Raw genomic sequence first — 144,179 nt, forward strand, 5'->3', positions numbered from 1 at the left:
GTAACACTGGAAAATTTGGGGTTTTCTCCTCATACAACTGTACTTTCCTGGCCCTTTCTTTTGGTTGGCTTGTGTTCTGTGTCAGCTTCCCAGAGTGAAACACTTTTTTCTTTCCTTCACTCAAATTAGAGCAAGAAGAAATGTTAAATAGGGTTAAAATACCACACTGATGACCTCGCGCAATGCTCGTGTTTATTTTTTCAGTTTAAATTGTAAGATTTTGAGGCAGTCTCCCTTCAGCTTTGGAAGCAGTCATTGATCAGGGAAGCATGGCCAATTCTGAAAACTTCTGGATTTTGATTGCATTTTTAAGGAGAATTCTTGTTTTATTCTGCTGGAATAAATTAAAATATCCATAGATTCTGATTTCTATCCAAAGCAATGAAGCTATATGGTAAGAAGACGAAGTTAGAAGTTGAAAAACTATAAAAATAATCCAGACTCTATATGATTAAGCCATTTCAGATTTTTAAATTATAAACAACTGTGTTTATAATGCTTCAAAACCGAAAAAAAGCCACCCTGATCAAGAGATATGGTTTTAACATGCAGTGGATAAACGTAAATACAAAATTGATTCTGGTCTCCAGAGCTTGCCATGAAATAGCTTTCTTACCTCCTCTTGCCTGCTTAAGTCACCTACTGCAGAGAAGTAGTATATGTTAGGCTTTGTTGGAAGGCTCTACAATAAATGACTAGTCATCTCGGTCTGTTCAAAAGCAAGACTTAAGAGACACTTAGAAGCTTTTTGGACCTGCTTAAGTTGATCACATTGTTGTAATGAAAACCTCTCTTTATTTTTTTGATTTCTTAGAGAGTGATTCTGATGTGCATTCTCACTCTCTCTTCCTGCCAGCTTTTCGGAAATGTAATATTTCTAGTTTACCCAAAAACTTTTTCAAGGAAATTAAGTACTTCCACAAAATGAATAGTTGGTATTGGTAGGACTCTAAAATGATGGCTCACTGTCCAAGCGGTGGTACAGGGAGAAGTTACTTCTGAAAAACAGCACAGAAAAAGGAGAAAAAGATTTGGTCAGGAAAACAGGAATATCATAGAAAACTCTTACCATTATGTGCTCTTGACACTGTAAACCGGCATGTATGATGTACTGTAGTTTTCAGCAAGTCTGGACCTGCAAGGCTACTTTCGGTGTCTCACATGACGATGGTATTATCACGACTTTGTTGGAAATGTTTTTAAATTTATTTTTCAAAATTCTTTGTGAAAGATGTGGAAAATGTGCCTAGAAAATGTGTCCACAGCAGTGCTTAGCTTGCTTTCCACCTGTAAGAATACCAGAAGATCTTTCAGTTCAATACCTGTCACTTCATGCCCCTTCTTCGGTTGGAAGTAAAAAGCAATTGGTGTGGCAGCGTAGGATGTGTGGAGTGCAGATATCTTATGTCCCAAATGCTACAGTTTGCTAGCTTGTGCTTATTTAATCACTTAAATAGTCAAGCAGATTCTGCCATGAAGCATGGTAACAGATGTTCTTCTATATGTTAGGTGATGTGTCATCTCAGCAAATTAGCTTCCCTGTTGTTTTAAGACTTGCCCTTATGACACCTCCACACTGCAGGCAGGGTAAGAGATAGCAACTTGCAGTGGCAACAGCTCTTTCATTAGCATTTTCCTAACAAAAAGATAGTCTGTGTTTCTTTTTAAACTAAGTAATGTTGCTGCAACATATTCATCTGTTGCACGAGATCAAACTGAGTCACAAATAAGAAATCGGAAGAGTACATACCGTAACACATGATCCCACAAAATTTTATGAAGAGAGAATATTATTCTACCTACTGTGTTTAAGAGTTAATTTACTCAGTGCCTCAAACCAATTTTCATTAATGTTGTGAATAAACGATAACAAATGCTTTCAAGAATAATGTTGAATTCTATGAAATATTAGCTGAATAAAGTCTTTTTTGTAGGGGAGTTTTCAAATTGTTTTAAAAACAGCTTCAAAGAGGTGTTGATAGTGTGTCCATAATGTCTGCAAAAGGACGTCAATAATACTCTAAATTCCAGTGCAATACTGGTACTGATTAGGGACTAGAACAGGCTATCATGTGGAAAAGTACAATGTGTGGCACTGGATGATCCTGTTAGAATCAAAGTAAATTCACCGTTGAAAGTAAAAGTGTGTTTATTCTCTGAGTTTGACTTTTAGAATTATTTTTCCAGGCACTCCTCAAATTCCTTCATGCATTTCTCTCAGTTAATATGGCTGAAGTTCACTTCCCAACCATAACGTCTTAAAACCCAAGGGAAAGACCGTGGAGTAAGACAGCAGCTTGAACAAGGTGCTGGTCTTGTTTACAAATGCTTTACTTCTGAAGAGCGTTTCTGAAATTAGCCTGAGTGCTACCTGCGAAGATAAGCCAACAATGAAATTTTTCCATAAACTGTTTGCTCTCTTTGCAAAAGTCTGAAATATTTTATAATCTCAGGAGAGAATAGTCCCATTTGACATCATACAGTCATTAATATTGTCAAGCACTGAAGACAGATCTCCAGCAATATGCTAATAGAAACCTGATGAAGACTAAAAATGCTTGTCAGTGAACCACAGAATTTCTGTCAGCAGCCTTCTGCTGGCATATATTGATGCTGTATTCATGAAGATAGGAAAAAGTCATTAGCTGTTTATAAAGAACATTTCAAAGAATAAAAAATGCTGTGATATGTAAGTTAGGAGATAGCAGGCAAACTGCTGACAACAGGCACTACGAGAGGAGGAGGAGATGGGAAGGAATAACGCAGCAGCGTCTATTCCATGCGGGAAAAAGGATGCCAATGCATTTGCACAAGAGATGATATCAGAAACTGGTTTTACATCCCGCTGCCCACTTGCCAAAGGACTACTCTTTTCCACCTTGCAGAGGGAGACACCCCTCCATATTTTTCCCATGTGGCTAACGTTTCCAAAATGATTCCTGTGTATCAATAAAATGGATCATACACTCACCAGGAGCATGTCTACCAGGCTACTCTGTATAATTTGGTTACCAAAGTAATTGATTTCCTCCAAGGAAGAGGGAGTATCCAGTGCTGGTCAATCTGTTCCATGGTTCCTTTGTTATCAGGCACTGTTTATGGATAAAGAATTAGTTTATCACATTAAATTAAAGGGATAAATATTCCATTCCAAAATTAGAAATGGAATTATGAAAAGAGAAAACACATTGCCTATGTACGAGAACTCAGCTGCATCCTCACGATGGTTTTTTGGTGTCTCTCCTAGGACAACATGGGAGAGAGATGCGGGCTCGTTGTAACATGTCTTAACCTTTTCCAGAATTTTTTTCAGTATGCTTTTGGGTTTTTTGAACTGAGGGTTGATTCCTACTGTGTGTCCCAAACTAGTCTGTCCTCTGTAGGTTACACAGCTCCGCTAGCGAGTTGCAAACCTTTGTAAAAGACGCGTCGAAGTGAAACCGTTGTTAGCACTGCGCGTGCCTGCTCGTCTCTAGCGGTTCATGGAGAACACTCTAGGCAGGAACGACAGCAAGCAGCTCTGAGAGTCCTCTGCCTCGGCCGTGGGTAGCTCCCCTCCGGGGCTCTCTGCAGGCCACCCTGCCACCAGTGCCATTTCGCACCGGGGCGCTCCTGTGCGAGAAGGGCTCGGGGCAGCGTTGCGTTTCTGGAAAAGCTTTTCCTTCGCGGCTTTCACCTTTCTGGGATCAGCCTGATGAAGCCGGGACAGAGCAAGGGTCTGCGTGAACACCTCAGCGTTGCTGGACAAGCCCCTTTCTTCCCGCAACGTAACGGAGCGTGCGGACACGGCCGCCACAGCAGCGAAACGCCTGCACACGCGAGCAGCAGCGGGGACAGCGCCGCTCCGCCGCGCTCGCCGGCGCAGGGGAGGGCTGCGGGCAGGCGGGGTGGGAGCAAGCTCCGGGTGTGCCGGGCGACCGGGCAGCCGCGGAGGGGCAGCGCCGCGCCCAGCGGGATGGATCAGGGGTTGCAGCCCCGGCCCTCGGGCCTGACTGAAATACAACCCCGGACATAAAGACCAGCCGCGGCCGTGGGGAGGGCAGGGCTGCCGCGGGGGAACGGGGCCCTGCGGCGGGCGAGAGGCGCGGGGCACAGCCGGGCTGGGCCAAGCCCCCTCCCGTTCCGCACCGGGCGGCAACCGCCGCCGCGGCCACCCCGCCCCGCCCTGCCCTCGCCGGGCGCCGGGGCCTGCCGGCGCTCCCGCGCTGCCCGGCGGCCCGCGCCCCCCGCAAGGCATGCTGGGGCTTGTAGTCCCTCCCGCCGCCCTCCCGCCTCCCGGACCGCTTCGCGGGCGCGGGGGAGCGAAACTACAACTCCCAGCGGGCGGAGGCCGGTCTGACCGGCACGGGGAGCGGGGCTGGTCCCGCTGGGCCGGGCCGGGCCGCCGGGGCGGGGCTCCTCTTTCCCTGTCGCTCACCCGCACGGCCCCTTCGCCTTCGGCCCGGCAGCTGCAGCGCGGGAGGACGGGGCCGTCGCCGCCGCCGCCCGGGGCTGACGGCAGACACCGCTCGCGGCTCGTGCCTGTGTGCGCGCGCGCGCGCGGCTGGTTGCGTGGGCCGGGGAAAGCGAGGGCTGAGCGGGCGCCCCGCGCGGGCGGGAGCAGGGCTCCGGCGCGGGCAGCCGCCGCCCGGGTCGCTCCCCTGCGCCTCCAGCCCGCCCGGCGGGCGGCTGCCTGCGGGGGCGGCGATGGCGGAGAGTTAACGCTGTCGCCGCGCTCCGGCGGCTGGAGCGAGTGCTGGGCCGGGCCGGGCCCGCCGGGGCTGGTGCGGGGGAGCCGGCTGCCCTCTGGCCGGGAAGCGGCTGTCTGACTGACTGACTGACCGGCCGCGGCGGGGGGTGCGCGCCCGTGTGGTCCCGTCCCTCACCGCCTCCCCCCGCTCCTCCCGCGGGCGGCCGCCGCTGCGGTGGTTACCGCCTCCCCCTGAAGATGAAGAGGGGGCAGCTGCTGCTTCTGGGTCTGGCTGCTGGGGAGAAACCTGGGTAGCGGCTCCGGGGGCACCGCGGGGAGAGGAAGTCGCCGCCCTCCGGCTGGCGGAGGGGGAGCCGGGCGTTCGTCTCGCCTCGCTCCGGGCAGAAGCGCAGCGAAACCGGGGACGCCGGCGGGAAGCCGCTCCTCTGCGCCGAGGGGAGGGGGCGAGGATGCGGGGGGCGGCCCGGCACCGCCGCGGGCCGTGGGCGAGAGCCTGCGCCGCGGCGGCGTGCGAGCGCCCGCGGCGGCCCTGAGGCGGGCGGCGAGGATGGTGACGGGCGGGAGAAGTCCCGGCAGCGATCTCCCAGCGGCGGCGAAGCCTCCCTCTCCCCTCCCTCCTCACCCCCCCTTCCGCACGGCCGGCCGCCCGCCCCGCGGGGCTGCGGCGCCGGGGAGCATGAGGCGGCGGCGGGGACCTGTTGTGTAGCGGGAGGCGGGGGTTAAGCGCGGCGGCGGCGCCGCCCGGGGCGCGGGGCGTGCGGCGGGGGAGCGGCGCGGCGGGGCGGGAGGATGAGGACCTGCCGCCGGGGCGCTGGCGTCTGTCGGGGACCGGCCCTGCCCCGGGCTGCCTCGGGCTCGGGAGGATCCCCCGCGGTGGAGCCGTGAGGGGGGAGAAGGGCCGCGGGGGGCCCTGCGCCCGCGGGGCTGCGCCGAGCGGCGGCCGCTTCCCGCTGAATTGCGGCTTCAGGAAGAAGAGAGCTTGAAGTGTTTCTCGGAAGCTGGAGTTGCAGCCTCGTTTCTTTCGTGCTCTTTTTTTTTTTTTTTTTTTTTTTTTTTTTTTTTTTTTTCGTAATGATTTGTTACGCGTGTCTCTTGGGGGAACGGTTTAGGAATGGTCATTTTTAGCAGTGAAATCTGCTGCGCAAAGGAGGATTATAACAAATCTCTGTGAATGATAGACTCGATTGCTAAACCTTGCCGTGACCAACCTTCTGACCCTCGGAGAGGTCTCTCAGGGTGTGCGTGGGAAGGAAAAAAAACCAACCACCCTCCCATTTGAACATAAACTTGAAAAAAAAAGACTAAATTTTTTTGGACAGCCTAACTGCTTTATAATTGCCTTTTTTTTTTTTTTTTTTTGGTCTTGTTTTGTGATAAGTTGTTTTAAAAAGGATTGTCCTACATGGTTGTTTTGTAACTGGTGGAGGAAGGAAGGAAGGAAGGAAGGATCCCTCTCAAGCGTTTCTGATATGACAGCTTTGGTTTCTCAAGAGTTAACTGGTGTTTGCATGATACACCTATTGCTAGTCTGATAGCAGACTTTTCATCTTTTAATTTGCTTTTTTTAATTAACTGGGGCTGGTGGAGAGGGTTGTCTTGGTCAGAAGAATATTTGCACATATATATATTGTATATATTTTTGGTGGGGTTCTCCCCACATTTTACTCTCTCTTGATGACTCCTGGAGGTGGTAGTGGGCCCATGAAAGACTGTGAATACAGCCAGATCAGCACACACAGCTCTTCGTCTCCCATGGAGTCTCCCCATAAGAAAAAGAAATCGGCTCCCAAGAGAAAATGGGAGGTTTTTCCTGGAAGAAACAAATTCTTCTGCAATGGGAGGATCATGATGGCTCGACAGACTGGAGTCTTCTACCTGACTCTTGTTCTCATCTTGGTCACCAGTGGACTCTTCTTTGCATTTGAGTAAGTGACATTAAAGTCTTCATATCTTCCTTCTTTTCCTCTAGTTATTTATTTTCTGGCTGAAAGCAAACTAAATGTGTTTATCCAGAGAACGCTGACTGAATTCAGCTAATGTTGATTTATATAACTGAAAATATGATCTGATAAGATGCTGAGGGATGCATGATCCTGTTTTGGTTATCATACTCTGTGGAAAACTGATGTTTGAGGATTAAGATTGTAGTGCTTTTATACCACAGGTTTCCAGCTCTTGCTGATGTTGCAAGAGGAGTATAAAACAGTACGTTTGTGATGGTCAGGAAATGATGCAGCTTCTTGTCTGTCAATTACTCTGCTGAGAATCAAAACTGGCAGGTGCAAAAAACCTGACCCTTTGTTGCAGAACTGAATGCAACAAAAGCAATGTCTTTCATTAATTTATGAATTAAGCCTTTTTTTTTTTCTCTTGAAGTCGTTTAATAGCCTGTAGATGAGAATTCCAAGTTAGTAAAAAAAAAAAAAAAAAGAGCACGCTGCACAATTTTGCACGTACCTAGCTTTCCACCACTAGGTAACAGCATTACTTTCTGTTTGTGAAGATAACTTGTATATGGGTTTGGTCTTAGTTTAAGCTATGTTTGTTCTGGAGTTTTGGATTTGTTTTTAAGCAGGCTTCTGGTGTCCTCTTAGGGCTTTTTTCTCTGTTGCTCTGAATCTTAAGGAGTCCTTTTCATCTATAGAAAGTGGACACACAGTGACAGCAAATCAAACGTACTGATTATTGCACTTACATTGGAGTGGTTAAATTAACTATGCATGACAATAAAGAATTAGGCACTTGATATGAACAACACAGTTCAACTTTTATTTACTTATTTTTTTAAAAACACCGAGTACAAAGGTGCTCACGCTGCCAAAACACTTGCTATAGTAGTAATTGAATTCTTTTTAAGGAGTTAATGATACTTTAACTGTTTTAAACTATTGTAGCTTGATTTGTGGTTCGTGGCAGGAAAAAATTCTTCAAAATACATATACAGCTCTTACTATTTTCTTGAATAGGAACTATTATTTTTAAGTAAGCTTCAGCGCTGCCTCTAGAAATTCTGTTCACTTTGCTAAGTTGAACAACAAAGGTCATTCATTACTTGGCATCTTCAAGGAAGAAGGTAGTGACATTAACAAACCCTAAATTGTACCCGTTAAATGCAGACCATCTTAACATACTGGTAGCAGTAAAGATGGTAAAGATGCTCAGCAGGTAACCAGTGGCTAAATGTATATGTGAGCTCAGCAGATGAATTGTCTTTAGTGGGCTCCAGATTACTTCAGAGGGATTTATTAATTGTAAATCTTCTGCAGATATTGTGAAGCTGCTTGAACATCCCTTTGAGTAGTTGAAATAACACAGTCAATGACAGTATCCATGTACTGCAAGTGTGTTTACTTTCCTGGTTTTAAAGAGGTATTAAAGGTGTAACCTGATAGTTTGCATCAGGACTGGGTGCTTCTGTGTCCTGTTTGCCATGATTAGACCTGGTTTTGGCAGGCTTTTCTGTGTGGACGGACACTCGGATCTGTGTGCGGTCTCATCACCTTCAGCATTGCCTCTGAAGGCAAGCGCTGGACTTCCTGCAGATACCAGAATGTAAATGTAGGATCAAAACCGTAATATTTTATAATCATGATTGTAAAACTTCTTTATTAAGCCACCATTTACAGTTTATTTATCCGTTTTAACACTTTGATCCTTCAGAGATAAATATTCTCTGCAGCTGCATGGTTCAGAACTGCTAAAGCAGGATGAGCTGGTAGCTTCTGATTTCATTACTACTGTGAGTTATGTGCTCTACCAGAGTCGAACACTACAGCTTCTGTCGTGTCTTCGAGCTTATTTGTAGTGTAACAATATGTGATGGACAAGATTTTTAGGCTACAGCATTTTGATATATAATTGGTGCTTATTCTAACTGGAAGTCTTGAAGCAGGGAAAAATCTTTGGCTTTATATAACTATATAAATTCTGTGTGTATGTACTGGTCTTGAGTCATTCTTGTATCACTTGCACTCTCCTTTTAAGGAAAATCAAAGTAGAGGTTGGCAATGATATTTCGTTTTTATAATAATAAGGTAGATTTTAAAAAGCACTTGCACTGGAAAATTATTACTCATCCTCTGAAGGCTAATTAAAAAACAAACCTTAAGACACTGAGAATGGTGTTCAGCATGTTTGTGATGTTTGAACTGCAGCAGGTTGTTAATGTTACAAAGAAAAGAGGGGCGTCTGATTAAACAGTGTTACTTTGAAGGAGTTTCTAATTGTGTCTCTTAGTAGTAGTCTGAAGTTACTATTTATTGATCCGCTGATAACTGTTGTGAGAGCGTCACCTCCATTACTTGGCTGATTTGGCTATGACACTTCTCGTTAACCAGCGATTTACAGAATATGACAGAAATGTGTTTCAGTCCTTCGTGTACACGTGGGGCAAAGTGATTTTTTTAAATGGGCACGTGCCTTGTGTGTCTGAACTGTAAGGTCAAACTGTCATTGAAGAGGAAGATACCTTATATGTTCTTGGAGTTGTTTGGTCTTTTTGCTACAATTGAAATAAATTATTTTGTTCCCCTTGGTTTTAGAAACTGGAAAATAGGTACTCATGTTCCAAGTCATTTGCTGGTTGCAGGCAGTGAAGAGGGGGAGTAGGAAAGAGGTGACTTTGACAGCTAACTCCTGGGAAAGCCTCGTGCTGACATAAACACTTGTCCTTTATCCTTTTGCTGTTGTTTGTTCCTCTAATGTGATTTTTTTCCCCCTTTCCTTTTATTTTACTCTTGACACCCATTCATCCAGAGCTGTATCCCATGTGCGTTGGAATGCTCTCCAGGGGAGAAATACATTTCTCTGGATCAACAAATCCTAGCTCTCCAAAAGCAAACATGTGTCGTATATCTTGACCTGTATAGCTTTTCACATTGAACCATGCCTTTGTAATCTTTGTTTCTTCATATTTATGCTTCTGTGCTTTTTCCTGCCTGCTTTTTCTACCTCCTACTTTCGGCTGGTTTTATTCCTTTCTCTCTGTTGACTTTTCTCTCTCATATGTTCCAAGTACATCACCACTTCTTCCTTTTATCATTTTACTGTTCTTTTTCATTTTCAAAGAGGTAAGCCAGAATTTGCTTAAAAGGAAAACAACAAACCATAAGCTTTCGAGCAGGTGAAGTATTTATAATTCCTGCCTCCCTCCCCTTCTGAAGGAAGACAATGCAAGTAACAAGCGGTTTTATTTCTGTAACTTGCCTAATAAATGTAATGTGAATTATTGCAAGCACTTTTGGATCTCAAGAGGGATGCTGTGCTTGAGGTATTCTTAAAAATGATGCCTATTTTAAAATGCTGAAGATGAGGCACCACAAATCACTGAATTAGTCTTTAAAATTTAGGTATGTTATTTTATCTTGGAAATACATTTCCTAACTGTAACCTTGTGATATTTAGCTGTTTTTCTTTTTTTCTTGCAAATTTGGCTTTGTGTTCAACTTCCTTTTTCTCCTTTGCCTTGCCCCATTACACAGATATACATATTTTTTTTAAAACTATTCAGTGCTCATGTAAAAGTAGCTGCATGAAAAGCTTGGAAAACAAATTCATTTCCCCAGAGCAAAGACAGCATCCGTAACTGAAGGGCAGATCTCACTGCCAGTTCAACCACTGTATTTGCATATATGTAAAGTCCTTTATTGGTGCAATAGAGAGAGGCAGGACTAAGGCACTTCATACTTTCTGCTTTTATTCTGCTAGGTATACATACTTAACAGAGAAAAGAACCCTTTATGCCTATGGTCATTTGGGGGTACTGTTTTTGCAGGTTACAGGAAAGCAAAATGGAGGCTGAACGATACATTTAACACAGTAGAATATGTGAAACAGACATCTTTTTGTTAAATGACAAGTCTTGTATGGATGTACAAGCTTCACCAGTTCCAGAGTGGCAGTAGGCAAGCTTGGCTGCTTTGCTACTGTAAGTTAACGCTGCCCTGTCTGCCAGCTCCCTTCCTTCTTGGACCTTACTGCGCAGGTAGCAGGAGGGAACATGTCTGCACCTGAGCTGCTTCAGTTCAGGCAGGCGAATTAAACTTCCCTTAAAAGGAAGGTTTAAGTGAAGATGCCAGCTGAACTGAATTGACTCAGGCACAGTCCTGTTTTCTTCTGTCAACTCAGTTGCAGGGTGAGTAGCTCTGGAAGAAGGTTGGAGCAGATGGTGGGATGCCGGAAGGGCTGAAGCAGTGCAGCTCTTTTCTCTGTAAATGTGAGTCAGAGCCCTATCACTTCTGATATAATTTGACACTTGCACTGATTCAACAAACTGGAGGGTTTTTTTTTTTTGATCCAGTTAAAACTTGATTTTTGTGAGCATTTGTGTCAGTGCACTGTCTTTCAAAAGATGGATGTCGGAAAATTATTTAAACTGAGACTGTTTATATGCATATGTGTGTACAAATCATTGCTTTCTGTCTGCTCTTGCAGTTGCTGGCAACCTGCTCCATGCCTCCCACTTTGAAAACCAGTGTGACTGGAGGACATTCATGAGTCACACTTTGTGATGCAGTGTAGATTGTTCAATATTGAACTTCTATAGCGCACGCTACGGCAAAGTGGTGTAACTTGCTGCTCACTGTGACAAACCTCTATGTGTAAACACTGATGTCAGTAAGCTGAGCATTTCACTATGGTATTGACAATCATCTTCATCTTATGGCAGATGTTTTCTGCTCTTGCAGGAGGTGGATTCTTAGTGTGCGGTCATATTCCAAGTAGGTGGAATGTTCTTCATCTAATATCCTCCTTTATCTTTCTTCCTCTGCTCTTAAGATGTGTAGCTTACTTGTGTCTTTTGATGACCATGACCTTAAACTGCCAGCTCCTTAGAAGGAAGTGCTACCAATCTGACTTCAGCTGTTAAAGGTTGCTATAAACTTGCAGGGCATTTCCTGCTGAAGATGTCAAAATGGATTTTAAAGCAAAAACCATGGCATATAAACTAAAATAATTGTTCAACAGAGAACTGCATCCTTTTCGACATGGAAGGCAGTAGCCGCCTAATAGTGCATAGTGGCGTAGGTGAATGCAGTGATGAGTAGGTGGTTTTTTCCCCCAGTTTTGTTTTAAAAAAATCTGTCATTAAAATTAAACCAGAGCAGTATTTCTGTTTCTCATTCTGCCATATTATGCGTCTCTGATGACTTAGACATGGAATACAGTAAGTCTAATCTTTAGGGTTTACATTTTGTACTGAGTTTATATAGATATACCAAATGATATGGCAAATTCCGAAGAGATGGTATGCATTCCAACCAGATGTTGTTTGTTCCTTGCATTTAAATTACCTTGAAAATGTTAACTGCCAGAATCAAATATCTTTCGGGTACAAAGTATATCTAATACTTTTTTCCTTGACAAGGGACTTTCCTTTCCTTGATCACAAAAAAGTTTACTTAATTCATCTCTTCTCAGTTTCCCAGTGATCTGTGCAAGTATGTCTGCAAGTTTCTCCTTGGGCAAAAGGGAATAGTTGTGTACTACCCTATCTTACAGTAGCACTTCACTGAGCAGGTACATCAGTTTAAACTTTTAAACCTGCTTTGAATGAATTATATGATATAAATTGAAATCCTAGTACCCAGAAACATACTAATAGCATTTGATATTAGTTCATGCACCTCTACTTTTCAAGGGTAGGTCTGTTTATGTGGAAATGGATAATGATTAAGTGCTTAATTTTTCAGATTAAAATTCTGTGAGAATATTGGAAGTCGTACCCTTTTTACTTCCCCTGAAACTGCTGAGGCTTTTTATGGTTTTGTAACACTAACTCCTTTTCCAAAAGAAATATTAAATGGCTTTTTTTTTGAGGGTGGGTTTTGGGGTTTTTTTTTTGGTTGGTTGGTTTTTTGTGTTTGTTTTTTTTTTTTTTAATTCAGCTTAGTTGATGGCCTTTATCTACTGTTTCATGGAGAAGACAAGTTTTGAATAAAAATTATATTCTTTTAGTTTACTCCTTTCTCACCTATAGTTCTTTTATTTCCATGTTTTCTTTGCAGAGGTGGAGGGAGAGGAAAATAGGGAGTATAATGGTGTAAGATGTGATGTTGGTTTCTCAGATACCACATCCTCTCAGGACCTTGAGGAAATAGCTGTGTAGCTTTTGGGCCATCGATACATGTGCATCTTCAGAGTGAAATGTGAACGTTTGTGGTCTCTTTTGCCTAATGTCTCCCCCACCTCTCGGAGAAAGAGGGGAAATTCCATCGCAGCCTGCCACGGGGTGGTTTTCTGCTCTATCATAGCTCAGCATGGTTGTTGTAGATAGGTGTAAATTCTTACCTGGGATATTTGCTATCCTTTCCAGAGTGGGGGAAAAAAAGGTAATTTCAAAAGTTTGGTTGAATAGAATAGACTATTTCAGTTGGAAGGGACCTACAATGATCATCTAGTCCAACTGCCTGACCAATTCAGGACTGATGAAGTTAAAGCATGTTCTTAAGGGCATTGTCCAAATAAACACTGACAGGCTTGGGGCATCGACCACCTCTCTAGGAAGCCAGTTCCAGTGTTTGACCACCCTCTCGGTAAAGAAATGCTTCCTAATGTCCAGTCTAAACCTCCCCTGGTGCAGCTTTGAACCATTGCCACATGTCCTAATGCTGGATACCAGGAAGGAGAACTCAGCACCTCCCTCTCCACGTCCCCTCCTCAGGAAGCTGTACAGAGCAATGAGGTTGCCTCTCAGCTTCCTTTTCTCCAAACTAGACAAGCCCCAAGTCCTTAGCTGCTCCTCACAGGACATGCCTTCCAGCCCTTTCACCAGCTTTGTTGCCCTCCTCTGGATGCATCCAAGGACCTTCACATCCTTCTTAATTTGTGGGGCCCAGAACTGCACACAGTAGTTAAGGTGAGGCTGCACCAGCGCTGAACGCAGCAGGGTAATCGCCTCTTCTGACCAGCTGGCTGTGCTGGGTTTGATGCACCCCAGGGTGCGGTTTGCCCTCCTGGCTGCCAGGGCACGCTGCTGGCTCATCCTGAGCCTGCTGCCGACCAGCACCCCCACATCCCTTTCTGCAGCGCTGCTCTCCAGCTGCTCCTCTCCCAGTTTGTACTTGTGCCTGGCATTACTCCGTCCTAGGTGCAGAATCCAGTTATTCTTGCCTATATAAATGTCTTCAAATATTTACAAATCCTGATGGATAATACTTCTGCACATCTTCAGCCACCAGAATGTGAGGTTAGACTTGTAATTTTGTGACAGTTGTTTGATAAAATCTATCTTAATTTATCACTCAAAAGTTTGAGGTTTCTGTTGTTGATATAATCTGTATTGTATGCCTGTTTTGTTTTGTCTTTCCCTGAGTAGATACTGTTGCCCCTTTACCGGAATGGATGTGTGCCAAAGGTATAAAATGTATCTTCCTGACACTAGTGTAGGGACAGTCATGTTTAATAGATTTACACTATTGAAAAACTAATTTCTATTAGTTCTTCTTGGAAGACTGGCATTGCCATGTGACCTTCTCTGGGACTCTTCTGACATCAACCCTGCAGAAATTTTCATACCTTGTTTGAAGGAAAGATGTTTTTTTCCAGATGTTTTCTCAAGTCAGTTTCTCAGGAATCATGTTGCATGTTTAGGTTCATGTAAAGTATTCTTTTTACTCCTGTTTATATTTGGACTCATGACGCAAAGAATACCTGTGTTGCTACACGATTTGTTTTCTGTCATAGCTGTGTTGCATTATTATTTTGTAAATGGCGTTTCATACCAAACAAAGTATATCAGTGATTAGCTACCCTCTGGATGACTGAGAAATTATCTTCCTTTAGAATGAAAAGAGAAAATACTAGTCTGTGCAGAACTTGAACCAAACTGTTCTGTTCATTCTCTTTTTTTTTTTTTTTTGGGGGTGGGGGTGGAAAAATATTTTGTTAAAGACATCTGGGCTTATTTGTAGATTCAGTAGAAACTGAAATGCTGAAATTTGAACTGGACATTAAAATAGAAATTCTCTTTTAACAACTAAGTTATACCTTTTAAGTAGTTAAAAACAACAACAAAGCAAGGCCTTTTATACTGCCTTTCTAATGGAAAGAGTCTCTCCATGCTAGTGCAGCATTAAGCTGTTAGTTCACGTTTGAATGTCACAACTAAGTAATGAGAAGTGAAGGTGACTGCAGAAGAGGAGAAAGCTGAGAATATTTTTTACTTTCTAAGCTGCGTGATTGTTTCAAAATAGCCCAGTCAAAAAAGCTACTGGCTTAAAATACTGGGACATTTTGAAAAATTGCTTAAAATGTTATAACAACTTTATCTAGGAAATTTTTGTTATCCTGATTGCTGATCCTTCGAAGCGAGGCTGTAGTAGCTGATGATCACTTAAGTTCCAGGCTGCCAGTAAAAGTTTATGTGTCAATGCCGCTCGTCTTTCATTTGGCAAAACTGATGGAAAAGGAGAAAAATCCCCTGAAGTCAGCTGGAACTACCAAAGTTTGTTAAACTTCATATAATTACAGCACATTTTTTTCAGAACTTCATAGAAAAACTGTAAAGTGGTTAAACTTTTTACAAACTAAAACAGACTGAAATCAAGATGAAGTCTATGTGTAACAGCCAAAAGTAAAATTCTGTTCATGTTTCTCACATTGCAGAAGTATTAGATGTTACCAACATATAATGTACTTAGGGAAGGAGGCTGAAACGTTTTGGAGTTTGTTTTGTGTAGCACACACCCTGTCCCTTACCCTGTTGTACGTGTTCATATTCAAACTCCTGTTCGTACTGCAGTTACTAGGCGAAGGGGGCTTCGTATTTGCGAAGCCTGACCGTGGGCTTTCTGCAGTGTGCATTAGTGGAGATCTTGCCCCAATTGCATTCCAGAAGTTTAACTAGTAAGTTGACAGCGTGCTGTAGTGCTATATGATTATTCAGCTTCTGCATCCCTCATCACTCCCTTTTCATCAGTGTCCATAGGGTTTATTCACGTTATTGTGGGATGGTGGCTAATGAGGTCTTACATAATGAGCTTGGCTAATGAGATCACAGCTGGTTTTGTTTTATGTTTTTCCACTCCTGCTGTCCCCTTAAGTTGCTTACTGTAATATATGCTGGCAGTGTGCATTTATTGTGGTGAATGTGCAGTCAGTTCAGCTTCTTCTTTAAATTTTACTCTTATTTTTAAAAAAAATTTTACAAAACAGAGGTTAAATAGAATACTGAGAATTTAATTGAAAACTGAGAACCTGATCTCAGAAGTTAAGATGTACATAAAATCTGCAGTTGTGAATTTCATGTTATAGTTTAAGTGCAAGATAACACTGTTACATTGTCTGCATTGAGTGAATGTATGAAATAAATTCGTGGGTTTTAGTATATGTTTCTTATACATGTGATCAATATATGTTAGTTCTTAAGAGCAGGGAACAGATATACTAGAATTTGTTATTATTTCAGCATAAACACTCAGTATATTGCTAGAAGTTAGGAATGTAGATTAATAAACATTGGCAGGGATCGGAAGCTTTTTTCCCCCACTAGGAAAAGGAGTACTAATACAAAACTTCTGTTTCTGATTGTGATAAATTTTGTGTACCCTCTTTTTTGAGCTTTCTGGATATCAGGAAATTGCAGTCCTGCTCTTATGTGTTCAGTACACTTGTTAGATATCCCACTGGTTCTGAATGCCATGTTTCAGGGCAGAAACAAGTGTCAGACCAGCCTGTACTTAAATTTTGCTGGCATGCCTGTTTGTGCTCATGGTGTGGGTTTTCATGGCACAACTATCTATGCATGTTCCTTAGTAAATACTGTTTTATTGGGAAAAAGGCCTTTCTAGTGTTTAGTTAGAATGTGGAAGAGTTATAATTTTTCCTAATTTGGAACTATGTGAAGCAGTTAAAAGCACTAGGAAGAAAAGTAAAGGCTAGGATAGTGGTGACTTCTCTCTCATCAGTATTGCAACTCTGTAATAAACTTGTGAATGTGAATTTCTTCTTGTGAATGTGGTTTCTTTAAAGCTGAAGCTCATAATGCTTCTATATAGTGAAAAAATACAGCTTTTAAGGTACTTTTTTCATTCAACATGATTTGAACTCTTTCCAGGGCTGGACAGGCATCAGGTGTGGAAACAGGCAAGTAAACTTTGTCATTAGTCTGAGTAGACTAGTGCGTGAAATGTGTTGCATGGTGTGATATAAAAGATTGGAGTGCACTGTGTAAAGAGCATAGTCACTTCTGGTTTGCCTCAGTGCATTAGCCTGGAGAAGAGAAGGCCCAGGGGGGATCTCATTAAAGTAAGTACCTGACTGGGGAGGGGAAGTTGAAGAAAAAAAAAAAAAAAAAAAGAGCCCTGGACTCTTCTCAGTGGTGCCCAATGACAGGACAAGAAGACACAATGGACACAACATGAAATACCATTTAAACATAAGTAAAAGGGCTTTTGTGGTTTTATTTTTGTTTGTTTGCCTGCTTGATTTGGGTTTTTTTTTTGCTGTGAGGATGACCGAACACTGGCACAGATTGCCCAGAGAGGCTATGGACATACTGAAAACCAACCAGATGTAGACCTGAGCAGTCTCTAGCTGACCCTGCCTAGAGCTGGGGCGTTGGACTCTGATCTCCAGAGGTCCCATCCCACCTCAGCCATTCCATGTGGGATGGGACCCTGTGAAAATCTGAGAACTTCTTCCCGTAAGACAGCAAAAGGTATATCTACTCAGATAATTTTAATCGTGTTTTAATGACCCATTTATTACATGCATATTTCATGAGAACTTCAGTTTTACCTAGTCTTGGGATCTGAACCTGAAGTCTCAGTCCAACAAAACTTAAAAATTTGCAAGTGAAATAGCCATAGCTGTTCTTTCTGTCCCTCCTTTTCTCACCTTTGAATATGGCTTTCTTAGTTCAAAGTGCATTTTCCAAGACTTCTTGGAGGTTCTTTTCCTGCTTTATTTCACTTACCTGCTGTTTCTCACAGAGTTTTGCCCTCTACTATCCATCTGGCTTTTGCTGAATTATAGTTAGTATTTTCTTTTCTTATCATGTAAACAACAGCATTAAGTTCAAATAAAATCAATTTCATCCAGAAGAATGTCTCTGTATACGGTTGTTCCAGCAGTGTGATGTATTAATCAGTTTGTCCATGTCTGACTTAAATTTTGTGAACATTTCTTTCCTTCCATCTAATCTTCCTAGCCACTTGTTCACTTTTAATAGACTTAAGAGCACTGTTCCTGTAGAAGAGATGGGGAAGCAGTAAAAATGAATTTGAAAGACTTAGTTTTCCCCTTTTCATAGTCCTAAGGGATGAGTGTACAATTTTTTTCTGTGATCTGTATTGTATTTGACTATATAATTGTGCAGTTATGTAAAATCATGTCTCCCAGTGCTTGAGGCAAGTCAAAAAGTCGTTTGGATCCTGCAGGTTCAGCTTCCTCCTTGAGCCTGCTACTTGACAAACTTCAGACCAACTCTGGTACCTTAATAGATAGCACGTTCCAGCTTCTGGACTCCTATACATAAAGGGTGAAATGGTTTGTCTGAAAAGCTGCTAAAGTTGGACTTGTTATCTTTAGGGAAGGGAAAACACCCTAGATATGTCGGATTAATCCAAACTGCCTTTAAACATTGATTTACTCAAAAAAAAAAAAAAGTGTAAATAATTCCAGTAGGGCAGGTGCCCAGTTCTGATTACAAATTGAAAATAAAATTATAAGAGGACAAAGTTTAAATGAAACAGAGCATATTTTATTTGAGTGAAATATATCTGAATCTCTGTGCCCTATAGTAGCTATCACTGCTAAGTTTCTATGAGGCTGGTGGAAGCCAAAGGGGCATTTCCCCATACCACATGATTATGTGGTATGGGGAAGTGCTGTTTTTCAGAGTGAACTTCATGCCTGTAGACCTGCCTGCTTTTTCTGAGGGGACACGGGCTGGACTCTTACTGCTCATGAATTCAAACAAAACTTCAGAGTATTTCACAGGAGCATCCCAGTTTCCTTTCTGTTTAGCAGGCTTAGTTGCAGTGAGATGAATCTGATGGTCATAGGCTGCTGAAAAGGATGGACCCCCCTCTTGGGGGTTGGACTAGGTGACCTTTAAAGGTCCCTTCCAACCCAAACTATTCTATGGTTCTCTTCTCCCAGGCCTCAGATGTTACTGCTTTTGTCTGGCTCTGCTGTTTTCTCCACCCAATGGTGAACCACTTCAGGGAGTTCCCTTCCCACAGAAAGCTTATCCTTCCCTCCTGCCCACACAAAGAAAAACTTTCTGCTGCTTTAGATCCCTGACCTGAATCTCTGAAAATTCAGAAAAATGTTATTACTAGTGCAAGGGAGGAGATTGTCAGATCATCTTAGCTATAATTCAAAATCGTATCCCAGCTTGAGAAAACTTGTTGTTACGTAGTCTCATTTCATTGTTTGGCATCTGTGAGGGCACAAACAGAACACCTTTAGGCTTACCTGAATTACTATTTAGTTGCTTAATGAGAAATTAGAGTTCTGTCGTCTTAATCATATTTTATTTCTGAAGTAACTGGATTGTAGTTTACAGAACTTGAGCTTCAGTGTCTTTCAAATAACACATTATTAAGTGCTCCTTAGTTGTTCATGTCTTACTTTTTTCTGCAATTTTTTTTTAAAGACACGATACCCAATTCTGTAACACAATACAGGGGCAGTAACTGAAGCAATTCTTTTTCCTGCATCCTTGCCTGTGTAGTTTCTGTTCCCCATATCCAGACTGCAGAGCCAATGTATTGTATTGCATTTGATAGCAGAGCCTATGGAAAAGCTGCATGAATGCTGCTTCACCTTAGTTTGTAAAAACAGCTGAGTTAGCTCAAAATATGCTCAACTGAACCAGGAAAGGAGTATTCTCAGTCCTTGCCGTTTCTCCCATGCTTCAGACAAGATATCAACCAACCCAGGGAAATTGCCTGTTTCTTCACAGTCCCATTCAGCTGTGTACTTGGGTGTTTTTTCATTTTGTTGTTTTGTTTGGTGTTGTAAATGTTGAAAGTTTCAGCTTAGGAGGATGAAGAAAAAATCATAAAGCAGTTAATGGAAAATTGAATAGCCTGTTGGAGTGGATGTCTCTATTCACAGTGCGATAAAAGAATTGGCCTTTAAAATGATTTTGTTAAATAAGACACCTAAAGCTAATCAGAGCAGAAGGAATTGTCTATAGAGCAGAAGATGGGGAAGAAGTTGTAGACTGAAATCTGACAGAGATGAATCTAATTCAAGACCCTGAAAGGATAATCATTCTTCTTTTATAAGACACTAAGCTCAGAAGGCGATCTTCTCTTTACTTTGAGCTGTGGAGGCTCTGAGACTTCTTATCACTGATGTGAGTGTTCATCTTCAGGGCAAAATATGGGTTTTTTCCTCTAATGTAATGAACCCCAGACCATTTTAGGATCAGGCTGCACAGTGCATTGTTTTTTAATGCTAGTCTCTGGAAGCCAGAATCTCATTTCCAGTATTCGAGTGTATCAAAAGTGTGCTGGGGGCAGGACGTTTCAGAGGAAAGTGTATAAAGATTGGGTGGGATAAAATAATTTTGCTTTTTTACTCAGCTCGTACTCAAGAGGAGTTTGGGAAACAGGCAATTGGCTATGAATGTGAAAATCAAAACAGTCTGATATGAGAAAAACGACTGACATGCTTGGATGCCAGTAAGTGAAACTGTTGCGGGCTGGCATCCAGCTCGATTGAAAGGTAAACATGCCCTTCCCAATGTACATACCTTTCTATTATTGCATCCTAGAAAACTTTAACCAACAGTTAAAGTTGCTAAATGATAGTCTGGAGGTGCAATATTACCCAATGGTTGACTGTTTTTGGCAAAAGCAAGTTTATTTTCTGTTCCGAAACTTTTTTTTTAAACAGTTGTTGGCACTAGCCCTTGCTGTTGCAACAAAGAAATGGCATTTGTGAAAGGAGAACATAGGTTCATTGCTTCTTAGTTCAATACAAAAGCAGCAACCTTTGTTGTAAAGATAATTCACTGTTATTGAAATAACACTGTCACTGGAATAAGCTCTTAATCTGAGCTTTATTACAAGCATTCTTTCTGACTGTAAAATAAAGGTCAAAGATTTAGTGAGCATGCAACTTGTCACCAAAGTTGATCTCTACAGATAAGAGTTGCATAGTTATGTTACTCATCCAGAAGGAGAACATCCCTAGGCCAGCTATGCTTGCCTTCATATTCTGAATGATGAAAAGACTGACAATTTTGGAAGATTGTTCCATGCACGTGGAAGAGTTGAGCCGGGGGGAATAAGGAGTGGGGAGGAACTGAAGTATCTGCTGTAGTATTTGCTTCTGGAAATTAATGTCAGTTACTCGAGGGACAGTTGTTTTGTGTCCATATTTAGTTAGTACCTATAAGTAACCTAGTAATAACTTTTGATATGCATGCTGGATTTTTCAGTTGTTTTTGTGTTCAGTACTGTAGACAGAGCTGGACTGCAGAGCAAGATACTTAACTTACACTGCACTCTAAGTTGCTTATGGATGTTGTATCCTACCAACATCTCTCTCACTTCAGAGGCTGAAAGAGAAAAATAAACATATGAAAAATAGTTGTGAATAGATATGAGATGTTAAAGTGGCTCATGGAGATACACCGTCCTAGTCCATCAGCGCAGAATTAAGAACTCTGGGAATGACAGCATGGTGCATAGATCTTCATTACTCGACTCCTTTTGGAGTTTGGTTATTTATGTATTTGTTTTAAGAGCAGGTCAGAAAAGTGAGCTGTTAAGGACAGTAATACCAGTAGTGCTTTAAGGTTTCAAAATCTTTTTGTGTTTTTTCAGTCCAGAAATACTTTTCCTTTTTCTTACTGTTCCTGATTTCTCTTGTGCTAATCTTTCATGACAGAGAAGCTCCATGGCTCTGGCCAAAGTTGTTCTTTTTTTTACTTCCAGTGCTGTGATGGTGAGGGAAAGACCCAGGAGACAGGCTTGCAGGTTACATATGGAAGAGAGTGGGTTATTCTGAATCTTTGTTATACATAGGCAGGAGTCTGCAAGTGTGACAGTCTCTCAGAGATGTATGTTGTGTTGTCTTCATAAAAGTCCAGTATTGACATCTGCCCAAGCTTGAGTCTTTTGTGCATGCTAAGAACTTGATTTTTATCAAGTAAAATCTTTGAAACCTGTGCCTGTGCTGGGCATGCCTCTCTGTGGGCATGGCAGAACTTTCACTGAGATTAGTTTTGAGCAATGCCAGCCTACTCGGGAGTTTGGTAGCACAACTGCTTTCGGGAGCTCTGTGGGGCTGCTTTCACCTCTGGCTACAGGCAGCATAAATGAAGAAACAGTGAAACTGCTTCATTCACCATGCATCTTTCAGTTTCTGCAGTCTCCAGTTCTGTGTATTATTATCACACAAAATTCATCTTCACTTAAACCCAGGTTGATCTCCAGAACAGTCCCACCCACAGCTTGAAGTGAAGCAGGGCTTCTCAGGGGGTGGGGGGCTTGAAACTAAAAGCTCTGTCATAAGGCACATGACAGGGGAAGGAGAGCTTGGCAGAAGGGTGTCACATTTAATTTCTACAGGCATGCTGGCATTTAATTTCATCTTGGCAGTCTTGAATGTAGCAGTCTTGCAGTTTGTTTTAGCGTAGTTTTTCTGTATGTAATTATTAGACCAATAAGTTCCCAAGCAGGCACTATTTCTGTTCTTTTCCACACACTCCCTCCCAGTTCAACGTGTCCCCTTCCCTCCTCTTTCCAAATACCTTGTACGCGCTTGCTCTTGACCATTGTGTTCTGTGGACTGATGCTTCAGCACTCTTCAGAGAGCCATAAGGGGCAGCACTGCCTCTTTCTTCTGCTCAAGACAGCTTTTGAACTTGTTGCAGGGATGGTAGAGGTAAAGGCAAGGGGCTTCATTCATTTTGTGGTGATGCTGTAGTCCTGCCCTATTTTCTTCTCATTTCTGCAAGTTTTGCAGATAAGTCTCTTGAAGTTGCTTTTGTTTTTCTATGGTCTTCTAATTGAGGAGGGAAGCACTATAGATAGTGAGAGTACTAGAAAAGAAGAGGTGCTGCGCTGTGTGCTTTTACAGAGGGAGGCATTTGGCTGTTCAGGTGGCACTTGTTTGCCACTGTTGAGTCATCTTTTACAGCGCTCGTGGTGTGGGTGACTGGAAGAAGCTGGGGAAGGTTCAGAGATGCTCTTTGCAGGCAACAAAGTACAACTGGGAAGAAGTTAAAATTGGACAGCCCAGGCCTTGACAGAAATATTTCTGCACAGGGAGGGCTACTGCTCTGCTGTATAAAACAAGGTGGCTTGATACATAATCAGTCTTTAACGTGGTACATAATGCCTTGTACAGAATACTCGATTAAGTGGGTCTAAATGTTGCTTGTATAGGAATTGCTATAAGAAAAAACACTTTGTAACCCTAAATGCTCGTTTTGCTTTTCAGTTAAAGCTCTAAGCAAGTTGCGTAAGGGGAGCTATTTGATTTAAGTACATGTCAGTAGTCAGACTTGTGGAATAGCAAAGTGACTGGTGAAACTTGGGTCTTGGTGAAATGGAAATTCACAGCAAATTTAGGTTGGCAGAGTCCATGGTGTAATAGTATTTAATGCAGACAATTTTAATTTTGTGACCGTTTTATACATGGTCTTTCTTTACATTTGCAAAAGAACAATCTTTTAATGCTTAAGGCACTACTCTTTACAAGATAATGTACTGTAGGTAGTTTGGCAATTAGGCATACCAGCCCTATATTGACTGTTTTTATTTTTTGTATTGTAAAGCTTCAGAATCTACTTTATTATTATTTTTTGTAATTACTTCCTATTTTATTTTTGTGTTCTAATTCTGACTGACAATCAGCTTTCACTTTTTTATATGTTAGCATTAAATATTTTTTGTTTTGAAGGTGTAGGAAACTTATTGCTGCTTCAGCTTTGGTCATACATTATAGTTCTAAATTTATTTTCAGTTTGTAAGATGACTCCACCTTCTGATAGCTGTGTTGACTGAAGTGGAGTAAAGTTCATTTGCCGGTGGAGGAAACTGAAGAGATCAGCTTGATTCTCCAGTGACAGCATTGGTCTAATATGCATGAAAAAAGTATAAATAACTCAAAGTAGTGTTTACCTGTATGTGGTAGTTATAAAAGGGCCAGGTGTTGATCAGAGTACAGGCAACTCAGAGGTCTGTGCATGTGTGTGACAGATCTGGTGGGTGATATTTTTTGCTTTAGTACAGGTTTCCCTCAGCTGTGTTGATCAGCAGGCACAAAGACTAGTTAACGCTGAACAGCTGGCCAGATGGAGAAGCAAAACTACTTTTGCTTTGCTGTTTGTTATTACTTATCACTACATTATTACACTATGGCTTAGGGTAGGTTTTTTGCAATAAGATTGGCACTGGCTGCTTCCTCAGCTAGTTATCGAGGCTCCCTGCCATCTCGAGTTTATTTTTCTTGCACAAAGCCTGGGAAAAAAGATGAACCTTTTTCTGAAGGTCACTGTGTCCAGCCGTCTTTCTGAGCAATGGGAGTGAATGCATTTCAGAACTACTGACCCTTCATATATAATATTGTGCCACTGGCTGCCCTCATTTACATCAAGGACCCTCACTCAGGACACTGAGAGGATTTCAGCAGTTGTGGAAATGCACGAGGAGGATGTTCCCCTAAGCTAGCGGAATGCAACCTACTCTTGTTCTGGCAGGTTCCACTGGAATTTTGTTTAAGCAAAAAATCATCCACAAACAAACCTTTTTCTTTATTTGATGAAAACAGAGTTTTGAAGGGACTGTCTTATTCTTAGGGTAAGACATCAATTAAATTTTAGTACTATTTGTGATTTTCTTTGAGATGGGAGGCTGGCTTCTGGGAGAGCTTGAATCCAGTCATCCGCATCGGTTTCTTTTGATCTCATGTTTGTGAACACAGCTATGTCACCAGCTTAATAAAAGTATACCTGTAGAGTGGAATTTGACACACGGTGGAATCCTTCCAAAGGAGAAAATGGGCACTGACAAATGCAGTCGTGGTAATATATTTACTCCCCCCCCCGCCCTTTTTGGCTGTGGACAAACTTACTATGTCCTTTTCCAGAGAAGTATCTGAAATGTAGTTGTGTTTTAGAAATGTGGTTTGTAGCACAATTCATATTATGAATTGAAGGCCAGCTCTAAGGTCTTGTTTATTACAGCCAAAAATATCTTTTGGAATGCACTGTATTTTAAGATGGTATCTTCCCAGATTTTTTCTTCAGACTTGTTTTTTTTCTACATGCTCATGCTTTAAATTATTCTTCAGAAGTCCTGTTTCCAGTTTGTACTCCACTAGTAGGGCTAACCTAGTCAAATGAAACTCCTCAGAATAGTACATTTCTCCTTGCAGCATTGCTTGGTTAGATGCTGGACAGCTATTCAACAAATTATCTGTGCTCTGTGTTGTGCAAAACAACAATAAAAAAAAATCGGTAAAGGGAAATCTGTTGCGAACAAGTGGACTTCTCTTTCAGTGGCACTGAACTGTGACAAATATGGCATTACGAATCCATGCAGAGACCCGATTAGATCAGATTATTCTTTTCAGACTTGAATGAAGATTTCTACGAAGTGAAATCTTAACGTGTTTGGAAGAGATCACAGGCAATGCTTATGATGTGTACAAAAAAAAATTGTTAAATGCTGTTAGTGTCAGTGTAAACTGTTACTGTAGATCAGAACTGGCATGTGTTTAATTACTTGAACATGTGGGGTTTTTTCTGTTGCTTTTACTGGAGAACTCTGTCTCCTTCCTTATGGTCCTGATTATGCTTGGGGTGATGTATAAGGGCAAGGTACTGAAAGATGCTGTCTTCCCTTGGGTATTGCTTTCCTAACAATAGATAAGTTAGGTGTTAAATTGAGAAATGTCTTGAATTTTTTTTATTTCAATTTTTTGAACTTCTTCCCTTTTATTTTTGTCAAAATTAGAGAATCTATCAGTTAAACTAGCAGTTTCTTCATCACGAGAATTTCTTCCTTCTCTTCCTCTTCCCTCTCACCACCCCAGGTACCTTAAAGAAGGTTGGGATTTCTTTTACGCAGAGAGGATGATGCCGAGAGAGTTATGGTGATTGCCTTTGGATATGCAGAAGGATGATAATAAATGCTTTTCCACATTGTTTGGGATGTGACAGGAAGTTCTAACTTTAAGTTGCAGCAGAAAGTATTCAGGTTAGAGGTTAGTAGACATTAGGGGAAAAGAACCCTTTCCAAGCATAAGGGTGGATAAGGACTGAAATAAATGTCCTAGGAAGATTGTGGAATTGTCATCATTAGAAGTTTTTTGCAAAGCAGGCTAGACAAAGCTTTATCTGAAGTGGTTCATGTATAGGTGGTCTTTTCTTGGAGAAGGGTAATTTCCAAATGTGGTTGCACTACCATTATTCAGGAATATATCTATGAAATGCTAGAAGGATTTTAGTTGAAACTGATATTTTTCTTGTCCTTATTAATAATGCAACACCATTGGGGGTGGAAAGAGGGAGAGTACTGTGTATTGAGTAGAACGTAATTATGTCAGTTACTTAATGCATTGTAACTATTACTACGTAGAGGTGATATTACAAAGGACTTTCGAACTTTGGAAAAGGGGAGGGCTATTGGTGACTCATATATAAGAGTTTTAAAAGGAACCTACAATCTAGAGTTTAGAGTTGTTATAGAAGACTATTAATGTGGAAAGAAATTAATCTAAATATTCACTGATGTCTTAGTAAAGGTAATTAATGAAGTATGACATGAAAAATTTAGTAGGTTACCAAACTGACCAGATGGTCAGGATCCACTCCTACTGGATAGAAAAATATCTAATTTTATTATAAAGCATGTTCTTTTTCTGTGTTCATATTAATCAGCTATATAATGTTATAAATGTGTTTTCTTGTTAGTAGGAAAAAATCATACTCCACTAGTAAACATACAGTTTGCTTCTTGCTTACAAAGGTGATTCATCAGTCCATCTCTTGCAAAGTCTGAGGGCTCTTTGGAAACAAATAGTACTGTAATCCTGGGCATCACTTTTTCAGAAGCAGATGTCACCTATGATATGTATCTCGTAATAAGGAAGAGTTGGGCATTTTGATTCCCCCTTGAAGAAAAATGGCAGATGGGAACAGCTTGCTCATGCCCACAGCTTCTTTGATGGCTAGAGGTAGATTGGACCAAGTAGTCAGGAGTTGTGTTTAGCTCCTGCCTACCTGATTTCTTGGACAGTGTATGTATAGTTTCTAGGAATCCCTGGAGTCGTAGTATGTACACTTACCAACTGTCTTGACATATACCACGGAAAGGGCTATGGCCTGAAGCCATCTTCTGCCGCTAGAGAAACATACGGTCACCTTATTAGAAAAAGCGTGGTCTGGCATCTTAAATATATTAAACTAAAATCAAAGGTAGGGCGTGAAACTTGCAAAACTTTCAAAGTACTTATGTGTTTCATGTGATACATTGAGCTCTATATATGTGAATTTCCAAATTACAGTATGTGTTATGACTTTCCAGTGAGTTTCGTAGCATTGGTGAGAGATATATTAAAAATTAATAGTGTGTGAAAACATGAATGTTTGTTTTGGCGTACATAAAATAAACACTCATGGAATCCATTCTTACTGTTTGCATTACTGAACACCTGAATTTTAATGAACTAGTACTTATGGTTTTTTTGACATGTCTAAGCAGGTTTACCTGTCCAGTATTAGCCTTGGAATCAGAATAAGTAATGCAAACCTCAGTTTAACAAGGTAACTTTGAGATAGACATAGACAAGCGATGAAAGCATTGGCAAACAAATTGCCAGAATGGTCCTGAATTGACTGGAAGGACAATAGACTGGTCCACAATGGCAAGTGGAGGGCAGTTTGCTTCCCTCAAACTGTTGAAGTACATCTGGGACAAGTTGTCCGAGCTGTTCTGGGAAATAACCCCTTAAATTGGTGCAGGAGCAATTTGACAGCGAGAGAACACTTTTGGATCTTGTGACATGGCTGTAATTACTAGGCTTAATCGCAGTGTTCTAATAAGTAATTTGAAAAGTTAACAACCACCTCTGGACCTGTTGTTTTGCAGATCTTTGAGATCTCATTTTTCTGCTGTAGCTAGGTGTTCTCTCTTACTGCTGTTGATAGTCTCGGCAGTGCTTAATAAGCAAACAGCTAACCTGCTCTATTTGATCAGAGTTAACTTGTAAGTTGTTTCCCACCATGTGGAATCCTGCCCTCCCGCCACTCAGCCATACTTTTTATCTCTTCCTTTGTTTGCAAAGGAGGAGGCTGTGCTTACCTTCAGTATATATTGCAAATAAGCTAGTTTGTAGAGGCCAGACTTGACCATGAGTTTTAATCCTTTACGAAGAGCATCGTGTTAATTACCCTCTCAACTGGAGAGGTAATGGAGTTTCAGCTCCTACATCTCTACCTCTGTGACCCCAGCTGTGGTGGTTCATTACAAAGGGGAGAGAAGAGGTTTCTTCGGGTGAGTGGATACCAAACTATTTTAGTCTGTATGTGCTTCTATTACTTTGTGGCTGTAATGTAGAGTTTTATATTGTGCAAAAAGAATGATATTTCATGTTAAAGGAACTCTATGGGAGTTGTGGGGAACAGAAGTTTCAAACTGTAAAGCTGTCATAGTTGAATGTTAAATCTGTGGGATAGGAATGGGTCATAACTGCCTGGTATTATATTCCCACTCTGTGTTAACACACTGTAATTGTGTTTCTGCCCGAGTAGGGAAAAAAGGCTAGCTGCAGATTGTATGTTCAAATATATATATATTCCCCACCCAACTTCACCACATGCCTATTAAAAATACTGCTTTTAAGGCATTCTCTTAACTGTATGAGGGCTCTAAATCAGTTACTTTTTAGGGCTAACTTGGCTCCTCACACTGGGACTTTGCAACTAATTTCACCTTTGTCCTGTTTTTTTTTCTTTTTCTTTTTTTCTTTTTTTTTTTTTTTTTTGAAGTCTAACATACTGTGGTAAAGACAAAAGTTTAAGGTAACTAATGTTACCTGTTTTCAGATGTGGTAGTGTAATTGATTTTACTTTACTGAGGTAATGTGTAGGAAACACTGCGGTGTGATGCAAGAGAAATGTGTAGGAAACACTGCGGTGTGATGCTAGAGAAATCAATTAGTGCTTGGTGTTACCATGACCTTCTTCAGCTGGGTCCTTCCAGAAGATTATAATATTTTCTGACAAATGTGACTCAAATCAATACTGTAATTACCACTTGGATGTATTTGAGAAGTAGCAAATGGAAGAGAGAGTGCCATAGTTCTCCAGCCATCTTTCTTCTGCTTCAATTTGCTGATAAAGATACATTTTCTGAACCTTTAATATTAACTAACAAAGAATGACTTGTATCACAAAAATTAGAAAATAATGTAACATACAGAAGAAAAATATAAAACTTGTTTTCTTTACAGATTACTTGTGGTGGTTTGTTTCTAAATTCATAGTTATGCTTGCATTAAGTTTTTGCGTGCTTATCAAGAGCATAATGTCCTATTTTTTCTATTAACTTAATGTGTTCAAATTTTTGACAGAAAGCGCTTTGATTTTCTGTGAATCTAGGGATATTTTGTCACAGATTGAAAAAATGAAGCAATGAAAAAAATTTAAATATTAAGTATACTCGAAAAAAATTACCTATAAGTAGATTTAAAAACCCCCTTACTTATAATATTTCATTCTGATTGACAGAAAATTGTGTGGTAGTCTTCATTCTATGTAGGTGTGTTAAGGTATATAACTTCAGACTAGATGAAAACTCCGTACGTTAAAGAGACCTAGGTATCTCGGTGACCTTAAACCAGTAGGCAACTGGTTTGTAAAAAGCTATTTCTTCATATATTCTGCTTTTTTTTGTAATTTGAGATTTAAGTAATCATCATAGCTCTGACTGGCATGTGATACAGAGCACATTCTTTAGGGTACACTTCAAATCTGCTTTATTTATTCTCCTTTAACTGTGTTTTCACACTGATTTGTGTTAAATTTAGTCTCTGTTTTAGGTGTGTATAGTGTGATTGGTAAAATTAATTGGAAAATCTGCTTCTTCTGTGCCATTTCATAATGACAGAATTATGCCTTTGTTATTTTAGATCAAAAAGGTAGTCACCAGAGTACTTAATTTATCTTCCTGGTTTGACAGCCCTGAACATATTGGATTTTGTGTGTGAGATATACCAACAACACATAGTTTGAGTCTGGAGAGTGAGTAGCACTAGGCTCTTCTGCGTTTTCTAAAGCATTGATTTAAAAAAAGTCCTTGTAATTATGCTTCCTATATTCTCGTGAAAGAGAAAGTATAGCATCACTTGAATAATAGCCAGTTTTATTCCCATTGAAAGATATAAAATATTTCCGTGAGCATTATCAATCATAGAATTTTGCGAAAAGAGAACAATTAACTCCTTTGCTATAAGACAGAATGTTATGAAACCAAGAATATGTGGTGGTTGGTTTTTTATAATTTATCATTGCAACTTTTAAGTTGTTGATTAGGTTTATACTGAGTAATTGCTGGCATATTCAAGGCAGAAACATGGACTTTTTGAAGAGGAAGTTCATTAATTCATCCCATGCTGCCTATGTGGATGGTTTCTAACTTTAAGTGTTTTGCATTATCCTACACTTTTGTATATTACCAAAGATTGATTTTTTTTTTTGATACAAAAGTTTTTTCTGATATTAATCTGTAATCTAGTCCTCTCTCAATATCTGAAAAGTGCAAATTAAAATACATCTGATAATTTTTCTAACTTAGTAAAAATGCTGCTACGGAGTCCATGGATTTTTTTTCCCTGCTTTTCCCAAGTTAATGAATGCAAGTACAAAGTAAAACTTTCTTCCAGGTTTTTCTTGGGGTTTGTTGTCCACTAATTTGTTGCCAATTTCATGCAGTAAAATGCCAGGCAGTTCAATTCAAGGATTTCTCTTGTATAACTCTGGTTTTTTGTATGCACTTAAGGGTGATCTGGAAGACTTTGAAATGAAACAGAATGGGTACCTGCAGAGTATTCTGGAAATCTGAATCAAACTTTGCTTTGGATATCTTTTGCAATATGAATTGTTATCACGTCTTGTATGTGTTGTAGTAGGGAGATCTTGTACTTTTGATCTTGGCTAACTGAACAAGATTATGTTGTATGGATATTGTTTAAGTATATCTGGGTCTTCCTTTCTAGCAGATAATGAGGATCATATTAAATCAGCTATAAAATCTCCTTTGCAAATGTTCTAGTATCTAACTTCCTTGCCAGTGGAAAAAATAGGATGGCTTCTCAGATTGATTTATTTTTTTATGCAAACTATTTATGATATAAGCAGCATACATGGAATTATTCTTCCATTTCTACCATGCCTCTTTTAAAAATCTTCTAGGAAGAGGCCACTAAAAAAAAAAAACCTCAGAACTGTTTTGTCTACCTTGTCAGCAGCTTCTGATGTTGCTATCCGTGTTGTTTTCAATTTTTGTTTATGGATGAAATTATCCACAGATCTGGTCGAGGGTGGGGGGAGGACTACAAGAACAGTTCCTTTCTAAACCTGGACAGAACAACCAAGGTACATTAATGAGTCATAGACAACTAGAGGTAAATATAGTCATGAAAGACACAGAATAAGATGAAGCTCGCTGTCATCTTTGTGTTGGCAATTCAGATACATCTGCCTGTGCAAATCTTGACCTCTGGTGCCTAAACTGATGTCTCAGCCTCTTTCTCTGACATTTTCTTATGAATATCTAACTGTAAACTCAGGCTTAGCGTGACTAACACAAAGCACTATCTCCTTTCCTACCTCCTCTTTGATCAGTAGTAGCAGTAAATCTACTTCCTACAGATTTTTGGCTTGTTGGCATTGAGCGATGGCCACTGGACATCTGATGTCACAAATGCACTTTCTCCAGCTTGCCTTTTCTCATCTGTGATGGCAGTAACAGCAGGAAGTTTGGGTCTTATGTATATGTAGGGAGAAATACTCAGTTGCTTGAGCGCTTTGTACATGTAGCCCCTACTTGCTATTTGCACAGTGGTTTACTTTTAGTGGCCTGGCAGAAGCCTGCTGTGAATTAGATGTTTGCAGAGGAAGAAGGGTTTTTAAAATGCCTTCTGTAAACTCATGGAAAGATATATAAGAAATACCTTTATAGAAGACATTCTATATATTTGTGGAAATGTTTATAGACGATACTGTCTTTCTGAGAGTTTGACTGTAAGGGTGTAAAGTCTACCTTTGAACATGAAAGAAAACTAATTTGGGGCTATTTTATTTGGCTGCTGTCTGTAGAACCTGACATCTGATTGTGGAGTCCTGTCCTGAGTTAATCAGCAGTGCATAGTCAGGAGACTGAAGGACCTTAAAGCAAGTCTAGTTAAAGACTGAGAAGGGAGGAAAGAAGTTTTGTGGAGCGGTTTTAATTTTTTCAGGTTTTGTAAACAGAGCAAGTTTTAGTGCTGTTTTTCAGAGAGCAGGAGTCCAAATCCAGGGGTTCTTTTGAATACTGTAATTATTAAAATCTGCTCTTGGGTAGTTGCTTACATGGAAAAGCAAATGTGTTTATTTGTTACAATCAGCAGAGATGTGAACAGCTCCTGTCAAAGTAAAAATTACTCCAAATTATTTTTTGGGTATGCCAGTCATTGCTACAGAGCAAGTGAAGAGTGGCCTGTTTTGGCACAGTTTTTTTATTTCCTAAGTTTAGCCTTGTCATCAATTGGTTTCTTCCTTCCTTGCAGTGCAAGGAATTATGTTAAATCAGACTTAACAAAAATGCAGCAGAAAATATAATCTTATTTCCAGTTTCACAAGAAACAAAATTATTTTACCTTTAATATTTAATCAACTCTTCTTTTTTCACTGGTCAACATGGGTTTTCATTGCTCATAACACATATACTCTGAAGAAGCATTTCTTCCAAGAAGGTGTTTTCTTTTGGTGGGTCTTTTTGTTGTTGTTCGTTTGTTTTGTTTTGTTTTGCTGGAGATTTTTTTGGATGGGGTGTTGGGTTTGTCTTCTGGGGTTTTTTTAAGCAAAGACAATAACTTTTTGGCCTATTGAAAGGAATAATGTTAATTACTGTACATTTTTAATGGCATTATTTGTAGAAGAGATTAGACAAAGTCTTATTAGTGAAGGGATGGTCTACATGGATTATAGTCATTTTCAGAGTTCGTTTAATACAAATACCAGAAATGCATTTTTCTGTATAAGCAGGTATTTGCCTACATGAAACAGTTTCCTCTTTCATTAAGATCCTGTCCAACTGAGAATGGTAAAATCCAAACAAATGCAATGATGGCCTTCTAATGATTTGTAAGTATGCAATTTAAATAGGAAGTATGATGTATTTTGTCATTTAAACTCAGACTTAAATATTCATACCACTTCGGGATAGGGTTATGTGCCCTGCCTTCTTTATTGACAGCTGCCTGGAGATACAGTTCAACCTCATTTTTGAGAGCTGTGTTGATTGTTCAGACCGTAAGCTATTCTCTGAGTTACACTTACTCTTTCAGTTTTGTTAACAAGAAAGGCCAGTTGCAGGATATAACAAACATAATGTTTGAAAGATTTGCAGTAGCCAGAGGAAAAACACAGTTGTGGTGATATTGCTAGTGATTTAACAATTGAAGTCTTTCTTATAGGAATTGACAGCATGTCCTATTATGTTTTTCCCTTTTGATATTAAAACAAAGTATCTAGACAAATTAGGATCTATTTTTTCCTCTCTTTCATAAACTGTACCCTTAGGCTGACTGTTGAACTAAATGAACAAAAATGTTAATGTGTTTTTGTAAATAGTTCTTGCGACTTCTAGCTTAAGTGTGGAAACAATCTTTGCTGCTTTTCAATGTGATGGTAGTGCTCTAACCAGGCACACAGTTCCCCTGCTGAGTAAGGAATGAACATAGATACCAGAATTGAATAATTCTCAAGGTAACTTTTTAAGATCTTTCTGCTTTTTAGCATTAAAATGTACAGATGAAAACGTATGATGACTATTGAGAATTACAATACAGTTTTGACTTTGGTTCCAGTTTCCTCATTGCTTATAGAAGATATAGCATTGTAAAATCTGTATTAACTGTTGAAGATACAAACAGGTGTTTAAAGAGCTTAAGTTTGTAACCTTTTGCCCTTTTGTTTTAGGGGAAAGAAACTTTGAAAAACTAGGGTTTGCATATGAGAAACAGTTACACTGTCAAGAAGGCAGTGGAGTAAACTAGACTTAATTTTGCTACATTTTTCTCTTGGGTCTAGAACCCAAGTATTTTCAGGCATTTTTGTTTAACAAGTGAATCTTTATAAAGGAGAAGTAGTGAAGCTTTTTTTTTTTCCTGCATCATCTATAAAATCATTTTAAAATAACTGCATCTCCATGAAAATTCCATGCCCCGAGTGCTTTGGAGAACTCTGTTATACCTGCCCCCAATACCCTCTTATCTTCCTTCCCACAGTATCTCCAGTATAAAAGATAACTATTGGCAACAGCTGCTGCTTCTTTAGTGGAGTACTAATTTCTTTGTCACCTCTACCTTTTGAGTTTAATTAGAGAAAACAAGCTTTTAGATATCCTTTATTCCTTTATACTTTGTCAAAATCAGGTGGCAGGTTTGTCCTGGTATTTTGGAAGTTTTGGAAAGAAGCTGGAAAAGAAAGAGTAGATGGATGTTGTTTTGTATATACTCTAAATTATTAGAAAAAGTGTGAGACAACTCTGTAATTGCCTGTCCTGCTTGGCCAAGGAATTTTGTGGCAGTTGCAAAGACTGGATCTGCGACTGGCGACAGTAACTATTGCAGCTGACTGGCACAGAGCGTTTTTTTGGAATTTATATTGTTACCTGGTTTTTCTTTTCTTTTCCTTGTATAGGAGTTGTGCAGAGACAGGCAGTGCTTTGTCTGCAGTGTATGCTTTCATGTATGTTTGACTGACACACATGCCTCCAAACTGCCACATTTTTGTTTTGAGGGGACTGCAAGAGCTCTCTGAATTTGCATGTATAACGTGAAGTTAAAATTTGATTTAAATGGTAGCTAAGCAGTACCGTATAGATTTTTGTTGTTGTTTTTCCCCGCTGTTTGGATTTAGTGGTACTGAGCTCTGTAGAGGACAGAGGAATTGGCAAGTTTGTTTTCAGCAAATACATGTCATCCACTTGGCCTGATCAGGATGCTTGCACATATTTTTAGTGTAATTGACTATCCTGGTAACTTCAGATATGTAAACTCCTGGTTGTGATGTATTAATAAGACTTTTATTTGAAAGAAATAATCTCTTAAGTCATATTGCTATTATTTACTTTGCTTTTATATAGCAACAAAAATAAACTGTTATATTTTTCTCATAATAAAATTGATTTATATGAGATTAGTGTACAAGTAGATTCTGGTCCACAGAGATATTTAGATACCTAGCTTCCTGCTGGAATCAGTAGAATTCCAGAGAGACACCTGAAATACATTTGTGAACCTGGCCACAAGTACTTTAAATGCTTTTTTAGGCCTAACAATAACTTTTCTTTAAAGTGATCACTTTATTCTTTAGAAGTGTAAGTTTCTTTTGCAAGAGATATTGATATAATACTATGTATCACAGAGAATACCATCAAGAATAAATGTATTTCAAAATGATTGTATAGATTTGAATTCATTTTTCTTTGCTTGCTGCAAGAGTGCTAGGCTGTTCTGTTCTTTAAGGGTAACTTGACTTTACTTTAGGACCTGTGAGAGGCAGTTACTGTTTTGGTAAATATCCATGGTTTGCATATTAGATTAAGCTGCCTGCTGGCAGAAAATATTCAAATTGAGAAAGTAATTCAAAAATACCCAAACCTGCTCATCCTTAATTTTTTTTTTTTTAAGAGCAGTGTGTGTGAGGGAGACTAAGATGAAGGGGTAAATACGTTCCAGTATATAGCAAATTGTGTTTGAATATGAGGAATAAGGAAGGAGGTTGTGTAGGGGATTTATTTTGCTGTTCTACCTTCTGGATAACACCTCCAAAGGTGGTCTTTACCTCTGGCGAAGAGGATAGTGAGGGACTTTCAGGTTAGTGAGCGTGGGCATGATTTAATTGATTATAATGATGTGTTTATTGCACGGTTCCCTTTGGGACAGTTCTTGATAGTGTTTGTGGCTAGAAGGGACCATTAAATCATTTAGTCTGCCGTCCTTTAAATACTACAGGTCTCTATATTTCATTCAGTTCTCCTGATAATGAACCTTTTGACTTATCTGACCAAAATGTAGTTTGTGCTTGGTTAAAGTGCATTTGTCAGAAGGATATCCATCCTTCATTTAAAGATATCAAGGGACAGAGAAGAGACTACTTATTGTGCTTGTTTTATTCTGATGATTGCTCCACTTCCTTGTTTGAAGGCAAAAAAAACCCAAAAACACAAACCAAAAGTATTTCTGCATTATGACATTGATTTAAAATTGATCCTGACTTCCTGGGTTGGTAACATGTTTTACAGTTGTATCTGTATAATAAAAATGTGTATACACATGTGAAATATACATAGGTCCATACTCTCAGTCTTAATTACATTTAATATATTTTCGTTTTGGGGAATTCTGCTATGCCCTTTGGCATTTACATATGATGTATGGATATGGTACAAAAATCACAAATTGTTTGGAATTAACATAAGTTTTCACTGTAGTTTTATCTAGTACAAACATTTTATAAAATTCTGTAAATTAATTAAATAACAATATGATTCCTTCAGCTTTGCCTCTGAAACTATTTGCAGCACAGAGCTTCCATTAAACATTATGAGGACTGGATTGCACAAACATCTGCCGCTAGATTTTAATAACTTTTGACTGGTATTTGTCTTTTAGCATGTGCTAGTTATATTTAGAACTCTTCTAGCTTAAGGTTTTTCACAACGTTCCACAAAAGTGGTGTTTTTATATTTATTAAGTTTTTGTGTCTCAGGCGTATGCGTCCATAGCACTTGTCATTTCCCACACTGTATGTGTACTGAAGAAGCATTGTATTGGCCAAAATGCCTAATTGCTTTGCAGCTTCCTATGAGAGTGTTCTTTTCCGTCAGGTTTTGCGTTATTGGAATCTGCCCCACATAGCATTAATAGACCTTCAAATATGGCGTTATTTTCCATTCTCCTTCATTAGGTTGCTGTTTGGCACGCTATTGCATTGAGGTGCAAAATTGCTTTCAGGATGTATGTTTTGGTACACATGACTCCAGTTTTCTGTGTTGTGTAATTTGATTTTGGTCATGCCGTGTGTGTCCCTGCTCCCCCGGTAACAAAATTTCAGCCCTTCATATGTAATCCTCTTATTTTTAGTATGGTGACCTACATTTTTCTTCCAAGTATATATTTGAGAAGCTTGGGACTACCAGCCATATCATTGACTTTATTTTAGAATTTAATTATAGAGAACAGCTCAGTGTTGGGTTGAGAGCTGGACTGTGTTCCTACCTTTCCCACGTTTCTTATAGTGATTAATTTAAAATCAGAATTTCTGTAGGTAGTCACTACTTGAATTTTTCTTTTGGCTCAACTTAAGAACATGGAATTTGACTTGGAAAAGTGCTATGAGCTCTCAAGCGCAATTGAATTCGTGGTAATTTTGTGTTAAGTAAATATAAAATACTATTTTATATATATAATAAAAATACTATGCGAGGTTACCTAGTCTGGAACATATGCTGCTAGGTGTTTCAGTTTGGCATCCACAAATCTTGAACATTTTTTGTCTTTCTCTGCCTGAATTCTTCCATCTCAAATCTTGGGGTAATGCTTTATAGATTTTAGGGGTGTATTCTGAGGACGGTGTTTTGTGAGACATTCAGTTGATATAATAATGAGCCTTATGGAATGCCACACCAGGAAACTGAGGAGTCTGCCTTTGTAGAAATACTTGAGTGTACTGCTCAGTATAGTAGGCCTCAAGCTATATTTCAAATGCTGAGAAGAAAACAGAATATTGAGTAGTGGCTCAGTAAACGTGTTCATTCTTCTTTTTAACTGAATCAGGGAGCAGCCTTGTGGGGGGAGGTAGGATGTGATCCTATAACTAAAAACTTGGCTGTAATGCATACACACAGGGCAAGGGCAAATCAAGGCTCCCAGGCATCTTGCCCGTTGTTTCTGGCAATGTCTTTGACATTTGCTGACTTTGGAGTGCTTGATTTTGCAACTTGATTTTTCTCTGGGCCTAGTTTCTGTTTGTAACTATATAACACTAGGACTTGCCTGAGGAACCTATGACAGAGTGAGAGATGGTACAGAACAGTTTATTTTGACAAGGTCCATTGTTGGGCTGAAAAGAAAAGTGTCATGCCAGAAAAAAGGTCAGGTGTTTTTGAATTAAGAACAAATGGCTGATATGCCAGTGTATTTGTAAACTGTGTTTAATCATTGCTGTGGACAATCCATAATTTATTTGCCACTAAGGAAAAGGAACATGAAATTTCCTTCTCAGAATAAGCGATCTAGTGTGGGAGCTATTCATCAAAGTTAGAATGTCAGAAAGGTCATGGGAAGAGATTTGTAAAATTTTCTTAATTCCAGAAATAACTCCTTCGGCATCCGAAAAGAAACTTGAGTGTTTAGGAAAGAACCCATAATGTATCTCATACCATCCTGTGGCAGGGTGGGTCGGCTCTGTGTGATGGATGTTCTGTTCAGCAGAGCTGTATGTTTTCACATACACCCCCCCCCTTCCACCCTGTGGGAAGAAAGGGGGAGGTAATAAGCATATATTTTGTGTGTGACAAGCAGAGTTCATCCCCTTTGCTGCTTATGTCTGTCTTATTTTGATTTTGCTACTCTGTGTGAAAACCAACAGTATACTTTAGAGACCCTATATTAAACTTGCTGTTAATTAAGTTCTTCAGATAAATTTTTCCCAGCAGGAGAATTTTGAGTCAGGAAGATTTCAAATGGAGCTCTCGTACAGAGGCTCCTACTGTAACATGCTGTGCTCTCTGTGAAGGCTCTCCATGTCTAAAGTGTCAGAATAGCAAGGTATTCATCAGCCAGTTTGTTAATATTTTTTCCATTCTCTAGGCAGACAGATCATCATAAAATAATTCCCTTTTGTAGCTCCAAATATTTTCTACCTCTCTTCAGTTTTCTCATGGCCCCTAGTTGTCCTCATTTCTAAACACATGTTCTATGTCAAAATGATTTTCCTAGTAAATTTTTTTCAAGTTCTGGCCTTAAACTGTTAACATCCTAAGATTGCAGGTAAGAAACGGAAATAGATTTCAGAGATTTTTTTTTTTTTTCCTAGACTAAGTATGTCAAGATGCAAAATATTCAGTTGCTTATTGTAGATGTCTGTGAACTGCCCTTGGAAAATTCTACTTTCAAAGAGATTAGTATGAAGAATCAATATTATTCCCTTTTTGCTCAGTCTTTTCGCCACTCCCCCCAGAGTTTAACTAATCTCTGTGATCAGTATTAATGTAGGTAACAGTAAAGAATACAAATATTCTTTCTAAAAGAATAGTAACAGGAATGACTTTATTTTCTTTTCTTTAAAAGCAAAGTATGTGACATTTTAATATAGAAAAAGATATGGCATAATTGAAGCAAACTGATTTCAGTTTGAAGTGTTTGTGGACAAGATTCACTTTACAGTAAAAAGGTTCTTGTAAAAATTCCCTGCATTTTCCCCCTTCCTTTTTTTTTTATGTCTGTGTTGTATACAGGTCCATAGAGTAGTATGTGTGCAGTGCCAGATAAAGGAACACCTGCTACATAATTGGTAGACCAATATAAATCTTTCAGGGAAGTATTTGATTGCAATAGGCAACTCTGCCATAAATAAATCCTCTAACAAATTCCAGATCAGCACTGTGTAGGTTTCTTCCTGCCATTTTTTTTTTAATTAGCTTTTTTGATAAGGCCTTGTTGATGACTGATATAGCAAGGCAGGCAGAGAGCGGATGCAATTCAGGAACATCTTAGGGTCTTTCCTTACTGGTTTCACTGTTGGAAAAGAACCAGCATCTAACAAGGTTTTTAAAATATTCCTTCATCCATGATTGGAGGCTATTAATACAGTTCATGCAAAAATGTGAAGCTTTCAGAAAAGACAGTGATTTTAAGAGTTAAAATTTTAGTTTCAAGCATTTTGAGAATAAAGATCACAATGAAGAAAAATGAAATTTTTCTTATATGTGTTAAAGTGTGGGTTTTGTTTGTTTTTTAATAATACCTAGTCTTGCATTAATATTTTAAATTATGCCTGTTTTGGCAACCATTTAATCTCTCTGCATCCCGTTTCATCTTCGATGTGATAATCTATGCCATTTTTCCCTTTCTGTTTTCATAATCTGGAGTGCAGCCTGGCAATTTTGTTCTTCCTATATAGTGCTTTTTTTCTTATATCTGATACTTTGTAGTAGAAGATTGGCACAAATTTAGCAAAGCCTTATCTGGAGAATGGCTTTATAGAGGAGTTGTGAATTTACTGTCATATGTTAATGCCGTGTAAGTATACATAGAGGGTAGCTTTAATTGTAATGATGTTTTGAAGTGCCTTGACTCTACTGAAAGTGGCTCCAGAATGGATGAAAACTGCAGTTCTGTGGCTGAAAGGAATTAGCAGAGCCCAGGAAGTGCTGTGTAATGGTTTTCTTGATGATTCACAGCACATTTATTTTTAGCCAAGAAAAAAAAAATTACTTCACAACCTGGTGGTGTTTTGAAAAACTGTGAAAGAAATCAAAAGGTTTGTTCTGGAATGCATCGCTCCTATTACAAAGTAAAAATGTGTTTAAATTCACTAATCAATTTCTTTTTATACATTTGGTCTTTTTAATAATTCAGTTCTAAACTTCACTTTACTCTTTTTTGAAGATGGACTTTATCTTATAGTAGAACATTTTATTTTTAATGGATTCTTTCAGGCCAAAGAATAAATATGACTTTTCACAGAATCATAGAATATCAGGTTGGAAGGGACCTCGAGGATCATCTGGTCCAACCTTTCTAGCACAATCTAGACGAGGTGGCCCAGCACCATGTCCAGCTGAGTCTTAAACGTGTTCAGCGTAGCGGAGTCAACCACTTCCCTGGGGAGATTATTCCAACGATTGACTGTTCTCTTTGTGAAAAATTTACCTCTTGTGTCCAATCGGAATCTCCCTGGGAGTCACTTGTACCCATTACCCCTTGTCCTCACCATGTGACTCCTTGTAAAAAGGGAGTCTCCATCTTCTTTGTATCTCCCCTTGAAGTACTGGTACATGGTGATGAGATCATCTCCAAGCCTCCTTTTGTCAAGGCTGGACAAACCCAGCTCTCTCAGCCTGTCCTCATACGGCAGGCTTCCCAGACCCTTGATCATCTTGGTGGCCCTTCTCTGGACCCCTCCAGCCTGTCCACATCTTTTTTGTATAACAGGGACCAGAACTGTACATGGTATTCCAGGTGTGGCCTGACAAGCACCAAGTAGAGTGGGATAATGACTTTTTTATCTCTGCTGGTGATGCCCTTTTTGATGCAACCCAGCATCCTGCTGGCCTTCTTGGCCGCAGAAGCACACTGTTCACTCGTGTGACTTGTGGAGTTGCACTGTCAGTTTTAGTTCCTCTTACTTGTATCAGTGCCACTATGCAACAAACTTGCTGGTTTTAAACCAATTGCAGATTTGGAATAATTATTTCTGGTGAGAGAAAACAATTTCAGAAATGTTTCTGATGAGCTTTCTTTGTCAGATGTCCTGGGAGAGAAGAGAATTCCAGCTTTACTGTGCTCAGGTCAAATGTATTTTTTTATTCCTCAGAGTGCCCATTTGGATTACGATGAGTAGGACCATACTATGAAGTTAGGACTGTACAACCCTCTGTCAGAAAGGACTTCCACTGATGTTCAGACTTACAGCTAACAAACGTTAGAAGTTGCAAGTTTTTTTTATATTGACTTTTCATATATTGTTTAGTGCATTTTTGTCAGATTCCCTCTTGTAGAGGTTTAGGTCAGCTTTATATAGTTGGTATATAAAAAAAAAAAAATGCAAAAATGCTTGACTGTGGCACTGCTAGCACCAAATCTTCTTTGCTTTTTTTTTTTTTTTTTTTGGTTCCTCAGATTTCTCAAATTCTCCTGCACTAGCTAATGCCTGTCATCTGTCTTTGTTCTTCAGAAATAAAACTTTGAATTAGCTTTTGCATTGCTCCATAGTTAGATATAGTTACCTTGGAAACACTTTAAAGTTTCTTGGGACCACAAGAGTCAGAATACATGTGTGCATATGTCTGTGTACACTCATGTATATAAACATGTATGCATATGAATAATTGTGCACGTATACATATACACGTATACATCTATACATACATGTGTATGATATTTGATTCTGAAAAATATGAATTTTGTACAAGATGTGAAGGCATAAAAAAGTATAGCAAATTCCTTGGACTTTGAGATTTACACATGCAGCTATTTTAGAAGAATTTAGATACAGTTTTAATTCATGCTTTGCATGAGGGTTTGGGTTTTAGTGTAAAACATCTGTTTTCATTCCCTATTTTGCCAAGGCAGCTGGCCTGTTATGGTGAGCAATCAAGATGCTTATCATTTCTTATACACAATTCAGGTATCTAATCACAGTTGGAAGTCCTGTAATCTTGACCATCACCTTTGGAAGCTTTGATAGAAGACTAAGAACTTCTGTAGCTAAGAAGTTCTTCAAGGTTGGATGATATTTAGGTTAACATACTGTGTTGAGCTGTATTTGGTGTACACTGTTACTGTATCTGGTATGTGATTGCTAGCTTTTCTGATTGTTTTGGTTGTAGCGTGATGTAATGTAGTGTTGAGAGTGAAATTAGTGTTATTTATAATTAACATTTTTTCTAAGCTCTTAGTAGTTGTATCTAGCAATGCCATAAGTAAAAATAAGTTTTGAAGTGGCTTTGAGGAAGCAAAATGAAATATTGAGGAGAAATGATTACTTAATGGCTTACTGCTTTAAAATAGTCACTGCTATTATAGCTGGATTTCTTCAAATAGGAGTGAGACAGCACCAAGCAAATGCAGTCCTAGAAAAAAACCTTAAATGCTGTTTGTGTTTTGTGTTGGCTGTCTACTAGGGATGAATTTCATGCTCAGTGAGAGAACATCAGAATGAGTGGCTGTAAAACCCCTTGCAAAGCCTTGGCAAAGATTGAATATGAAAGTAAGTATCAAAAGAATAGTAAGCCAGCTAGGTTTGGGGAAAATATAACATCCTGGTTTGAAAGAGTAAGGCAGCAGTTTCTTTGTCTGATGTTAGATTACTGTTACCAGAAGAGAGAGATCTTTCTAATCCACTCCCGCAGTTGCAGGTATGGTACTTTTTTCTCCCATGCTCCAGTTCTGATGCTTTGCGGACTAGTCCTTGATTTCCTCCAGTTTGCTAATGGGGCAGAAAGTGCCCTTCCCCAGCCCTCTGCTGGGTCTGGGTGAGGGAGCTGCACCGGCTCCTAGGGAGCGCTGGCGCAGGGTAAGCGGTGGGACTGTACAGCTGCAGGGTGCGTGGGCAGAGCAGGATCGATTGACTCCTTCCATCACATGGAGTCCTACCTTTGTCTGTAATCTCGGTGCTTTTTCATACTACAGAGCAGTCGTTTTCCAAATGCACCCTACATTCAAGTTCTAATTTTGCCCATTTCAAAACCATGTTGCTAGTCTCTCCTACCAAAACTGCTTTGCAAGAGATAAGATGCATCTCTCCTTGACCTCTGGCCCAATAGGCTTTTTTTTTTTGTTTTGGACTTGCAGATTTTAGACCTCACCTTTTAAACATGTATCTTCCCACTTGCACATTTCAGTGACTTAGAATTCTTTTTAGTGGAGTTGGACTTAGCCTTCATATTTTGCATAAGACCTTATCAATATGCTTATTGTAACTTGTAAATCCTCTGAATGAGTTTCTAACAAGCTGCAGAAATCCTTTCTTGTGAAACTTTCAGTACAAAATGTTAACATAATTTTCTGCCTTGGCTCCTGGTTGATCTTTTTTTTTTTAATCATGTGCCTCTGCTAATCTAGGGATTAGTATTGGTTTCCTATAAATTAAACAATTTAGATGAGGATGGTTCTTTTGGCTAAAAGTATGTAAATGTGCAGCTTTAACACTATTATTGAAAGTTTCTTGCATAAAAATAGTAAAATTTCATCTGTAAGTTAATAATTATTAAGAAGATTACTATTTAATATGAGTGGCTTTTTTCCAGGTTTTCAAGAGTTAATCAAGAATATATCTTTATCTCTTAGCAAAAAAGTGTAAATCTAAATAACTGTAATCAAGTCTAGAGTTTCCCTACCTCACTTTATTTGCTATATGTCAGAGAGACTGACTTTCATAATTGTTGGTTTGGGGGTAATTTACAGGATCCATCACTTTCTGTAGTCTATAGCCTGGTTTATTATTGTGTGTGTCTTGTTTTTATATTGTGTATGGCTTGGTTTATATTGTGCATATGTATTATGAATCACTTAGTAATCTGAGAAAATATTTTTATCTTTCTGTCTATTTTTTCTTCTGCGTAAAATTAGATTTAAACAGCTGTTTTCAGTGATGCTAATTCAGATGTCTGTTTAAATTAACTTTGCTTCGTAACAGTCCTTTTAATAAATTAGGGTTCTTTAGTGTAGCAGTAATCTAGGATCAGTAATCTGCTTTTAAAAAGTGTACTAATTTGAGAGACAATCATTGAAGCAGGCTGTCAGCACTTTACATTGGCTTTTTGACTTATGCATGGAAAATTTAAATTGCAAAAGCAACTATGGTCAAAATGTGATTGTATTGGCAAAAGTAATGGATTATGCTCTTCAGAAATTTCTCACTCTCATTCTATTCTCCTCTAACAGGTGAACTTTTGTCTTTTAATTTTAATGAGTCATTCTGCTACTGTGAGCTCCTATTATGATTTAGGTGAGGCAGAGACTTCTGGCAAGCCTGAGCAGAATAAGGCTTTGGGATACTGTGCAGGTCTTTGCAAAGAGTGTCGGATCTTGAACTAGGCAATGTGAACTGTAAATCTGGATAGGACAAGGAGCAGGAATTTCTTTGGTAACTTTTATGGTGAAGGAATCCAAGTTAATATGTTTGTCACTTCAGTGTAGTTGATCTTATGCATTTACTTAAGTATCATTAGCTCACCTCAGTCAATGAGTAAATGTGGAAAGAATAATGGTCGGAGATGGGACTTTCATCGTCCCATTGCCGGTATGGGTGCATTACGCGCTAGTGCCATTTTGAGTAGTTGTCACTCTTTGTTTCAGCTGTAAGTCCTTGTTCTGTATCCACTGCTGGGTTACTGATCATCTGAATGTTTAAAATCTTGTGGATAGAAATAAAAACAAGAGCCTCTTGGCTTGTAGCCTTGCATTTTGAATTTCTGCAGTTTATAGGCCTGTCTTTGTATTCCGTGAAGGAATATTAAAACCAGCAGTTACTTTAATGGTATTGTTACTGTCTGTTTATCCTCAGTGTTCATGAAGTTCTTAACTGAAAGGTTCTTTCATCTCTTGTTTAGGTGTCAGCTGAATGGTCTGACCATCTCTCAGCAAAGAAGGAAGGAAAACACTGTTGGATTACTTGAAATAAGAGGGATGTAGTCCTGCTTCCTCAAATACATTATTTGCATTTTGATATCTCTGTATCTGTAGCTGAACTTCATGAACTCTCAGCAATTTAAAAAATGTGAATAGCACTTTTCTGTTAAGTAAAGAGTGACAATAACACCATTCTTTTTAAAGTAGCATGTGACCGTGGTATTATGCTAGCTTGCTTGCTCAAAGATGTAAACAATTACGCACACTGGCAAACACACACACCTGAAAACAAACACAGAGGCAAGACACTGAAATAAACCAAAAGTAACTACAGGGTATGCTTTTGTAAGTTTATACCTACTTTTTAGTTCTGGTTCTGTTACAATCAATGTTTGTCATAACCTGAGTTATGGCTTCAGAATCCTTCTCCAGATTTTGGGAAAAGGGCTGCATTTTTGAAAAGATGTTTCAGGTATCCAGAGGCAAAAGATTCACTTTTTAGAAGCTACATATTAGACATTCCAGGTACTAAAGTTTGGTGAGCCCATGACTGAAATAATACAATAGGATTTCTCAGTCAGATAGATAAAACTATCAAGTTAGCTTTCTTTTTCTGGTTTCAGTCATACAAATACCATTCTGAGGTTTAATTAGTACTTAGACTCTGTCTAGTGCAAATCCCTTCCAACTATGTGAAATCTTTATTATAAAATTGTGTTAAAGGAAACATTTAATAGGAAAACTAAAAGATTCAGATAAGCTGAAGTTCCATTTTCAAAATTTTTTACTGAAGTCCAGATAGACTAGATGGACTGCATTTGCTTCATCTTTTTTCAGTTCATCAAAGGCAGATATTGAGTAAAACTTTGTAGTTTGTCTTTGTTTACTTTCTATTTCTTCAGTTCTTTCTTTCAAAATGCGTTCTGAAGCTTTTTATGGTACTTAGGGCAAATTCAGAGTTCGATATTTGTCTGAATTGTTTTCACAAATGCAATTATTTGCTGCTTGCTAGTCATATGGTAACATATAGCTAATTTCAGTCTTATTAAAAAAAATTGTCCTATTTAATTTCCACTTTAATATGCTGCTTTTTTCACTTTTCTGTATTATCATACCCACAACGGAGCATGGCATGCTCTCTGGGTTTCTTTCACATAAGATGTGGGCATTTGTATTTCTCTTCACTCTGTCTTGTTAGCCTTTTCTCCATGCCTCTATTTTTACTGATCTGCTTTTTCTTGGAAACAGAGGCAAAGCATCTGTTTGGATGCTCACCTTACATTATCTTTGATTTCTATATGGCATGAATGCACAGTTCTTTTCTGGTTTTGTGTTGTTATTTTTTTTTCCCAATTAAAAAAAGAGTGACAAAATTGTACTTTTTGTTCCAATTTCCTAATTCAAATATTTATTTGAGCAGTTCTCTTTTTAAGCAAACAGTTCTTGACTTCCAGGATGTAAATGTCACATATCAGTATGTCTTCCCTCAGTGTTTCTGCTGACCTTCTATTCAGTCCTGGTAACTTTCTTGAGGTGTTTATTTGTATAGTTAATTTTGGGCACCTGTTTCTTTCTGTGCCCCCACCTCCAGCCAGATGATTTTTGTGCTTTTTGACTTAAGAAATGACAAAACCTCCTTCAGATCCAGATTCTTTTGTTCTCTAGTTCTACTGTCTTTGTCCTTCTGAGTTGGGGTGGGAGGAGGTGGGGGAAAATACCTAATTACTGACTGTTCTATCCTTTCATCGAACTTCAGTATTTAAAAAGCTGATTCGCTTTAATACCAGTGTATTTCCTATGACCTGTTCCTCTGTAAAGTCCTTCCTACAATCCAAAACCAGATTTTAATTAACATTAGCAGTGTTTCTTGGCTGAAGAAGTCTTTGTCTATCAGGAGTGCTACTGCTGCTTCTCTTTGGTCTATTTGTGAAGACCATCTTTCCAAGATGATGAAATTTTTGTTCTGTTAACCTCTATTCCCCAGCCCAATTATTGCAAACCCATAGTAGTGCTGTAAATACAATCTTTTTAAACTATCATTTCCCTAAATGACTCTGACCAAAGCTAATTCTGCTTTATCCAAGGAATCAGTATTTCTAGTTGCTAAGATGGTACTAGCGCACTTCAGTATCTAACTGGCTTTACTTTTGTTTTACTTTCCTGAATACCATCTATCCTTCAGCTTTGATGTGGATATTCCACTATTTTTCTCTGTAGTCTCTTTAACGTGCTGAATTTATTGTCCTGAACCAATATTTCTAATTTTTCACATTGTGTCTTCCAGGTTTCATATAGTCAAGTGCAAATGTCTGTTGTTACTCTCTAACCTCTTCTGAAGGAGCCAGTTCAGGTTCAGTTGATTCATGAACTACTGCAGTGGCTACAGCTCCCATCCATATCGGACCTTCTTCTCTGCTGTCCTTATAGCTGGAGAATTCTTTAATCCTCTGCTGTGTCTCTGTATCCAGCTTTGCTTGGGTGCAGAAACCAAACCTCCTCTGTGACTCTCTTGGAGTCCAAGGATCCAAAATCTTCTAGGGTACTGACTTCATGTGAAAACAGGTTTAAGTTTAAGCTCGTACACATGGGGACTTTCCATATGTCCTACCTAATGCCTCTGTTAGACATTTTTGCTTTGGTCTGCAGAATTATGCATAAATTAGCCTAAAGTGGATTGGGTGTTTACCTATAGGGTATAAAGCCACTTCAACTTGCTTAAAATCCTGCCTTTAATTAAGATGATGCAATTCTGAGTGCGGATGAGACCTGATTAAAATCCAAAGTGCAGTCGACAGTGTCTTCCCATTCTGCTTTGTTAGACCAAGCAAAAAATGAGTGCCAGAAGAATTGTTACTGAAGTTGAAATAATATACAAAGCTAGTCTGAGTGTCACCTCTATAGCATGTAAGAGTCATAATCTGAATATATGGGGGTTTTATGAACCCTATTTTTGTACACTATCAACAAGATGGCACTTGCTGGTCATTTTCATTGTGTTGACCCAATGTACTCACTATCATGTCACTTAACAAAACGGTAGTGGTGGTGTGCAGATAGTTGCCAGGGATACTTAAAAGAAAAAAATAATCTTGATAACAAAGGGTTGTCTGTTTCTTGAATGTTCGCATTTCTTCAGGGATCTTACTTTCCTTGTTTTGAAGCTTGAGGCCATACAAGGACATATATTTTTGTATGGCATTCATCATTCACTGCGCTGTTGGGTTTTGGTGGTTTGTTTTTGGGTTTGTGTTTGGTTTTTTTTTTTCCCCATTTCAGACTTTGCCTTTGATTGCACAGTCACAGAGAGAGCTGCAGGGCAGAGAGGGAAATGTACTTTTCTGTCGCTCAGAATTTGCTTTTGTTGGAGAAAACAGCAGTGCTGAAAGGAACAAAAATGAAGCATTCAGTGCTGCATTGAAAATGCCTTCCCCCCAAAAATGATTCTTCTTTCTTTATTATAGGTTTATAACGCTGGGATATAGTTCTTTCCTGCCAGATTGAGGTCACTGAAACTGCTGAGTTACGACATGCTCCTGAATAAAGAGCCTCTCAGGTGTAGTAGTCTCTGTAGCTGTTTCTCTGTTGAGCAGAGGAAATGGTCCCCTGGCTGGAGTCTGCAGTGTTGGAGCACTAAGTATTTGTCAGGTGCTCAGGTAGGCTTGTTGCCTACCTAGCAAGAAAAAAAGTCGTTTACATTTTTATTTGTAAGAATTGATTATCAGGATGCTTCCCTGGACAGCTGTATTGTTGCTGTCTTCTAAAAGAGTCATTTCACTGTGAACACAAGGCGCTGTTGTCAGGGCTGCTATCCACGTCTCTGGCTGATGTGCACGGGGCGAGGGTAGAAGGGCAACGCTCGGGACTCTTGAACACTGGCGATGGGGATTAATCTGTTCACAGGAAAGGGCTATGAACTAAGGAAAGCTATTATCCAACAGTTAGTTTTGGGGGAAGGCATTTTGGTGCTTCCCAGCTCAGATGGTCAGTAAGCTTCGCTACTTACTCCATTTGTAGTTCCCCTCCAGTGCTGCAGTGTTAATCCTTTTCCAATTCAGAGGTGTTTGTGTCATCTTAAAGATGACACTGAGCATTTGGCTTTTGGATTAGGATCATGTGATTCATTCTGTGTTTGCTGGAGTTGATTTAATCAACTCATACAGGCTTTGGGAACAAATACAGATTTGTCCTGTTTCTTAAGTAAAGATTTCTAATAGTAAATGCCAGAGAGACTGACTTGGACATGTGCTTTTTTTGCAAATAGAAGGTGCAAAGTGCCTGATGTCTGTATTCAAGATTTAAAGAAAGAAGGCAAAAATAAAGGACGCTTGACAATGAAGGGAATTTTTTACCAATGGAATCATAGGATTATGTTATAATTTACTTAGGCCTAGAAATAGTCTAGTTATTGAAGTATTAGCGATAATGATATACTGTAATATGGAGAATATGTATCAATTCCAACAATTTAACTGTCATTCTGTCCCAAGAAGATTTCGGTTCTACTAAGTAAACTCATCTTGCAGCAAGTATTTTTGCTTGTCACAAGAGAAAATTGCAGATGAAACAAATTTTATATTAAGTAGCAACAACTCCCATATAACACCAACATTTGATTTCATTATCTAGGAATCAGAGGACTGCTATATAACAAAATCAACAACAAAAGAAAGTAAGGAGCAAAGTGAAACTTCCCTTGTTGTTGTTACGATGGTAATGGTAAAATTTGCTTTGTAAATGAAGTTCACATCCCTGCAGATGACCTGATCTATTTTAACTTAAATAATTATGTTTTGAAGAGACTGAGTGGAATTGGGGTTTCTGTTTGAAAAAGTTTTGTCTGCAAAATTCTGTGGAGTGCAAGAGTAAAACGTTTAAAGGGCTAGGTATTTTTAGGTGCTTCAGATTGTTCCTTTAATCAGTCATCTCAATTATAATGGGCAGCAAGTATTGCTTAATAACGTCTATTCATATTATCTATAAATGTCTGTTGCTTTCCTTTTAAAGTTTTTTATTAGATTATTTGATTTTTTTTTTTGCAGGTTCAGTGTTTACATAGAATACTCCAGGGATTGTAGATGTAACTTTCAATGTTGCTGCACGGTACTTATTGCCAGGCTAGAGTAAGTTCCTATGGTGTGCTTCAAATTAAATGGAGGTGTCTGATTTTCCCTAAAAATATTTCAATGTTTTTCTCTGTTGTAGCTGTGTTTACAGTTCAACTGAAGGTGATTGCAAATCTTTGAAGGCTGGTGATCAACTATTTATTAACAATCTAAAATAAGAGACAGACAAATCTAAACAATGAAAACAACATTTTTTAAAACAACCTTCATTTTTTCCTGGGGAGGGCGTCAGCCTGGTCTGTTTCCTTGTTCCCTGGAGGGCTGCAGGGACATTCCTGTCAGCACAAGGCAGGGGTGTAAATGACTGGGGTGGCTGAGAGGAAGAGGAGCTTCAGCTGGCACCATCAACAAAAAGTTACTCACTCTCAGCATGTTGGTGGAGGAAATTACTTTGGTCTGCATGGACTACTGTTACTTCTCATAGTGGCAAACCGTTAATATCCGATTGCTTCAAGGCTCAGATACGGTAATTCAGAAAGTCTAGGGCTTTTTTTAATGAAGATACTTTCTTGGAACATGCATGTTTCTCAATATCATTCACTTTACAGAAAAAAGGAGAATTCAGGTATCTCAAGAAACGTTTTTTTTCCCCCAGAACTTTGAAGTAATTTCCTCAGAGTTATTGTCTAAAAAGTTGACAGACATGCGCTGACTATATTTGGGAAGAAACTATTGCTAACATATCTGTTAACATCAGGTTCCTATTAAATGTTTTTGAAAACCAGTTAAGTTCTTGTCTAAACCTGAATGGTATCATTTTATAAAGCAAGATTTAAATGTATAAAGGACAAACACCTTGTCTCTTTAGGAGAGGCCGAAACACTTCTTGTTCAGTATATTTTCTTAATTTTTTGTAACTGCAGTATTTTTTTAATGAGACAACTAATAATCAGCATAGTAACATACGGAGCTACTATTTTAAGCCCTCCTCCTTTTTTTTTCCTATTGAATTGTGTAAGCCAAGCTGTGTATCCTGTTAGTAATTATTTGTATTTCAGTATTGCCTAGAGATTCCAGCTAATTTGCTTGCTTCTTAGACAGTGTTTTTGTGCGGTAGAGTCCAAGACCATCATCAGTGTTCATTGGCAGCAAAAAACCCCAATAAAAATAAATAACCGGGGGGGATTTTATAGTCATACAGAGTTTGGCACATAATTACTATGTCTTGATTGTGCCCTGGATAGGGCATATATATCTAATGCACATATCCAATGCCCTGGATATGCTCCAAAAAAGCAGAGGGATAATAGAGAGGTGAATTGCCTTTGCTCAAGGTCACGCAACAGATTCCTGGCTGATCCAGGAAGACAACTTTACCGATTCCTGGTCTCCTGTCCTATCCACTGAACTGTTTGTGACCTCTGTTGTAATGGGCTTCCCTTAGGTTGATCCATCCCCTTTTTAAGAGAAAATAAAGTATTAGTTCATCAACCAAAAATGAAGTCCAAAGCACACATTCACTGCCCTTCAAGAGAGACAAAAGAAGCAAAGATGGATTTTGTATTTAGCAACAGTTGGAGGACACAGTATTGTTTGTGCAATACTGTCTAGGTCTCCAGAGATTCTTTCCTAAGCATAGAAAGGCTGAGGAAGTGGAGGCATTGGCATGGTGTTGAAGCAGCTGCAGAGGGCTGGCTAAGCTACAAGCATCTGAGTGCAGAGTAGGTCAAAAAATAAGGAATGTTGCTTTGTTGTTTTGAAAGAATATATAGTTTTAGCTAATTCTAGCATGAGCATTATAATGTCATACACAAAATAGAGATGATTGCAATGTAGGGTTACAATATAGCGCATTAACAACTGGGGTTTTTACGCCATATATTTCTAAAATATTTTCAATACTTTTTTTTGTAATCTAGACACTTTCTTGGACCAGTTTGACTGTAATAGGCCACCTCTGGCCAGTAATGCTGCCAGGGCCTTTGTTTACACTTCACTTGTTCTTGTTGACTTCCTTAGCGTAGACACTTACTGTTTTTACTTTAGTCTTTAGTGAAGGAGAAATACTCCTTCAAATTATGAATTTTTAAATTGTGTTTATAGATTTAATTTATCTCTTTGGTACCATGAGAAGCGCCTTGAGAGGTTTTTAACAAGAACAGTGTGCCAGCTTTTTAAGGAGAACAGTAGGGAAAAACGAAGGAAAGAACTTAAGTCCTTTGCTTTGGACATCGAGTAGTCAGTGAAGAAATGGTAAAACCAATAAAATAATAAAGGATTTGCTGCTGTTCAACTTTCCTTCTTAAAAACCTTAACAATTTTTTGGTTGCTTTTGACTCTTCTATTTTAAAATTGTTTCATTTATTGCTCTCTTGTAGTTTTTAATATAGCTGTCATTAACATGCTTGTCTGTGAATATTATTCTTTATGCACTGATGCTCTTGACTGTGACAGTGGAGACTGGGCTTCAAGGAAACTCCTGCTTAAAAGCTAACAGTAAGAACACAGATCATTCCGTTTATAGACCCCCATTGTATAAGGCACTCCCTTTTGTTTATCTTAATACCTAGCTAGATATTACAAGTTTTGGAACACCAAACTGTGGACTCATTCCTATGGGTGTTTTAATTAGTTTTGTTATGTATGTATGTATATTTCCAGAAAAGGGAGAGAAGAGGTTAATAGAGTATGAATTAATAAACTCTCTCAAAGATTAGATTTATATTGGCACCTAGGTCCCATTAGAATCGGTGCTAATCATGTTCCTAAATGCTCGGGTTTTTTTCCTGGGACCTTCTCCTAGTGTAGGACAGGCTTGCAGAACAAGCGTTTCCTTTTTTAGGTTACAGATCAAAATGCAGCTTAAGATGCTATGAATAATTATCACTGCTGTTGAGGTCATGTTCAAAGAGGGAGATCCGTGCTGTCCTGAGGATGTTCACAGTGAGTTGATCATAACCCTCTGTGCAGCGCATCAGCCTGAAACACAAGCCTGGAACTCGTGGTTGGCAGATGTGGACTATTACATTTTCATGGTGGTTCGCTGTTCTAAGAGACTGAAAAATTGCAGAGAGCTCATACCTTAATATTTCTCAGTGCCTGTGAGGAGTTGGACACCAGTAACAGGGCTTATATGCATTCATCGCCATGAATTTTAATTCAAAGGTAGTTGCATTAAAAATCTTTTTGGGGAATGGATGCAGTTATACTAGGTATACTTGGTATTTGCCATGCTGCTTGCTATTTTGGAGTTTGTAGCTTCTCTGAATAGAAAAACTGCACTCTCTGCTCTTGCGTATTTACTTCTATTCCCCTCCAGCCTCAGTATTTTCTGCATCTTTTAAACAAGTTAATAGGTGGTTAGTATATATTTGGGACATAGAGTATATTAATGTTGCTTTGCAATCCAGGACAAAATGCAATGTTTAGAATTTGAATTAACATACATTTGAAATGTGAGTTTCTCTCTAGATTACAGAGTGTGGGTTAGGATCATGTCTGTAGTCTTCAGTCCTTTTTTCATCCTTTCAGCAAAATCTTATTAGAATCTTCTGTCTGCTGGTAAGAAGATTTGACTTTGTGGACAGAATGGAAATGTATCTGACAAAGTGTCAAATATGAGGAAAGAATGGAAGTGGTCCAGTAGTGAGAATGATTTGGTTTATTACTTTAATAAAGACTTTAAAAAATAAACAAGCGTGAGTTCAGTACTTGGTTCATCAAGAAGTTCAGTTGCTTCTGGACTTCAATTTGTGAACTTATTCACAGTGATATGATTAATTATTTGGTGTGTTCTTCATACCAGTGAACCTTTGAGGGCTTGATCTTCCTCAGGCTAATGAAACACTAGGTAATATGCTATTGTTTAAGTTTTGTTTTGAAGTGTAAGAGGGCAAAATAATTGCTCTTGGAGGAATAAGTGCACATAATGTTATTTAAGCTTGTAACGTGAAGTTCAATGGACCTGAAATTAGATTTACAGCTGTATTTTGGTTTAAGATTGCTTGCATGACTGTTCATTCTTCTTTGCCTTTTTTTTTTCCCCTTCAGACAAAGCAGAGTATTGCAATAAAGAATTCTATTCTTCAGTTGTAGAGTAGAGTAGTTTCCTGTGCTTTGAGAGGAAAAGGATTTTTCTATACCTGTAAAGAAACAGAATCTTGTGCTCCTGGTCTGTCTTTTACTTGTAAATAGAAATTACTTACTCTGCTGCAGTGTTGCACGTGTCTTTCATATGCTTTGCTTTTTCACTTATTCACTGTGAGCATTAGCTTAAAGTTCATGACTTTATGCATATAAGTTTATGCAAGATGCACCAAGGTCTCTCCTCTACACACGTAGACAGAAGGTGCTATTAATCCCCATTACATTGCACCTTTACATAGGAAAGCTATTGAAAAATGAAGCACATACCTGACATCTCTTGAACTTTGTTGTCATGTTTGTAAGGGCACAGAAAGAAAGGAGGAGGAATACGCTGGGCATTTATCCTTTCATTTAGTGCAACTATTTGAAGTAACATAACCAGCATGCTTCTTATAGTTACATGTAGCTCATCTCTTTGAACGTAGCATGTTCTGCAAACCCAAAAGGCAAGCTTTTCCATGGAGAATGGACTTACTCAGAGGACTGGCTAGAAGAAAAGAGTAAAGGCTGCACAACATTACCAAACTCTGGATCTTTCTCCTGGTTAGGGTCTGTTCCTGTTGTCGGGTGCGAAGATGCTGATTAATCCAGGGTAGCAGCTTCTCTTCAAGTTCAGTTGCTGATATCCTCAGATAAATCAGGACACTGGCAGGGTGTTGTAAGGGCTACAGCTCCCCTCTGGTACTGTAGCACAAGGAATGTGTGTGTTTGGAGCTGGCAGAAGGTCCCAGGTAGCCTCTGTTCCCTGCTGATCAGAGTCCAGCCAGGAGAGAACCTGAGGGACTAGCTAAAGGCAGCAGCAATCCTGGTTAAAGACAAAACACCAGAGTAAAAGGTGGGGCTCGTGATATTACTGCTTGCAGGACTCCATGAAATAGGTTACACATCACGAATTTACGTTTAGAGATGGTGCACTACGGAGATACAGGATGCAGCATGTTATGCAGTTTTATACAGCCAGTTGCTTTTTTTTTTTTTTGTAAGATAGTGGTCCTATAGTGGTGTTCCGTTTTGTTGCTGCAGTCCTGGTTTTATTTTGGCTTCTGTGCAATTGTTTTATGTATTCAAAAGATTTCCATTTCTATTTAACTTCATGCCCTGCTAGTTTCCTGTTTGCGCAAAAGTGCCAAAGTGCAGACCAACAGTTGGAGCGGTATTTGCATGGTTGAGTGTGTCTGGGAGAATTGTTTACATGTCAGCATCTGAAACTGGGAGGAGGACAGCAGGACATGTTTGACAATGGAAAGACGGAGAACAAATCTTGTGTTGCAATTCCTGAGAGTGTATTCTGGGAACAATGAAGTAACGGAGCTTTGCTCTGATTTTCACGGCTGGCTTGCCTTAGGGAGAGAGGTCATGTTATTCTACTTGCAAAATCATCTACTAGATGTCTATATAAATAGTGGCAAAAGAAATGCTCTTTCAGTGGGGCTTGGGATCATATCATACGGACAATAACAGGTTGCATAATTAAAATGGTAGAAGAAAAAAAGTTTGAAATATACAGTTGCAATGGATGCAATAAAGACCTTTGCTTTGCTTCACCTTCTTGTGAGACTTTTTTAAAAAGTTGTGGCAGTCTGACAAAAATACAGATGCTAAACTGAAGAAGTAAATTATACTTCTGAAGAAGGGTAGCAGTAATACCCTATGTTCATTATTCTCCCCTACCTGAAATCCTGGTTCAATTTACATTAAAATTTGGGGTTTGTGGTAATTACTGAACAAAATTGCAGTAACAACTCAATTGGGAAAAGGCTTGAAAATTTTAATGAAATAGTAGAAAGCAAAATTTGCATATGAAAAAATTTAAAACTGAGTGGGAATTTTAAATAAAATGTTTTTAAGACACAATGTAAAAGCTGAGCATTTCTTCTTTGTTCATCTTCTATTCAAGTCTTGTTTATGCACTAGCAGTCAAAATATTTAGTTACAGTACCACAGCTAACTGTAAAGTAACTGTGGTTCTTAAGTGACTGACGTTTGTGTGAGGAACATCGTTCTCTTCAATGTGGAAATTTTTTTGCTGTTGAGCTTGTTACAGAACGTTCTGTGATACTCTCAACTTTTAACCATTAATAGGGATGATTTTCATCCTTAGTTTTTAATTTTCACAGTAACATTTCTGTTATAACTTCCTTTAATTGTATTTTTCTGTAATACATATTTCTTGATGTAGCTGGCTTAAGAGAAAATATGCTGGAATATGTTTCCCTTATTTAAACAGGTGATTTAAATCATAGAATTGATGTATGGTAGAAATAACTTTTGATGAATTATACAAGTGTTCAGGAAGGGAATATGGAATTAGTAATTTCAGTCAGTGGCTTGCCTCAAGAGGAAAATGCCTGTGTGTGACATATTTGTGGAACTACAGAGAAAAGCATAATACAACAGAGGATAGAGCCACCGATTTTCAATTCAAACCTGCTTATCTAGGTTTGATAAGTATTTAACACAAAAGTGTATACAGAGCATTTTAGATGTCTTCAAAAAAAAAAAAAAAAGGAAAAATTCAGACAAAAGTATTTCAATATTCAAACAGTGCGATCTTTTCTGCACACATCCCTGAAGATAATTAAATGCTATGACATCAAAAGATTGCTTCTGAATCACCAGAATTAGCAATGTAGGGTATTTCTTAAACCCTTAATGCCTGGATTTGCATGACTTGCACCCAAATCTCAGTTCTAATGCAAAATAGTGAAAGGCTATTCCTAGTTTAAATTACATTGCTAACCGAAATATTTGTAATGGTAATGCTTTCTGTGTAGATGAAGCACTATGTGCTTTATTGTTTCCCGTGAAATAAAAGATTTGCCTCAAGCTGGTCTTGCAATTTGTTTATATTTAAACTGACTCATTTTTAGATATGAAGAGCTGGCACTGCTTTGGCATGATGTGTGCCAGTTAGTTGCTGGAGTTGTTTTAATCTGAAGTAGCCTGCAGTATGCCAGTCTGTCCAGTGAATGCTTAGTCTGGGACAAGAGAATTCCTGTGATACTGTGAGGAGGCAGTAGGAAAAAACAAAGGATGCCATTTCAGGTAAAAGTCTCCCAATGCTTGTGGAGACCCACGCCTGTGAAGTTACTACAGACAGGCCTCCTGGGTCTTTGAGCAGGGTAATCAAGTCGCTGAATTGCTACTGCTCAGTTCTGCTTCTTTTGGGGAAGAGGAGGTTAAAGTCTCTTGGGTTTTATGCTCCTCCTTCCTTTATGTTCCCAGTTGCTTTATTTATAAACATGTGATGCACACTTCTGATATGTAGCGTGGGCAGGATCATCAGTTCTGCACTTTTTAATAAGTAAAGGAGGCCCAGGAAATGCTGTATCTGTGAAGCTTAGCTCTGTTGGTCAATGAAAGAGCAAAGGCTTGTATTGCAGTGAGTTCCACTGAAAAGTTAAGGTATTTTTTCCCTGTGTTTTAGATTACAGTTCATTTGTATGTTTTATTTAAAAGTCTTGCGGTGTGGAGAATTGCAGAGGGAAAAAGACACAGTAAAAAAAAACCAATCCATTTAAGACACTGGGTTGAGTCTCTTACGACTAAGGGTGGGATTTCATTTTGTGGCTAAGTCCACATAGCAGTTGAATGCCTCTGGAAATGACGGTTCAACTTCATCCTGCCCTCTGTGTGTTCCTACCTGTTCACTGGCACTCATTACTTCATACAGTGAGTGAAGTTATTCAGGAAACTCATCTAACAGAAAATGAATTCCCCACCACCACCACCCCACCCCACCCGAAAAGGGAACAGGTTGAGAGCAGTTCCTTTGTTTTAACTTGGCGTTAGCCAGCTCACTTGTGCTTACACAAGGGAAGTGACAGAGTGTGGCAAGGGGTAGGGGTTGCATTGACAGGCCTTTGCCCTTTAGCAAGAGCTAGGCTTTACATCTAGCCTTTAGACCTTATAAATTGTGCAGGGCGAACACAAAATACTGCTTATTGAAAGCCTGGAGTTCACTGTTTGGCAGCAGCTTACTTGCGTGTATTTCCATTTCCAGAGAATCCTGTGGAAAAATCACCTAGAAGCTTGTACTCCTTCAGGGACTTGCGTTTGTGGCATAAGGCATTTCCGCTTGTTTTGTCCCAGTTTTCATTTCTGTTCATAAGTACTTGGGATTAACCTGATGGTTTAGTTATAAAATCACATAACAGGAAATAATAAGAAATAATAAGGAAGTAATATGAAGCATAACAGGAAAGAAAGTGTTCTATATGAGCTGTTTAAAAAAAATCCTGAGTTTGTGCATCTGGTGGAATTCATTAATTGGTAGTCTTTTACTATGGAAACCAGACTTTGCACAGTATGCAAAACCAGAGAATTAAAGAGCAAATATATTTTTAGCTTTTCAAGTAAGTAATCAGTCAGCAAACAGAAATTGCAATAAAGCAAGCCTTTGATTTGCCACGTGGTTGGAAGCCATGCCTTTTCCGAGTTTGTCTTTTGAGGATATGTCATACTTGCATTGGCCTTTCATAAAGAACCTGATTATTTGGTAAGACTCAGGCTCTTGACGTATAGTTCGTTAGATATTTCCCATTTGCTTACTACCTGGCTTGGAAATTTCTGGCCAACAGTTGGTGCAATCAGAATTTTAGAAATTTTGTTTTGCAAAACAAGGAAGTTCATTCTCTGTATAACAAAACAAAATTTAGTTGCCCTTGTAGGATCTTCAGTAACCACATCTGTTTTGCAGACAGGTTCTTTTTGCATTACACACTTTATCTGTATCTCCACTGTGAAGTTTGACAGTGGATCATTAGAGTTAATTTATGTAGCAATAAAAATTGGGAGGTCATGCAAGGCTATTACTTTGTTGCATATCTGCTGCATTAAACCCTTAAGATCTTTACTTGTAGGAGGGAATTTGTGGTTATCTTATACAATGTCATAATCAACGCTGCTTGCTTAGCTTCATCTGAATTCCTACATCCAAATCCAGCCAGCGTAAATGTGATTTCAATGGTAATGCACTACAATGTAATGGAGTCAGTGCTGCTAGGAGTTCCATTGACCACTTGCCGGTTTGAGCAGGGGAGGGAGAGGTCCCTGCAGTCTTTCATTCTTGGTAATTGCTCATGTGTTTTGACATCAGCTTTAAAGATCAAACTGTGTCAGGTTTTCACATGAAATTTTGAAGACTGGTTGTTGAGCTTTTGCTCTTCAGGGTAACATTAAGCTAATTTTATTTTGTACTTAGTTTGAGAGAGGTTCTAAAGTACTTAATTTATTAGGTTTAAGGATCATGCTGTTCTGTAATCTGTGTGATTTCATCATATTAATCTTCTTTGTTTTAAGTAATAATTTCTAAGCGCTGGTAGAGGCTGGGACACTTAGTTACACAATATAATTACTATTATTCTGTATGTGTTCTCACTTAAAAATTATTTTTAATTAGAATTAAAATTAAGTGAAGTTATCCCCAAGCAATATAACAAATACAGAAAAAAGTAAGATGTATCCAGTGCCATGAAATATAGAATAAACTAGTAAAGCATTCAAGCAAGACTAAATGCTTCTTGTCTGAAACCATCCAATAAATCTCCATTTATGGCTAGGGTATAATATTTTAGATTCTTAAACTGAGGAGGCAGTAATATTCCGCCTATTTCTTCCCTTCCTGCTGTCATTCTGCCTTTTTGTTTGTTAGCTGTTGTGTTTTCCATAGTCTTCACAGGTTTGCAGCATTCCAGATTTCCTGGACTTGAAATGAAGCAAGTATTAAAAAAGTGATTTTTGTCTTGTATTTTATCAAATAAGTTTTTGAAACTGATTGACCATTCTGAAATGAGGGAGTATATGATGTTAAAAAACAGTTCAAAACACAAAAAAGAATACTGAAATAAATCCATTTTTTAAAAAGCAAATTTCAAATCCCATTGAAATTAGTCTGTGGTTTCCTTAATATCTCTTGAAAATTATGAGAGGAATTTTAAAGGCTGTACAACAGAATCAGGCAGATGTAGCAAACTAATGCAAAACTGCCCTAGCTAATCTTGTTAGGCATTTCATGTAACATTGCTTGGAGTAATGTCATGGATATGCACCACCACAAATAATCTATGCTCAAATTACATCACATTTTCTGTGTGCCAACAGCATGCTTGTGCAGAATTAACCATTAACTAGTTGATGCACTGCAAGTTGTTTCCTATTGTAACTTTTTTTTTGTGTCAGGTCTTTCTTAAGAGTTTCTTCACCTTAACTTTAAAATAAGGTCCTCTCAAAGAGGTAGTAGGATGCTGGGTTTTGGAGGTAGGGATGGAAACATATGAGCATCCCAAAAAATACTGACTTTAAGAACCGATACATTCAAACATTCTTTGATCTTATTTTTTTTTCTAGTCTTTAAATTAGGTAGGTACTTTTTTCTGTGGCATTGTTTTCTGCTGTAGCTACGGCTAGACAATGAGAAAATTTATACCATGCTTCTTAAAATTCTGAGTGTATTAAAACTATGTTTTAATATCATAGGTGCAGTACCTTTGAAGTCATCTGTAGCAGGTTGAAGCCTGCATTATATGTGAGAATCCACCATGCAGTCTTTAAAAGTGCTTCTGTGATTCTTTTTATACCTCCTTATACTTTGCCAACACTTTTCCTAATAGCAGTATGAAATGTAATGTTCTCGAGTTGCTGGAATCTGCTGGAATACAAGTAAAAAGAGGCAACTCTCCAAACCCTACAACAGTGAAATTACTCCACTCTTGATCATTCTCTTTGTCCTGTTTATTTTCCTACAGTTTTTGTCAGGCAGCAGCCTTCAAGGTTCTTGCTGTGCCCTCCTGTTTTGCCCATCCTTGCATCTTCCACTGTCTGTGTTGTGGCCTATGTGCACATCTTTGGCTGCTTTCTTTAAACTGGTAACTTGTCATTAGAAAAGTAAATTATAGGCCATTTCTGTTCTCCTAGCCCAGAGCCTTGATTTGCCTTTAATCTATCTATATGGGTATTCTGTCGCCCTTTCTAAATTGACCGAGGTCAAGGTTAGAACGTGGTTTCACAAGATGCAGTGGTCTGAATGAAAGCCTTACTGACAGCTGCTGAAGCGGAGGTCTCCTCCCTCTGTCCCAGCTTCCCTCTCCCTCTAGTTTTTGTGTGTGCTTCTGTCTCTCTTGCCTTGTGCTCATATCAACACTCCTTTCCAAGCGCATATTTGATTTGTTAAAGAGGCAGAAAGAGAAGTCAACACAATGGTGGTCTCTTCGTACATTTTAGTAAACTAACTTGGCTCACTAAAGAACCTGGCGAAGATTTGCGTTGGGGTAAGGTCAGAAGTTTGGGACTGAGTGGCTTGAAGCAACGATGCAGTGGAGTTGAAAGGAAAGGGAAGCTGAGAGGAGCCATAAATAAGAGTGGCAGGACAAAACCCAAACCCTTTGGGTTAGTTTAAGGAAAGCAGCACAGTCTCATTCAGATGTTAACTTGTAACGTGTGGAACCAAACACAGGGTTCACAGTGCAAGCCTTCTGTCTTATTCTTGGACACCACCTGCACACCAATAGCTACTGGTACATTAAATAGGCAATACCTGCAGAAACATAAATTAAATTGATGATGTAGGAAAAAGAACAGTAATTTTTTTCCTTATGTTACTTGGTTCTACTATACTTTATATTATGCTTTTCCTAGAGTACGTTTTTTTTATATCTGCTGCAGAGTTTTATATTGGTGAAAAGCTTGACATAAATATCTTATTATCAGTCTTGCCAGCCAAGCTTGTAGAGGTCTTTTTTTTTTTTTTTAGTTAGTGTAATTAAGTGTGATAGCTACTACATCTTTGCATAAAATGTGTACTTTTGTTGTTTTCTGCCTGCCAGCTTAGCAAATATTGAGATCTCCAGTTTCTCACAGGTTTGTGCTCTTTAGTAACTGGCTGTATTTGTTATGAATGGTTTTTTTGTAACTACAGGGCTAGTGTCTCTCCAGGTTAGACTCTCTCCAAAATTATCCCTACTGGATAGATTTGTCACTTGCTGTATCTCCCCATCAGTGAATAACAACAACTGTCAGTGAACTGTTCAGGAAAGCCTTCGTCTTTCCAGGAAAGGCCTTAAGGAGGCTTCCTTTTTTTTCCTCCCCTCTTCTAGTGAAAGAGCTTAAAAGTTGTAGGACTTTGTGTAGCACTGTGTGTGCTCTTCAGTACAGTCACTACATATGTTTTTCTGCTGATCTCGGTAGCCACAGGGAGCATGGTTATGCAGTTAAGAGGGCTGCTGGGTGGTAAGAATTACTTTTGTTGTTCTCCTGCATCCTTCGTTCACAGGGATGATACTTGATAATTATCTCTTAAATGCCAGTGTGATTTTATTTTTATCTAGCTGTGACAGTCTAGTCTTCCAGCAGATTTTATTTCCCTCCTACACTCATGCAAACTTTCACGTGATGCTTCAAAAACGCAGCTGAGAAGCCAAGCAAAAAGCAGGGCTGAGTTGTATAAAGCCCCTCTATTAATTAAACCAAAACTTCAGGTTGTGTTACTGGTTGCTATGTGCAAATCCAGACATTGTTCTCTGAAGAAGCTATTTCCACAATAACAACTTCTAGCGGGATATACAGTCAAGTAATACTTCCTAAAAATGTGTTTTCTGGGATGGAGCCATTCAGTACTTGCTCTGTGCTATCATTGCGGATACCAGTAAAGGACAATTGTTTCGCTGTGTCTAAGATGTAAAGTGAGGATGTCAGCTCATGTCTAGCAGTTACCAAGTGCTGATTTCAAAAGGTACGTCACTACTTGCTCTGCAGATGTGCATAGGACAGAGATTTGTGCTGGAGCTCTGTGCTGCTTTATCATAAGCGGTGCTGCAGACAGACAGACAGCCCTCTGTGCAGGGAGTCCCCCTGCCTGACAGTTATGAAATTTGCTGTCAGGAAATACTTGCTAATATTTACTTTAACAACTCACTGACAATACCATCCAGAAAAGATATTTCTTGTAATATCTGAGGAAAGCTGATGCCTAAAGGGATGCAAACTCAATTGAAGCAGATTAATTAAGGAATTTGAGCAAATATTAGGAATAATCTTTTTCTGTGTATAGTATTTGACAATTTTAAAAGTAGTAACACTAAAACAAATTGTTTAAAATAATATTGACTTAACATAGCAGTACAAATGCATTTGTTATATAAGCATGCAAATATAAATTATATAAATATGCAAGTGTGTTTCTATAGATGTATTGACAATTTTGAGCTAAAATCCACATTTTTAATTCAAAGCCACGTCTAGTGGATTTTTTAATAACCCAGGAGATAGATTTTTTTTTCCCTGTTTTGTTTTTTTTTATATACAGACATGAAGAAAAGATGGTCTATACAGTATCTGAATTTTTGAAATTTAAATGACAGGAACTTGAAAAATTAATTGGGCCTTTCTAAAGGATAGATATTGAGCTCTCAGCAGGCCCATGTAATATTATATGGTCTGTTGGTACGCAAGTCAGACTGGATTGAATGGTCCTGCCTAGGCTTACTGTCTGAATCTCTGTAAGGACGGGTTTCTCAGTTTGAAATAATTTCTCAGTTGGTGGAGCATTAGTTGGTTATTATCACCAAAGGTGACATCTTCGGTCTTTTCTAGATTGTTACTGAAGTAATTCCAAGTCAAAGTTGATAAAATACAGGGTGTTATACCCTGAAAACACCTTTAGGCAAAGCAGGTTACCTTACTCTTGCCCTGTGGTGAAGAGTGTGCAGGGCTTTGAGAGTGTTTTCTTTCACTGCAGATGGACTTGGTTCAGCAAGGCAGAGACAGGTGTTTTCAAGCTTTTTTACTAAATGAAGTCATCGCTTTTCGGCAATGCAAGACTTTCTCACTATTTCAGCACAGGAATTTTTTCTTTCTACCAATTCCCTATGAAATTATTGTTAAAACAAAACATGTCACTGTCATGAAGGCCCTTCAGTTTCCATTCTTTGAGTATCACTGATAATTTGAGATTCCGGTTGTGTAGGTAGACTCCATTACTGTTTTTTGCATTGGCACCTGTCTAAATTGTATTGCACCTACTGTGCTGCTGTGAGATTATCTCATGGTGCCTTTCGCACACATACAGCTCTTGTTTGGTCAACAGACTTCATCACAGTTGCAATTTCTTTGGTATGTGTAATGAATAATGCAATAGAAGAATAATAGCACTGTGCTATATTTAGTGTTCATTAATGTCCACGTTCCCTCTAATCCTTTTAAAAATACGTTCTTGCAGCCTATTTGTACTTTTGTCTGAGCATATTACAGTAGTTTTGATTTCAGTAATCCTTTGTGGCAAGAAATAAATTGTGCAGTAGGACATTTATGTGGTATGAAAGCTTCTCTTCGGTTGTTCGTTCTGACTTCTCTGACATGAAGGGAGCAAGGCTTGTATCCACCAGCTGTCTTGCTGCTGCTTCCTTTAGTTAGCACTGACTTCATAAATCTGGGTCTTTGACACGGATTTTCTGAAAGTGTGCATTTGAAGTACGTTTCCTAGTATTTAAACAATCTATTCATTATATGAAACTACAGTGTCTCTTGCCCCTCACCTTCTTTTATACCCAGTTGTGTTTTTAATCTTTCATAACTTGTTACACCTGTAATATTACATTCATGTAGGGTGAAAGATGAATTCCACTCATAGTGATGGTACGATGCGCTGTGTAATGCGTTTGGACTCACTGCATCTGTGAAAACCATGGTGTTTGATGAAACAGCCAAGTACGTTTAAAAGGATTATGCAGGGAGATAAATGCTTGGTACATGGTAGCCGGTATGAAAAGTGTTTCTATTCTCTCCCTATCCCGTTGGCAGAAGTGATGGACAGTGAAGCTGACATTGTCATCACTTGCTCAGAGTTAACATTCCAGTGAGGTTAACTGACTTGCAGTGCAAAAGTTCACGCGTCTGAATCATCATTTAAGGCAGTGAGCAGAAACAGGGAAGACGATGTTAATTAAACTTGATTGATACCTGGAAGCTTTAGATGAAGCCCTAAGGCATAGAACTTGGTTTTCGGTTTGTGTTGGTTTTAGGCTTATTTTATGACTTCTCACGCAGACATCAGAAATTCATGAGGTCATCTCTGTGTTTTGCCTACCTCTACTTAACATAAGAGCAATGAAGAGAGTCTTCAGCCTGCGTGTTTTCTAAGATGATCCTGCAGTGCTTATTGTATGACTCAGATTAATGGGAGTGGTATACTATGTAACGTCTAAGTGTTCATATCCCCTCTTTTTGCACAACTGTAAATAGATGGTTATATTTGTGTGTTGTTTAGATTCCAATGCTTCTGTCCATTTTGATTTTATTACATGTGAAGCATAGAGGAAAACTTGCTAAAACTGTGATCCTGTCTTAAGCCCTGCATGTATATTGTAAATCTGGTAACCACAGAGCCTTTTTCTGTGCTGTTAAAGGGCTTGATGTTGCCCTAGAGCCCCCTGGATTATTTGTTTCCAGGTGTGTTGCACTGTCATTTGCACTTGTCTTACTTTGTAAATGAGTAAACAAGCTTACCAAGTTACAAGAAATGGATTAAGAAAGAGAATCAGTAGTGGTGTTATAATATTGATATATACCAAGGCTATTAAAGGAATGTGTCACAGGTGTTAAGTTCTTGAGCATGTCTTTGTGATGGACAATAAATTCATTTTGTAGACTTAATTACATTTTTCAGTTTAATTACATTTTTCAGCGTGGCTTATTTCATCATGTTATGTGCTTTGCTTTTTATTGCTGAGTATCTTCAGGTTATTTCCCTGCCCCCCCTCCCATCCCCTCAGTTTGCTTTATATAATTGGGCAGTAGATGAACAAATATATGAGCTTATAAGATCCTGTAATAAAAATATTTTCTTTTCTTATGTAAATGAGTATTGCGTATTAGTGAGGTCATTATTATGCTTTTTGGACTTCTATTGTATTAAACAGATTATGAGAAATTTCAGAAGTGTCATGAACACAAACAGAAATTTCAGCTTCAGTAAACGGTCCAAGACAAGTAATGTATCAATAGAAGAAAGTGAATTCTTCATATGCATTTATAACGGTAAACAGTTTCTGAAAGCAACTTGCACTATGTGTTATTGATTATGTTTAACCTTTTTTCTTTTTCCAGTTGTCCATATTTGTCAGAGAAGATTACGCCTGCTATACCTGCAATTGGTGGGATTCTTTTCTTTTTCGTGATGGGGACCCTGCTGCGTACTAGTTTCAGTGATCCTGGTGTCCTCCCACGCGCAACACCAGATGAAGCAGCAGATCTAGAGAGACAAATAGGTAACACTGAAGGTCTGTTGTCTCTTCGCTTTCCTCCCGAGGGTGCATGTACTGTGTGAAGGCAGTGTGCTGCTCTGCTCATGGGAGGAGTTACTCCTATCTTGCCACAGTAATTGTTTTGGAGTTGTAACGTCTGATGACACTGCAGTGATTCGTGTGGAAAGATGGTTGATCAGTTCTTCACCGAGAAAGACAGTAAACAAAATCCTGGCCCTGCAGAGTGATAGTTATTCCTGTAAATACTTTTCAGCAAGTATGCGTCAATTCTCTCTGTGGTGCACAAGAGAATACTTTCTAAAGTATTTTTGGCAAGAAAGCTGATATTGCAAAGGTTTACAGTTGTGCATCTTTTAAAGTAATGTACCCTCAGAGTTTAACTGAATTTAATTGTGTTGTTGTTTATGTTGTGAAAGAGTGAGATAAGTCTCTGTGTTAATGTACAGTCTCGTAAGTTGATGCAGTCTTGGGAAGGTGTTTTTCAGTAACAGTAATAAAATGTTACTATTTTCTATCTGTGTAAAGCCAGCACAATTAAAGGAGAGTGAACTAGATTTTAATCAGCCTAATTTATCAAGAGAATTATTAGCTAAATTCTAATTGTGGAATTTCTGCAGCTGCAAATACGCTGAATAGCTAAAATATGCTACCTGCGTAAGAAAACACAGGAGGAGTTTCAGAGATGCTTCATAAACAGCGGCTTTGTTTGCTTATTTTTTAGTAAGCTACTAAAGCTTACTGAAGTCTACTGTATCTGTTTTGACATGATAGTCAATGGAAATCCCATGTTCTGAAACAATTTCAGAGGAACACTCACTTGTGTAGTTGAAAAGACAGATAACAGGTTTATGCAAGCACAGGAGAAATACCTGCAGGGTCCTTGATGTTTAATACTATAGTACGGTCTTAGGCTTTGTTTACTGTTGCAAATAATTTAATGCAGTAGAAACAAATGAGTGCACTAAAGCTGTTTTTGCAGATGCTTCTGCATCTGTACAGTGTGAATTTACTTCAGACTAGGTTTTGTGTGGTTCTCTCATAGACGATGTCCTCCGCAAAGCATTGGTGAAAATGTCATGAGGGGCAGAGTCATTGCTTTGGACTCTTACGCCATGTTATGGGGTAGAGTTAATTTGGTGTACACATGGAGCAGAAGTTCTGGTTTAGTTTCCTCAGAAAGCAAACGTAGTTTGTATGCACCAAAATCACACTGCAAACAATGCCAGTAAGTGGGAATGATAGGAGAATTCATGTCAAAGTAGCAAAATGTTAACAACAATATGACATTAGTTTTCTCTTACTTAGCTGTTAAGAGACAGTAAGCACATCATGAAGTTATATCTTCTACTTAAGAGATCTGTTGGACAAAGAAATATCGTTAAGATAAAACAAAAAATCTGTCAACTTATATTCACTATTTAGGCCTTTATGAGCCTTTAGCAGAGGAAAGATAACATGTTTGTTTTTAAATACATACATACTTTAGTGGTTGTTTGAATCTAATGATTCCATTGTGATTCAGAAATCTTGTCTGAAGGGCTCAGTTTCAGAAAACTGCTGTTGAGGGAAGAAGAATGGTTTTATTTTCTGGAAACGTGCACATTATCTTTGGTATGGATTATTTTAAGAAGAAGCAGGATTTCAAAATATAGTGATGAGTTCATTGATCATCACTACAGTGAGATCGTTTTCTTTCACCGGATTTGGAAGATTCTGACCACAGCTGTTATACTGTGTTATGTGTTAAGATAAAAAGGTATCTGTGTAATAAACAGCCTTTTGTGTATTTCAAAGCATTTGGATTTGAGTTCTGGAGTGGAATCAATGCATTGGGAGCACGCTCTGTGCAGCAGCTAATTGTACTTACTCTGTGCTCTTTGTGTAGGTTTGAGGCTTTTGGAACTGTGTGATCATGTAACGTGTTCATTGAACTTTGTGGGAAGGAAATCTTTTCCCATGGGTGTGTGAAGTCTGAGACGTGTAGTTCACTGAATTTTATAGGCCTGGTATAGATTTCTAAAAACAGAGTCTTCTGCTGGCATTCACATTTCAAGAAGAAAACCTATATTGCTTTTATACATTGTTTGGACTAATTGTGCAGAGCCAGGAGCCAGCTGTCATTGCCATGACAGGAAGAAGGTTGCATTTAGCTAGTCAGGACTTAGCTTTGGGCAAGAACCATACTGTACATAGTATACAGGGAAGAAAACTGTTAGATCCTAGATGACCCAGATAGCTAAATCCCAGATGGATGAATTTAAATTCCTATACATTTCTTCTGTTTGCTTACTTTCTGATATGGCACTCTAGATTATTTAAAAAACAAATCTTCAGTCAGCCTGCCCTTACATGCCATAAAGAAATTAAATCAGAAATGGAAGAGCATTGTGAAGCCATATTCTCACTACACTCCCAAAAAAAAAAAAAAAAAAAACAAAAAAACAAACATTAAAAATGGATATGGAATGTGTTTATACTGAGGAACTGGAATTCTCTTCAAACACAATAATTTCAGTCCTTGCTTGTGTAATAGAAGAATCCCTAATATTCACAGAATCCAGATATGTGGAAAACAGATGCCAAAGTTCAAATTTGTGTTGTTGGGAAAGCTAACAGATTTCTTAGGAAGACTCATTTTAGAGCTTATTTTTTTTAGCTTTTGCCAGTGCTGTCACTGCAAACATTTTTCAGAATCAAATACTGAGTACGTAATGTGCTGCATAGAAGTGTGTAAGTTGCTATAATGGGTAATGGCATTATTTTTGTAGCTGGGAAGGAAAGGTTAGAGAGTGGGGAAAAAACAGTATCACGGAACTATTTGGGGAAATGTGGGGAAAATTGTAATTTCCCCCTTCTTTCTCTTTTTTGCCCCCACGTCTTCTCAAAAAAAGTTATTCTTTCTCTACGAATAACTTGTGGGAGGAGGATGGAATTCAGGCAGGTATATTGCTTAGTGTTGCCAAAAAGGAATGCCCCTTTATATCATAAAATTGTGTTATAACTTGTAGATAAACAATTGTTTAAAATTTAGAGTTTTCCAGAAAAAGCCATTTTGAAATAGAGCTTCCCACGTAACTGTTTTATTACTGCTTTAATTACTGTGACAGCTCACGAGTATTCTGTGGTTTTTAAAATGGTGTTTTCCTTCAGTTTTATTAATGCACTAGTTGGGGAGCAGTGGACATTCTTTGCTTATTTCAGTGCTGGAGTTCCCAGTGAAATGTCTTATGATTGGAAGGTAAACATGTTTATTAGGTATTTGAAATCATAAGAGTATCTTTCTAATTTAATAACCTTCCATAAGACTTACTTGAAGAACTTAGATTTCTATTAAACCTTTACACTTCATAAGTTTGCCACCATGACCTCTCCCAGCTGTTTCACTCCAGCAATCCCAGCACTCCTATTTTATTTTTTCCTCTTCCTGTGGTGAAGCACAAGTAGTCTTAATTTGCCAGTCACCATCCTGGTCTCTGCTGTCCTAATGGTGAGTAATAGTATCTAAGCCATTTCCAAAGAATAAAAGCAGTTTATCATAACTGATATAAGTTACTTAAGACATTTAATAAAGGAAGCAGCGCTGCTTTGTAAATAAAATAAAACATGAATGATACTTTTAAAAGTTTAAACTGAGAAGTAGTATGTTTCTCTTAAATTTCACCTTTATCAAATTTGGCATTTAAAGGTAATTTAAAAATGAAAGCTTAACAATTGTTAGGTGAATACCAAACTTGGTTTTTAAATTATCATCTATTTCGACTGAACAACACACATGCCATCTTACTTACATGCATACAACCAACCCATTTGTGTCAGCTGGCCTTTTACCTTCTCAGAAAAGCAGCATTGTGTGGGACACTGCTGTACCTAATCAGAAGAGGTTCTCATTAGGAAAAAGCTGAAGCACCATAGGAGAACACAGTATGGAAGCCTGTACTCATGAAGCATATTTAAACCAGAACTAGGAGAAGGGAAGACATTTGTGTCCGAGCCTGTTGACCAACCATCTTTCTTTCACTTTTCATATTAACAAATTTCTTTAAACCCATTTTTGGCTAAGGATAGGATTTCAAAGTTGGTTAGAAGCAAGATTTGCGGACAGATCGTTGGGCTTCTTACTGCTGGTATTCTGTTTTGTTTCTTTTTCTCTGTAATGGGAAAAGTATTGATGATTGAGAGAATAATTTATTCCTACTATAATGTGAGATCATTGTAAGGAAAAGCTGGAGCATAACTGTATATGAAGAAAAATGTATTTGAGGGAAGTTACCTTAACTCTGGTTAAAGTAAGGATATACTTGTTGTTGCTTCCCTTGCTGAGACCAGTTTGCTGAGTAAAAACAAATGGAAGAGAAAGACAGGAATGGTGTTTTGAATTGTGCCACGTATACTGGTGGCTGATAGTTCAGCTACAGAAAAATCAGTCCTAATTCCTTAAACTGTTTGAAAATTAATGAAATAAAATCTTCCCAAACAGTGGGAGGCTTTCACACCTGCATTTGAGAAAGGAACAGAGAAGAGGATAAGATGCTGAAAAGAATAGTAGTATCCATCTAGGTATTGTCCTACGTCCCTTGTCATCTCTGTAGGTACTTTTCCATTTCTGTGTCTGTTTCTTTGAATTTCTTGAGTCCCTTAGGCAGAAAATGAACTTAAAATCCATTAACGAAGCTGCTACTGAAATTTACTTGCTGATTATCTACTGGTAATAATGATGGTGCAGTTGGGGGAAAAAATTTTCAGCACAAAAACTTGTGTAACCTATTCTTTTTATGTAAAACAGATGGGCTTTCTAATGGAAATTAACCTTTTCAGTAATTACGTATAAATATGTTAACCATGACAGTCTGCTAAATGAGATTGCAAGTGAGTTGTTGAAGAGTAGATATTAGGGTTTAGTTATCTTGCTATGACACATATTTTTCACCACTATATCCAGCTACTTGGTGAAATCTTGAGTGTTCTGTAAATCATGTGTTAAATATGCTTTTATTAAAGGATTTTCCCCAATTTAACCACAGCAAATGAATTCCTTAGTTTTTAAGGAATATATGTACCCATATATGCAATATTTAATTGTATATTAATTGTATATTATTAGTAGTATTATGGTTTTGAAATGGATGTGGTGTAATAGTCACTTTAGAGTTTTTATGATGTGCAGTTTAATTCTCTGTTCTTGTAGAATGGCAGACCTATAAACAGCCCATAAATATTAACTGTGTTCTTGGCTCCATTTGAAGGATTAGGTATTTTGAATGCTTGCTAATTGGCATATAAAGTGGCTTAGATGCATTATTTTCATAATCCAGTGGTTATAAAGACAAAAAAAAATCAGAAGTAGCAGTAAGTTGTTCTTTGAGTAATGAAAACCTGGACAGGTAAGGCAGAAAGCAGCACTATAACAATGCACTTGTTATTAGGGCCTTGATGCAGAAAAATGTTACCGCAGTTTGTTCCAGAAAGTTCTTTGGGTTTTGGTTCCTGTTTCTGGGGAATCCTGTGCTTTCTGGTGTTGAGAGTCCATTCTGGGTCTCTTTTTCTGCCTCTTGTTTATATTGCATCTGTTAGGCACATCGCCCCGAGTTCTGCCCTGTGTTTCCTATACTTCTGTTCAGCCCTGCCTCCATGGCTCTTATCTGGATCCTACTTGCGTGCATTTTTTGTTGTCTGTCACTCCTTCCTCTTTTTCTGAGCCTTCCTCCCACTTGGCTTTCTACTCACCTTGTGTTTCTGTGATGGGATTTCCTCAAAGATTTTCCTTGCTCTGGGCTGGGCAGGTGCCTCCTCATTCTTGTGGAGGTGATAGGAGTGAGAGCCAGGTTCCTTGCCCTGAGTGCTTAATGGCAGCAATCTCCAATAAACCCAGTTCTGCTGGAATGTGGCATCCTTAGTTTCTCTGGAGTGATGGAGTGTTCATAATCTTTTCATAAATGGAGCTAACATGTGCTCTGCAGTAAAGAAATCTGGAAGTTAACTTTATAGCTCTTAACAAGCTGCTGCTGAGGATATCTGAACCGTGACCTCCCTCCTCCCCCCCACTTTTCTGCTGCCAAAATTTGTGCAGAAAAAGTTGCATGCTAAGCTCGAAGGCTACAGCATGTGCTAGGTTTCAGCTCCTTTCTTCAAATTCTCTAACACGACAGAGGTATTAAAATGTTTGCTATTCATCCGAGTTTCAGAAGTGGTTGAATCACCTTGCTTAAGCATGTGAAAACCTCAGAAATAAGGTACATAGCTTAGGCTACAAAAACTCACCAAGGTTTGTTTTTTGGTTTTTTTAAGCATAAAAATACGGAAAAATGTAACAAAACATTCATGTGGCACCTTTTCCTAATCAGTGTTAAGGTCTAGTTTCATTGATCTTTTTCAAGGAATCCATTACTTAGAATAAGGTACCACATTTAGTCCAAACTACAGGCACAGGTTCCTGTTCAAGGAATTCCTTATTTACCCTGTGTAAATACTGATCTATGTCAGGAAATAAATTATTTTAAATAAGCAGCTGAAAATAATCACTTTTTCCTTAAAGAAAGAGTCAGTCAGATACAGAGTTTTGGCTAAATGCAAACTGAAAACTATGAATTAGACACTGAAAAAAGACAAAGATTGTAGTAAAGAGTTGATTAGGAGAGACAAAATGTTTCCATGTGTGACTGTTTTAGAACTTGTGTTTACAAATTTTTTTAAAAAATGGTAGCACAACACTTGCTTCACAGGTTCGGACCGCTGAGCTGATCAAAACCACTGTCCTTTCTTCAGCAGTAGCAAGACCAGTAGTCTTCCAAAAAGGGCCAACGGAGTCTTGAAGTGAGGAACTATATTGCCAGCAAATGTGGATTTTAGGGCTCAAGTTCCCAAACATGAGGGCTCATGGCAAGTCTAGTGGAGAGGAACAAGCTAGGTAGCTATAACAAATCCTTCTGCCCTAAAACTGCGATTCTGGAATCCTCAATGGAAATGGAAAGAAACATCTTTGTACTGTTAAAATGTATTTTTTAATGTACCCTAAAAAGACGTATCCTCATGGAGTGGCATCTGTGCAGCAGGAAAAGCTGGATGGCTCCTGCAGTTCAGAAGAAAGCTTCTATGTGCTCCAAAACTGTCAGTCTGGTTTCATGGGCTTGGAACTTGCTGTAGCTTTGAACTTGAGGTGCATTTTAAAGATGAGATGCAAGGTTAACAGTAATATACTTCTAGGCAAGAGGTTCTTCAGATAAATCACCTGAAAATAATGCCTTTACCAAATTGTTTCTTTTCTAAAATTCGTGCATGTAACATGTCCAATCTGTGGCTTTTACTCTATCCAAGTTGTTCTTGATACTTGAGACTTAGTCTGCTTTACCTGTCTCTTTGGGAAGCAGCCTCACAGAAATTGTTACAGATGCAGTGAGAAACTGTTGTGTCCCAAGAGGAGGAATTCTGATTTAAGAATGCTATTTTGAAGTTCTTTTAAAGCTTATTAAACTTTATTTTTGTGCGTCAGAAAGCATAGAATAGGACAAACAGTTCTCAAAATAAGACCTTCTAAAGAAACTGCCATTACTCCATTCATTCAAGTGGCTTTTTTGGAAACAGTGTGGTCATGCTGACAGCATGAAATGTTTCCATCTAGGCTATCACCTCTTTCCAGGTGAAGATGGAGGACTAACAGAGCTGTGATGCTGCTGTTTCCACCATCAGCGTACAGGAATGGAAAGCAGTTGTTTCCTGAGGATTTGGTGAGGCGGTAGGAGCCCAGCCTTCTGTGTTCATAGCAAAACAGAAAGCGAAAGGAATTGCAAAAAACTGAAGGATGTCCACAAAGCAAAAGGGACCTCTCGTACTGGAAAATGTTATATTAAATGCACATCGTCAAGCTATCCTCATACAGAGGAAGACTGGGAAGTGTAGTAAGAGGCCATTCTGTCTGTATCTGTAGTTTTACAAAGATTGCAGTCAAAAACATACAAGTGTCAAAAGCGGAGACAGTTTCCAAAGGTGAGTATAAAGAGGTAGCAGAAGCATATAGGGGAAGTGTTGGAAAGGCAAAAGGGGACTGAAGTCAGTTACAACCAGCAAGGAACAGTAGAAGACAACAGGGCAGGTTCTGTTAGAGGTCAGAGGAAGAAAGAGAAGTTGAAGGCATGCTGTGTAACTGGGGAATGAGAAATAACAGAGAGCAGTCTGAAGGATTCAATGCTCTGGTTTGATCTCAGAGGAGAACTTGCACACTTCTCGCCAGCTGGTAAGAAGTGTGGGTCAGAAGAGGGAAAGTAGTAGTAGTAGTTAAAAGAAAAATCTGTCAATCTACTATACTGTATCTATATCTGTCTATCTAATATTCTATTCCAATGGAAATCTGTCTCTTCCATCGCTAGAAACTATTCTCTGTCTGGAAAGACATGGGAGCAAACTGCTAAATGATGAAATTGTAAGAATTGGGGCTGCCAGGGGGTGGGATTTATGGCCATTTAAGACTCAAAACAAGCAACAAAGTATTTCAAGAGCAAATCAAGTGTAACCAAACTATGTCCTTCCTTGAAAGAGTAACTGTCTTGGTGGAAAAGAAGAAGCAGGTGTGCTAAATTTTTACTGTAATAGAGCTCTTGATACTGTCCTGCATAGGATTCTTTCTATATAAATTTTGGAAATAAAGTCTAGATGAAATAATTATCACAAAGTCAATGAGCAACTTGCTGGAAAGACTCTTCTGGCAAATGACAAGTGATCAAGCAGGATCTTGCAGAGGCTGTTTGTGGGCTCAAGAAAAAGGGAATATGCTTAATTGTGAAGTTGATGCTGAGTTGGGGGAATTTGCAAGCACTCTGCTCTTTTTTTTTTTTATATATACTCTAAATAGTCATATCAAATTTAGGGAACAAATACAAAATGCATGATTACAAATGGAAATCAAATACTAACAAAAAGAGGGCTCAGTAGTGAATGGTACAGTAAAAGGGGACTTGAGTGTTATCCACAAACAGATTGAGTTGGCATTGTGATATCATGACAAAAAGGGGAAATTCTTTTTGGGATGCATTAGAAAAAGAGTCATTACATAAACCAGGAGAAGTGACATTCTGCAATATCTAGTGATAATGAGGGCTCAGTTCACTGGCCAGTTTTTGACACCATGTGTGGAAACTCAAGAGGAAGGCAGCAAAACAGAGAAGTCTAGTAAACAAGACCTCTAAGAAATACATGTGTTTGGCCTAAGAGAGGGAAGGAGCATAGGTCTTAAAATACTCTAGTATTTTTTCATATAAGATAATAGAACAAAAGCATCTAGATGCATGAGGCTTGTATAATGCAAAATCACTGAAGATGATGTAGGGTTATTTACTATAAAAGTGCTATAATTTCAGTCAAATGCAGCAGGACCTGTTTTTTTTTTTTTCTTTCTTTCTTGTTTTTTTTCTAAATGGAAAATTAAACTTGTTGGTTTAGTATTTTTATTTTGATTATAACTTTCATGAAAATTGAAGTAATTTTTTCCAGGGCAACCCGCATGGTAGTTGCATCCTTTTCATGGCGCATATAAGCATGTTTTCTGTGATCACACAAAATACTATATTGAGAGGGGCTGTTGTTTCTGTGGGAAAGTGAAAACTAGGAGCAGCCTTATTTTGTAACCTCTTTGCAGTTATGATATGTTTTTTGTAGTTAGTTTAGTGTGAAGTCACCTCAAGTGGAAAAATGTTTATAGGATAATAAACTTCTAAATATAAAGGCTTAAAAGGATAACCAGCAGAATGGGTTTCACAGATGGGAAAGCATTTGTCCATTTGATGCATACAAGATTAACAATTCTTCCACAATATTGGTATTTTTTGCATTGAATAGGTGATGCAGATAAATAAAAAGACAATTATGATAACTTATCCTTTCAGCTTTAAAAAGGCCCATCTATAGCAAGGAAATGCTTTGGATTTTTCTTCAGGGTAACTGTCTTAGCTTAGGTATATCTTCCTAACTTATTCTGTACAACGAGCTCAGGCCACTTCACAGTTTCTGCTTGCTTGCTTTTGCCTTCTCAAAAGCCCTGAACTCAGTGTATTAGCTACAGGAGCACACCATCTCTGGAAGTTGGCTTTGTCTTGGCTCTCTTAATTTTCATTGATGCTCAAGATTACGTTTGAGAATTCTCCACAGTTCCATGCCTGTCTTTCACTTGTTTTGAAATGCACAATTTGATTTCCTTAGAGCTTTATAAAATTAAATTCGTGCCACAGCATAGGCATTCCGTAGAATTGACAGCAGCCTGAACAAATACATACTGCTTGTGTGTACAGTGTGTGTATGTTTTACTTTCTCTCCAAAGGTGGGATACCAACTTGATAGGCTAATAGTCATACCTGATATAGCATGCTTTAAACAATGTTCTTAAAATAAATTTAGTGAAATTACTTTGTGCATCAGGTCAGTCTTTCAGAAAGGTCTTACGCTCTGTGCTTCTTTCCCTCAGCAAATCACTAAAGATTACATTTCTTTGTGGGAGCGAGAATACCTTTCACATAAAGTTTTAGACTTCAAGATGATGGTGCAATTCAGCTCTTAAGAAAATAATGCATAGGTTTTTCTGAAATCAAGGCAGTAACTCTTTTATCTAAAGTCAGGAGCAATATTTGGTTGGTATCTCTTGTTGGCTCTCAGATGAAGAATTAGGTGAAGAATGCAGTTAGCAACTGCTAGTTTCAGTCTAAGCCAGGTTCCCAGCATTGTTTGTCCCTGAGATTACTGTCTGGAAACAAGAAAATGTTATTTGATTAAGTTCTTTTCCCTAAAAAAAATAAATTACTCTTTCCTCTTGTAGCCCGCTGTTGTTAAGCATGTAGCTTAGATTTAAGTGGTTAAACACAGAGGAAGACATTTCTTAAAGGAGGTTTGCATTTTTTCAGGGGTTTTGGGGTTTGTTGTTGTTGTTGTTGTTCAGGTGTTATAGGTCATACATAAAGATTTTTTTTTCATTGCATTATCTTGGCAGGAAACATTACAACTACTTCAAGTTACTAACTTTTCTAATGATATTGTTTGAAGATTGAAATTGTGACTCTTTAAAGTTGATGGCAAACCTTGCATAATACGGTTGTTAAGTTTGTGTAGAGACAACGTGGAGAGACCTTCTAGAGACTGTTTGTCCTAGGATCTCAGGAAAATTGACCAAAAAAGCAAATGCTTGATTGAGTGGGAGAATCCTGGTGATATGTATACAAAATTCCAGCCTCTGTGTCTCATCTAAACAGCACCTCCTGTTTGTTTTCAGCATAATAATTTGAGAGATCTAAGTGGAGTTTGTTGTCACATTAGAAGGTTGATAGACTGTGCTGTATCTCCATTAAATACTTGGAGTGACTTTCTTGCAGCAGTTCAGGTACTTTGGTCCTGCAAGGATATGAATTTTATGTTTGGGGGTTCTGTAATAGGGTAATAAAAATGCTGGAGCCCATCTAGTGCATGAACATTTGAAACTGCTAGAGAAGTTATAAAATGTGTCAGATCAGAGAGGATGGAAGGCAATCCCATTAGCGGGAAAATTTTAACCTTTTTGTAAAATAACTTGGTTTACTACATCAGTAACAGATTGGAAGAGAAAAACGTAAAAAGTAGTGGTCAAATGGAGGTTTATTTGGGGAAGGTGATTCTGTAAAGGTTAATCTTACTATGCCTTAAAGGGACTGCATATATTAAAAGATATAAAGATATTAAAAGATTTAACTGTGTTAGAACCCAAGTTTAAGCAGTCAAGTTGAAGTCTGAAAAATCACTGTGAGACCAGGACATGTTTAGCACATTTAGGTTAGATAAATATGATTAAATCCGAGCATTTTTATGACCTTGCCCCGCTGCCTGTTTCCAGAAAAAAAATTGTTAATAAACAGAAAGACTGGAATTTACGGGTTTGATTATGCAATTTAGGATTGCGGGTAAAATCCTGACTCCATGGAAAGTCAGCAAGACTGTTTTCATTAATTTTATTTGCATCAGCTTTCACCCTTGGATTTTGAGATTAGTTTTCCTCAGAGAACTAGGATTCACTGTCCCTGTGAACTTAAACTTCCCTGCAAAGGTTTGGAAGGAAGTCCTCTTAGAAAACCAGCATTGTAAGTATAATGGGCTGGCCAGTAGTCTCCCTTCTCCATCAGAGAAGAGGGAAGTTGCCTTTGAGATTCTGCCAGAGCCCATTTTAGAATAAAATAGATACAGTGCACTTTTTTAACTTCTTGAAAGGTGGGGGAATACTGGTTTTAGTCCACGTGCGTTTTTTATACATAAATGTTTCATTAGAAAAAAAGAGCGTTTTTCTTCTAAACAATTCACCTTGACTGGTTTAAGTCATTTTCTTTCAATGATTATGTACGTAATCAGGAATAATAAGATTTTGTAAAAGAAGAAAATCTGAAATATTAGTGTTATTTTAGGAAATTCAATGCATCAGCATTTCTAGCAGTATAGAAAGCTACACCTATGTAAAATTCAGGCTTCATTAATATTTTTGACAATTATGCATGTAAATTTGAGTATGAGTATGAAGTGGAAATAATTGGTTTATTAATGAACATGTTATGCATGCACATGTTAAATGCTTTATTGGATAAAAAGCTAATTAGGGCTAATGACCTGCATTTTTGTTCACAGTTTAAGTCTATCTTGACAACACTATGGTCAGAAATGGGCATAATGCTGTGTTTTGTAAGGCCTATGGATTTATAGAAGGACTAAGAATATTACAAGCCTGCTGCTGCTCATGTCACCGAAAGTACAGAGTATTAAAAGATATTTATCTTTTTCAGTGATAGTAACTAAAATCAGCTATAGGGGACTTTTATTAACAAAAACTTACTACGGTGTTTTTCTCCCCTAAAAAGTATTGTCTTATGTAGATCTGTACTAGTACTACAAGTTATTTATTTCAGCATTTCATGCAGCCTGTGATAATTTGTTCTACAGAAAATAAGTTTTCATTGTAAATATGGAAGCTTTTTTAATGTAATCCCTGAATTATAAGAAATTCTTCCCTGTTTTCTGGATTTTAGGAATCATCCATGTCTCTGTAAAGCTTTAAATAGCATAAGCACAGTTGTGCTGTGCCCTCAAAAGAATATCTTTTCAGCTTAGTTCTGAATTAGAATGCAAAAATCAAAAATTACTTAACTCAAACTGATGTGTCATGAGGACAAATAAACTGTTATGCAAGCTAATAAAAAAATGGTTTTTACTATAACCTGAAGAAATTAAATCATTTCTGTTGACCTCATCAAATTCTTGTATCTGCTAGAGTGCTTTAAAATCACAATTATTTAATTAATGAGTTTCTTTTAAACAACATAACTGTAAAAATCCAAACCGTATGAACATGATCTTAAGTTTCCTATTGCACATTAAAAAACTTTTGCTGTCTAGTTATGCTTCAGCATGTAAATACACTAGTAGCTTGTAATGCAATACCTATTTAATAAAAAATACCGTATCAAGTCCTATTGGCCTTGAGATCAAAATCAGTATTATTGATTGTTATAGGAGCCACACAGTAATCTGTACTTCCACGTGCGGATCATAGGACCTGGCCCAGCATCCCAGAAACATTGCAGGGGTTGGTTTAGATCCAACACAAGCAAATGTGTGTACCTCACCAGGGTCTAGTAGGCTGCTTCTAAGCTGCTGTTTCTTCAGTGTTCACCACTTCATTCTCATAAGAGATGCTTAGGAGCTTCGCACCCTGACTCCATCATTCTCAGCGATTGCTCCCCACCTTCTTCTCCAAGAGTTTTTCTGAAATCTATTTGTTTCAATGGTCAAGTTTACAGTGGTGTCCCACTTTTATTGATGCATGTTTATGGAGCAAGTGAGCACGTTGCAGATGGGAACTTCTTAAGCTACATTTGCTGCCAAATCTAGCATATTGTATAATTACACCTTTGCTAGCACAGCTATGCTGTCACTAATTTGAACACCTTGCTAGGTAGGAGGCTTTCTAGTTGCCCCCTTGGAAAATGTATAGTTTGTAGGCTCTGTAAGTATGTCTGCAGACCTGGCAAAAATTGTAATTGTGGGTGACATTTCTAACGATCTGAGCTCACATGCAAGTCATGGATCTTTTAGTAATCTGTCATCCAGCCCCATGCTTGTCCAACATGAAAGTGAGGGGGACAACTTAAAACACAGCTGTGCAGGTGACTGTGACTTCAAAATGTAGTTTCATTCATACATTGGAAAATAATTTTTTACTTTACTATTGTTCTTCCTGTTCTGCCAGTCCAAGAGCGATAATTTAGGGTTTTTTTTTTTTTCCACTTCTCTGGTTTAATTTGATTGCGATTACACAAGAACAGATAAACTGAGAAAAAGGTGCCACTTTTACATGTTCAGCTTTCAGAGTATAGCTCAGCTTGGGAGCATTTAAAGAACAAAATTGAACTTCAATGATTTAGCCTAATCAGTCCTTTAGTTGCTGGAAAAATGAATGCTGATGCCCTAAAATAAAACAAAAGCAAGCAAACAAAAGCAAGCAAACAAAAGCCAAAACCCCACCACTTGTACCAAATGAGGTGTTTGGAAACTATTTTTATGCAACAGACAAACTTCAAGATGTGTAAAAGTAACACTGGGAGTTAGATTTTCGAACTTTGAAACAGCAAAAGCTGTGAAATACTATTCTGAATGTGCTCCATGGTATCACAGCATTTAAGAGATCTCAAAGTGATGATTGATCTTATTTCTACCATATGCCAAGCTCTAATGATAGAGCTGCTGTTGCTTAAGTAAATGTGCAGATTCTATATTAGATTGTAGAATTTCTGCAGCACTTGTAGAGACACTGTTTGTTATTACAGGAATTCTAAAAAATTCAGGAAAATCCTGAAGATAACTTGTCCAGTTTTTACCACCCTGCACCAGTAGTCACAGTTTTCTTTAATGTATTCTCTGTGGACTACTAGGGGATATGAGAGTGTAAGAGTTTTGGGATCAAGGTAGCTGTCTGTATTTGAGAATTGGTTTTGGGTGGTTTGGTGTGGGGGTTTTTTTGTTTGTTTTTGTTTTGGTTTTTTTTAATTCAAATTGATTGGCTATGAATGCTATTTGTAATTAATTCTCCTTTTGCTACGTGTCATTTTAGGGGAAAAAAGTTGTTTAAGTGTGTTAATATAAATTTGAAACTTGCTATACATTGCCATCAAGTTCTGTGCATACACCATAGCTCATGTGAAAAATTTAATGTGTTGTACTTCCATGTTTAGATATTGCAAATGGCTCCAGTTCAGGAGGATACCGCCCCCCTCCCAGAACAAAAGAAGTGATCATCAATGGACAGACAGTGAAACTAAAATACTGTTTTACTTGCAAGATTTTCCGCCCACCTCGTGCCTCACATTGCAGCCTTTGTGATAACTGCGTAGGTGAGTAAAAAAAGATACGGCATATGTTCAATTTAGTAGCTTACATATTGTTATGAATACTTTTGATATGAGAGAGAAAAGAGTCGGTTAGTGACAAGATTACTCATGAGGTCACTTGCTGCGTTCATCCTTCTTTCCTACAAGCTCTGTTAAATGTTAAGAATTTTAGAGGAGGCAGAAGAGGAGATCTGGCCTAACAGATAGTTGTTGCTAATCTAGGAAGGAAAAATATCTTCTGATGCATACATCTTTCCTAACCTGCTCTGCAAGATAAAGAACACAGTTCAAATAGGGCTGCATAGTAGTGCGATGAACTTTCTAGTACGGAGAGAACCCAGCTTTACGGGAGTCTCAGAATTGTTTCCTCCACCAAACTGAATTCAGGGCAAGGAGCTGCTTCTCCAGTTCATTTCAGACTAACTGTAAGGCGCAGTTCAGATGGTTAGGGCTTGCACTGTGACCGGAATATACACTGTAGGTGATTCTTACCTTTGAACACTAGAAATTTTAAAGTCAGAATCCATAAGAAATTACTGGGCAAGCATGCTATTTTGAGAGTAAGTAGATGATGTCAGGACCTAAGGATATTTTGTAATGATAGGGTTAGGTTTTTTTTTTTTTCCCTCTGAACATCTTGTCTTTTTTCATGACTATTTTCTTTGGAGGGCAGGCAAGGTGATTAAGATATGCTTGGATTTAAAAGCAAACCAAAAAAACCCGCCAATCAAATCTGAGTAGTGTTCTAGTTAACTAGATCACATTTAGAGTTTAGTGCAGCTGATTAGCACATGTTGAGCCTGGATCTTATGCATTCAAGAAAATAATGTAGAAAGATGTCTCCAGCTGAGAAATCTAATTGCAGCATTCAGCACTGATATTTTTAGATATAAAGCAGTCATTGGAAGAATTACAGTTTCGTGTTTAGAAGATATTCATTTAGGGAGTACACCTAGATCAGAGTGAAAAGTTTAGTCTTTTGGCCCTATACAATCAATTGGTACCTGTAGATGTTTCCTTCAGTAAATAAGTTTTTCTGATGTGTTAGAACTGTGTAAAAGTGTTGTAAAAGCTATTGAACTTGGCAAGTAGGGATGTTTATGAATTGCAGTTGACACATTTTCAGAAAAATATTATATCAAATGTGTAACCTGGACATTACAGTGGTGTGGTATTGCTCAGCAAACCTGATAATGTGAAAATGCAGCTGTTGACCAGTGCTCTAAATAAAAGCTAAAGGCTGTCGTCTTTACTGAGAGAGTACATAAATAACAGCAACTCCCATGCATACATCCTGAAGCTTATTTTAAAATAGTGTTTCAGCTGTTTTAATAAACTGCTATGAAGGATTTTTCTACAGGTTATTCTGTAATCTGATTGTGTCCTTTTCATACTAAGTTTGGAAAACCTACTCTGTGAAACATACAAATAGTGATGGGGGAGAAACAACTTAAACGATCTTGGTCTTTTGATTATGTCTGTGATGAAGCAACAGATGTGAATTATTATGAATGTGTATCAGAAAAGAGTCCGAGCAAATGACTCATTTAAGTGATAATTGTATCCAAGAAGATTAGTCTTTTCTGCTCCTAAAATAGGTATGATCATTGTAATTTTCTCTTGCACATTTTTTAGTTTGAAGTTATTTATTTTAAATTAATTCCATGCATTTATTGGAATGAATTTGCTGTGGTTTTTCTCCTCAGCATTTATACTGGGAATTACAATAAACTATGACTTTTTCAGGGTTCATTGCATAGCGGTTTTGTTTCCTGATTAGGTACAGGTATTTGTCATATAAATATTCAGCTGTATTGAATGCAAAAAGTGATATCTACAAGTACCTGCAACTAATTTTCTGTGAAAAATAGGTGTCAAGAAAATCAGATTGCTCAGGTACTTGTGGAAAACTAACAGTCTAAGAGCGTACACTTAATCAGAATGTGTTACGCAGTTTACCCCCACTCTTAAGTTAGGATTGCCTTTATGATGATGCTTTTAATTTTAGCTTGTGAATAAGCCTTATAATAGCAATGAGTGTTCTTGTGCCACTATCATTTGCTAGTTCCTTATTGATGTAACTACATCAATGCAAAAATATTCCTACTTCACATGCATACAGATATTTAAGTAACTTATGATTGCAACTCACGACCAGTATGGCTACGTGTTCCTTTTTACCACGTCGTTCCTGAAACTTTTGCTGTATAGTTATAAACTAACTACAGAGACTACGTGATACAGGAATGGAGTCTTTCTTCAAACCAGCACTCACTGCTCAGAAAAAAACCAGTATGCTACTTTTACCTAAAGGTATTTTATGATACTGGGCAAATGAATGCAGTGTGAAGGAGAGGTTCTTTCATTCTGTATTTCCTACTGGTGCTTTTCATTCTGTAAGGAATCTTTAGCAGCATTTTAAATATGTAAGTACCTACAAAAATTTATTCATCGTTGGTTTTTTCTGCCTTTTGAATTAATCCTAACTTTCTAGTTGTCTAGTAAGCATATCTGTTGCTTGATCTTGTTTGGTTTTCATTTAATCACTAAATTTTTTATAAATGGATAAGTAGTATATTTAGATAAAAATATGAAGAAATAGCTTTAAAAAAAACCAACACAAACTAATTTGAGTTCTGCCCATAGTAATATTTCAAACTCCTTTAGCTATGTTTTCATAGTAGTATCCAGAAAAATCTGGATTTTCATACAAATGCAGTTTGTTGCATTTATGTCATGCCTTCAAAAATTTGGTTGCCCTGAGGCAATTATCTTGGGTGTATTTCTGACTTACTTTCTCTAACTGCCTTTGTGAATGGCAGTTGGAAGTTAGCCCCTCAAGAGTTTTCTGTGTACCATTATGTTGCTTAAAAATTATAAATGAATTTAAACTAATGTACACATAAACACAACAGATAAAGACTTAAAAAAAAAACAAACTACAGCAGATATAAATTCTGAGCTAGTTATTGCTGGGTTTTGACAAGAGGTTTTGATTGCGCTGTGTGATGCTAGTAAGGAGCCAGTGGTTGGACTTGCTTCTGAAATTACGAAATTGCCTTTTTTTAATTTATTCTTGATGATTTCAACATCAACTGTGTAATTTCCTTTTTTTGTTTTCTTTTAATGAATTTTTGTCTTGTTTAATTTGATTTCTATAATAAAAGCTGAACAAGAAGCAGTTGGCTATTTCCAAACTATTTAAATATAGTACCGAGTGACTAACGAGAAACAAGCAGTAAAGCAACTTAGCCCAATAATCTATATGTCTAAAGCCTTCCTTGCATTCACATGCCACAGTTTTACTTGTCAAGTGAAGTAACTGATTTGGACTAAGGCAAAAACCCAGCATAGTGGAAGAAGAGATCCACTATTTATACTAATCTTAGAGAATATGGCCTTTTTATTTGTTTCAAAATCTGTATATCGTAAATTTGTGTGTGACTGATAGATAAAGATAGCTTCACCAGTTCCACTGTGTTTCTTTCAACACATGATTTTTTTTCCACAGAGGATTCAAAGCTCAAATTTTTGAAATTGGATGCCACAACTTAACTTGGAAACGTTTAGTTCGATTTTTCAGAGATCACTGATGAACATGAGAATGGCATACTAAGTTAGACCAAAGCTTCGGTTCGTGCAGGAGCCTGTTTCCTGCCATGGCCAGAGTGGATCCCTGGGGAAGAACGGGAGAAGAGGGCGAGCATGTGGGGATGCTTCCTGCTGAATATTCTCACGCTGACAGAAGTTTTCAGCATAGGTCTTCTTGAACCCTGGGGGGTTATCCCTTTCTTTTCAGTAGCTCTTGATGGATGCTAGTTGGCTGCCTTTGTACCTAATGTAAACTTTTTGAGATAGGGAACCAGGATGCCAGGAATGCTGAAGGCACATGTACCATACTGGCATTTTCTTTCAATATTTCTGTTTTCTGTAGGAGATAAGGTTCCTCTCACTTGTAAGTCTGACTGCTTTTCTGTAGATCCTAAACATGAGACCAAGTGTCAAGATTTTGACAGAAATTTTGACACAAAATATGCTATATGAGAAGCCAATAGACACCCCGTTTCTGTTCAAATCATTGCTTCTGTAAAGCGCTTTTTCCAGGCAATTATAGGCATTGTCTTCCAGTTTTGGCCTTGACCAGACTACATTAATTTATTGTTTTGAAAATACAGGGTGTTATACCCAGCAGTATACCAAAGAGCGGAATTTGAATAAAATTGTTTTTAAAAGTAGTTTCCAAGATTAGGCACCAGTGTTGTAAATTTATTTTCTTAAAATGGGGAAGTAATTATTAAAACACATGTAATATATAACGCATGCAGTGTAAGAAAAAGAGTGAGAATTACCAGTGTCTTCTGGGAGAAGCTCTTCCCTGTAGTTACTCCAGATACCACCATCGTCCAGCCTGGAGAACACAAATTACTTTAAAAACAGGCTAAGAAGTGGCATTGTAACAGTTTGGTTATTATAACACCGACACTGTGTCTAAGAGTAGTTTTCCCAGGACTTCGTGGTCCTTTATAATCAGTGTCTATTTACTTGATGTTAGGACTTTGTTTTGCTTGGTTTTAGTTCCATTCTGTAGCACTCTTCCTTCCTTACCTTATTATCTCCCTTCTTGCTTTCAGTTCCTTTTCATGATCTTTGCCTATTTCTTTCCTTACATTTCCTGCAATGAAGAGAATACAATTTTCACTTCACTTTGGGGCCTGATTTTTGAACCTGTTAAACCTTAGCTCCGGGTCTCTTGAAGTGACTCTTTAGCTGAACAGTTAAAACTACAAAGTTGGCTGCTATGTCCTTTTTTTTTTCCCCCCCCCCCCCCCCCCCCCCCTTTTCTTTCTTGTATATTTTTTTCCCAGTTTTTACATGTGAGAAATAGCCTTGGCTCTTCTTGTTTGCGCTACCTTTTTTGGGCACCCAAAAAGCTGCCAAATGGAGTACACACCAGCACTTACAGAAGTAATATATTGTATGTTTATGATTGTGCCATCTATATACTGGATGTACTTTAGAAATTCAGGGAGCACGGCATGTGTGTCAGAGTTGTTAAGCCTAAGCCAAGACACTGGGAAATATGGCAGAAAGTCTCTTTAAAAAAAGATAATAGTATTATAGGTTACTTCAGAGAGAGGTTGTAGCTTATGTATTGGTCTGCATATAAAAAAAGCAGAAATGATCATAATACCCAACTGAGTAAACGATGTTGTAAACCTCAGATGTCAGAGTAAAAATTAGAGAGAAATTACCAGGAAAAAAAAAGTCTGGAACCTAAGAAAATACACAAATGTTTACATTTGGTGCAATAACAGTTCGAAAGATGGTTACGGAATTCAAAGGCAGATACAAGGCAGCAACAGAAGTGTGTAAAACATGTGCTTTCATGTAGAAAAGAGAGGAACAAAGCCATGAACTTTGTGGATGCTGATAGCTGGTAAGGATACCACGCTTCCCCTAGGGACAAGTTGGGGTTTTTAACTCTCTCCCTCCACGGCTGGGTGTGTGTCTGGCACTTGTTTGGTTCCCAACGTGTGAAGGTATTGTATTGACGAGATTAGGTACGTAAGGAGAGATTGTTAAGCAGAGAGGTCCGTTGCTGTGCACTCTTCGTACCTATCAAAGAACAGTCATTCTAAACTGCTGCTGCTGCCTTTGAAAATGTCACCATTAATGTCCATGCAATCAAAGGGGTTTGTCGTTAATTAGTCAACATTTATTATTGGAGGTAGCAGTGAAGTGCGGTAAGTGACAATATAGTTTAATTACTGTGAGCTATCCTAGGGCAATGGCTGGATGTTTTCCTAATAAATCAATTGCTATTCTTATTTAAAAAATTAAAGATGTTTATTTTCTTTTTGTGAATAACATTAGTCTGCCTCTATTGAAGTTGATTAGTGTGGAAAATGTTGACACTGGAACTGATTTTCTTAAAAAAACCCACCCAAATGGCTTCGCTGTCTGGGACAGAAAGTAAACAGTTGTGAGAGTGAAATATTTGTTGAGTAGCCCTTGTGTTTGTGTTTCTGATTGACTTTTTGTTGTAGATATCCGTGCACGTTATTAATTTATTTCATTAATAAAGGCCCATCTTTCCCAATGTTACATTGCTGTTTCAGTTTGCATCACCTTGTAGAGATTAGTGTAGTGTCCAGAATGTAATCTGGAGTAAACCGTTGGTGAGTATTTCCTGAACGTAAACTTGAGGCTAGAAGGCTCTTTCTGTTGCATTTGGTTTTCTTGGGGTGTTTTGATTTGTGATCAGAGTAGAAAAGTACTGAATCTCAGTGATTTAAAGGATCCATTGTGCATTGTCCACAACAGATGTTCTAAAATAACATCAGCATGCATATAAATGCAACTTGCAACCAGTGTCTTGTTATTCACCATTTTTTTTTTCATATAAATTTCTACTCTGATTTCATTCCGCAAAAGCAACAGCAAAGGTATTGTCAGGGGAATGACTGTCACACAGGTGAATGTTGTGTAAGTTAAATTGATCCATATATTTGATTGCTGTTGCCAGTTGATGGCAAGTCCTATCAGTGTTTTTTTTTAAATATGATTAAATAAACAATTTTCTTGACTGTGAAGGATTTAATGCCACAGTTATATTTGCTTTTGTACATGCATACATGACTCTCAGCAGGCTGTTGGGATTGAACGCTGTATCTGAGATGAAAATGAATATTTTTTTGGTAATAAAAAGTATTCCTTATATGGATTTTTAAAAACCTCATTTGTTTTCCTAAACATTTCGAGAGCAACCAAATTCTGAAAGTACCATTTGTCATAGAAAATATCAAGTCAATAAGCCTGAATAGATGTGGTCATATCATGACATCATAGTCCTACAAAAAGCTGTAATTGTCATCGTTATAAATATGTGCAGATGTGTCAGTATCTCTACATAATTGCTCAGTGTGTGTCCACGACAATGGACTTTGTAGTCCTGTGTTGTACTGCTACTATCAAAAGTAATTCTGAGTAATGCTGGCCCAGTTGGTTGAGTTGTAATGTGATTTTTTGACTGACGCAAGATTTGAATAGTGGGCTGTTGACTCTTCCCGGTCCTGGGATGCATGTTTGTGTGTGTTAAATAAAGGTGGTAACATTCAGTGAATGCCTTAGGTTTGTATCTTTGCCCAACAATGCTTTACTTGAATGGGATGGACGAATTAGCAAGTGAATTCTAACTTGTGCTCATTGGCATCTCCTAGTAATGTGACCTAGATATTTTTCCACCTGTAGACTTTTTGTCGTTGAGACCTGCCTTCACATTAAGCTTTAGAAAATGTATGTTGGCATGCAGTGATCCAGTTGAGCAAGGGAAAAGGAAGCAATTGATAAATAAATAATAAATGTTGCTGAGATCACAATGCGAACAGGTGAGAAAAGCTGCAAACTAAAGGGCCAAGCTGGCCTACAAATGTTCCATGTAAAAACGCTTTTTTGTTCCTTGTAAATTCTAAAGCTTTTATTAAATGTTGTGAAAGAGGAAGGAAAGCATTGGGGTCATTTTGTATGCAGTTTCCTGGAGTGTAGTGATTGAAAAATGGAAGCTGAGCATTTAGGGATTTAAAAGTCTACATGCTGTGCTGTGGAAAAGTAGAGATTTGACTCTTTGGTTCTGAGCAGCAAGGAACATGCTTCGGTCTGGCTTCTGAAGGAAACACTCTCCATCTATGAGACCATTGCTTATTAAAATGGGAAATGTTCTCAGTTTTGTTTTCATCTGAGATATCCAGCAGTTAATGTTTCTTAAGCAAGTTTTCAAATGTAAATGTTTCAGGGAAGGTAAAAACCGAGAGAAATGTCTAAAGTATGATGGAACTTGTATGTTCTTCTGTCATCCAGTTAGCATATATTATTAGGTGAGCATTAATGAGACCACTGAGTCATGCTAACAGCTTGCTGCTTCCAAAGGGGCAGTATCTGAACTTCATCCTATTTTTTTTTTTTTCGCCCACTTTTGTGATTCTTTCCTTTGTGCCTGTTCACACAGCCCTTAGTAACACACAGCCATTGTTAAGTCAGGTTTTCTCACTAAGCAATGAACGAAATAATTCCATTTTTTTCTTTCCTGCCAGTTCAGGGAACTGACCTGACTCATCAGCAGCTTAGACAATGAAAGAAGGAAGCGGGATGAAGTGGCAGGAAAGGCAGCATGTGGCTATCGCTTTCACCGCTACTAAGCTTTTAGATTGGCTCTGTTATCTTGTGAAGCTTCACCCTTAGGATTTGGTTATGGGGGTGCTGGCTATCCTCAGAATCATAGAATCGTTTAGGTTGGAAAAGACTTTAAGACCATCAAGTCCAACCGTTAACCTAACACTGCCAAGTTCACCACTAAACCATGTCTCTGAGCACTACATCTACCCATCTTTTAAATATCTCCAAGGATGGGGACTCAACCACTTCCCTGGGCAGCCTGTTCCAGTGCCTGACTACCCTTTCAGTGAAGAAATTTTTCCTAATATCCAGCCTAAACTTCCCCTGGAGCAACTTGAGACCATTTCCTCTTGTCCTATTGCTTGTTGCTTGGGAGAAGAGACCGATGCCCACCTTGCTCCAGCCTCCTTTCAGGTAGTTGCAGAGAGCGATAAGGTCTCCCCTCAGCCTCCTTTTCTCCAGGCTAAACAACCCCAGCTCCCTCACCCATTCCTCATGATACTTGTGCTCTGGACCCCTCACCAGCCTTGTTGCCCTTCTCTGGACACACTCCAGCACCTCAATGTCCTTCTTGTAGTGAGGGGCCCAAAAGTGAACACAGGACTCGAGGTGCAGCCTCACCAGTGCCAAGTACAGGGGGACTATCACCTCCCTGGTCCTGCTGGCCACACTATTTCTGATACAAGCCAGGATGCCACTGGCCTTCTTGGCCACCTGGGCACACTGCTGGCTCATGTTCAGCCGGCTGTTGACCAGCACCCCCAGGTCCTTTTCCGCCAGGCAGCTCTCCAGCCACTCCTCCCCCAGCCTGTAGCATTGCATGGGGTATTAGAAGTTGTTATCCAAATTCAAAGTTGCTGATCACTTGGCAAAGGCTAGTAAAATAAAGTCACTGTTTCAGGTTTACTGACAGCTCTTGAGCTTTCTTACCTCTTTGGTTTTCTGTGGTCTTTACAGCAACATTTTTAGTCTCCATTTACCCATCTCCTCTTTTCGTTGATACTTCACCTTATAAACTTTTCATACATTTTCTCAGTCTTTTTTGTTTGCTTCAGCTGTTGTTCTCAGACCCTGAAAAATTAATCGAAACTGGATTTCTCCTGCAGTCCTGATAAGTGTTAACCTGTAGTGAGGTTGGTGTTACAGCTAAGCTGAATTAATGCTTAGCTGCTTCTGAAAGGGTCATTTCATCCCTTCTCTGGCAGTGTGTTCTCACTGCTTCTCTTGGGCCAGCTTTGGTGTTTGTCTGATATTGTGATGAGCTGGTCTGGAGAGCTAGGCAACAGAAAATTAACCACAGTTTTAAGTTCATCTGGCTCTGTCAACCAGCTCCCCACAGGGTAAAATGAACACCAGGCTTGGCCTAAGGGCGGAGAGCCATAAACACACAGGCAAGAGATTGTTCACAGGACTACTAAAAGGGGAGAAGCTGGGCCATCTGTTCTAGCAATATTCTTGATTAGGTAGATATGACTGTAACATCATACCACATCCTGAAGGCAAATACCTTGCTGCTTTTGCTTAAAATTCAGTGCAGGAGGATGATCTATCCCAACTTTTCTATCCACAGGATGCTTCTATATACAAACACTTCAGCCCTTGCAGCTTTCTTCCTCCCTCATTAAGAGTTCTAATACGCTTTTTATTAACAGGAGTTTGTATTACCAATGTTTCGATTCTCTTCATCCGCCTCAAATATTTTTACATTAACCTTGTCACAAATATATGATTGAATACAGCAGCATGTCAACTATGCCCTATAAATTTAAACCAGAACTGCAGTCATCACTTCTAAACAGTCCGTTATTCTTCATAACAATCAGTTGCATTTATATTTGCTCTGCATTTTAAGTTTACGAGGGCCAGAATTCCCAGTTTTTCTCAGCATCAGTAGTTTTTCATTTCTCAGTGAAGGTAAATCTTAATTTTGCTGCCAACATTGTTCAAGCCAAGTAAAGATGTCAGGCAGAGCTTCCTTTTCCAAATCATTGGTTGTTCAGTTTGCAGGCATCTGGTGTGCCAGAGGTGAACCTTAAGATATTGTGATATTTCTTCATTAATACTTATTCAGCCATGTCTTTTTGTAAGGAATAAGAAACAGCTCTAGATTTAAGAGTTTATATTTAACAGCATTAGAAGTTTCTGCTTAGTACGTGTCTGTTCGTTTTGCCAGGATTGCCTTTTTTCTCTTGCATTAACAACTAACCAGAGCAGCTTACAAGCTGTAAGGCTATTATCTTTAACTTGCATTTACATATTTGTGCTCTGCTGAGTAGAATAATCCCTTGCTTTTTAATATACTGTTTTGTGGCATATAGCATAAACATCACATCCCTTTCTATTATATGACTGAGAAAAATGAGGCCCATTTTATTCATCATAACACTCATGTAAACCCTTTAATACTTCTCCTTTTCATTAGAGCTGATTCAGATTTAACACTGTAGCAGTGTTTTTCATATCCAACTAGCCTTTTCTGTCCGTTGCTGCATTACAAACATCTTAGGTAGTTACTTAGCTTCACAATGATTGGTAAGGTATTTATTGAGAAAGCAGAGCCTTTCAGTTTACCAAGAAAGTTTGAAGACAGAAATTGGAGAGGAGTGACAAGTAGGTTAAAAATACCAAGTCAGTCTTTAGTAAGGAATATATAGGTATGTGTATATATATGTATGTGTGTATAGATAGGGGTATGTGTGTATGTGTGTGTTTTTATGGTTGTCTGCATTTATCTGAATCTATGAAATAGATGTCTACATATATCTAAGTATTGTTTCATGGCTAGAAACAGCTTTATGTCGACATAATTTGTAGATTCCTACTGTGTCAGCATAGAAGAGGATGAATGTGTATATACACAATTCGTCTTCCAAAGACATGTCATGATTTTTTTTTTTCTGAAGCAATAGGGTACAAAAGTACTCTAGGATTATGCTCTTTAAAAGGCTCTATAACTGTATTTTTCTTTGTGTTATTATTTGTTCATGTATTGTATTAGGTCCCCATTAAATGAGGTAAAGTGGTTATCAGAACATAAAGACTCATTCAGAAGCATAAATGTAAAAATAAGCACTGTTCCAATGCAATGTCAACTTATTTTGGGAATACAACTGTATTGCACTGAATAAAGGTAGTATCTCCTACCCTTTTAGATACCAGAGTGTTTAGTTCTTGGTATTCTTAGCAGTACTTATTAAATCAAAGTATTTCTGAAGCCTTATCCTAAAACAGTTCGGTAACTTCACCTTGAATAGCCCCATTGGAATTTGAAACAGATTTATGGCAGAAACATGTGGTCCAACGAGCTGTCACGCAAAACTGTTTAAAAGAACCCTGAAAGTGTGGTGAACTCAGAAATCTGTTGTGCATTTTGTTTTGACTTTTTTTTTTAATGAAGATAATTCTAAATACATCCTTCAAGGAAAACCTCTAATGTAGGTCTTGAACGTAAAGTCATAGCTAAAATAAACTGGTGTGCTTGGACAGATGTGCCTTTCTAGCATAGGGCTTAAGGACTTCAAATTTATAGCTCGGCTTTCCTGTGGAATTACAAATAGTTTGATATTGTACGTCAGTGGAGGCATAAAAGTCACAGAAAACAAAACAGGATTTGGACAAGGATCAGAGAGTGAGAGGGAGTCAGCATGAGAGCATCTGCCTTATGTTATGATCTTGGATTTGATTAAAAAAATTTAAAATTCTGTCAATGTAATCTCTCCAAAGCCAAGTTAGGAAATGCCGATTCGTTTCCTGACAATTGCTCTGTTGCCATTACCCGGCGTACTGGGACGGGAAGGGCGCTCCAGGCTGCCTGGGGAGAAGCAAAGCGAACTGCTCCCTCTGCCGCTTTCCAGCACTGGGGCATCTCCCCTGTGTGGGGGACACTGGTTTCTGACCCACCCCGGCCTTCTCCTGTCTCCTGGACGACTTAATCTCTCAGGGAAATAAAGGGAAAGGGTTTGGCTTAGTAAAAAGAAGAGGGAGCCTGTAGTGCAAAGGGTAACAGAGCATTCAGACTACATCTACCAATTTTTATACGATGTGGTTTACAGAAAATTCCTGCAAGATTGAATAGATTATTGGGAAAAACAAAACAAAACAAAAGGTACAAGCAAATTTTACAAGACTCTCTGAATCTTAACACTTGAAAAATGGCTTATGTAAATGGTTTTGCTATTTTGAATGGTTTTATACGGCAGTGTCAACTCTAAGTGGAAAAATAGGTGGTCTAGAATGGAGAATATTTTGAGCGAAGCAATAAAAGGAAGTGGGAGGGTGTAAATATTTCATATACCATAATGGATGGATGAGATGATAGTAAACATAAAAGTCAGAGGTGTGATCATGACAAATATAAATAAAACAACATAAAAAACTCCAATACTGAGTAGAATAGTCACTGGAAGAAAAAAATCCTTATTTTGAAAAAATAAAATCCAGTAGAGTTGGTACCGCTGCATGTGACAGTGGATAAATACAGGCTTATTGGTCTGACTGCACAATTTCTCACAATAATGCTATTAGTTTAACAGGAGCTCACCTCAGCCATACTTTGATTTCTTTGAAAGCTGTAAGGTTTCATTAAAATACTCCCTTTTTCTTTTCTATTTTTTCCTTTCTAAATAAGAATTTCTCTGTGGCTAATTTGCAAATGCCAGTTAAATCATGAGTTTTAATATAGTATTCAGAGAGCTTTTTTCAAATAAACAGCATTTTATTAATTGTTTTCCATTTTTTTTTCTTCTGCCTCTCATTTCAGAACGGTTTGATCACCACTGTCCCTGGGTAGGCAACTGTGTGGGGAAAAGAAACTACAGATTTTTTTATATGTTTATTTTATCTCTGTCCTTTCTGACAGTCTTTATATTTGCATTCGTTATCACCCACGTCATCCTTCGTAAGTATGCTGCTGAAATCAGATTACGTATGTAGCCATTTGCTTGAGTTTTTTATTTTTAAGTTAATCTTTTATCATTCAGGGTTTATTTATTTATTTATTTATTTGCCTTTTCTCTGAAGCTTCACAGTTCCCAGTGAGTCCCATTCTGGTCTGTAGTAGACCCTGGTCATGGTAGTCGTTGATCTAGTGCTGGCTTTATCTTAATACGGTGTTAATTTTTTTTGTACTTTTATGGATGGTTTATTGGAAAAGCAGCACACATACTGTATGTCTAAGTATACAGATAATATCATTTTCCCAAAGAACTTTTGTGTGCCTTTTTAACTGTCAACATGGGTTATTTGCCATCCAAACAAAAAGGTAAATTGCTAGGAAATAGATTGGAGCTATTTTATACTTTTTGTTGTTTGCTGTTTAGTTTTACATCTTTTTCTACCCTATTTTTAATACAAGTTACTTTCATTTGCATAGACATTCGGAGAATAACCAATTTATAATGGAGTGAATCAGATAAGCTATAGGAAAATGAATATTCATGAGCTTGATTTTTATTTGTATTCTGGATTGGGTTTGAGGAGAGTATTTTCAAGACTCTTTTGGGTAGGTTTTTTTTTTTCACACACGTAACAAATTTTGTTACCTCCTATATGATGATGATGATCTAATTTATGGCGATAGGTTATATGACTTGTCTTTAAAGACCTTTTATATGTTGTGGAGTTTTTTTTAACCCAATATCATTAGGAAGCTTAAGAGTGTTCTATCTTTTCACTAATTATATAGGATATTGCCTTGAACAGTATTTCTTTAATCATTTTGGAAATGTGATCTTTTTATTCCTTTGTATTCCGTATTGCAATGGAAACCTGACAGAAGTAGTAAGTTCAGTTTATAACACATTTATAAAGCTAACTTGATAATGGCAATATTTAGAGAATGCTTTACTGAAAACTAGGCCAGATTATGCTCAATTTCCTCAATTACTTACACTGTGCAGGGATGAAAATTTGTATTTTAAGAAAAAGAACTTCTCCTTTTACTTGTGGTTCACAAAAGAAGGATAAGAGTACAGAGCGGCTCTTCTGTGGCTCAGAAATCTAGCACATAGCCTAGAGCTAGGGGCACTTTTAATTTTGGGGGAGTCTGGATCAACAAATTGTTCTCACTGCCAGATACAGCATTTCTAATATTAGTTGAAAGAGCAGAGAAAAGATGTACTTATTATTTAAAAAGGGAAAAGTAATTATTGGAAAGAGAACACTTCCATTAATACTCAAATCCTTGAAATGTATTTGGTCATATGTGAGCGTATACATGCGCACTTTTTATATTTAAGAAGGAAGCATGGGGGCTTTTTCTGTCATCTTGCTCTGCTAGAATTCAGTAGTTGAAAACACTAGTCTGACAATATAAAGCTACTTTTGAAGCTAGTCTACCTATATTTCATAAACAGTACAGTGGTTGGTTTTTTTTTTTTGCAGTCTTCAGCATATGAATTACCGATATTATGCCAATATTTCATGTTCTGTATGTCAAGTGGAGTTATCCAGTGGATTTTAACTTTGCAGTGTCCATACCTAATTCTAAGTGTGAATTAGGCAAAGAACAGAGAAATGAATTGTGCCTCTGTGTGGTTGAGCAGCACTTTAGCACTGTGTAGGTGTTATAGATAATGTAGAGTAAATGTTAAATGCTGACTTGTTTAAGTATATCAGCTGTAAAAACTTGTCACTATGAAGGTTTATCTAGCTTCGATGAGACAGGAAAAACCTCCTGAATTCTAGAGACTGTTTGGTCCTCAAAGGCAATGGGAGCAGGTATGAATTGTGATTAGTTTCTTGATGTTTGTTTGCTATGTTTGAGCATCAAGCCCAGTTTTCCAATTTATCTACTATAATCTTGACTGTGTCCAAAAAAAGAGTTCTTTACAAATAAGGTTTCTTTATCGTATCAATCACTCCACTCTCTCTGTGCCTGCCATGCTTCTAGAAGTCTTCATATCTACCTTTTTAATAGTTACCACTCAACCATTTTTGTTCTGTTTTGCAGCCTGCAGGCCTTCAGCTGATGCTAACCGTTAAGCAGCATTCTCAGTTACTTAATCTGAACCTTTGCAATTGGCATAGGGGGCTTTGTGTTAGTGTGCCTGAATAAAGTCTCAGTTTTTAGACCTGGGACTATGATCTTCCTACGGTGTTTCAGTCATCCATATGTATTTCCACAAGTTCTGGCAAAATTCTTGATTCTAGAGGAAGTCCTGCTGACTTAATCAAATCCTGTTCTTAGCTCTTCTGAAGATGATCCTAGCAGGATTACCTTCCCATCAGCAACACTTTATTCTAGATATCCTGTGTTAGACTGAATGCCTTCTGACAATATCCTTTTAGGAAGGGACTGAGGGATATTTATAGCAAGTTGTAGGCATTGACCTTAAAAAAAAAAAAAATCCTTTGTGGTTCATCTTAATAGGGACGTTCTTTTTCTGCCCTTGTTGATTACATAGGAAACCTGTTTTCTTTTTTTTTTTAATATCTCTTGATTTAGAAAAATTGTTGAAATCTGTTTCATTTTTAATAAATCTTGCAAACTGGCATTTTTGTAATTTTTAGTGGGCATAAGTGGTGATGAGATATGAGATACATCTTAACTTTTTGTTTTCTGCAGCGCTACTTTTGAGGCATTCATTGGAAATTTGCCCTTTCCAGGATTAAGAATGCTTGCACATAGTATTATTGAAGATGATAGAATTACTTTGTAAATCATGTACTTCACAGGTGTTGTCTTGCAAGATTTTATTCCATCTCCCCAAGCTTAACACATTTTTCAGTAGTAGTGCCTGTCTTCGCAGTTCCCCAGCTCTGTTTGAGGCATCAGTATTTCAACTTCATGTCGCAGTGAGGAACCTTTCCCCTTCTCATATATTGGGAACTGCTTGGAAGAGTGTGACCAGCAGTAGGGAATAGAGATCACACCTACCTGCTGCCATTGCCATTAAGGATCCTAAAAAGAGTAAGAAGGTAGGGGGAAGTTGCACTAGTCTTGTGCCTTGAGGCTAAGAACCAATTATGAGAGTCTGAAAAGGCTCAGAAATACAAGGTAAGTAACTTTCCCTTTTTAATGGCAAACAGTAAAATTGACCCGGTAGGTCTAGAGAAAATATATGTGTATGCACACACATACATATTTTTTTTTCTTTTTGTTTTGAAGACAAAGTTGTTCTCTCTTCATACAAATCTTCAGATGAATTTAGCTAAGGGCAAATTTTTTGCTGTGGGAAAGGCTTTCATCCTGGTGCATTGAAATCATTTAAATTATAAAGTAAAATGCAAACTGTGTGCCTTATGTGACATTGAGTCAGTTTCTACAGACTAATTTACTTGTTGCATATCTATCAGAAAATTGTCAAATTGCCCTTTTTAATGAATATCTCATGGTTGTGGAACACAAGTGGGTGCTTCTGCATCTCTAGTTCATTGAAGCATGCTACTCTTGAGCTCTTTTTAGCTGGTAGATATTCTCTTATTTTTCTAGAGACAACAAGCACCTATTAGAATAACCTTCTGTGCAGGTGCAGTAGGAGCAGGATTATAGTCTAGAGAACTTTGGTTGCTTCCAGAACAAAGGAAGGAAAGTCGAGAATCTGGATTTATAGTATAAATTTTTCAAAGTAAAGAAGTTGCTTTGAAAAATAGTATTTCAAATGAAAAAAGTAGCTTATAATTTTTTGTTTCCATATTAGGTCTGAAAAGAACAGGAATAATCAGAAATCTTATTCATAGGAAAGTATGCATGCATCGATTTGGTATGACTGAGAAAATATCCTGCAGATGTTAGATCTGATAATTTACCCAAGGTTTTTTTCTGATGTTATTGCTGCTGAGCAACATAATCCCAGATTTATATTAGTAAATCTATTCTGTGATTATTCAGTTGATCTTCAAATATTAATTGTGTTAATGATGCTGAAAACAACCTGCAGTCCAATTTCTTACTCAGCTGGTAATTTTGGGTTCTATTTCTACAGGTTCTCAACAAACAGGATTCCTCAATGCCCTGAAGGACAGTCCTGCAAGATATCCTTTCACTGAAACAAATTGTAGATCTTGTTGCAAAATAACATCTGAGGATTTTTTTTTGCTTGTTTTCTTGCTATTGTTGGATATGTGCATTTGGGACTTTATCAGTTAAGGATTTCATCACTTCCTGCACAACAGGATTTCTCACCATGTGTTGGAGGTAGGAAAGAGACTGTAGCCTGGGGTGGTTTTTATTCTTCATCTTTTGCAGAGTAGTACTCTTGACGAAGGTCTGTAGTTTCCATTTGTGATGGAAATATGTTCCATGTATTTGTGGTGGGATTCATAAATATATCTCACAATATATCCATGCTGTGGTTTCATTTAAAATACTAAATAATTCTGCTTTTACAACAGAAAGTATCCAAAACGGCTGATTCTTGTCAGGATAGTAAAAGTATGTTGTGGAACAACTGAAACCATAAGCTGTCCCTGAAGAGTTCAGTTCCTGAAAATATGTATTCTTATGTTTATTTACTGTTTTTAGAGAAGTCATTTTCAAGTATCAACTTCTGTTAAGTTACATAAAAGTATACAGATGTATACACAGGGACTGCTATTGTTGTTCAGCCTGGAGAAGAGAAGGCTCTGGGGAGACCTCATTGTGGACTTTAGATATATAAAGGCGGCTCGTAAAAAAGACAGAGAGACTTTTTACCAGGGCCTGTAGGACAAAACAAGGGGCAATGGTTTTAAACTGAAAGATGGTAGATTTAGGTTGGCTATAAAGAAGAAAGTTTTTCCAATGAGGGTGATGAGACACTGGAACAGGTTGCCCAGAGAGGTGGTAGATGCCCCATCCCTAGAAGCGTTCGAGGTCAGATTGGATGGGGCTTTGAGCAACATGATCTAGTGAAAGATGTCTCCCGCCCATGGCAGGGGGGTTGGACTAGATGATCTTCAAAGGTCCCTTCTGACCAAACCGTTCTGTGATTCTGTTCTGTAAATACTCTGAATTCTTTTTGTCACTTCATGGGAGCTTTTTGTATATTTTCTGCTCAGTGAGAATGGAAAATATTCCTTTTTCCTGTCTGAAAGCAGCTAACATAATGGAAAAATGAGAAGTTGACATAACTTCTGTTTAGTTTCTTCCTTACATTTCTGTCCAGATGGTAAGCTTCCCGCTTCTTATGTATATGTTTTGAATGGTTTGTGTCTGAATAAGTGGTTTGCACCTCTCACAAAGCTGCTATAAAAAGAATTCTTTCTCATACTTCTGCTGAGGAAAAGTCTCTTGTCCATTGTGCCTCACACAGTTTGCTCTTTTCCCCAGAAGAGCAGGAAGAAAAACCTCTTAACTCTGTCATTTGTAGTTGTGCATAAAGGCAGACCTCTCTTTCCAGGTAGTTTTTCCAAGTATCAAATTCTGCGGATTGTACAGATACAATTTTTCGTGTGTGTGTGTTTGTGTTCATCAGGTAAAGTCATTGAGCTGTAAACTCCCTTTTTAAGCAAAGCCACTATTCAGTTTTGGGTTGTTTTTTGTTTTGGTTTTTTTTTTCACAAACGATTTTACAAAGCACAAAGCGTTCTAAATAGCACAGCAATAGCTTCCAACTAAAACAATTACAATCACTTCTTACAAAAGATGATTCTTTCAAACTATTTTCAAACTGAGAATCGCTTTCAGTTGTCCTTAAATCAAAAGGTAATTGATTACGCATTTGAGGATCCTTGTACAGGAACAGTGGGCTGCTTATTCATAATTTGTATTCAGAGGTGTGCTGATTTGAAAGGCTCAGTAGCACCTCTTGTAGAAATGGCCTGGTTTGACAGTGATGTGTTGGACAATTTAATAGCTTGGTTACAATCCCTAACAGTAAAAAATGAAATTGTCCAAATAGGATTGGGAATACTGCTTTGGTGCAAACCAGTTAATTCAGGCACAGAGAACATTGCCGTAACAACCCTGTGTGAGAGATACCAAGGGAGTGTTATACCATATTATGCTAGTAAGTTATGCTTTTTATTGCTTTTTTGTGTTTGATTTTTAATTAATGGACTCATGTTTAATTAATAGAGTCATGTTAATCTAACATGAACCACCCCTGCTGTTCTAGAGATCTTTGGATCTTGGTGTGGGGAACTGGAAAAAGTCCCTTTCTTGGGGAAAGAAGTCCCCTTCAGTGCAGAACTGAGAGGTCTTGAACTGAAAGGAATTCTCTTTTTTTGTCAGTAGGAATTACTGTGTGGAGGAAGAAACTCGCATTTCAGGACCCTCTTGAGTCTAATCATGGTGAGGAACATCCTGTCAGTGGTGTGCTCAGTCTTCTGATGAAGTTACAGGAAGCCCTTCTCCCTCTCAGGTTCCCCTTTCTGACCTGGGGATTCTTCCTCTTAGTCTTTGTGTGTAGGTTCCACCCAACAGTGCTCATCTACAGTCATCCTTACAATTTGTACCCTCTCAAAGCCAAGTGAGGTGGACTTGTATTGTGCGTAATGTTTTGGGGCTATTTCCTTCTTTTACACCTTTCTGAACCCTCTGCTAACAACAAAGGGTTGTTATCCACCTTTATCCATTCTCCTTCATTCTCCTTGCTTTAGCTGTGGCTGTTGCACAGTCAGCTGAGACTGAGCTCCTATCTTGTGTTGGTTTGGCTCTCCACATAGTTTGAGGAGGAGATGAGAGGGAGAGAGTAGTAAATATGCTGCCCAGCAATGCACTTTGGTCATCCTGCTTCTTTTGGAGCAGATTTCCTCAGAATGCAAATGGCTCTTTTCTGGCTTTTGAACCACTCTTTTTAAAGAGTGGTTTTAAATTTTTAAACCACTTTTAAACCTACTTCACTGAGAGTGAAGTAGGCTCTAGAGGACGTTATACAGACAATTCAGGTATTTCCCAATTCGTTAGGTGAGAGCAGACCTGCAATACAAAACTCTTCACTGTTAACTAATGTTAGGATTATTTATCACAAACGCTTACGTCCATCCATGCATTTTTCCAGTCTGTGTCTCTGTATAATGGTGAGGAGCTGTCATGTTTCTCTTCTATTGATAGGTTCAGCGATAAGGATGGGTTTGTATGTTTTAAGGCTGTGTCCTTGTTCTGGAATATTTTGAGTTGATGTTGTCTTGGAAACTGACTTCACTAGAAGTTGGCATATGGTTAATATACAGATAATTTTTATCCTATTCTTTTCCCATTGTCTTGTTCCTACTGATTTATTATATCTATTTTCCTAGGAACCAAAGCTTTTTCTGCTGTTGATTCATGTTCCCTAAAAAAAATTTACTGTTGAAGCGTTGTAGAAAATAACATTCTCGACGCAGATGTATTCTGAGTTCATGGCTATTGTGTGTAAATAAAAATACATATAACAAAAACTGTGGCAGGAGGCCTTCTATAGAAAGTTGCTCTTTATGCTTAATTAAAGTTTAGAAGCAACTTTATTGTCTTATTGGTGAGATGATGACTCTTCTAGAGTTAAAGGAATGATATAAACTGTAGTAAGTATGCAACACTGAGTGCTGACTGACTTTCCTAGTATACCAATCTCATGTTTAAAGGCTGGTTACTTCTTTATGGCATTTGGGTTATGCAGTTTATAAGGAGTGAAAACACAGGTAGTCTGAAAAGTTCTAGTGGTGCATGCACAAATGCATGTGCACACCTTCGCTCCCCTCTTGGAGGTGTGGGTGCTCTTGCTGTACGTGTACCTGTGCTGCTCCCTACAACATGCAGGTGAGAAAGCACCTGCAAGCTCACATACGTGTACCTCAGGTGCAAGTCCATATATGTTGCACCCCATACTGGCAGCATGCTGTCTGGGTGCAGACGACTAGCACCATTTGACAGGGAGGATGCTCTGTCTGGGCTAGGCAGATGCCAGCAGAGTGGTCGCTGTACCAAACCAAGTTTTGGCTGCTGCTGTTCCCACTTCAAGTTCTCTTCTGCCATTTTTTGTGATTTTCTTACAATTTGGGCTGATGCCTCCTTCAAAAAGTCTTCTAGTAATTCCTCAGCTACTGTTTAATAGCAGCACAGTGAGTTGGGAGTTGATGGTCTTCCTTAACACGATGAGTTTGGGGCAAATGCTGCTGGGTTTGGAGTATTCAACCCCACCCCAGCTATTTACACGCACAGGCTTAACATGAGTTTTATCCAGGCTATTTGCTGAGGCTGGGCCATTCAGGCATCCTCACAGTTGTAATGTAGAATATATCCAGTTATTAGAGGGACTTGAGAGAACAAGTGGACTTTGTATTTTACTTGGACTAGTGCACTTTGATGCTAGTTTTAGGATCTCTGTCAGCATCTTAACTTCAGTAACAGAAGAAAGACAGGAGAGTCTAGCAGTTAGAACATACGACTGAGATGCAGTTTACTCAGTTGTTGTTGCTATACATGTGAGCACAGATCTAGAACCCATAGTCCTGGCTCAAGACTCCCATTGTGCACCAAATATTTGTACAAACATATCTGTTCAGTCTTTGCTATTTGGCTAGCCTTGGGTTACCTCGGTTGTGTTTGATCTTTCCCTAATCCCATTAGAACTGTTATTTAGTGTTACTTATCAATTTAGCTGTCTTAATACAAGTGTGATGACTTTTATAGGGTGAATGAAAATTTGAATTTCAGTGATTAAGATTAGAACCACTCATCAGTAGTTTCTAGCCTTTTTCAGTCTGCAGCCCCTTAAATATTTGCTGGTGTAGATGCTATTCAGTGGCCCGTACACTAAAGCCTACTGACAATAGGCTTGCTTTTCTGAGTTTAATTTTTGCTGACCCCTTTGAAGTACCCCAGAGATCTCAAGGGACTTGTGGACTGTAAGTTGATTACCCTGAATTTTCTGATTGTAACTACTTGTTATTGGATATAACATTGTTGGGTTTTTTTTTTTTCCGTTTGCATATATTTCCTTGACTTTCAATTACTGTGCTGGAAGCTGTGGTGTGTTTTTTCTCAGTATGGTCCATTGTTGGCCTCTCAGGTTTTCACACATATTTGATCAGCTCCAATCAAACAACAAATGAAGATGTAAGTTCATAGTATATTTCTACATATATGTTTCTAAATAGTAATGAGGAAGTTTTTCTCTGTTATTCTTAGAGAAGTCATACCTGCCTGCATAATTTTGTGAATGCCTCAGTAGGAAAGAAGGAAGTAACCTGATCATGCTTGATTCAAAATATTAGAAGACATCTTTTGGGCTGTATTTATTGTGGCTTGAAAATGCGCTGGTTACGTGGGGTGTCCATTGTGATTTACACCCACAGGACCTGTATCTTGAAATAGGAAAATATAGAAGAGAGGAGACAAAGAAACAAGTGTATCTTACACAGTAGGAAATTACTAAATAATTTTCAGTATTTCTTGTTCGCTAGGAGTCCTAAATATTCTTTCACTCAAAAATTGCTCACTGTAAAAATTGCAAAGTGTGTTGAATTCTCAGAACAAAATTTTCATCCTTTATTTTATTTTTCCTTTGAAATTTCTTCAGAAATTTCAGACCTCAGTCTGAGGTCTGAAACCCCTGGCAAGGAGTATATCATTAATTTAAAGGTCAACTTTTGCATTTCTACAGTTGTCCTATTTGCACATAGGTTTCCATTGTTTTGGTGTGAAATTACGTTTAACTGTGTGTGGAGGTTTCATGTATCCTCCCCTAACTAAAAGGAGATACATAACAGGCCAGAATTGTCTCTCTAGATGGATCCAGCATGCTTCCACTATCCCCTCTTCCCTCAAATGTCTCTTTTGAATTGTTGAATGTCAGATAGCAGGGAACTGCAGCGGTGTAACATGTCTGAATTTCAAGTAAACTGTTCAGTAATTTCATTTAAAGCATACATTTCCAAGTGAATACAGTAAGACATTTTACTCAGGCTTTCAAGTATCTCACAAACAGAAAAGCAAGACTAGCTAAAAGAAAACGTAGTATGTGCTTAAAGGTAGTAATGACTGCAGTTGGTTCATAATATTTTAGAGCCATTTGTGAACTTCAGGGAAGATAATGTTGTGTGGTATTGCACAGCTTGAGAACTTACCCAAGAATATGGAAAAGAGGTGCTTTATTGCTGACTTTAACGATATGTTGCAATTGAACCTCTTCTGTAGAACACATCATAATATTTGTAAAATTAAGCTTAGGCCATTATGTTTAGATGCTGAAATTCCTACTGTGAGTATATTCATCCTTTGAGATTTTGGGTTGTCTAAATCTATGGACATAAAGCATGTGCTTGCTTGTAAGATTTTAGGGTCCAGCCTTTATAACAGCCCAAAGCTCTAAGCTGTTTGGAAAGTGTGATCATGGGTTTTCTCTGGTCTGCCTCTGATGTAAGTAGCATGTTGCTGCTTTGGTAACCCTTAATCTGTCTCAGCCATTTTCTGTTTTGTATTATATGTGATGCATCTTGTTCATATCTATTCAGATTAAAGGATCATGGTCAAATAAAAGAGGTAAAGAAAACTATAATCCATACAGTTACGGCAACATCTTTACTAATTGCTGTGCTGCACTCTGTGGGCCCCTATCTCCAAGGTAAGAGTATCACAAGTATTGTTAGTATAAATGAAGCCACATGATTACTGATGAAAAAAATATTCTTTCTGATTGCTTGAGTTGACTCAACAAAAATGATGTTTTGTTTTACTGTCCATTAGAAGCTTTAATTAAGTTTAAGTGAAGAGATAAGTTGGTAAATTGTGGTTAAACTAGGTTAGTGACCAGATCCTGTAAAATATATTTCAGGTTGACATCTGAAATGAAAATAAACTTGCTTATCTGTTGTTTGAACTTTTGCCACTGCAGTTAATAACTTCTAGCAGTAAAAGATTTCTAGTAGTTAGCTGTTGCATGGTGGGTGATTTGAAAGTTTATTGAACTCTTACATATCCAACAAATGTGACAGGAGTTTCGAGTTTAGTTTATTAGCTTGATAATTGTTCATTTTTGTCTTTTCACTCTGAACTGTTTTATTTAAATGGATGGTAATTTTCCTTTATTTATAATACTCTTAACGTATATACATTAAGCTGAATTTGGTGGTCTTACACAAAAGCAATTCAAGGGAATGCTTAATGGATTAATTTTTGCTGCATACATTTTCACTTTTGAAATCCAAAATATTTGTATATTCAAGGTTGCAGATGATTTTTCAGCTTGAACAAAATGTAATACAGAGCTGAGACTAGAGAAATAAAACTGGCAGCTGGAAAGACTTAATTCTTTTCTTATTCCAGTGCACAGTGTTTAGATAGTTTGTGTAGTACATGTACAATAGAGGCCCAGTTCCTCTGTAGAGTGTGGCTGGCGTCTTGTAGATTATTTTTGTGGCATACTCATCAGTTGAAGTTGTTTTGCTTTCTCTGGAATTATCTAGTTATGAATCTGAACTATCGAGAAGAAAGTAAGTAAATGATTTTATAGTCCAGTGGCTAAGGTGTTTCATTGGAAGTGGGATATCTGTCTTTGCTATTACGAATATCAGAGGTGGTTCTTCTATAAGCAGTTGAAAGTCAACAGGAGAGGCTGACATCTTTTCCTAAGGAGACAACTGAGTTAAGATTTCCACATACTGGGTTAACACTATAATCCCCGTGGTGAGAAAGCCCTGTCTCTGCCTCCTGCCTATATGGATGGTGCCTGAAGCCAACCCTTTAACTCTGCCATTTTGCTTTCCATAAAAGTATGTGACATAAAAACTCAAAGCCATGCTTCAAATTCTTTTGTTTGACTCCAAATGGAAATCTTTATTAAAACTACATAATATTTCTCAGTATTTGAAATAGCATCTTAGGCTGATACAAGTAGCAGCACACAATTAGACCAGACTGACATTGGCTCCTTTGTTTTAACAGAGTTCATACACTTTTTCCTAAATTCCATGTAGCAACATAACTTATTTAGATGCCAAAGTATATGTAGAGTTTCTGCAGGGAGATATTTTGTGACCAAGAGTAAAAATTTACTGACTGTAAAATGTAAATTGTAACCTTGCTTTTTTGACTTTTAATCTCAGCAGTGTCCCAAGTCACTACATAGAAATTTTGTCCCTAAATTCTGGTAAAGTGATTTAGCAGCAATTACAGCTTAAAATTCAAAATGTTCAAGTGCCTTTGAGAATGGAATTCAGATTAAGAGAGGATCTGTAAATAATCCAAACTTTTCTCACTTCTGTTAAAGATCATGTTTCTCATTTTTAAACCTATGCTAGCAAATGTAGAATGCATTTTACATGTCCTCAACAGTGACTTTCAAATCTTAATTTGATCCATAGCTGTCAGCATAGGTCTAACTAGTGTTCTGATATAGTAAATCATGTAACTTTTTTAAGCATCTGATTTTTGAAGGAGTGCTTTCCGCATGGCAGATTGTAATCTCAGGTGGATTTCTAAGTGTTTTGAATGTACATAAAAACCTGTTCTACAGACCTTCATGAGGAGAGCTTAAACTGGTCTCCAAGCGGTGGAAACCTCATTGACTTTTGAGAGGGGAAACACCTTAGATTTTTCGATGCATCCTGTTCTTATCTTTTAAAATTGAAGCCATCTTGACCCTTAGTGAATTTAGACGGCCCATAAATCAGCAAATAAAACCAGTGGTGTGCTGACTTTAGCTCTCAGGTGTTTTAAGGCATTCCTGTCATTATGTCTTTGTAACTGGAACTATAAACCCTCCAGTTAAAATTTGATATCCTGTGGTGAAATTTGTAGTTTTCCAGATGGGAAGTAGCATTGTTCAGGTCACAGGAAAAAAAACATTTTGGCCTATGATTAAAAATATGTGGAACTAAAAATGAAAGCTATATATAATTAAGGAAAAAGAATCAATTTTGAATGAATTGAAGCATAAACAGTTGAAAAGTTTTTGGTGTTTTTTTTAATATAGAAGTGATATGAGCTAATACGCAGGTAGAATACAGTACTTCAGTACTAGCAGAACTTCAGTACTAGTACTTCAGTAACTAGCAGAACCTAAGTGAGGTTTATAGTTCTCAAATTGAGAGTAAAATTGTATGTGGAATTTTAGCAAAATCTTTAGCTAGGTCAGATTATTCCATTCTATTTATTTTTTTATAATCTTATGTAGATTTTACTTATTTTTATTAATTTCTCCACAAAACATTTTCTTAGATGGAAATAAGAAATTTTATGAGTGCATCACTTTGGTAAGAATAGTGGAGCACTATAAGTAGTGTTAAGTAGCTGTCGTGAAACACCTGGCAAGTAAGTTGTCTGAGCAAAAGTTCCTTTTTCTTTCCTTCTAAATTTTGTGATTAAGTAGCTTTAATTTAGAGGTGTGTAAACTGATAACAACCTTCAAAATAGATGCTGATTCAAAGTGCACTAGTGAGTTTTGTAATTTGTTTCCACACCTGTGGTTTAAAATTCTTGGGTTTTGTGGTATCTGCTGGTAAGCTTCTAAATCTTTTGTCTATGATAAATATCCAGAAGAGTAGCAGTACATATGGCTATGTGGTGGGTAGTATTACAAGGAAACAATTGTCTTGCTTATGAGTAGAAATAAGTCTTGTACTTCAGTTGAAAAAAAAAAGAGACATTTGAAGGTATTAGCGAGGTATTAAGGTCTGTTGTACAAAAGAATTTTTTTCTCTTTCTTTTTATCGAGAGGAGGTAGTTATTGATCAGAAATATCTCTAACATTTTTTTCTTTATTTTGATTATTCTCTAGCTTAATTGACAGAAGAGGATTTATACAACCAGATACACCGCAATTAGCAGGACCATCAAATGGCATTACTATGTACGGGGCCACACAATCGCAGAGCAACATGGTAGGAATCATCCCATAGTGTTGTTCATCAAGATTCCTGTGAATGTTTTCCTTCTCCACTTTCATGTGAACTAATCAAGTAATAACTAACTGGATACAGCTGACACTCTGGGTGGAATGACTTGTTTATTAACAGTAAAGAAAAAAAACCCAAGGCTCTTTTTGATGTATGTTTCACACAGTGTAATAGTTATTGCTCATGGATTCTAAAAAAAGAGAGGCTTTTCTACACTGTTGATTTATTGAATATACTGGCATTTTGACTTTTACTCTTGACACCTGCTGTGTTCTGAACTGGAATATTCAAGTATCGTGGACTTGCTCTGGTTCATCATTTTCCAGCTAATTGTTATTTTGTATGGCACTTTCTTCTTACCCTTATTTCCTTCTTTGCTTGTACCCTGCGGTTTTGCATAGACTAATGTGTTTCAAAAAGCAAAGATGAACAAAGAGGAGTTTCTAGGGGAGAAGTATGTTGAAGAAAGAGCAGGAGGACACTGAACTTCCAATGAACAAAAAATGGCAACTGGAGTGTTACAACAAAAACTTTTAAACATCTTTGAAACTGTGCCAATAGTTTTTACTTTTTTTGCTGGTAGCATTGGCTATCATAATGGAAGATAGGATTTCCAGTGCCAAGAAGAAGAGAATAACTGGAAAGAGATCTTTTTCCAAAGGCAAGCATCTTACATATGTGCCTATTTCTGAATTGTTATCCACATATCTTCATATTATGTGGGTTCTAAGACTTTGTCAAAGAAGCCATGGTTATGGACACCCTCCCTCTGCCAAAAAAGAGGAGGCCACAAGGCCTTCTGACATAATTCAGCCTTTCTTTTGAACAAAAGAAGAAAAGACTCGCTATTCCCAGACAGATTAGTTTTAGTGTCACTGATAAACTGGTATAAAAATTTTACTGTAGTTCCTAAGCTGTTTTTATTTATTATTTTGAGGATCAAATAGAAGATTTGTTAGTCTCCTTAATGAGAAAATGTATTAAAGATACAGTATTAACTCTGAATCTTCTGCGAGGTGTAGTTTTGCAGGACAAGGTAATGCTCCATGCAAATTTTCCTCAAAAACAAATGTAACTCTGAGAAAAGAGAAAAGGTGGTTTAAAAAAAAAAAAAAAAAGAAAAAAAAAGAGAAAGCAAACCTCAGAAATAGCCTGAGGTCTTTCAGGGATTACCCAAACTTTCTGACTCTGTCAAGACTTCTTATTTGTGAGGATCATTAAACCACAATAAGTCCCTGGCATTACATTATCTTAACATTATAAGAATTATACTTGCATTGTAGGAAGACACTATCATTATTACTAGTTATTAATGAGAAAATCTTGTGCCAGTTTGATAGAAAATTGACTAAATTTGTCTCTAGAAATGGAGAAATCTGTTATGGCATTACTTTAAGTCAAATAGGTAGCTCTTATGATTTTAGAGTGTAATATCTGTAAAAACACAAATTCTTCAAGGATTTGAACTTCTCCTAGAACATTGCACTAGTCAAGCTGGGAAAGGCTTGGGTTCTTTAACAGTTATCAGAGTCACTTGGAAATGTGCGGCTTTTATTTCTGAAAATGAGCTCTCAGAAAAAGCTTGGAAAATGTAATAGGTCATGTTTGGTACAGAGGAATATCTTTAAGACTGTGATGCCATTTTTCTCAGGGTATTATTCCTGGTCTGTATCCAAGACCAGTTGGCTTCTAGTGTCAGCTGGCTATCAGCATTAGATTTCTCCCTTGAGTTTTGTTGTTAAAGACCTGCTTAGTTTCCCAGTCTCTCTAGAACTATTTTCTTTTCCCTATTTAAAATCTTGCATTCTTTCCTGAGTTGCTTGAAGCAATAAGAAATTATAAATTCATTTCCTGCTGGCAACAATACACAGGGACATAACTTTGCCTCTGATTTCTTCTTGTTTCACGTTTCCCTTTTTCTGTATTCTAAGGTCAATGTTTTTGCTCTTCTCGGTAGATTCTGTACCTACTTTAAGGTTTCCACCTCTCCTATCTCATAACGCAGCAAACAGCAAAACTGATTTCCCTGTTTCACAGTTAAGATCTCAGTCTCATCCACATAACAGACTTTCTTTTTTTTCTACCAAAAATAATTCACTCTACTGCTAGCTTAGTTGTTTTCAGCCATTCCATACCACACTTCCTGTTCTGATTTAACTTTCGACAGAAATAATCAAGTAAAACTTCATCATTCTATTTAAACCCTTTTCCCACTAAGTGACCCCTAGTACTTTTCCAGGCTCTGGAAACAGTATCTGTTTCTCTCAGCTTTCTTCCCAGTACAGAATCTTAGATTCCTCTGAAGAAGTTTGGCAACAGGAGCACTGGGAACACCAGCCATTCAGTTGTTCTCCCCTGAAAAGGTCTGCTGAAGCTTCTTGAGTGAAAGGCAGTAGAGTACACTACATGGCAGAAGCATAACAAGGCATGCGGCATCCTGGTGGGTTTTTTGGGGTTTGTTTGGTTGGGTTTTTTTAGAGGAGGTATCTCAGCAAGATCCTCTAGAATCCCTCTTGCTAGAAGTTCAGATGCAAACATCAAAATTTCCTTTGTTGATTGATAATTTAAATAGTAGACTAGCTCAAGCCCAAGACTCCAGTGGAAGCAGAACAGTAGAGGGGGAGGTTTCCTTTTTACCTCGTGTCCTCACTGACAAACGTTAAGCAAAAGATGGAACATGATTCAGTCTTCCCTTCTGGAAGGTTGCATGCCTCTTGGGAAAAAAAGGCAGAGACATAAAATGAAAAACACTTTACTGGAGCTGAGGCAGGTGGGCCACAAAGAACTGACTAGTTTGAAGGGAATGTGTCTGGTACTGCAGCTTGTATTATTATGGTTTCAGATAAGGACAGGCAGAGTGAAATTCCTTGACTTAAGAACGTGTGTAGATCATAGTCTTAGTCCATAAATACTTTTTAAATGGCAGAGGTTTAGCCATTTATACATCATCAGAGATAATTACACTATGTCAACACGTTGAACTCTTGAGTACAGGAAATAATTTATTAGAAATCTGAAGTGTGTTCCAGTACACCTTTATGGTATGTCTCCCTGGATTTTATTCCAGAATACATTACATCTTCTTATCTCTACATTGAATCTTAATGTCTAGATGTTATACTACTTAATCCATATAGGGTGCTAAAATGTCTCTCCTGCCCATTGATATTAAAGGAAGATTTTAATGAGCATCTTCTATCACACTTGTCTTCTCTTATTCCTTCCTCTCCTTCTTTCCTTTCCTTCTCTTCCCTTCCCTCAAATATTTTATTCAGTGACTTGTGTCTTCCTAAATAGATTTCTTGTGCCTCACCCAACTAGCATCTGGGCATTCTTTAGATCTCTCTAGGTTGCTTAGTATTATATTCTGCTTTCATTTATTTTAATACATCTTTTAGCATGGCATAATTTTTGCATTTAACCTCAAAATAAATATCAGGCTAAGTTTAAACTTGCCAGACACTTGCTTTCAGTGCAATACATTCTTTCTCATTCGGGATACCATTTGTGGGGCACTATTTTTGTATTTAACAGCTTCTGTGGTAATTTTGCCTGTGAGACTTTGAATATTTCATATAGTAGCTACCCTACTCATTCTAGTGACTCAGTTTTTCACAATCTCAGAAAGTCAGGGTTGTTGCTATAATCAGTGCTTCATAGACCCATACTGTGATTTTTTTTTTTTTTCCATAAAAGAGCTTTTTCTCCTGTTCTCTCCTTAGTATCTCCCTTATTTTACTAAATGCTGAAGTTTTATTTACTTTTTTGAAGCCTGGAAGCATATAATTATACTTTCCTGGTACGTTCCCAGTGTTTTTAATCTCTTTTTCAACATAATTTGAAATTAGTCTGGTAAATGCATTAGCCAGCTTCTCAATATCCTTATCCAAGTGACAAGCATGGTCACTTGGAGCTAATGGTCTGTAGATCTGATATTTCCAAAGTATTCCCTATTGCATTTTATTGCTGATTATTTTTACAAGCGCTTCATTAGTTTGATTGCCCAAGTATCTCTCTTCTTAAGAATTTTTTTTGCATGAAACACAGTATCACGCCCATTATGAAATCATAATTTTCTCTGTATTTTATTCTTTCTTTCTCTTTCATTTTAAGGTTTCTTTTCTTTCTACTCTGAAAAAAAGTTCTTATTTCACCATTACCTGGATCTGTACTTCTGTAGTATTTAGCTTTCTCTTAAAAGCCTGAGTTGATTCTTGGGTTTTGATACAGGGTATTTTATTCTTTAGTAATCCATTATGAAGGAACACAGAATCCATCTCATTCCGTGAACTTTTTTAGGGGAATTAGTTTGCTTTATTTGTACTATGATGTCTGTAGGAGTTCTCTAATGCCTTATAAAGTGATAGATTTTACTTCTATCTGCCTCTGTGTCAGGACAGGTTTATTTCTTTGTTTTTAAGAAATTCGCTTGTACTCCTGCATTCTAGGCATCTCTTGTTCAGTGCTTAGGTGGTTACTTGTGTGCCAAATTCCCTTATTTCCACTTCTCTCTCTCTTTTTCTGGATGCAAATTCTTTAGTTAGAGTGCTTGTTTTCTTACTTATACGTACCACTGAAAATTATAGGAATCACAATAGTGCATGCGCAACATTCGTTACCAGTGAGACGTGCAGTAAAGTCCTCTCCCAAATGTTCACATCAGTATTTCTAGCACTGATCTGGAAACAGGAATCCAGCTGATCCAGGGAACTCTAACTCTGACCATCCTAGCATACTTTCTACTTTGCTTTTCATGTTCTCATTATTAGGAGTAAGTATTTCTACCGTGACAGTACAAGGATCAGCAAGGATAGGAGCCCCACTTTGCTGGGAGTTTTACAGGTGTGTTTCCTTGTATATTTGCTGTCGTACTTCACAAATATAATTTATCATTGCCCAAAATGAAACTTAGGGCTCTTACCAAGTCAACATTACTACAGTCAAGGTTGATAGAGAATTTTCATTAAAGCATTTTACTTCACAGTTAAAATGGGTTAAAGGGCACATGCAGTAAATCAACTTCAGTGTTACGCTTTGGATTGAGGTATGTTTTAGAAGCAATTATCTTGATTGTGCATATTTACTGCATTTTTGTTCACATCGGAGAGCAGTATCAGAGCACGTGAACTAGATTTCTTTCAGAAGATGTGCTCCCGGAATGCACCCAACATGCTCTAACCATTCATGGACATTCAGTCCATAAGAACAAAGAGTAGCTAGTCTGAAGTAAAATCCTTGGAACAGGTATAGTTTCCCCTTTGGCTTCAGAAGCGTTTCTCTTCATAGATCCCCTGGTGCACTGTACTACTTGCTAGTGGAGCCATTGACTTTTGTGCCTCAGTTGTTGCACAGTATCTGCAATACCATTATTTTGAGTGTGAAATCCTACAGCTGTTGGGAACAATTATACAGGTCCATCCTTCCACTCTTTACCCATCTATTGTATCCATCTGGTATGGCATTTCAGCAACCTTTCTGTTACTTCATAGCACTGTCGTTCAGTGCTGTCAGTCTCCCCAAAACTTTCTGTTGTTTGTACTTTATTCAGAGATGCTAGGATAATTCAACCTTCTTTTCTCCATCTTCTGAGAACTGTAACAATTCTTTAATGTTACCAGTGTTTAGAAAATTTTTAACAAAGTTGATTTTAAATTCAAAGTAAATAATCTCTGGCTTTGGCATTAGAAATGTGAAAAATATATTGCTATGTACAACTATGTTAACATGTATGTTTTGTGTATCTTAGAAAAAATCAGATTTTCTTCAGAAAAAAAAATCAAAAATATTGTTTCCATAGTTGTTTGTATTTATTATTTGTGAAATAAATGCAGAATTTTAGGTTTTGTCTAATTTGCTTTAATTTGTGCCTTTTGACGTGAAAATAAATACAGAGATGGCTAAAATTTCTATGCACATATATAATTGAACTTCTGTACTGGTAGAACTTATTAAACTTGTCTTACCTTCAGAATCTGCTGTTCCTTTGAAACAGCGGAAATTGTAAATGGAAAATAAAATCAGTAGATCTGACGCAAGAAGGTACTGCTGGAATAATTTCTACAGTAGATTTTTACCTATTTAGATTTCAGTGCTTGGCTTCCTTTTTCTTACAATCATAGGCTTTTTTATTCTATTTGAAATGCTGGCATTGAATAATTAATGTGATTAATAGCTATTAATTCTTTTGGCCCTAAATTTCATTTAGTTAAGAGTGAAATATGAAATCAAGGAAAAACCACCATGCCAGCCCTATAAACAAATCTGTTTTCCTTGTTTAGTTTAGTGTTGGCTGTTGGGACTCAAGAACAGTCTACCTGTATAGTATATGTTGTTTTTATCAGATGGTTTTGAGAGCTTCACTGAACACATCTACCTTTTCTAGTATAAACCCCGCTCTAGTCATTTTCGAAAGCTGTTTACAGCCTGTATTTTCCTAAGAAATTTCATGTTAATCACTGTTAAATAGAACAAAAAAAAGAAAACCTGAAATGTACCTGAATAAGAGGAGAGGCTTTAGGGAAGTGACAAGTGTATGGAAAAGGAAGAAGAGATATACAGCACCTGAAAAAGTTTTATAACACTCTGTTTAATGTAGCTTTATGAGGCTACTTTATCTTTTGGATATTGATTCAGTTGAAATGCACTAGAGTTGGGTAAGAAGAAAATTAATTCAGACTATAAAATGAGTTCAAGTAAATTACCTTCAGCTAATTTAAAACTGTGTATTTGTATTGCCTGGAACACATTAATGATTTCCTTTTGAAGATCAGTGCTGAAGCTTCACTAAAGCAGTAAGTCAGCTGCTAACATTATTTGTTTTCAATGTACCCCAGTGGTTATAGCCATTCCTTTGTTATTTAACATGCTCTTTGGCTACTGCTTTTCGGAGAAGATGGATTTTATTAGTCTTTTTGAAGTTTGAAAATTCAGTTAACAGATCTTTAAAGTCTGCATAGTAAGGTTGGTTGAAAGGCTATAGTTTAACTGAAATAAGCAGGCGTGAATAACAGTATATTAATCAAGAATGAGTTATTCACACTGAATTACTAATTGAAAGCTTGACTTTAAAAGATGCTGACAGTTTTCTTCTTAGTAAGATACTTATGCAAGGTTTTGGCTTTAAGCCAGTGAGTAATCCCTCTGAAATGATAGGGGACCACTTCAATTGTTCATCATCTTGTGGCAGAAAAAATTGCCTGCAATGTGTATGAACTGAACTGATGTAATAGGAAGTCAGTGCATTTATCTTTCTGAAAGCATAAGTGTTGGAAAAAACATAACTGAGTAAGGATCAGACTTTGACCTGTCAAAAAGTAGCTGGTCTGGGAGTCCTAAACCACTTAGACATATTTAAAATACTACATATTTACTGTGACCAAGTAATCTGCTTGCACACTGTGAATGTAACGTGTGTGCATCCATCATTAAGCTATTCAGTGGTGGAATTGGAGGACCTGAAAATATCGGAGGAAGCATTCATAGTGATGGTTTTCATCATGCAGTAAAGGAAGCAAAAGTCTTTCTGTGAGTTTGCATAGAATATATTACAGTGGCTTATTAAACTCAAATGGGCATTTTAGGGAATTGCTGTAATGTGAGTAGCAATAGTTATGATTGGGAATATCTTGAACAGATGTTGGATTCGTAATGTCTTTCAGTAATTTGATATAGATCGAAGAAGTCAGTCATAAAGCAGAACATATTGCTTTAACAGAATCCTTGAAATAACAACAGTGAATAGGCATGTCTTACCTCTGGATATATTTTTTTATTCTGCTTGCTTGCTTCCAAATTTTCTTTGCTGCATTGGAGTTATAGTTCTATTCATTGACTGTAGTGTTTCTCTTGCACAGCAGAACAGCAGTATGGCAAATGAATCTAACAGGATTTTGAAAATCTGCAGATGTTATAACTGATCAGGCTATGAATTAAATAAATATTGTCCTCGGAAGCTCTCAAAAATCATGCCAGTTTGTGTTAAAGAAACTTAATTTGGCAATAGGTCTACTACCCACTTAGCTTGCTGGACATTATTGAAACACCTACCTGTCGTCATCTCAAGGAATGAATGATAATTTTGTATAAACAGTTCTTAAGAATGATGTAGAGCCAAAAGCGTTCCTGGTAATACTCACTGTGCTTAATTGGATTTATACATAATGCTGAATTTGGCTTGCTGTTGCGAAAGTGCTTGCCAGAACATTTGTGTTTTGTACCTTGATTCTTCACATTGTCAAGATTAAATCAATCAAGCCACAGCCTAAAAATCATGGAAGTTGTTATCAAATTAATGCATCTGCAGTGCTGCCTAATTTCTACACATCCTATAGAGTACTGAGTATAGCGTAGTATATTCTCTAGAGTGTATATATAATGTATAAAATTGGGAGGGGGGGAAATTTTTGCTCATAGAGGTCGTATTGCCAGCTATATCTTTATAAAACCACCTGCATCAAAGGAATTCTTCTGGAAAACTTCTGTAGCACGTTAATTCTGACATGTGAAGACCAATTAAAAAAAGACACTTGCCTAGTGGTTTTGAACTTGGAAAGATGCTTGGATTATGCCTTTGGGCCTCTCTGTGAACTGCTAGCTGCTCTAGGGTAAAATGAGTAGTGTGGAAGTGATTCACCTCACCTGGAATTGGGGAGGTTTTGAGGTGCCCGATGCAGTTAGTTACACATGGACTGTGCAGCTAGGCTTTCCAAATGGCTTCAAACAAGAATAAGCAAAGAATTTGAACTACAGTACTCACAAAATACTATTTTAGAGGTTACCAAAATCCTTAAGTGAACACTGTAAATGTTTATCATAATTTACTTTGATGGTAATCCAAAGCACTGGCTCAGTTATGCATGCTTTTTTTTTGTTTTCCTGGGCAGCATGCAATGGGATTTTTGGGTGGCTAACTGTGGAATGATACTAATGGCTTTCTTTTTTCTCTTCACATCCCATTCTTTTCCATACCTTTTTATCCATATTCTCCCTTTTTTTTGTCTGTTTCGTTTGCCTTATATGATTTTGACACCCTTCCATTCTACAGTGTGACCAAGATCAGTGCATTCAGAGCACTAAATTCGTTTTGCAGGCTGCTGCCACCCCCCTACTACAGAGTGAGCCAAGCATAACTAGTGAAGAGCTACCTTTACCAGGAAAGACTACTATCAGTGGGCCTTGTGCAACTCTAACTCTAGGGCAACCGACACCACCATCTTCTATGCCAAATCTGACATCAGATACAGGTTTGACAGACATGATACCATTAAAAGAGGAACATGAAGGTCATCAGTTTCTCACTCCTGAGGAAGCTCCGTCACCCCCTGGGATGCTACCAAGTGGAAGTCCTATTACACACAGCCATACAATGCACGTCCTGAGTCTAGCCAGCCAGGATTCATTGCATGAAGACTCAGTACGCGGTCTCGTGAAGCTTAGCTCAGTTTGAACAGTTTTTTTGAACATTGCACCATTTCTTGGTGTCTATACAAATCTCTACTTAAGAGGAACGACACTGCAGTACCACTGTAAGACTTCGTAACATGCCTATAATGGAAATTTAATGCGCAATGGAGTCTACTAAAAAGACAAGTTATTTTTTCAATGGAGCTATACCATTTTTTTGACCAGGTTGTTAATGGTTGGGCTTTGATGGTGACTGCATTTTATTTTTAAGCAAAACCAGAAACGGTCAATAATCTTGTTTCCTGAAGCTTGGGTACAGCAAGTTGGAATTCAGCCTGTAACAAACACCATGTACAGTACAAAAGAGAGAGATTCTTGGATGTAAGTGTCATGCTCTGTGTTCTATGCTCTTGTAATACACACTTGTTAAGGCTTACCACACTTGTGGCCAGAATGATCTGCACTTACATGTTATGCTACTAATATTTGAGATAGAAAATTACCATTCCATTTGTTAATACAGAAAAAAAAAAATGACTGCAGATATGGATTTGCATGCCACGCTACAGTATGTGTTACAGTGGTGTTGGTATTAAGAGAAAGTGCTGCTTTTTTATTTGTGACTTTCAAAGTGCTGTTTCATTTAAAGACAGTGCAACAAACTAATGGACTATATTATTTTTTCAATTTATTAAAGTTTATTTTAAATTAATCAGTGGTGCCTAGAAGATGGAGAGTTACTGATTTGATCATGTTGCATATCATTTAACCTTCTGTTTAAGTGTTTAGAGTGAGGTATTGTGTTGTGCCATACCACAAGATTCTTCCACTCCCTAATGTGATACAATTACCTGTGGACCTCCAATAAAATGACATCCTCTATTTCTTGGACATGTGTACAGTTATCCTTGCACAGTTTTCCTGGGGAAAGAGGGGTAAATCATGATTTGTTGACATAGTTTGTAAAGATTTGACTGGAATATGTTTACATAATGAAACCAGAGCTATGGAGGAAGAGCTGGTTACAATTAGGATTGCTTCAGCATCTTTTGTGGTTTTGTTTGAGATGTGTATTTGTTCCCATAAGAAGTCTTTATTTGGAAACAGTAGAGTTAGCTCTGCTTGGACTGTAATTCTGTGTACCTTATCGTATGGCTAAAGGGTGAGGGGCTTAAGATTCAAGGCAAAGATAGACAGCTTAGTAAAGTAATATTAAATGGTTAACAATAGACTTAGCTGCCCCAGGTATCATTCTCCATTTGTATTTGTCCTTAATAATTTCAACTGAAATCCTGTTTTCATAGAATTCTTCTGTGCTTTTTTGTTTGTTTGTTTAAGTAAAGCACAATGAAAAGGTTAAAGAGATTTTTATAATTATTTTTTGTGATAGCTGAAGAGAACCTTAGTTAAGCTGAGGAAGTTTAATAGCTTTAATATTGTATTTACCATGCCTTTCAGGATGTGGAACCTGGATTCTTTTTTTCCCCAGGACAAACTAAGTGCTGAGTGTGCTTTATCTGATGCTTCTATGGCATGAAAGCGTTCACCAGTTAAGAAGTGTTAACAGTTCTGTATTTTTCACCATGATCATTCACTGGCACCAAGCTAAAAATCTTTTTTTACTTTCATTGTTGAAATTGAAGACAATCAGCCTGCAGAAAATCAGTCACCCGTGCTACTGAAGCTTGAGACAAGATACTGACAAATACCCTACTCCTCTAAGATTCCATAAGCAATCTGTTTCTATAATTGATGATACTGGCTTTGACCTAATTCAGCATGTAGAACATAGCAACACTTTCGGTCTGTAAGTGCCGTAACAGGTCCACCAAAGAACCTCTGGCAGACAAGTCTGTCCTAGCTATTGGAGCCACCCTCCCAGCATTTTCCTGAAGCTGGGACAGTTTTGAGTTCTTCCCACCAGCCAAACTGTAGTGACTGACATGTCCCGGTTGGCTGGTCTCCCAATAGGCCCCAAGTATTGGCACTTATTTCTATGTCCGCTCTTGAAGAAGACTCAGTGATGCTCATCATCTTGATTTCATCTTTCCCTGATATGGTTTCTCATGTACGAAGCCATGAACATCTGCATTAAAGCAGGTAACAGGTTGAGGGCTGGAGATACTGGTCTCATAGGCCTGGGTAAAGAATCCCCACATTGGGTTTGTAGACCAGTACTTGACTGAATCATTTTCTCATAGGTGTCTGTGGGTAGTTAACTGTGGATGCATTATCCACTACATAGATGGACAAGTCAAATATTTTTAATGTGGTATCAAAACTTCCCACTTGTAGCAGTAATAATGAGGATCGCTATCTTAAGGAAATTGTTCTTTTTATGTCTCCCTGAAATACCCAAGAGGCTTTATGCTTCCAAGAATACCAACTTTGTGACAACATTTGTATGTCATTGCCACTAGAGAGTAGTGCAGAAAGCTGCACGCCAGCTCTTTAAGTTTTAACATGCAACAGAAGGGAGAAGGAGAGGATTAGTCTTTATGCTGTTTTCCATGTGAAACTTGTGCTCATGCATTTCACCATCATTTTTTTAACCACTTGTTTTGTTTATAACTGAGGTATAAGAATTACCTAACAAAATTGAAACAGATGTGCTACTTAAAACAGATGTAAATTTTTTTAGGAGTTTTGGTTTTGATTTTTTTTTTTTAGTTTTTAAGATCACAGCCTTGTTTTTTAACATGATGTTTATGTTTTTAAGTTTGGCACTTGAGACTAAATTAAATACTTTGAAATTGTCTGTCTAGATATTTATATCACCCTTATTTTAAGTCGTCCTTCCCATCTGAGTCTTTTTTAAATGGTGACATCTCTAACCTCCCTGGCACGGCTGCCTTGTGAGGACATCTGCTGGAAGATTTCAGAACTAAGTCTGTTAACCCATATGGTGTGGTACTTGCAGTCATTGATTGACAGCAGGCAGTAATTTATAGAATCATAAAATCATTTAGGTTGGAAAAGACCTTTAAGATCATCGAGTCCAATCGTTAACCTAGCACTGCCAAGTCCACCACTAAACCATGTCTTTAAGCACCGCATCTGCCCGTCTTTTAAATACCTCCAGGGATGGGGACTCAACCACTTCCCTGGGCAGCCTGTTCCAGTGCCTCACTACCCTTTCAGTGAAGAAATTTTTCCTAATATCCAACCTAAACCTCCCCTGGTGCAACTTGAGACCATTTCCTCTTGTCCTATCACTTGTTACTTGGAAGAAGAGACCGATCCCCACCTCACTACAACCTCCTTTCAGGTAGTTGTAGAGAGCAATAGGGTCTCCCCTCAGCCTCCCTTTCTCCAGGCTAAACAACCTCAGTTCCCTCGGCCGCTCAATGTAAGAATTGTTCTCTAGACCCCCCACCAGCCTTGTTGTCCTTCTCTGGACATGCTCCAGCACCTCAATGTCCATCTTGTAGTGAGGGGCCCAAAACTGAATGCAGGATTCGAGATGTGGCCTCACCAGTGCCAAGTACAGGGGCACTATCACCTCCCTGGTGCTGCTGGCCACGCTATTTCTGATGCAAGCCAGGATGCCACTGGCCTTCTTGGCCACCTGGGCACACTGCTGGCTTGTATTCAGGCAGCTATTGACCAACACCCCCAGGTCCTTTTCCGCCAGGCAGCTCTCCAGCCACTGCTCCCCAAGCCTGTAGTGTTGCCTGGGGTTGTTGTGACCCAAGTGCAGGACCTGGCACTTGGCTTTGTTGAACCTCATACAATTGGGCTCGGCCCATCGATCCAGCCTGTCCAGATCCCTCTGTAGAGCCTTCCTACCCTCCAGCAGGTCAACACTCCCAGCCAACTTGGTGTCATCTGCAAACTTGCTGAGGATGCACTTGATCCCCTCATCCAGATCGTTGATAAAGATATTAAACAGGACCGGCCCCAGTACTGAGCCCTGGGGAACACCACTTGTCGCCGGCCACCAACTGGATTTAACTCCATTCACCACCACTCTCTGGGCCCAGCAATCCAGCCAGTTTTTTACCCAGTGAAGAGCACGCTTGTCCAAGCCATGAGCAGCCAGCTTCTCCAGGAGAATGCTGTGGGAAACAGTGTCAAAGGCTTTACTAAAGTCCAGGTAGAGACAACATCCACAGCCTTTCCCTCACCCACTAAGCGGGTCGCCTTGTCACAGAAGGGGATCAGGTTGGTCAAGCAGGGCCTGCCTTTCGTCAACCCATGCTGACTGGACCTGATCCCCTGGTTGTCCTGTAGCAACAGGTTGCAGCAGGTTGATCGAAGAGATGCCTCTAAATAGGTTTTTAGGCCGTTCCCCTCACCTCCATCACAACTGTCTTCAATCATGGGCACTGCCTTCATTGGAATTTGTATATACATCTGGAATGAGTCAGCAAAGTAACTATTCATCACCTACTCTACAGATTTGGTTTTTTAATTTTATTTTGTTTTTTTGAACTATGGTTACAGAGTATGCAAACTAGGGGTTCAAACTGATAATCCTAGTTAATATTGCACAGGGTTTTTCCCATGTTTTTTCTCTGGCAATTGGCATACTAATATTACATATTTCTTTCCATGTTTGTCTGATTTATAAATGTAGAATTGAAGGGAAAGCTGATATTTTCATAAAAGTAAATGTTTGTTTGTTCTTAAAAATCTAAAATCTTTGTGTAAAAACTGGTTAGTTTATCTGAACAAATATTTATTCTGCTTTGGGTTTTATAAATAACATTTTTCCCTTCTAGGTGTCTCTGCAATATTCTGTGTAGAATGAAATATAGTGCTTCATAAAATGTTTTTAAAGGCTCTTTATTCTTGTGATTTCTCAAAGACATTTCTATTTTAAAAGGGAGTTTTATATTCATATCAGTTAAGCAGTAACGTAGTAATGTCAAAATATTATTCTGTTTTTGTATAACACTGCATCCTTTATCAACTTTTCATCTGTTCATGTTAACTGATTATACAGGTAGATGTATTTCTGCATAAAGTGGTTAATGCAGTCATTAAAATAATCTTATAGATGGAGGATTAGCTGTTTTGCAGTTGATCCCAGTGAATGATCCTAGAAGAAGCAAACTGCTCTCATAAACCCACAGACCTATGAGTTAGCAGCATGTGTTACAAGGGAGATGACCAACTTGTGATACTGCTGATTTTGTATTTTTCTAAATCTATGTGGTGAGTATAATAGGTAAGTAAATTATTGCCTAATGTTCAAAATACTAAATGAAGGAACATCTCTGCAGGACTAACAAAATTGAGCTTCTGTTTGCCTTTTAGTTCCCCAATTCAATACAGCTTGAAGAACAAGTCAGCAAGTTAGAGGCGGTCTAATCCTTACTTTATTTCTCTTCTGGTTTAAATTATATGTGGGAAGCGTTACCATGTATTTGTCGATTTTTTTTTTTTTTCCCCCTCTTCCTCTTATCAGCAGTGGTCCCCTGAAGACGAGGATGATGCGTTGGGCGTCAGAGCAGCCTGACTCTGTTTTAAAAGACAATTGCTGCTTTAGTGATTTTCCTTTAAGGGCTGAAGTGAAATGAGGTAGCATACTTCAACACACTTTCAAATATTCTTAGGCCCCAAATATGAATGGAATGTGCTTTAGGCAGTTGCATATAGATTTAGTTCATTTAAATGGGAACTGTCCTAGTTTTCAGGATCCATCTGGGTCAGGCCTTCCTGGTTTTGATCGCCTGCCTGCCTGCAAGGACATTGCAATTCAACATCTGGCTGAGTGCACTGCCTGGACTTCCAAAAGACTGGTGGGATTAAGTAAACTATTTAAACCCATGCAAATCTAGATTAATTCTGAGTTGATGCAGCAATTCAGTTCCATCACCAGAAGGCAACTATCTGTTAACATTCAACTATAGAATTTGAAAGTTCACCACAAACAATGCAGGGTGGAAAGGAGAACATCTCTGGGATGTTATGAAGAGATAAAATAGGAGTTTTATTTCTAAGGTAGGTCAGAGAGGACAAGAATGAGAAGATGAAAGGGAGGAGACTGAGTGAAAGCAGAACAGAGAAGATTAGCAGGTGACATGGAGGAAAAGGAGAATTACCTGTAAGCTGTGGAAGGAGAAGGAGGGGGAATAAACAAAAAAGCCACATGGGGAAAAAAGAAGACAGCTGTCAACATTGATCAACAAAATTTTTTTAAAAATCAAGATAATTGCTCACTGGTATTCAAATATTTTTTGTGAGAAATTTCTTAAAAATCATTCAGAAAAAAAAATTAGAGAAATAAGGTCAGACTTTTGAGAGAAAGCAATTGTAGGAAGATGATTAGAAAAATGTGAGGAGTTGATCTGCCCTTGAGCTTTTTTCCCCTAATATCCTTTCCTACTTCTGTTTTGAAAATACATCTGTAAATATAAAACCAGGTAAAATCTTGGTCCATTTGAAGTTGATGGGAAGCTTAAGACATTGACCGTGCTAAAAATGGTAATTGCTTTAGCATATTGCATTCCCATACTGATAATTGTGTTAGCATTCTATATTTCTGTACCAGAAGTGCCATTGCACTGGGAAAATGAATGGTGTAGCATGGGTCTGTGTTTCTTGGCGATGCCTTCATTAAATTTGCTCACTTTTAAGTAAAAGTGTTTTCCTAAGCAGTAGTCTCACCAATTGGACATGAAACCTGGAATTCAGTCAGAGTTTCTGTGACTAGTGTGCAAATAGGAATTAAGACTACAGGCTAGATCAACTTTGTGGTTTACAAACCAAAAAGATCTGTCCCACAGAGATAGATTTACTTTGCAGTATATACTGAAGTCAATTCCACTGGCAACAAAGCGTCAATGCCAGTTTACCTTTATGTATTTTATGCCTTTCCCAACTTCAGCTACATTGCCTCTTCTGAAAACTTGGAAAAACAAAACTAAGTTTAACCCCACTGTAATTTAAATCTCCCCAAACCGAAAGCTCGTAACAGCTGCTGGGACTTATCTGCGTGCATTTAGGTGTAGATATACAAAAAGACACAAAGGGACCACCTTAAAGCAACTTGGCTGAGTGATCTGTGATGTGAGGAGAACTCTTGGAGCCTTTCTTGAGCTCCTCTCAAAAGCACCATACACAATTGAGAAAAGGACGTGAATTTAGCAGACTCAAAAGTATCTCGCTTCGGTGCTGTGCTCTATAGCCTGGCCGTAGCAATCTGCAGGGATCTGAGTGTGCTGGGGGCTGCCAGCTGTGAGGTGGAAGGTGAGCTGGACTATTGAGATGTCTTACTTGTTAGGGAATGAACTTCAAAGAATGGTGGAAAGTTCAGCCGAGGTGGTGGCACTGCAGTTAGAGCAGCGTTCGTGTGCGGGGCGTGAGTAAGGGATTCCCGTGGCGTACGTGTTCACTAAGCGCGAGGTTTTTGGTAGCAAAGGCGTTAAAGTCCTGTGACCTGTTTCCCGAGTCTCCCGCGCTGTCAGGAGAGCGAGCGCTAGTGCACGATGGGTTCACGCAGTTTGTCACCAGGACAGTTCATTTCTCTGTTAAAAAAAAAAAAAAAGAGCTACTTATAGGCGAGAGTATTGACTTAATTCAGTGTAACCATGTGTAGTTATTGCATGGTTTTGCAGATGAACCACGACTTTGTTGCAATAAACAGAAAATTGGATTTCTAATTTGTCTGCCCTGCTACGTACCTTGTCGTAGTGCAGCAGCTGATTGTGGTTATGGGCTGGAACAAGAAGGGAGGAGTTCCTGGCAGAAACCACGGCTGGGTGAGCTTTCTTTTGTTTTCTTTTTTTTTAACAAAGTGTTAAGTTTCCTTCTAGGTAGGTCACAGAAAATTAAAAGAATGCTCAGTAGTGCTGACTAACCCGCTAAGTTTCTAGCATACAGAAAATACCTAATATTTTTGGGTACTTGGTTTTCTTTCTAAATTGAAAGGAAAAACAAGGTTCTGAAAAGTTTCCACAGATTCTGAAAACTTCAATTGAAAAACCCTTTAGAACAAAAATGGTGTTTATCTTTAAATAAATAGTAGGTTTATGTATTTCATATTTATTACTTATATGACTTTTTATCTCTATTGAAATACTAAAAAAACCTCAAAGACCTTCTGTTGTTTTCAAATTCACATTTTATTATAGTTACATTTGAAGAAGAAAACAAGGTTAAATGCTTTATTCCATAATTACATGAGTAGCAGCTGTTTCTAATATTCTTGTCTTACTCTTGAATACTTTTTCTCTCGTATCAAAGATTAAAATCCTCTTCCATCCCTAAATCTATATTCTGTAACACATCGTACCTTGTTTTTTAATTCTTTAATAATCAAACTTCTGATAGGATAAGTCAGGAATACTAAAAACAGTTTACAGAAATCAGAAAAAAAAACCAACCAAACAAACCAACCCAGACTATTTTTTAGTACTTGTGTCACAAGACTTTACTGCACAATAGTAATAGAATTAGTGCAATTGGTATGAGATGACTTGCTGTAGATTCCAGATTCTGATACCAAAGAGAGGCAGAGAAAATTCATACCTTCATTTTTGGGTATCTTTTCCCTTCCCTCCGCCTGTTTCCCCACCTCCTCAGAAAATCCTGGGGCAAAGGAGCTCAGGATCCTCCAGCCTGGCAGACAGATGCATCTGACCCAGCCTTTACCCCCTTGGTCACACCACCCCTCTGTGTGCTTACCCAGCACCCTGCTAGGCAGCCTCCCTTCCGCCTGTGGCTCCTGAGAAACCCTCCATCAGCAACAAAACGGGCCCAGCTTCCTCCGGATCTTTCATGTGGGGATGCTCAGGAAACGAATACTGTCACTGAGCTCACTGGGCAGCTTTTCTGGAGGGTATGGGAGGCACACAGGAATAGGAGGAGTTTCTCCGTTGCTTGTTTTCATGAAAAGCACAAGGGTTTTGTATTTTCAAGAGCCCTACCCTTTTATATAATTCGATTCAAATATATTCTTGTTTAGGGGCATGGAGACAGACACACACACTGCCATACACTTGCATAGGAAACCAGGCTGAAAAAAATTACTAAAAATTTGCGTTGACAGGCTAAAATATGTTATAGGAAAGGTATATATGGGTGAGGGGGGAGTGAGAAGACTTATAGCCAGAACTTTTCGACTAAATGCCTGGGACTGAATTTCATCTGGCCTTTGGTTCTGTATTTCTCCACGTTAGTATTTTAATGCACTTTTGAAATTCATTTTCCTGCTATCTCTGCTTAGCACTTCGGTTCGTATTATGGAGCAGTCTTGTAATACGAACTAGATTTCTTTTAAATAAAAAATAAACCAGAAGACAGGTTCCAGCAGCATGCCTAATGCAATCCAAATGCTAACAGAACCAGACTGGAGCAAGTCCAGAGTTTCTGTCCCTAAAACATATACAGTGTGGACATCAGGTCATCAGCACCAAATGTCTTGCTACAGAAATCTATGCATAGTATGCTCACTAGTTGTGAAAGTAGATATAACCATAGATAGATTTCCCGACAAACTTGTATTGTGCCTCTGGTTCATAACGCTGAAGTCATGCTCTTCCTTATTTAAAAAAAAAAAAACAGTATCCAAATAGTCTGTCAAAGTTAGCTTTTGTGAATTTATAGGACGTGTTTCTTTAAAATATAAACAATAATTCTTACGTGAGGAAGTCATTAACAATGCACCCAGAAAATGCTCCTGGAATTTTTGCAAGACTAACACATGCGATTCAGGGACGTGCTTTCAGTAGCATCACGTACCTCCATAAGCTACCCACTCGCTCCAACAACCTGTGTCTAGAAATCTTAGGGCCTGGTTTCTTGTAGATATCAGTTTCATCAGTTCATAAGCCTTAACGTGAATTATTATAAAGAGATGGTTTCTGCTGGTAAGGCTTTGTTTTAATTTACGCAAATCTATTTGCAGAGATTAAAGTATGTATTATTTTAACTATTTATGTTGTTTCTGAATTATGGCAAGTTTTGTTCCTCTCCTATCTGCTCGATAGTCAGTTGCTCTGATCTTACATTCCTGACATAGTGATTAGTGATCCTGATGCCTGAGGAATGGATTCATGTTTTGAGACTGGTGGTTGCATTTCTTCTTCCTACGTGTTTCCACTGGCTGTAATGACAATAGCATCCGACAGAATTTTACTAACACATATTTCAAGGATAATTAAGGAGCACAGCACTGATTAGAATACGTACATAAAATGTCTTAAAGATATGCATTTCTCTCACTGACTGTAAGGAAAGAACATCAGATTACATTAGAGAAAACAGAAACATGGCATAGTGTGTTGGATTTTATCTAGTCTCATATGGGCAGTATCACATTCATACAAACTGATATTTGTCTGTGGTCACTAGCGTTAGTGGGAATGTAAAGCAACATAAGTTTAAAGTGGTAGCCTCGAAGTCTTTAATTTAGTGTCTTTCCACTGAGATGCACAGCAACATGTTGTTAATAGCACCAGTACAGGGATAGATGCATTATACGTATACATTATGAGGAAAATAAGAATGGGGATGCTGCATGGAGCCCGTTATATGATACATGATGCCCGTGTGCAAACTAAGCATGTGTACAGGCCTTAAAATTACAACTCGTTAGTACTTCACCTTATTCTAGATATTAGCTGTTGACTCAGCGTGCTATTCACATTATCAGTGCTTGAACATCTGCATTATAGGCATTTGTTCATACTGAGAATTCTGTAGTAAAGGTACTTACACTGTAAGTAATCTGTCCCAAAACACACAGAAATATCTCTCTTGCTTTTTCTGAAGGTGGCTTTTGCTGATTTCTCTTAGAAAATTTAAATAAAGGAGAAAAAAGAAAAAAGAAAAAAAAAAAAGAGGGCTTATCTTTGATACCAGAAGCTACTTTCTCCCTTTCCCCACCCAGAGACCCAACCACACCTGAGACTAATGACTTGTTTTCCTGCTCTGTGGTTTGGTAGCCTGCAGGACTCGCGCGCCCGCTCCCGCAGTAACCAGCAGGTTATCCGTTCCCAGCTGCAGGCCCGCGCGCCGCTCACCCGCGCAGTTCATGCTGACTGGTAATTGGGGCTGACCATTGCCCTGAAGTGGACTGGTAAGTATGAGCCAGATACTGGTTCTTGTTTGCTGACCTGTTTCCTCCTACAGAATCCACATGGTTTAAAGGACAGTAGCACTCAAAAAAAGAGAAAGAGCTTTTCAAATCATTCTTCAGGGTTCTTATTAGGCAGTTTTCTCTAACTAAAATGTTTGAGTACTAACAAGCAGTAAAGAACATGCAGTGTAAAATGATTAGTTATTAAGATTAATTTTACAATTTGCAAGTAGTTTAGAAATATAACCATATGCCTGTCTGTGTGTGAAATCAGAATTTTGGATATTTGTCTTTAGCATGCTAGTAAGTTTAGATAAGACATGGAATTTCCAACAGAAAAATACATCTCAGAGGACAAAATCTCTGACCCAGTGCAGGCAGCCCCACTTAATTAAAGGATTTATATTTATTTTGGTTTTACCTTTTCAGGAATACATAAATGGCGAGTACTGTGTTGGCGTAACATTATTCTTGACATATGTAGACTTTCGTAATTAAATGACCCATATTTTCTGAATAAGATAAGAGATTAAAAAAACAGGGTTCTATTCTTGAGTGTAGAAAGTCTGTTTGATTTCAGGTTCTTTTAAACACAGCTTTTCAACACTCTGTGTCTATTATATTGGATAACGTATAACCCAGATCAACAATAAAACAAATATCCCAGTTTGGTGTCTCGCCAAGGTGCTCTGCCGACTTCACAGAGCCAGGCGCTGTCCCAAGACAGTATCATGGTATAGATCTGAGGTGCTTTTTCTTTCTGTTCTCACAGATTTAGGCAGTGTTTTGCTTCATTATTTTCAATGGTAAATCTTTTTCTAATGGACGATGCAGTCAGTCGCCGTTCTGCCCCAAACGAGGAGCAGGAAAAGTTTTCATGTTTCTTCTCCGTCATTTGAGTTGCATAAATATTTATCTCCATAATTTGTCCTGCAGTTTCTTCTTCTAGGTGGCAATGACTGACTCTGGATGTTGCTCTGTCCTGCTTTGTTTTTCTGATTGTGTTGTAAGGAGGATGTTCTACTAGGAAGTTTCTTCTAAGGGACATTTAGCAATGCTCCTCTTTGATTTCTAATTGCACCTCTCTGGAGGGGCAATCAACTATAAACAGAGTTTCAGATGTTCAGATCTTAAGTTGGAGATTGTGAGGTCTGTAACCTTCCTTTGGGCCTCAAATGTCATGTCTTCTGTTTGAGACAGGACTTTGAATGCTTCCCCCCGCCCCCCCCAGCTCGTGTAGGTCTGTATTAGTTTCCTTAGTGAACATAGGAATTCACAAGTATAACAAAGATGCAGTTATATTTATGATCAAATGATTTAACTTTTTCCAGTGATGCATGAACTGAAAAAAGTTTTCCCCACAGTTGCACAGGTGTCAAAGAATAGGGGAAAAACAAGATTGTATTGGTTTTGTCAATGAAATATGTTTTTAAAACAAACAAAAAGCCACATTCAATTCACATGGAAAACCTGCTGCTCTACATTTCTGGGCTTTTTAAGTAGTCCTTTCTTCTGGCCACACTTATTACTTGCACTTAAATGTCATTTGTCACTACTACTCTGGCCAGCGTTTATAATTGCTTCCTAAATTGGAAACACACCAATTTTGAGTCTGAGCTACGTGATGGAAGAATATATTGCCTCCTCCTCTTCACTTGAAGGCCCTGGGCTATCAGTTTCCTGCCTAAGACTCATATTTTCTGTGATTCTTTACCACAGCAGTGTGAGAGTCTCCCACAGCCTTGTGATGCCACTCCCTGTATCGCTGCAGGGGGTTATTGTGGTCCGGCTGCTGGGCTCTGCGTTGGTCCTTGCTGAACTTCACAGGGATCCTGTCAGTCCTCCAGCCTGCCCCAGGCCCTCTGAATGGCAGCCCTGCCCTCGGCACATTGACCGACCCCCCCACCTCCACCCCCCCACAACAGTTTCTTGTCATCATTCTCTGGTAGCTTCAAGGGTATTAGGAGGATGCACACCCACATGTGCACACACAAGATCAGGATGATCGCCTAAGTCAATTTTTGCTTAGAAAACCCTTCTAAACAATCCGTACAATTTTGCTTTATGCTTTGATTTCCTTTACGTGCAAGTCCACTATAGCAGGGACTTCCAGCCATGTACATCTAATGCTGACTAATATCTGACTTTATTTCCCTGTTCAAAGAAAATACGCCTTAGAATAGAGCTTCTTTCAGTGTACTTCTGCAGCTCCCCAGTGTTTCTGCGTTTTATCTAAAGTAATTCCTTGAGCTCATTTGAAAGTCTGCTGAAAGCTTCAAGGCAGCAGATTACTTTGTGTAAGTGGCTTGGTGGATGACTCAACCTATAAATGATTTAGTACCTGTCTTTCCAGAAGGGATGAAGCTAGGTTATGTGTTCTATAATTCAGAAAATACTTAACACTTGAGTGAACAGGCATATACAAGAAGAAACACGATTCACCCAGTATTAGAGCAAATCCGTTGCTTGTAATTTTTTTTTCTTTCATCATTGTTCAATGTTCATCATTCTAAGTTCAATAATGTCAAGGATGTAGTATTACGCGTCCAGGTCTAGAAGGCAGCAGGAACGATAACATTGTACTGTTGTACCAGAGCATTTAAAACTTACTGGATTATAAAAACAAATGTTGTTTGTTGTTTTTTCTTTCAGAATAACTGCTTATTATAGTGCAGTTAGGTTCAATGATGTGCTAGTTCAGTCCTACAGAAAATGTAACGGTTCTTTTCCTGTGAAAATCTGTATCTTCAGCAGGTATCTGTGCTGTAAACATGTATTGTCTATCAGATCATCTTAAGATTCATGCTCTTCCATTTGTTTAAGTAAACGTTTACTTACCAAGGTATAATTCATAGCCACTGTCTTCTTAAAAAGGAAAGTTTCCAGGGAATAATTGTGTCCACTTGCAACAATATGGGAAGTTTCCACTGCAGTTTTTAGTTAAACTGGTGAAAAAACACTCTGTGAAGTGGACCCACATGACACTTGTGCATAACTGTAGTTTATAGGTCTTTACAAGGTTCTTGAAATGGGAGTTTCACTGGGAATTAATGTATTTATCAATCAAAGAAAAAGAATTGCTTTTTTCAGGATCTGATATAGACAGTTACGTAGAAGATACTTCAGACAAATTAATGATTAGGAGACCACAGAAAACTCACCTCTACCATTCATAATCATTTTTACAAAAGGAGGACATTGCAGAAGGACTAATTCTTCTCAGAGAAGCATTCTTTTCTTTTTGGAAACTATTGTGTATTGGCAAGCATTACATCTATAAAAACATGTTTTGACTAAATTGCAATAACTGAAGAATTCATGTTCTGGAGGGGGGGAAAAAAAGAGCCATGAAAAAAACCCACACAATTAGCAAAATGGTTTGGGGGTTGGTAGTATATGGCAGCTATTTAGTGAATAGGAATGAGTTTTGTAATCATTCCCATGAACAAAAAAAAAGGACCCCACTTCCAAGAGATAAAATTTTGTCTGCAGCCAAGGCCTTCTGAAAGTCTTTTCCTACCCACCTGTACCACTGTGAAACTGGCTAAGCAATTGATAGTTTTACCCATTGTATGTAACAGGTATTGGAAGGTAGCACACATAGTATTACCCAAAACCTTGCCATCCAGTGATTTGATCAACTAAGATTTAGGTAAGATTAACAATTAGGAAAAAAAATCCCTTTTCAAGTGACCCCTCTATTGCTTTGTCTGCCAAGGTTTGAATCACTGTTGCCTCAGGTTAATGGTTTACAAGAACAATTAAGTAAATAGGTATACCTTGATGCCAAGTTCAATTCTTAAAATGTAGAATCAGTACTCTGTGGGGACGAGAGTTAGACGCATGTGTGAGCTAGTAAACAGATCACATTTTGCTGTCCTCTCTTGTTTGCTGTTTTAATGTTGCCCTCAGTAAATTCTGGGGTTTGGAGTTTTTATTTGTCTTTTAGAATTTCCAAGAAAGTGAGAAGCTTTTGTGTCTTTCAGGAAATCAGCTGGGTTTTTTCCGCTTGAAGCCTCTCAGTCTCAAAACTGGGGTAATTTGTTCTAATTTAACCCATGTCCCAGGCTCTGAGAAGAGAAAGTTTAGCTCTACAAGGAAATGAAATACATTTTGTAAAGGTCTTTTTTTTGTTCCCCACCCCCATTTTCACTGTGAGGAAACTAAATTAGAGGTGTGTGGACCAGTAAAGTCATTAAACTGGTGTTAGTACTGCAGTAGATTATATTTCACAGAAAGCAAAAGATATGGGTTGCAAGTGTTAAACCCCAGGTTAAATTCAGGAAATAGTCACTAGGAAGTATCGCTGGAAGGGACCCTGAAAGCATCTAACCCATTCTTGTGTCCCGACACATACGAATACCTGTCTCTGTAACACCCGAACAATTTTTGCTTATACTGGGTGTAATGAAGGAGACTTCACAATCTCTCCAGGCTCACACTTTCTGTTGCCTCAGTAGCCTCACCATTAGACACATTTTCTTACTGTATAAATTAAATCTCCCGCAAGGCAACTCGCTCCCATTACCCCATGTCGTGGGCGTTTGGGGCATGCTGGGCAGACTGCGCTTTTCTCAGCGCTGGCAGCTGTGTTCTCCTTGGGCAAACACTCTGCTGCTTCGCTCTGGTGGGGCTCCAGCTCTCTGGCCATGCTCATTCCCCTTCTCCCAGCTCTCGCCGGGCCGGCAGCACCCCATAAGGTGCAAGGCCTGTGGAAAGCCAAACCTGAGACTCTAACTGAGCCCTAAATTCTTTACTGAAGAACTGCTACCCAGCCAACTCTTCTTGCTTGAGCCATGTTCTTCACTGTTTCCATGAGACACTTGGGACTGTTCTGTAGAAAAGCAATAAGTGTAGTTGTTTAGGGAGGCTTGTGAGGCTTGATTAATTCTGCTTGGAAAAGTCTTTAATGGGACATCTTACTGAAGATTCAGAACATCTTACTGAATTGGATTTGATTTTGAATTTTTTTTTTCTAAGCTGCAATAGAAGTGAAGAAACGCTGAACAAGTACTTAATCCTACTGTCTTACCTGAAAGCATAGGGAAGATGATGGAAATGTTAAATAACTTCGTTTCAGGGGATGCATTGTGACAGCCTATTTATGCCAGCTCATCCAAAATTCATAAGACAACCGGCATGATTCTTTGGAGAGCAATCGTCTTCATCATGCAGTTGTGATAAAGCTTCAGTACAACACAGATCCCCATTCCTTGTTATGAAAAGACAGCTAGTGTGGAGGGCTTCATTTTCCAGACACTCATGAGAGTCTGTTGGCGATGATTGTGTTAAGTGTCACATTAGGCAACGCTGCACAGTGACAGAAGAGGCATGACATTGGTACATCTCTGTCGGATACCCTCAGCTAAAGTGCTCTCAGAAAGGCTGCAAAGCTGGATGGATTGTATATATGGCCCTGGTAGTTCCTGTGCTCTGGAGAAGGGATGTTTCTGTGAGGTATTTGTGTGGTGGTCTGACCACCCATTGAGTACCTCCTTCTGTGTGTACCATGAATGTCATTTCTCCATCTCATTCAGAAATGGGGGTCTGTTGGGAGACTGATGGGGGAGGAGAAGGGGAGAAGGAAGGGAAGGGAGAAAAGGAGGAACATGTCTTGTATTTCTACAGGGATGAACTAATACCTGTTTTAAGTCTAGGTAAGGAGGTTATTTATACACGGTTCTGCGCTTTAGGATGTGTTGTGCTGAAATGGTTTGGTTATATGGAGTCTGCTTCACTTTTACATGCAAATTCTGCTTGCTCAGCACACAGAGTAAACAGAGTTTACCCTCCAGCAGCTGCCTCCTGATAGCTCTGGGGAAAGGACCTTAAAAGCAGCACTTCCCATGCTTTCACCCCAGATAAAACCGCAACAATAGCAAATACCTAAATGCAACATAATATGGAATTTCAAGCCACCTACCAGTTATAAAGCATTTGTGGATTTACAATGTTCAGTTAGTCCCTCAGGCTTCCTTCTCAGTCATGGGCAACACCAGTGCTCCCCAGTAACGCTCCAGTAAGTGCTGAGTCCGCTTGTTCTGCTGTGCAATATGCTGGGGCTCAGCTGTCCAAGCAGCAGTCGTTCTTCCTCTGAACATGCAAACAAACCAGCCGGGTCAGGGCTCCTTAGCTCCCTCCCATATTGGAAATACAGCCCGTTTCTATGAGAGAGATTTATTGCCGCATTCACTTATTTATCAGAGAACTTGAATTAAGCAGCATTAGTCATGTTCTCTGATGAGAGGCTGTGTAGGGCCAGAAGGGTGCTACTAATCGCTGGCAGGTAGCGTGTGCCTTATACTGTGGTTCATACAGTGCTATAAGGGTGTTTAAAGGATTTGAAAGGGAGTGCTAAGGACTGGGCGAAAGGTGTGTAGGCAAGAAACTGTGGGTACATGTACCTCCTGCCCTAAACAGGCAACTGCATTTCCAACAGTTCAGTCTTTTCCTAAGTAATTCCAATTATTATTTACAAATGGCTTGATGGTGCAAGAACAGATAGTTGCAGAGGAAGAGAGGAGTGTGAAAGACAAGCAGAGCCTAGAGTGCAAGTCAGGCTCTGGTTCAGCTCAGCACTCAGCAGAAAAGTGCTTCTGAAAAGACTGGCGTCTCAGCGAGCGGAGGTGAAAGTAAAAGTCCTCAGGAGTCCTGTAAAAATGTCATTGACCTGGAAAGAACACAGCTCTGAACCAGGCACTTGGCTGAAGCTATAGATTACACAGGGAATAAAAAAAAAAAAAAAAAAAAAGTAGGAAACACAAAAGAAAAATTATAATAGCCATTGCTATGGCAATTTGATGCTTCACAACCACTCAAACCTCATGATCTTTCAGGTTGTGTTTCTTCTTGTAATTGGAAAGAGGTGAAAGCCCTGTTCTGAATACAAGACAGTCGTACTCAGGGGGTTTTGTAAGATGGGGAACCATTTAAAGCACATCTGCACAGTAATCATAGGCTAACTGATCTTGGTGTTCAGTCAGTAGAGCCAGTCATCTGGAGTAAGTGTGCCGTGCAGGCCTACCCTTAGTGACTAAGCCGTAGGACGCAGTCAGGAAGCTGGATCACTGACTTGCTGTGTGAGCACAAGCAAGTTGTTTATTGTCATCATGTTTACTGTACCAAATGTTCTACAAACTGGTTAGGTTCATTTTGGGAACTCATGTTGTGTTACAATACAAAGATGCAGTTCCCAGGCAGAAAAGCGATTTCGTTTAATCCTCTGCTTCCTCATACGTAAAATGTGGCTTCTTGCTCCCTCCCTTTCCCCCCAGAGAAAAGATGTGTTTAGTGAAATTTACTTACTGCAATGAAAACACATACCAGTGATCTGGAATTTGAGAATTCTGGGGTTCAGGTTTCGCACGTTCTGCAGTCCCCAGGTGCTCCAGGTTGATGGAGTAATATGTGCTGTGCTGTGCTGTGGTTTAAGTATGCTGCATTATAGAATTGTCACGGATCAAGTATTTTTCACACAGGCATTTACCATATATATTTAGTATGTGCATATGTACACACAAACCTACACCTACACACATTGTAATAACTATATTTGTGTGGAGATAAATGTGTTCCGACACTAACAGTCATAGCAGGTTACAGGCAACAAAGCGGGGAGGATTGCTGCCCTGACTATCTGAATTATTGTCAGGCATTAAACTGCCTCCATTTGGGGATGCTTTATTCTTGTGCCATCCCGTAAGGAGAGAAAATGTGAAAATGTTGCACTTAAATTGATGTTTACTTTATTAATGCAAAGTGGCATCATATTTCTTAAATGGAATGCATTTCCTATGGTTCACTGCTGAAAGAAAGTTCGTGGTAGCTTGGGCCATATGTCAGATGCTATACAGGGATCTGATGATAGCTGAAATATCAAGAGAATAAGGTCTAATGGCTTCCAAATTCTATTTCTCAGACTACCTGCAATTTTTGAGCTTCACGTTAGTAGTCCATAAAAAAAAATGAGTTGTTCTTGTTTGCTGCTGCTGTTGCTGCTGCACTGGACTTAAAAGAAGCCCACTTTTTTTTTTTTTTTAATTTATTTATTACCTTGGTAAGAAACAAATGGCTGTCATTGTTACAGAGATGGTGTCAGTCACCAGCAGAAGGGAGAGCTGACATTTTCATGGGCTAGGAACAGAATTGAGAACCTCTGGCTCTGCCAGACTTTTCCAGGCAATGTTTGTCCAGTGTCTTTGGTGTAGGCAGCTGCCAAGCCACGTGATTTTATACAGAGCTGAAACCTATTCCTGCTCTTCCAGAATCTGTGGGGACAGATTGCAGTCCAGGTTCAGAAGATCTCAGTGCAGCTCTGTTGGCTTCATTATAAATCTGTGTCTTTCAGATTGCTGAGAGCTGCACGGGGGTTCAAACACGCCAAGATGCTGAAATGCGAAATCATGTCTCTTCTCCCCCAGCTGCCTCTCCAAGGCATCAGGGAAGTACTTTTCTGAGGCATATTCCTGTCACCTTCCAGATCCCGAAACAGGTTTTCTGGAGTCCTTATTGCTTATACCACAGAGCAAAAGAGATGGATCCTACACTAGGACAGATGGTAAAACTCTGGAGGGAGATTGTACAAAAGTGCCTTCAAACTCTGTGCTGCCCCAGCCAGTGATAGCTGCCTGCTCTGCTGCTCTGTGAGCAGCAGGTTGGTGCCCTATAAATTGCCGCAGCCTAGGTTTACCTGATAATATCTTCAGCAATCCACTGCAGCAGAAAAGAGCCGGCAGAGTGCAAGGATCCAGGCTTCCTCATCCCAGAGGAGCGCAGTGCAGATACTACACAGTCATGGTGCCACTGGAGATTTACTCTCCAGTGTGGAGGCCTTGCAATGACATTAGCTTTAGAGCCTTTTAGTGCCGCCAGGGTAGTTCAAAGCAGTGACCGCACAAGCTAGAATCCAGGCCAGTCCCTTTTTAAGCGCATAGTGTTGGAAGAGAAGAGGAAATATTCTTGCTTTTCATATTTGGGCTGCGGCCTGAATGAGTATATCTCATTGTTGGCATAGATCAACTACATTCACTCATGCTAGGACTGTCCTTAGCAGATGCGAAATAGGAAAGGGAAGACAAATGTCCTTCCAACTTCCTTCCCTTGCAGTCTAGATCTAACCGTACCCGACGTGGAGAGCAGGTTTTCCTAAGTACCGATAACTATGACTCCTGCCACAACTTTATGGTTATCCAGAGCTGAAGATGTGCCTGCACTGTAGCTATCCTTGTTATTCGCCTTCTAGATCCTCATTATTACCTCCTAAGAGTGTGCAAACCAGTATTTTCTGGGATCTGCATTTCTGCATGATACATAGGTCTATATCTTTAACAGAGTCTTTATTTCTGCACATCATCTTTTGTCCTTGCAACCCACATTTCAAGATGATTCAGGTATCTTCATGTGGACTAAAATTACCACACCTTGGAAGGGAAGATATATGTTATTTTCAGTCCATCATTAAATTGTATTGAAACTTGAATGGCAATTTTCCAGGTTTTAGTTTTTCTTTTTTGACTGTTTGGGTTATTTTGATAAGAAAATAGATTGCAAAGGAGGAGGGGTTGTGCCTTCAGTCAGCTGATGGCAGTGATATGTGCCTACGATAGACACAGGGGATGAGGACCAGCTGTATCTGCTTGGCTTGCAACCGCTCTCCCAATGCCCAGACGAATAAGAAAAGATGCCAACAGCTCGGTGAATCTTATTTCATTCCGAAGCATTTGCTCTATACAAATTAGCTTACTAAAATAAATAGTAATGATTTCTTTCCTACTGAAAAGGCCAGAAAACAGCAAAGAACTTTTCTAAATTAAGTTCATCTCAGCAAACTTCAGGAAAAATTCATTTTTATCTCTCTCACTAGCACTAGTGTAAAAGTCAAAAGCTGTTGCGTAGAAAAGTTGTGATGAATAGCATAGTTTTCTTCCCTAAAAATCAACTAGTAGATTAAATCTGTTCAAAAGAAACTGAATTTAAATATTCATTTCTTTTTATTTAATTCCCTGAGAGCAGGAGGAGTGGCATCTGTAGTGTCCTAATAAATCATTTAAACTAATTCAATCAGAGCTTGTTTCACATGAAAAGGTTCCTGGAACTGGCTAATTTCTTTATTTCCGTATTAATCAGGATACTTTTAATCAGTTGGAGATGTCTCTGTACAATTAATAAAACAGGAAGTCAGACCAAGTTTCAGAAGTACTTCAGAAGTACAGTACGTGTAACTCGAAGTTACAAATTTAAACTCCGCCTCTTCTTTAGGCGTCATTACAAATACAACCTAGAACTAGAGCAATTATGAGGGCATTGATCTGGTTAGTCCAGTCTTTGCAATGGCCAGAAGGAAGCTGCACGCTATCCTGCCGTGAGCAGTGAGGAGATAATCTCTCCCAGGAAGTGCAGGCCTGTGAAATGAAGCCTGATGATTTTTAGCCATTTCATAACATCCAGGATGATGGTGTTACCATCTTGCTAAAAAAAAAAAAGAAAAGGTGGTTTTGTGTTTCCCTAGAAATTTCCAGCGCTTGTGATGCCTACTAAGATCTTGGCATTTGTGATATATGTGGTAGTGGGTTTCCCTAATTATTCAATACATGTTGCCTCCTCAAAAGTAATTTTTTAAACTTTTTTAGTTCCTCACTTTTGATCTCCATATTAAATCTCTTTTTTTTGTTGTTGTTGTTGTTTGGTTTTGGGTTTTTTTCCGCCCCATTGCTTCCTGAGGCAAAGTAAATAAATGCATTGCTTGTCCAAGGTTTGTTTATGGTACTAGTTCGTCACTGAATTTAGGCTTACTGCAATTTGCTTGCTCATAGAGACACATGTGGGGCCAGTTCTTGAGAGCAGCAGTCCTTGCAGATCATATACAGGTTCCTCAGCTCTTCCCCTTTGGAAGCAAAGCTCAGGACGCCCGGGGCTGTCTCCAGAAACAGCTTTCTCCAGGACTTGCATCCAGTTAAGTCACTTAAGAAAAACAAGTGTTCAGCATCAATCTCCGTTCTTGAGATTTTCCCCCAGACAAACCCCATCAAAATTCCTTTTAGGCTACCTGGGCTTCAGAGGTGAACAGGGGGTACGAAACCTCCATCGTGCAGCTGCCTGGCAGTACAAGTAACTGTGGAGCTTTAACCGTCAAAGCATGCATTTAAGTATACAAAACCTTCTTCGGCAGAGGCTGAGAGAACATACATTAAGCTTGCCATAGAGCATCTTTCACCATAACGTGGCAGATGACTTCTTACATGACATTTTCACAGTGCCTGCACAAGAAGCTGCAGTGTTAATTGGGATCTACAAATGCTGCACGTGTCATTTTGACTTCTGGCCCCCTGATATTTGTGCGGTCGTGGCAGAAGCCGGTATCTGTCACCCCAGCCCTGTGCCCAGCCTCTGATGTGTTATTTGCTCTTAGGGTATGCTTCTGTAAACCCACAGGGGTTCCAGCTCATGCAGTTGTATTCCAGAGAGCTTTAAGTATGCCCACACTTTTCCTTTCCTCTCCCCTTGTGCCTCCTTTTAGTGAAATAAGACCTTCTGATCAGAAGGGCAGGAAAGGTTGACCACCAAGATTGATCACAGCAGGCTCTGGGAGAAATGCTCAGGCTTTCCTCCCAGGGCAGTGAGAAACTGGGACAAGAAGGGCTTGGCTGCCTTGTGGTCGCTTGTGGTGTTGATCTCTCAAAGCGATTCTGACAAGGCAAAGATAGGTTTTCTGAAAGTCAGCATTTTCATAGCTTTTGTGCATGACGCTCGTCACCTTTTTTGTACAGCATTTTTAACAAAAAGGGGTGCATTCTGCTGCCTGCTGCACAGATATCCAGCTAGAGTAACTCCATCACTAGTCCAGTGAACCAAATAGTTTTGTTTGCACAAGTAATTTTCTTGGTGAATAAAAGCAGAAATGAGTGCTCTCGGTATTCTCAGCAGAAGTTACTGGTTTAGATTGTGTACTGCACTAATGGCTCTGTACAGCCCTGTTTGCCCAAGTTAGGTAATCTGACGCTCAATCAAATGTCTGTGAAGAAGGTGGCGTTCCCTAAGCAAAGCAGCCAAAAAAACCTGTGCTCTGAAACAGCTTTGCTTTTACCAAGACCGATTTGTGACCTTTTCCTTATCATTTTGCCATGCTCAGTAAGGCATGCCTGAGGTGTCATTCATCTTTTAGTAATTGTCCCAAACTCCTGCTAGGTTCTTATAAAAGACAATATAGAAAGCCGTGCTTGCTTATATACTGGTGAAAGTCTTTGGGATTTCACCTTATCTAGGTGACAAGCTGTAGACACTAAAAAAGGTTTGATCATGCTACATATTCTATCTTCTCAAGGTGCAATTGGTATATGTTGTGTCTCCTCTCTTCAGGGTGTTTTTGCAACAGAGAACCTTAGATTAACAAGATAGGATCGTTACTATATCCCATTTTTACTTTACGTTTGAGCCTGGCATTTCAGTTTTCTTCCTGCCACACTTTTTGCAGTCCTCTCCTGCTTCAGCCTGACCGTGTGCAATTACTGCCTTCCCAAATGTTAAACTCTATTAAGTAACTAGCGCTTCGGAGCCAACCTGAGCCCGAACAGATTGCAAACCCACTGTGAAGCAGAATGTACTTCTGCGTGAGGCTGGACAACATTCATATTCCAGACTGCAGGTTTTTTCCCATAATTATCCATGTATTTGAGATGAGTATATGAATTTATGGGCCAGTATATAGCATGATTTGTCATGTAAAATTCATGGCATTTAATGCACATAACCCATTACTGTGGACACAGTATTAATTAAATCCCTTCAGTGCAGTATAGCTTCTTTGAAGAACAGCTTGCCCAAACCCTACTTCTGAAACAGACAGTGAGTTATCTCTCCATGTGACATATTAGTCATTGAAATATCTCTTAATCGGATTTCTAATCAGCATGCTTTGGCTTTTCTTCTCTAAAACGTGAGATCTGAAATGTTACCTAAGACCAGATCATTCCTTCTGCAAAAAGAGGCCTGGGGGAAGTTGAGGGATGAAATCTCTGCCAGCAGGCTGCACCATAGGCCCTCGCTGGGCCAGGAACGGATGTACCGGAGTAACCTCCCTGAGGGGTGGCAAAACCTGGCACTTTACAAGACCTCGTAGAGGACTCTGTGCTTCTGTGTAGGAGCTTTCCCTCATTTCAACTCCCTGAGCTGCAGCTGCCTTGGGATATTTAGCCGTCGGGGTGGAGATGTTACTTTTGTCTGAGGTGCTGGTACAGTACCTGTCACTGTCATATCTGAACGGTTTGCATTTGTTCTTGCAAGTAGCCCAGGATACGTGCTGGCAGACTGGCTGGTAACACACATCACCTCACCCGTGCTCAGTCTGCCTGTGGCCCCATGCTAAGGTGCTAAGTATGGTCGGGCTCTTCTGTCGCCTCCCTTCAAGGCCTGACGATGGACTGCTTGTGCCTTTGCTTCTCTGCCAGTGCAGTCACACCCAGCTAGTAAAGACCAGCTCTGCAAAGATGGTAGGCACCTTCTACCTGCTTTGGCAATTTTGGTAGGAGTGCAGGCACATAAATAGGTGGCTGGTGCTTAAATCCTTTGCAGAGTTCCTGCGAAGCATCAAATTAAGGCCATGTTGGAGCAGGGAGTTGAAGTATGCCTTCCAAGACCAAATGGATTGACTAATTTACTGGATTGAGTTTCTTCTTCTGACCTCTGCTTGACCTCTTTTGGCGATGAAAAAAGAAGTCAAGTCTTCTATTCCTGGCCCACCCCAACTGCACTCCCTCCCCAGAGCAAGCCCCCAGCGCAGCCCCTTGTCTTGTGGATGGGACCCTATCATTGCACCTGCCCACGGACGGTGCCCTGCGAGGGTGGGATGTGTGGGGCGCACACATGCTCTCATTTCCACCCTTGCTGGGTGCTTCGTTGCTGTGTCCCTACAAGAGCAATAGGAATTATAAAGCAGCTGGCCAGCCGGCACCCCGGCAGGTATTCAAGCTCTGCTTAGTGTAGCTGCGTTGGCCAGAATTGCATAGCTCCCTGTTCCACCTTCCTGCTGGCTGAATTGATGTAGAAAGACACCCCTCAGTTAAAGAGCATTTCAGCTTCTTCACTGGTGCTTTGAAATATTTTCTGATCTCTTCTATCTGTTAATATTGGCAAGTGCCTGCGTTGGCAGGTTCTTGTGTTGCCAGCTTTCGTGCTTTTGTCAAAAGCCGTTGGGTTGCTCTGCTAAGCTTCAGCTCCTGCAGCCAAATGATAAATGACAACATCTAACCTTGTTTTTTATGGCTGCAGAATATCAGAATTTAAAAATCTGGAAACTAGAAAAAAAAAAAAGATCTGAATTTTCATTGTTGTTAATAATAATAAAATCATGATGTTATCCTGCTAGTCATATTACGTATGGGACACATGTGGCAGTGAAGAACCCTTACCAACCGTCACAGAATATAAATTTTACCATGAAATTTGGCTAGGAGGAGATTCTGCAGGCCACAACACAGTGATCCAAATCTTCATTCTGTATTGGTTCGGCCATTGAGGCAGCACTATTTCTCATCTCTCATGCAGTAGGTTTCTTGGTTTGATGGTGGGTACCTACAGGGTCCCTCGCTGTTAGCAAGGACACTCAGGTATTTTCTGAGGCAGAGCAGTTCCCTTGCTTCAAATGCCTCTTGGTGTTCAAAGCTTGGCCTGTTGGTCCTACTTGCAGCCTTTTCTGTGACCTTCTCTTTCCAAAGGGAATGTGGCGACCAGCAACCCCCTCCGAACTGGGAGGGATCACCCTATTGGCGTCCCTGCCCA

At 38.6% G+C, this 144,179-nt stretch overlaps 1 protein-coding gene and 1 long non-coding RNA gene across 6 annotated transcripts; one reads left to right on the forward strand and one right to left on the reverse strand.

Annotated features, from left to right (window-relative positions):
* The first annotated feature begins 5,764 nt into the window (after nt 1-5,764).
* On the forward strand, nt 5,765-119,269 carry ZDHHC14 (zDHHC palmitoyltransferase 14). Of its 5 annotated transcripts, none has more exons than XM_009460693.2 (9): nt 5,765-6,615; nt 66,538-66,710; nt 81,914-82,072; nt 95,001-95,138; nt 99,166-99,214; nt 104,096-104,198; nt 105,596-105,705; nt 108,859-108,961; nt 118,020-119,269. In XM_009460693.2, the coding sequence occupies exons 1-9, from the start codon at nt 6,365-6,367 to the stop codon at nt 118,419-118,421; spliced, it is 1,488 nt and encodes a 495-aa protein (XP_009458968.1). In that variant the 5' UTR covers nt 5,765-6,364; the 3' UTR covers nt 118,422-119,269. The 5 variants fall into 5 exon arrangements, with proteins under 5 accessions (XP_009458968.1, XP_087631320.1, XP_087631319.1 ...); XM_087775194.1 differs by having other exon boundaries at nt 118,065-119,269; XM_087775193.1 differs by having other exon boundaries at nt 66,538-66,698.
* Nucleotides 119,270-123,000: 3,731 nt separating this feature from the next.
* On the reverse strand, nt 123,001-126,968 carry LOC148053320 (uncharacterized). The gene is made up of 3 exons (XR_015708562.1): nt 126,857-126,968; nt 126,010-126,137; nt 123,001-125,853 (listed from the first exon to the last, which is right to left on the reverse strand). It is a non-coding gene; the product is annotated as an uncharacterized LOC148053320 (long non-coding RNA).
* Nucleotides 126,969-144,179: the final 17,211 nt, after the last annotated feature.

This window comes from Nipponia nippon, unplaced genomic scaffold (assembly GCF_047370975.1).
Source record: "Nipponia nippon isolate SJK-2023a ecotype South Korea unplaced genomic scaffold, ASM4737097v1 scaffold_4, whole genome shotgun sequence".
Taxonomy (NCBI): Eukaryota; Metazoa; Chordata; class Aves; order Pelecaniformes; family Threskiornithidae; genus Nipponia; species Nipponia nippon.

Excerpts from the sequence above, each read along its gene's own strand:
- ZDHHC14 (XM_009460693.2), top strand. The coding sequence starts at position 6,365 with ATGACTCCTGGAGGTGGTAGTGGGCCCATGAAAGACTGTGAATACAGC. Across the intron at positions 95,139-99,165 it reads TATCACCCACGTCATCCTTC|GTTCTCAACAAACAGGATTC; the intron begins GTAAGTATGCTG and ends CTATTTCTACAG. Across the intron at positions 104,199-105,595 it reads ATCAAACAACAAATGAAGAT|ATTAAAGGATCATGGTCAAA; the intron begins GTAAGTTCATAG and ends ATATCTATTCAG.